General features: G+C 43.7%; 1 protein-coding gene across 3 annotated transcripts; it reads right to left on the reverse strand.

Moving 5' to 3' along the window:
- Positions 1-22,998: 22,998 nt before the first annotated feature.
- Positions 22,999-118,505, reverse strand: FNDC1 (fibronectin type III domain containing 1). Of its 3 annotated transcripts, XM_061207264.1 has the most exons (23): positions 118,385-118,505; positions 92,408-92,602; positions 89,990-90,076; positions 89,496-89,564; positions 74,420-74,626; positions 69,424-69,522; positions 67,485-67,602; positions 65,337-65,524; positions 64,511-64,618; positions 61,469-61,657; positions 57,435-60,044; positions 55,553-55,653; positions 53,515-53,626; positions 52,244-52,630; positions 44,794-44,862; positions 43,224-43,367; positions 39,920-40,150; positions 34,986-35,094; positions 31,198-31,277; positions 29,112-29,141; positions 28,176-28,337; positions 26,676-26,798; positions 22,999-23,732 (listed from the first exon to the last, which is right to left on the reverse strand). In XM_061207264.1, the coding sequence occupies exons 1-23, from the start codon at positions 118,491-118,493 to the stop codon at positions 23,617-23,619; spliced, it is 5,643 nt and encodes a 1,880-aa protein (XP_061063247.1). In that variant the 5' UTR covers positions 118,494-118,505; the 3' UTR covers positions 22,999-23,616. The 3 variants fall into 3 exon arrangements, with proteins under 3 accessions (XP_061063247.1, XP_061063249.1, XP_061063248.1); XM_061207266.1 differs by lacking the exons at positions 92,408-92,602; positions 118,385-118,505 and having other exon boundaries at positions 74,420-74,621; positions 89,990-90,071; XM_061207265.1 differs by lacking the exons at positions 89,496-89,564; positions 89,990-90,076; positions 92,408-92,602.
- Positions 118,506-144,179: the final 25,674 nt, after the last annotated feature.

Genomic DNA, 144,179 nt, shown 5'->3' on the forward strand with positions numbered 1-144,179 from the left:
AGCAACTGGGGTGCCTCCAGGATCCTGCAGCATGAGGAGCAGGGCAAGAGGGGGAAGAGGGAGGACACGTATGTAGACTGGTCTGAACAAGAACTCAATGAGAATAGGGGCTGCAGACAGGCCCCCAGCACATACGGCATCCTTGAGGGAATGAGTAGAAGGTGCCCCATCCAGGTGGATGATTACACACATACGAGGATGAATGGGAAAAAGGTTGCCCAGTGAGTTTGCCAGGGATCAGGGCTCGGCAGACCTGGCGGGGGACTTGGGAGCCTTCAGCCCACAGGTGTCCCTTGCCAGGGCACCTTCGTGCAAGGAGGAATCTGCCCAAGAGCAGACAGACCCCTCCAGTGACACAGTCTCTCTCTCCCTCCCCTTCCCCTGGAACATGGGGTATGAGAAGAAAAGCCAAATTATTCAGTGAAGGAAGAATCCAGGAAAGCAAGAGGGATACATAAGCAATGATTTAAAAGATAACAACCCAATTTTTCCAAATCATGGGATGCTGTTTCCACCTCTTTTACATAAGCGCCCCCTGATCTGGTGGCCGTGACAAGGCTCCAGGAATCAGCACTGCTCAGTCACCACATCTGTGGACAAGAAAACACAAGGCAGTGTGTTTTCTCTTTTCAGAGAGCGCCCTAGGAACACTGCTTTATAAATATTTTGAGGTTTCCTGCAGTCCTGGGGTTGCCATTCTTACACACAGGAAAGCCGTTAGGTAAATTTATTTTCTTCTCTACTATCTGACCAGGCAGGAGATTGTCTCTGCTCACAAAACCATCTGTCATCTCTGCTGCTGGAAAGTTCATCAGTGATTTAGGACCTTCTTTCCTTTCCGTCCCCATGTCGCACACGTGCCTTCACCTTTCCTGGCGAAAATGTCCTCCTCTGGTAAATATCCCAGTGGTTGGCTGAGGTGCAGCCTCGTGCGTTTGGACTTGAGCTCCTTCCCCATGTCCCAGTCAGCCAGCAGCCAGCAAGGCAGTCTAGTGAACAGCGCAATGGAAATTCAGCTGACGGGTGGAGGAGTTCCAATATAAATTTCCCTTTCTCACCACAGTTTTATAGAACTGTGCAAAGATGCACATCAGCACTTTTGCAAGTCCAGCTTTCTTCTGAAAAGAATCAAGCCCATCAAAGCTCTCAACTTTTATGCTGTTATTTTTAATGGTTCGATCAATTACCCGGCACATGACGTTCCTGTAACCCTATCCTATGCCATAAGAAGAGAGTTCGAATAACAGGGTTTCAGGAAAGTCTGTGCCACATCAGCCAGAGTTTTATGTAACCCACCTCCCGCTCAAGGATTTACTTAGTATATTTTCTCCTGCGTTCTCAGACACTGACCTTTCTCTTTTATCCTGATGTCTCATTACTGTGGTTTTTTATTTTTAGTATATGGGGGAACATTCGAGTTCTGACTATACAAGGCAGCATTTCCATAAAGCACCTCTCTAGCCTCTGTCTGTAGGTGAATATCCAGCAAAGAGGGCTGGCTTGCCCAAGCGGGGTATAATTCTATGGGATAGGACTGAAGTGAGAAAGTGTTATGAACAAAGTGACAGCCCTTGGTAAGTTCTAGCAAATTCCAAAAATATTTTATAGGCTCTTGATCTCATTATGCCCTCCTTGGTAAAGGAAGCTTACTATGCAGTTATTTAATTTTTGTGTACTTCTCATACGAAAACTTTGAGCCCTCAAGTGGGAAGATCAATTTCATGGGCTTGCCCTTACACTTCAAAGTGAATCAAACAATGGCAAATGGCTAGAACACACTTCAGAGTTGATATTGTAAGTGTCCTTAATTTATGTTTCCTCACTTCTGTGTCAAAACGAAAACTTGACAAGAGGAATTATTTTGATTTAGAGGTATGACTGGTCTTATATAATATGAGCTCTTTGAGGGCAAAACTGATGTGCAATTATCTTTTTTTTCTGGACACCTCAGAAAGTAGTTTTTGTAACTGGATGGGACCTAACCCCAAGGGCTGGACAGTCTCCCAGATCTAGGAGGTCACAGCATTCCTCGCCCTTGGTCTTGGCTTGTACCTGCACCCGCCCACCCATCTATCTGCCAGGGCACCGCCTGTTCATCTTTCAAGACCCACTTTTTCCAAAAAGTCTTCGCAGACTTCCCTGCCCCCCCCCCACAGTAGAATTGATCATATTGTCCATCGAATCCCCACTGCATCCTGTACAATCCTGACGCCATCGTGTGCTTAACACTTTTTTTAAAATTTATTTTTGATTTTTGGCTACGCCATGTGACATGCGGGATCTTAGTTCCTCAACCGGGGATCGAAACCTCGCCCCCTGCACTGGGAGCACGGAGTCTTAACCACTGGACCGCCAGGGAAGTCCCACACTTTATTGCACTTACAGCTTTACGTGTGGATGTCACTTTCTCACTCGGGGTTTCCCAGTCTCTGTGTTATTGCCACTGTGGGCCAGATAATGTTTTGCTGTGAGGCTGCCCTGTGTCTTGTGGAATATTTAGCATCATCCCTGACCTCTACCTACTGGATGATGCCGCTGGCATCTGCCCCACCTCCAAAACTGTTGTCAGACAAATGTCCCCCGGGAGGCAAAATTACCCCAGTTGAGAACCACTGTTCTGGACTCTGAGGGTGATAACAATGTTTTATTTATCTTTAAATCCCTAACACCTAGCATATTCCCTGTTGTAGAGAGGGCATTTGGTAAGTATTTATTGAATTTTGAGACTCAAGTGAATTCATACATGTTAATAAGTTATTAATATTCAAAAAATGTTATTATTTATTTATCTATTAATTTATCTATTATTATTTATCTATTACCTGGAACTATTGCCCAATCTCAGCTATAGGTAGTGGTGGTAATACCCAGTTTCTAACTTGAGGGTGAGGATTAACTGTGAGGTGTAGGTGCCCAGCACCTGTGCTGTGCAGTATTTGTTGACTCTGAACTTGGGATGACCTCTGAGCTGGATCATAATCATTGAAACTCTGGCTAAAACTCTGGACTCCTGCACACAGGTTTGTGCCAGAGCCCTGGTAATCCTGGATTCTGGACCCTGTCTTAGGTTATCGACGTGAGTTATAAGAGCTTGCTCTGACTTCTGACGGCAGGCCTGGCCTGACTCTCCAGCCTCCGGACCGCTCACCTCTCCTGACTTCTGAAAAGGATGGGCCCCTTACCTGCCGTAAACCGGAACCAAGACCGGTTCCTCCTGTCTCAGTCTCATCTGTTGAGTTAGCCCATGTCCTGGAGTAACTTGTTTTGCCATTTTCTGGGCCCTCTGATGAGGTTATTTGAAAACTGTGTAAACCCTGCAAGATCTTATACATTCACCCTGGTTCTGAGAGCCAGTTGGAAAGTAACCAGTTCTGATCGACAACTGAGTTTGGGGCTCTCTACCATGTAAAATCACATGGTATTTTTAGTTTCTGACTGCTTCAGCATGTGAACATTGTTCATGACAGAATTCAGTAAGTAATAAACAATCAAAAGTGGGTCTCCTTTAGACCCAGGATAATGTAAGAAAGACAATGAGATTGGCTCGAAGCTTGGGCAAGATCAGTCTCCTCATGACATCAGTTGCCCCCCTTTGAGCTGGAAATGTGACCAAGTAATCCTTACTCAGAGGAGTAAACTTTGACAAAAGTTTATGTAGTTTATATTTTTATCCATCTTGCAAATTCCACTCTTAATTTTCTTTCCTCCTTCCCCTAATAATCATAACAGCGTACATCCCGTAATAAGGAGTATGATTTTAGCAGAGATCAGAAAAGCTAACCTGTGAAGGGACTTTCACCGCCATAGCATTTCGAAAACCCGGCGGCTCATCTATTCATTCCCCTAGCCCTCCATTCATTCATTCACCTGTTTACCTATTCATTTATTTGTTCATTCAACAGATTCAGTAGCTGTGATGTGCCTGGTGCAGTGCTAAGCCCTGACTTTCAATGGTGAGTGAGAATGACACAGTCTCTGCTCTTGTAGAGTTTTGGTTGAGTGGGGAAGACAGAAAATAACACATAATCATGCAAATAAGTGTACAGTCAGCACTGCAGCCCATGCTACAGCAAAGTCCGGGAAGGCTTCCCCGAGGAAGCAGTGCTGAAGATTTTCCTTTAAAAACCTACTTATTTCTAGGAGCCACCTTCAGAAATTCTAATTCAGAGGTTTGAGGTGGGCTCCCGGGAAGGTGCATTTCCTAAGAGCACAACTGAGACTGCGCAGCCCGGCCGGGAGGCCACGCCCACTGAAAGCTCGGTCCAGCGCGCTGGAGAGCTGTAAACAGATGGGTGAGGAAACCAGAAGAAGAAAATGCAGGTGAGAATCAGTTTGATACAGTCTCCAGCTCCAAACCCCACTTCCTAACACATCTGATTCTCTTCCAATCTTCCCCTTTTAAAGACAATTCCCATTAAAAAAAAGAAAAAATCTGTGCCCATCACCTCCAGCTCAAGGACTGATACCAGCTTCCAGCCCTGTTGAACGTTGCCCAAGCTTATTTCTCTTTATGTTCTTTTTGCTACTCACTAGTGTCTGTGTGAGGTCCTGGGTCCCCTGTGAGAGATCCAGTTCTTCAGAACCTTAGAGCTTGGAAAATTTGTTGTGAAAGTTTATCCAAGAAGAGATGTTCCAGGTTCTCTTTAGTTATTTACATGTGAGCAATCAAAAAGCAGGATTGTGTTAAATGATTTAATTTGCCTTTTTTTCCTTGTGTGATTCCAACCTAAAACCAGCAGGACTGAATCCATGAATGGTCTGATGTTACTAAGCTGTAAAGGCTCCCCATAACCCCCGAGCCATCAGGGCCTAAGAAACTCTAGACCCCAGAATGCAAGAGCCAAATCACCAAACACCTATTCTGCTACCAGTAGAGATCAAAGATTCTGCTTCTCATTTATAACTTTTTTTACTCATACTTATACCAAAGAAGTGGTAGCCAAACCGTAAGTTTCAGAGGCTCTAATTCTGACCTTGATGTCTCAATGACGTGCAGGATCCAATGAGTCTGTACTTATGATAAATACAGCCTTTGGAAAGGCTTTTAATGTGTTATTGAACTGGTGTCAAGGAGAAAATGTCAAAATACTAAAAATAGACTGAAGTTGAAAACCTGGCCTCCGAGTCCACTAAAAGTTTATTCATTTCTCTCATTTTATGTACACAGAAGTGATCTCACACTGCCACATGGTAGAGGGAGCAAAGTAATAGGAAAACAGTCAGATGGGCTGCACAGAAGTTCCCAGACCGGGACCTTGTGAGTGATGAGTGGCCCGAAACAGTACAAAGGACTGACTGCCTGCTACATCTGCTCAAATCTGCCCTTGATATAAATGATTTCCAGAGTCTGTTATTTTTATCAATGCCATCACAACTGTATTGAATCAGATCTAGCTGATTTACACTCATTAACATGTGTAGAGCTGGAAGACTATCTAAAGAATCTCTTGTCTAGGAGTCTTCAAAATATGTTCCTCAAATTGCTAACTTTCTTTGCAGGTATTTCAGGGTCTTCCATAAGTTTGAGGTGGAGGCTGAAGGACAGATAACAGGGGTCAGGGCCCAGGCTCCAAGCCTCAGCTTCAACCAGGAATGTTGCATTTGTATCTGTTACTTATATTAGGATGCTGAATTCAGATTATTTTGAAAAAATTGCTGTAAAAACATTACGCTTCCCAACCCAGTCATGAGGCTCAAATGACCGAAGGGTTGAGAATTCCCGAAGATCACATAATTGAATAGTGGTAAAGTACGGTGGAAACTTGTGCTTCTGGGTCTCAATACAGTTTGCAGATTTTGAAATTTTAATCTCAATTTCAGATTTCAAAACCCTCTGATTAGTCTCTCAAATGTTTCTTTGCAATACTGTATAAATTCATGCTGTGAATTGACTGGGAAAAACTCAGTAAAAACTCATGTTGTTCTAATTCATTCTTGAACAACAAATCCTTATAATTCCCAAGCTGCTTTATTTTCTTAAGCAAAAAACTTTCAGGCACAAACCCAAATGAAATTCTCCAATTTGGAATTCATCTGAGCACTTATATAATTTATTCCAGGGATAGATAAGAGGCTCAGTTAACATACCAATATGGATTAATTGATCGTGACTGACCAAGAAAGATCTTGAGGTCACCACTGGCCACAGAGATAATGCAGCAATGATTAGCAATGTCTGCCATGGACATGGGAGGAAAGTGTGGTATGACTGCTTCATCTTTGTCATCCCCAGCCTCTTCTGATTACTATGCTTTGGCTTACAAATAATCTTGGAGTTGTTCCCTTTCCCAATTAGATGACGAATTTTCAAATTCAGGGACCATGACTGAATGCCTAGCAAATTGCTATATGTAAATGTAGGTGCTAATAATCACCTACATCAATTCCATCATACTAATTGATATCAATTAGTATGATGGAATTGAGCTGAACTGAATAAAATCAAATTGAATCAAATTGAATGAAACGGTTCATCTAGATAGGATCATCAAAGTAAATGCTCAGTGGAGAACGCATATATACTCAGAGGCCAAAAATATTTTCAGCAATACTTAAAAATAAAAATATTCTAGATTTCTTCTGAGAATATCTCTCAACAAGTTAATTTAAATGGACCCATGCTTTCTAAATTTTTTTTTATCTGTAGGGTATCAAAACATATTCTTGGAACAAAATTAAATCTAAACAAAATTAAATGTATTTTGTAACTGTGCTGTCCTTGGCTGCTGAGTTATCAGTAGTCATGAAAAATGGGGATGTAGATAATGGAGATCATGGAAAATTGATTTGTGAACATTTTTAAAAGAATGATTGGAAACAGGAATGAATTAGATCACAGAAAGGAGCCAACTCCACAGAAATTTGCAAACATCACGAGACTGGATGCTGTCTTTCCATGATGTTATTTCTGAGTTAACTGTCCTTCCCAGGGAGCTTTGCTCTCAGCTCTCCTCAACAGCGTACCATTCTCAGCACAAAGCTGAAAATAGAGTAGAAAGTGTCTGAGTCACAGTGACAGATAACATAGACTGGGTGGCCTAAACAACAGACATTTATTTCTCACATCTGTGGAGGTTGGAAGTACCAGAGCAGGAGGCCAGCATGTTTGGGTTTTGGTGAGCGCTCCCTTCCTGCCTCGCAGATGGCGATCTTCTGGATGTGTCCTCACATGGCAAGGAGAGGGCAAGCTCCCTGGTGTCTCTTCTTATAAGGGCTTCACCTTCATGAACTAATCTCCTCCCAAAGGCCCCACCTCCTGTCACCACCATACTGGGATTAGAGCTTCAGCATACAAATCCTGGGGGGACTCAAACAGTCCATCCTTTGCAGGGTGTGAGAAGAGAGATGGATCTAGGGCTGACCTTGGGGGCAGTCTGGGCTTTCCAGACTCATTTCAGCAAAGGGCAGAAGAGGTGAGACCACAGAGGAGGAGACAATACCGGGGGTGGGGAGTGCGGGGGGTCACGGGGCCAAAGGAGAAGCCCGTGTCTTCCCCCTGCAGTGGAGCTGACCAGCTGAGGCACCTCTCTGTGCTGTCTTCTTCCAGGTCAGTGACAGACTGAGCCTTGATGGCTTATTTTTACTTGCAGCCATGTTAAATTTGCTTTGCTGGTCTTCAGCATGGGTTTCAAGTACAGACTGTCTCCAGGAAGAAATCTTATTTGTGCCTAGTAGTTATAAATCTCAGCCACTCTGTGACCAAAAATGCACCTTTGATTCTGAGCCTCGCTACCCTGATCCCACCAGGCGGCAAAAACTGAATCTCCGTTCATTGGATGCCCCTCCCCTTCTCTGCAGTTGTGCTAAGTTCTATAGCGCGTACATTGAACCAAGCCGTCGTGCACGTGGGAGGAGACGGGTCCACGTTAGTTCAGTGGTGTCCACTCAACAGGTGTCTGCTGAGATCTCCCTCTGATCATAGGGTCTGTGGTTATCAATCCTTGTAAGTCCTGTCGACTGGCCTCTTGCAGACCCAGGGGCTTAGCTGTTACTTCTACCCCTCCCCCTGGGGCACAGGGATAATTCTGCTCCTGGCTTGGGAACCTTGATGAGACTCGCCTTGTCTGCCTGGGTTTGCTGGTCCCTCCCCAAGTTCTAGCCACTTGGGCAGGGCTCTTGTGGAGCCACCACATAGACCCCCCACCCCTCAGATTCTTCCCAACTTCCCCAGGCTTTGCTGCCTTGCCAGAAGGCGGGGTGCAGGACCACTGTCCAGGGAAAAGAGAAGACCAGCCACATTCTTCTCAAAGCTCCTGCCATCCACTATCTTGTTGATGCTTGCACTCTCCATTTCCCAACAGAGACGCTGGAAACGCAAAGCCAGGAGAGAGCATAGGCTCCGTTATTCAGGGCTGATCTTCAGCACTGAGATCTGTGTCAGTCAGGTAGCTCAATAAGTAATTACAAAATGAGTTAATACCTGAATAAATGAATGGATATCTGCTCTTCACTCCACCACATCCCCCTCCCGAGACAACGAACACAGAAGCACTAGCCATGACATAGAGGGGGAAAAAGGGGAAGAAAAAAACCTTAACATTTCCAAAATATTACCCCATCACATGTATTTTGACCTGAATTTGTAAGGAACTCAAAGACAAATCTCTGCTGTGCTAATAAGTAACCTCCATATCGCAGGAGAAACACAACAGATGTGGATCCTTCGCTCTTGCTGCACATACAGGATGAGTTGGAGACGCTCCGCTCACTGTGGTCACCCAGAATCCGGGATGGTCAAGGATCCATGGCAACACTTGCCTTCATGACCTTCAAAGCAGGAAAAGGGAGTGCCTCACACAGGAAATTCAGTGCTTCTGCTTGGAGGTGGTGCACATCACTGCTGCTGGAAGCACAAGGAATTTGCCGTCCTACTCAGTGCTTGGAAAGAGGAGAATAGAATATTTGGGAAGAGCCACAGTAATGGCCATTGTCCACTTAAATAAGGACAATAATGGTCGTAACAAGAAAAGCTCTGGATGCTATGGACACCTTTCTGCAAGAGTCACACAAACCTTACATCCTGCTGACCCATCCAGGTCAACTTCTACAGCCACAGACCCAACACAGAGGGGATGAAAACATCTCAGTGACCAGAATCCTCCTACTCATCATCTTTCCTCGCCTGTTTTTTTTTTTTTTTTTTTTTTTTTTTAATCAGCAGTCTCTTATGAAGATTCTCACTGCTTTATTATACCTGAATTTTCTCCTCACTCTGAAAGAGAAAAGAGACTTTGGAGTTGATGAGATTTAAGATTTTCCTTGCATCGCTTCCATTTGGAAGGTCCTGTGTCTCACCTAGCTCTGTGGCTGGCGGGACCCTGGTGTGTGGTCAGCAGAGAAGACATAGCAGATGGTGGTTCTGGGGCATTTGAGTAACTTGGTACGTTTAATAAGCAAAGTACTTTGTATCTTCTCTTGTAAGTGAAAGTTAACAGTTCAATTTTATTTCACATTTGGCAACAGGTTTTGATTATTTGAAATATGGGGAAACTAATAGAAAGCAGAGACTGAGTTCTCAAAAATCTTTTTAGGTCTTTTCACGTTCTTGCTCAGTGTGCAACCTATACACCGTTACATGTGTGATTATAGCAGCTCAGTGCATGTGTTCTGCAACAGTTTTTACAGACACCCTAAGGGGACGTCATTAAGTATAAGTTCCTAGGAAATTCTCACAGCGCTCAGGCCTGGCTGTGTGCTGGGTGTACAATGCTGAAAAAGTTATACAAGCAGTATTCACTCAAGAAGGCCTTTCCTCCAAAAGACACTACGACTAACTTGATTCTTCTGTTGAAATAGACATGTATAACTTCATAATTCCAATCTGATACATATATATTTTATTTCCACCTTTAAGAAATTTAAGAAGTCATTCTATGATGGCAGCAAAATTCAGGTGATTTTCTTTAAGGAGGGTCTGTCAGAAATATGTGATAAAACATTTGGAGAAGTCTTAGAGGATCTTGGTGGCTTTTGCGGGGGGAGTAAATCTAGAGATATTTGCTTTACACTGGTTATCACGGCAGAAACCAAGGAAGATGAACTCTAAGTATGAATCTTTTATAAGCTGAGGGCTGCTCTATTGGCCCAGATCAGAAGCCACTAAAACTTAGTGAGGTTAGGATTTCAGACTAAATTAAGATTTTTGTTATTTGCCAGTTGCAAAAAAAGTGACTTTAGCTTTTTTTCACGAGGAAAAGACAGTCTTCTTGGCTCCAGCTGAATAAAATTTTAGTCATGAGATATAGATGGATCATTGGTGTAGGAACCAAGTTTCTATTACTCGGTGGTTGACATTCAAAACTGCAGACAGGCTGTGCAAATGTCTTTGGGGTTTATTCAAAACCTAAGCATACGAGCAATGGTTCTGGGTGATTAATGAGCCCATAACAATGCCGGGATTTCATCCACCCTAACATGGCAACAGACACAGGAAACAGCCTGCATTTAGGAACGGTGGTTGGCTCTCAGAGAGCAGAGAGCTAAGGGCAGACTGTTCGTCAGATAAGAATAGTTGTACTTTTTATTATTTCTCATGAACATAGTTGCAAGAATGCTCAACAAAAATACTAGAAAATTGAAATTAACAATATATTAAAATAACAATAATACTACATCATGGCCAAATGAGGTTTATTCCAGGAATGCAAGATGGGTTGTATATTTGAAATCTAACGATATAATTCACTATATCAACAGATAAAATAATAAAAACTATCTCAATAGATAGTTTGACAAAAAACAATATTCATTAATGACAATAATTCAAAAGAAACTAGGAATAAAAGGGAGTAAGTACAAGATAAAAGGAATCTACAAGAAAAGCTTACAGCTAACATCATGCTTAGTGGTGAAAGACTAAATGCTTTCCTCCTAAAATCAGGAACAAGGCAAAGATGTCTCCTTTCACCTTTCCCATTCATCATCATACTGGAGGTCCTAGCAGAGTGATAGGCAAGAAAAAGAAGTAAAGTGCATATATATTGGGAAGGAAGAAATAAGCCTGTCTCTATTCATAGATGATATGATTGCCTATGTAGAAAGTCCCAAGATGTCAAAAAATGTCTCCTAAAACTAATAAGTGTGTTTAGCATGATTGAGGACATAAGGCCAACATACAAAATAAATTGTAATTCTGTATACTAGCAATAAGCAATTGGAAATAAATTTTTTAAGTACCATTTATAGTATTGCCAAAAAAAATGTGAACTATTTAGACATAAGTCCAACAAAATATACACAAGATTTGTATCCTGGAAACTAAAAACATTGATGATAGAAATCAAATAAGATCTATATAAATCAAAAGATATATCAAATTCATGGACTGGGAGACAGTATCGTTAAGATATGAATTCTTCCTGAATTTATCATTGATTCAATGTAATGCCAATCAGTCCCACAATACATTTTTTTGGTAGGAATTGACAAGCAGATTCTAAAATTTCTATGGAGGCAAAGGAACTTGAATAGGCAAAATGATTTTGCAAAAGAAGGGCAAAGTTGGATAACTCATATTATGTGAGTTCAAGACATTACAAAGCTACAAAAAAAAAAAAAAAGACTGTGGTATTGATGTAAAGATAAACCAATGGAACAGAACATAGAATCCATAAATAGACCCACACATACATATCAATTGAATTTCAATAGAGGCAATTGAATGGAAAAAGGCTTGTCTTTTTAACAAATAGTGTTAGAACATTTTTTCTGCATATGCAGAAAAATAAAAGAACATCAACCTATACCTCACATCTTCCACAAAAATTAGCTCACAATGGATTATAGACCTACAACTAAGAGCTAAAATTATAAAACTTCTAGAAGAAAACATAAGAGGAAATCTTTGTAATTTCTTAATTCACTAAAATCACAATTTATAAAAGAAAAAACTTGATAAACTAAACAAATAAAATTTAAAACTTGTGCTATATAGAAGACACTGTTAAGAAAAGTAAACAGTCAAGCCACACACTGGAAGAAAATATATGTTAATCATGTATCTGACAAAACACTCACTTCCAGACTATATAAAACATTTTATAACTCAAAAATAAGTAAACAACCCAATTAAAAGAAATGGACAAAATATTTTAAAAGACACTTCACTTCGACGATATCTGGATGGCACATGAAGAGATGCTCAACATCATTAGTCATTAGGGAAATGCAAATTAAACCACAGTGAGACATCACTGCACACCTGTGAGAATGGCTAAAGTTTTAAAATAGAAAAATCCAGGTGCTGGCAAAGATGTAGAGCGACTGAAACTCTCACACATTACCAGTAAGAATGCAAATGGTGCTCCACTTTAGAAAGCATTTTGACAGTTTCAGACAAAGGTGAACACACACACACTTAACATATGACTAAGAAAGTCCACTCCTGGAGAAATAAAAGCTTATGTTCACAGAAAGTCCTGTACACAAACATTTATAGAGGCTTTATACACAAGCACCCCAAATCAGAAACTACTCAAATGTCCTTCCATCTGGTAAGTGCATAATCACACTGTGGCATATTTATACAACAGAACAGTACTCAGGAAGTAAAAGGATGACTCCATGTGGTAACACCAGGTACGAATCTCAAAGGCATTAAACTCATTCAGCGTGAAGGCAGGCTCAGAAGTCTGTATGGTCCCTTTTACATGACATTCTGGAAAAGGCGAAATTATAAAGACAGAAAACAGGTCAGTTGGTGACAGGGCTGGCGATGGGGAAAAGGAATTTTGGGGGTGATGGAATTTAATTATATTGGTGGTTACATGACTGTATGAATTTGTCAAGATTCACAGAGATATACGCTACAAAGCGTGAATTCTGAACAGAAAAAAATTTTAGGTGAATAAAAACACATTATACATACACACACACTCACACAGGAATGTTATTCAACCTTAAAAAAGGAGGTCATGTTTGAACCGAGAGGACATTAAGCTGTGTGAAATAAGCCAGTCACAAAGGGCATGTACTAATTATTCCACTTACAGGAGGAATCTAAAATAGTCAAACTCATAGAAGCAGAGAGTAGAATGATGGTTGCCAAGGACTGGGAGTGGGGAAAATGAAGAGTTAGTAGTCTACAAAGTTTCAATTATGCAAGATGAGTAAGTCATAGAGATCCACTGTACAGCATAGGGGCTATAGTAACACTGTATTATATACTTAAAAATTTGCAAAGAGCATAGATCTTACACTGTGTTCTTATCACATGCGAAAATAATAATAAATAAAGAGGGTGTGAGGAAACTTTCGAAGGTGATACATATGTTTGTGGCATAGATTGTGGTGTTGGTTTCACAAGTGTAGACTTATCTCTAAACCCATCAAGTTTTATATATTAATTATACACAGCTTTTTGTATGTTACTCATAGCTCAATAAAATGGCTTAAAAATAAAAAATGAAAACAAAGAATGAATCTGTACTTGGAAAGGTCTCTGGAACTTAGTTAGGACTTATTACAATTGGCTATTATAGATGTATGGATGGATGTATTAATGGTATTCACCTTGTATTTGAACTGTGAAGCAGATTACAAGGTATATTCCAACTCAATCAGTACATGAAATATCCTGACTACAGACAAAGCCGTGAATTTATACCAAGAAAATCTTCTGGACTGGTCAACAAGCTTTGTACCTCTCAGACCACCATTTGTTTTTCATTAACCGGAACATTCCCAAAGGAGAGACCACATTTTCCAATTCAGCATCAAAAGCTGAACAGAGCAGTCGTCACCAAATAAATATTTCCTATACAACAAGGCAGCCCAGAAACGTTGGAAATGGAATTTAGAGAGTCTCAAAGCAGCTGTGCTTCACAGGGACATAAAACAATAGAGATGACAGCTCACAGAGAAACAAACATAAAATACCCATCACTTAGATATTATTTCACCAAGCTTCGAAAAAAGTCCAGCTTTTCAAGTGTTGTTTTTAGAGTAGAGTGTGAACTCTGAGATGGGCATGAACTCTGTGTGTTTGTTATTCATTCACACTCCCTGGCACTTGTTGTCATGGAAAGTTTGTTGAATTAAAGAAAGGATGGATAAATGCTAAACAGTGGAGAAAGCCTGACATTGTTGCTAAACATCACCATGTACTGAGGGCACAAGTTAGGTTGCATCCACTCTCCCGACATGGCCCTGGGTCTGCAGTTGGGTCCCATGAAGTCCTGGGCCAGAGTGAGCATGTGGTGCCTGGGAGCAGCTGGCCATACACAGTCATTCCTGAAGGAATCTCAGTTTAGTAGGGCAGGACCAGCTCCCATAGAGAGCTTTCGAGATCCGTCTGTGAATTGCCCCACTTTTTCATCCTGAGGCAAACCCATACATTTCCAAATCTTTCAAGGGTTGGTAGTGGGGTTGGGTTTACTGGGGTCTTGTTAGGGTGGCAGGCGGTCTGGAAGCGATGCCTGCGCAGGGCCACGTGGGAGGGCCATGAAGCGTGTGTGCGCTGCACATGCGCAGGGACGGACGGGGGAGAAGGCAGAGCGCCCCTCAGTCTGGGGTCCCAGGAGGCGGCTGGGAGGAGTAACCCCAGGTTCAGCCCCGCGCGAGGGCGAGGCGTGGGTGCTTTTCCCCTGAAGCTGACTAGACCTTTGAGGGCAACAAACCCAGCTTCTCTCCCTTTGGCCTCGGCAGCGGCCAGCACAGTGCTGAGTGCCCAACAAACGCTGAGCGAATCCTTGGTAAATGGAACTAAGTGAGAACCTGTTGCTGAACAAAGCCAAGTTTGTCAACTAAGGCAAAAACTGGGGTGGAAAACACTGAGTTAATTCAAACTATCAATTCTCCTCTATTCCAACCACATAATATGGGGCCCTGAGAAGGAAAGTTTAGTTTTTGTCAGGAATCAGAACTAAGAGACATTGGAACTTCCCTGGCGGTCCAGTGGTTAGGAGTCCACGCTTCCACTGCAAGGGGCACGGGTTCGATCCCTCGTCGGGGAGCTAAGATCCCACAGGCTGGGCAGCATGGCCAAAAAAAAGCCCAAGAGACATTTACAGGGATGAGACAGTGTAGCGTGGGGACCGCAGGCACGTCTGAATTTGACTACGGGTGCTGTTCAGCTGAGAGCGCTGCTGAGAGGTCAGCGTTGCCAGTGATGCAGCTTCTGCCTTGATCAACTGGCAACGTCAGCCACAATCAGGGAAATAGGAGTGGTAGGCGGGTGCTCATACCTGCCACTCCTGCTGCTGGGAGAGCAGGGCCTGTAACTAGCTGTGTGCCTTTGGCAGGTGATTTCAGCTTTCCGGGTCTCAGTTTCCTTAACTATATAATGATTTAATCTAAATGTCCTTGAAAGTCTCTACCAGCTCCAAGAAGAAAAGGGAGTATGAAGGCCCTTTCTATTTAAATGAGCTCTCTAAAAATTGTCTTTAACTAATTTTTGCTAATGGTATCATAATGGGCTAAAAGTAACGAATGATCACAAAAAATGCATTATCACTTCCCAGAAGTGGTGGATGCCTCTAATCGTGTCTCTGCAGATCTGCTCTCTTCCTTTCTTCACCCTGCTCTCTGTGGCGGGAGCCAACCTGTTTCAACCTCATCAACCAGCCTCCTTGCCACCTGGCTTCCAGGTGGGTTTGGGTAACGAGGACCCTGGCAGGAAATAGGAGGGAAGGTGAGAGGAAGGGGAAAGAGAAAAGGAAGGGAGGAGAGTGAGCAGGGGAGACCTGGGCTCCCTCCCTGCAGGGTTGCTTGATCCATTGAGTGAGGTCATCACTTCTCTAAAGCTGGGCTTGTCTGTCAGACTCTCCTTCTGGATTCTGCCAACCACTCCTCCCTCTGGCCCTCCAGGCTGCAGGTAGTAACAGCCCACTGATGCACTATTCCTTGTGGTTCCCCACCTGCGCCTACATAAACAATCCCTTTCTTAAACCTCCTTTAATTATCCTAATTTGAAGGTGACATCTGTTTACTGGTGGGATGCTAATCCATCATCGCAGGGCCTTCTACAAGTTAGTAAATAATAAATGTTCGCCTAATTAATGAAATATGTATAAGGTCTATATCTGCTCAGATGGCTGCATCATCTTTGAAGAAATGGGCCAAAAGTTGCAGACAGCAAGGATAGAGAAGAATTTGTGGAGCAGAAACCAAGGTTTCTGATTGAGAGCAAACATCTGGACCAAACAGACAGATGTGGTACCTGTAGACCAGCGTGGCTCTTCTGGCATCTCTCTTGCTCCCTGAGCCTCTCTCTTGGTATCACTGTTGAAAATCTTGATGGTGTTATTCTCCCTAATCTGTCTGTCTGTCTATCTATCTATCTATCTATCTATCTATCTATCTATCTATCTATCCATCCATCCATCCATCCATCCATCCATCCATTCATCTATCTTTCTACTATCTACCTATCTATCAACTCCATAAAGGGATATGTAATCTGATGGATGCATCTCAACATTTCCTATTGTCACGCTGTAGTTCCAGAACTGTTCTTGTCCAACGAGAACTGGACAGTGTAGCCAACTTTTGCTCCTTCACAAAGCTCCTTTTCTCAGAAAGGGACAGTGGATTGAAGTGTAAATTGCAGGTGCTCTGAGGGGTCCTGTCCAGTACAAGTAGACTGCAAAGACATGAAAGACAGGCCAGAGAGGAGCAGGAAGGCAAGAAGTCAACATAGAGATCCATCTTTAGAATCTTTCTCACCACCCCTTCCCTAGCCTGAGACACAGCTCCCACCCAGGCCCTTCTACTACCTGGCATCAACCAGCCTTCCGGAAGACAGGGGAAGGAGTAGACTTCTTGGGGCCCCTATTTGCATGGGTTTTTCCTCCCCTGCTCAATTTTTTTTTGCCCAACTACAAGTTTCCCTGCTATTAGACAGAAAGAAAAAAATGAAATAGGCTTGATTTACCAACCTTTTATATTCCAGGTTCTATGTTACAAATGACCTACAGTGTATCTCATCTCCAATTTCTAAATGGAAAAAAAATCACAGAAACCAAAAACATTGTCACAGAACTGGAAATAAGCTAATAGAGGACCACTGTCAGACACTGGACAGATCTCTCCATGCCAATGGGACTTCTTTGGGAAAATGATCTTGGCCTCAAATTCTCTGAAACAAAGTGAACAGGGCCAGCAGACTGAACAAAGTAGGACACATAGAAGAAATGCACTCAGAGGAGAGCACAGAGCACCAGGCTCTGTGTTAGATGGCAGGATGTGATATAGTAAATGAAATAACAGATGTGGCCTTGTTACCGAACCAAACTTGGGTCCGCTTGGTCACACACAGTAAAGCCAATCTACTGACACTGGGTTGTGCTGAAAGAAAGTGCAGCATTTATTGCAGGTACCAAACAAGGAGTCCAGGAAGCTAGTGCTCAAAACACACGAACTCCCTGAAGACTTTCAGGGAAAGGTTTTTAAAGACAGGGTGAGGGAGGGGGATTGTGGGGTGTGTGATCAGCTCGTGGACGTGCTTCTGATTGGTTGGTGGTGATGTAATTGGGAGTCAACATCATCAACCTTCTGGTTCCAGCCAGTCTGGGGTCTACGTGCTTGTGGGCAGCACACAGTCAACTCCTTCCACCTGGTGGGGGTTTCGGTATCTGAAAAACAGCTCAAAGGTTATGGCTTAGGATATTACCTATAGCTCTTGAGGAGGAACTAAAAGTCCTTGACTTTGTTTAATGGCTAAACTATTATTATTGTGTCTTGCCTGACTGTTTTCCTCTCTTTCTGCAATTTCTCACTTCTCTGATTAAACTTGTTCTTTGACTGAAATTTTTCTACAGACAAAACACAGGCAGATGACATGGGGTAGGGAGGGGCATCTGTTCTGGGAAGGCCCCATAGGATCCTGCTCTGTTACAGCCTCTGCCTTCATAAAACTGATAATTCAGTGAGTGGTGGAAATTGGTATGGCAAAGTTCCAGAAAAGATAGACACCAATTAATTTTTCTGTTGGAAGGGAGATTTCAGCTCATCATGAGGTAAATGCTTTTTGTTCTGGGAAAATTACAAAAGGACCCTTTTTCCACCCAAACATAAAGTCAGTAGCCAGTCACTGTTGAGAGGAGGGACGAGGCCTGGCTGGGTGATTCTGGGTGCAAGACCCCTGCTGTCCCTCTCCTCTCCCCTACTGATGTGTGGAGCTTGAAGATGGGTGATTAGTTGGATGGGTGGACTTGGATTGGGGTCAGCCCTCCCTTGGGTGGGACAGGAACGAGACGTTTTCCTTTATGGTGTCAAAGTTTTAGCAACATAATGGGTCAACTAGGTTAGTTCTACTGAATTCAAAGACCAGAAAATGAGCAGTATTTTATTATTGCCTTTGAAAGTCAGGTCTGAGGTCCCACATGCCAAGGCAGAAACCCTTCGGTCTCAGGTGTTGCTGGTGCTCCCTCCATGCCCACCTCCCTTCTCTCCAGCCATTGAGGAGCCTCTTCGCTGCTTTAGGTCCCCACTTGCCCACAACAGTCATCTGCTCTGTTTGTCCCATTCACTTCCACCAGCTGACACCTGGTTACTGGCTTGTGTGTCTTCTGTCTGCTCCGTGAGGATACAGTCTCCACGAGGGCAGGGATCGTGTGTATTTTGGTCACCCTGCAGCTTGGAAAAGGGTCTAGAAGGATGTCCGGCATGTATTTTGGATTCAGTTGACATCTGCTTTGTGAATGAGAGGCATGGCTGTCACTAATGCAGTGTCCACACCCAGGCCTCCATGGCCCTGGAAGGCAAACACCCTCCTGCTCCCTGCCCTGTGGGGTGGGATGGGCTCGGATGGGGTGAGCTGGAAGCCTCCCTTCACCCAGGTCCAGCCTCATCAACTCCCCACAGTCATCCTCACCCCGCTGTATTCCCAGGGAGATGGAGAGAGAGAGGTCTGTGGGGCCCTGCTCCTCCTAGAACCTCAACTAGCGTCCTCCCCCCGTCTTGGGGGGATGTCTCCTGCACTGCTCTTACCCATCTTCCCCCAACTCCACAAAGACCCCGTAATACCCACCTTCCTCCTCCCCCACCTCAAATAATCTCTTTATGTGTTTAGGCTTTTGAAAGAAAAGCCAGGGGAGAAAGTCCCCAGAGTCACCCTGAAACACCAAAGCCCCTGAAACAAGGACCAGGAAGGCTCGGATGCCTTTGGAGCTGGGAAGGAAGGTCCAGGTAGGAGATGGCTCAAGAAGGACAAGCTGTCAAGTGCCGCCAAAAGATCACAACAGAAATAGCCTGACCAGTGTCCACTGGATGTAGCCACGAGGAGAGACCTGGGAGAGCTGAGCTGCGAGAGGCCAGGGTGTGGCCGTGTAAGAAATACAGGGGAGTGGGGGGCGAGGGGATGGAATGGGGGTGATTAATTCAGGAACTGAGCTTAAAGCCAGCACAGTGTGAAGGGAGTAGCTGAAGGGGACCACGGGTGTTGAAAAAATTTTTTAATTCGAATTTAAAAAGTTTTAAGATGAGAAGCACTAGAGCACGTCTGAATGTTGGGGAAGGATCTTTCAAAAGGGAGACACTGCAGTTACAGATCAGAGTCTGGTCCTGGGCCAGAGGGGGCAGCTGTTTGTGAGGATGGCAGGATGGACGCGCTGCAGGTGCGTGGAGATCTGCCATCTGCCTGGTGAAGTGAGGTGGGGTCTCCCGAAGTGGGAGGGGAAGCGGATGGAGTTGAGTGGCGATGAGGGGTGGAGCGTGAAGACCATGGGCGTGGTCTGACAAACAGTTGCAGAAAACCACGGGGAGCTGAGAGGGACTCAGACGGCTTGGCAGGCTGGAGGGGCACATGTTTGTTCATGGACAGGGAGGCAAGAACAACTGCTCGCTCACCTCCACGACCTGGCAGCACCTCCCGCAAGTTATTCCCTGTCCTGAGACCACGTGGTCCAACCTCACTTAAACCCTTTCCTTAACACTTGAGGGCATTTCTGTTCTTGGCCAACAAACAATCTCTGCTTGAGAGAGAACTGCTTTCCCAATTTGGACCAAGAAGCTTTTTGTGTGTGTTAAATTTATCAGCCTCCATTTCTGTGTTGATTTTATTTCCCTTTATCATAAATCCTTACGTGCTTAGCTCTCATCATGATTTTTTAAATGTGTACATTGATAATCTTACAATTAATATTTAAACTCGATCGCCATTCATGACAAGTACACTTTGTGTTTTCATACAATTTTCCTGACTCAGCCTAATCTGAGAATGGGGACATGGGGTGATTGGGAAGATATTTTTAAATTCACTTCTTGTCTCCAATTGCAAAATAGTTACATCTTAAGGAGATGATTTTAAGGCATCTACAACCTGTATTCTGTTGCAGAAGTGTGGGCTGATTCTATTGGTGGAATTGTTTTATTGTTGTTGTTGTTTTAGAATTTTGTAAGAAATACATTTGTGCTTTTCATTAAGGAAGGATTTTTGCATTGTTTGAGTTTTACTTTTCTACCTGACTTTAAGATAACTATATATACTGAAAGGAACCACTCTGAATCACAAGGCTCATTCTGGCCTGATCCACCCAATTTGATGCTGTGTATCCTTGAACAGTCCTTTTCTTCAGTTTCCTCATCTTTATTTTTTTGTTTGTTTTGTTTTGGCTGTGCTGCACAGCATGCGGGATCTAGTAGTTCCCCGACTAGGGATCGAACCCATGTCCCCAGCAGTGGAAGTGCAGAGTCCTAACCATTGGACCACCAGTGCGGTTATAATTACGCATAGTGACTGAGATCTGTGTTCTGTACAGAGAGGCAAACGCGTTTTAACCCCATTCATCACCACATTCTCAAATTCCCCACCCTCCTGAACTGACCAAGATACATGGCTTGAATAGGTCAAAAAGGGAAAAAAAAATAAGTCAAGACTCATCTTGTAAAAGCTGGAAATTATGTTTTAACCAAATGGTTATATTAAATATGCATGAAGTCCCCTAGAGACCATACTACTTCCTGAGACCACAGCACAGAGGGCTTGACCAACAGGAAACTGGGGGACCCGGATCAACCGCTCAGTGCAGAGTTCAGATTTGCTAGTTAGATAATAAATATAACTCAAGTCAGAGAAGAGCCAACAAACATCTATTAAGTAGCATGTGCTAGTTTTAAAATCTGGACTTTGCTAAAACCTTCTTTAAACCTCAAGAAAACTCTAATCTACAGCTATACAGACTTTGTCTTATAGGGTAAATATTTTAGGCCTTGGAACCATGTATGGTCTCCATTGCACAATATTGGTGTTTTTGCTTGGACTGTTCGTTTGTTTTGTTTACAACCCTTTAAATGTATAGAAAAACCATTCTGAGCTCACAGGCCAATTAAAAACAGGCTGAGGGCCTCAAATTGCAAGTTTAGACATTTCCAGCTATATTTAAGGTTTTTCAGCGATGAACATCTCAGTATTTTCCAACAAGGCTCATTTGGTAATTAAACTCCTCTAACTTGACATGGAATGGTTTCCAGACCCTCTACTATCTTGAATGCCCCCTTCTTGGCATCCCGCTGCCAATGGAGTCCCTAAAACGTGTCCTCCAGGACCACACAGCACTAGAAACTTGATGTGACCGCTGTGGACTCATTTAAACTATTGCATAACCTAATTTGGAGAGAATATTGAGAATACTATCACCTTTGCATAAATTCAGTGTTTTTGTTTTGGTTGCGCTATCATCTGGGATTTGCAGTAATTTCTATAAAGAACTGCAAACATCTCTTTGTAATAAAAGTTCAGCTTTCCAGAATCAAATACAGTCTAAGGTTCCAGATGGGGCTCAAAAAACATTGCCTGAATGAACACCAGTGATATCTTTGTATTTCTGTGAAGTAAGGAAATCCTTCTGAGGGAAACGTGTCCTTTTGTGTATGAAATGAGTGCAAAGCCTTTCAGGGTGAGGCCAACAGGGAACACGACGTTTAATGTATGAAAGTGTGAATCACGGAGGAGAGGTGCCTGCATCTCTGTGTTGGACCTGATCCCCCATCTCTTCCGCGGGAGGCCCCAGAACAAAGATGGGTTTATTAGGAAAATTCACTTATATTTAAAGATCTTATCCTTGCTTGTTATTGTGAAGCATGTTTGAATGTTAGTGTGGAAAATAGGTGTTTTTTAGACACCCTTTTAAACAATTCCCCTTTTATGTACAAGAGCCCCAGAAACCCAGAAGATTCCTATCCTAGTATTTTCCCAGACTGTCAGAACGCCTGCATTTTCTTCACTGTTGTTTACCGTAGAAGAGGGAATTGTGGCCACTGGGGAAGATGTCAGCTCTCGCCTGCCCCATCACAAAAATCCCGCAGTGACTTGTTTCCTGTTTTATCTTCAAACCTACCGGACACATCAGGCTTCACCTCAACACGCTGCTGGCACCGAAAATAACTGATTCCAGTAGGCGGAATGCTTTCTGCCATTACATCATTTACGTAGCGGTACAGCCCCCGGGCCCCAGAAGTGTGTCTGCCTCTGGCTCGTTCCCACTACTGGTTCTTCTACCCTGAAACTTAGGAGAGAAGACAAACCCTTCGTTCCCCAGAGCTGCCTGAGGACGTGGAGGTGCCACTCACATGGAAAGGACACCACGTTTTAAGAAGAATTAAAGTGTCATTAAATAAACCCTCTCATGCTGCAGTTGAGAGGGGTAAGATGCTTCTGTTTCAAGGAGTAGATACTGAGCTAGGCAGGAAAGGCGAAAGAAGTTTTTTTAAACTGGATTTTAAAATCATCTGGGACCTAAAATCTTAATCTGGAAACTTACTGGATATGTCCTCACAGAGACCACCAGCCCATTTCTCACGTGAGGATGGAAGGTGGAAATCACTCAGTTTGCCACTGGCTCACAGCTAGCATCACTGCATCCCAATCATTTCCACAGCTCGGCAGCATTCACAGAAAAGGTACCTTTCCATTCCTGCCGTGTTATATAGAGTACATATCCTTTGGACCCTTCTAAAAAGATGTTAATAAACAGCACCTCTGCTCCAAAAAGTCCCACACACATTTATCTAGTGAACAAGTACAAATTTAGCAATTTTAATCAATGTCTTTGCAGACAAGTGTGGATATGTATATGCATATATACATATATATATATATATCAAAATTGAGAATTTACAAATAAGATTTGATACAATTGGTCTAGTGGTGGGTAAGTCCATAGAATAAATCTTCAGTAGGCTACATTTCCTTTGGTGGCATTTTTAGTAATTCAGTTCTACTGCATAGAAAGGGATCCAAAGCTTAAATTTAGCTACTTTTGGAGGAGTCCAGTGAGAAGAAAAGAACGTGGGTGGCGTTCCGCAAAGCAAGCACAGCGTGTTTATGCTGGTCCCTGGAGATACCAAAGCGTCTGAACTTTGTGCCTAAAAAGTATGAAAATCACACCAGGCGTCCTGGTAGCTGCGCATTTCTGCCGTCTCTGGGATGAGCTATTATAAGCAAAACATGTGGAGAAGCAAAGTCAACAGCAACATTGAATCCTGTGTGTGGTCCAGGCCAAGAAGTAGGACTGAGCTCCAGGTCAAAGATGCCTGAAGTGTCCGGTGTCCACCGTGTGGCCTTGCTGACATTGGGGACAGTGAGGCTTGGGACACCACCTCTTCTCCTGCTCACGGGCCCTAGTGCAAGTTAGTCGAGGGGGCCGGGCAGGGCAAGCTTCCAGCACGACCGTCCTGGGGTTACCACTTCCCTGGGATGGAAACCCCACACTCGTACCAGCCCACGTAGTAGTAGGGGGTTCCAAAACCTATGTTGCCAAAGCTGACCGGCTCCTGGCGGTACTGGCGATAGTAGCCTGGAAGGCAAAAGGAAAGAGAGGGAAAGAATAATGAGTAATATTGTGATTTATAATAGAAAATGTATATTTGGTCTTCATCGCCATCGTTGGCACAGAGCTCCTGAAGCCCTTGGAATTTCCTGAGTGACAAGAGATATAAAGATGTGTGGAATATTATTATATTCATAGTAAACCCTGTTCAATCACACCGGAGTTTATGCTAACGACGTGACTTTCCGAAAGCACCTAAGGATGAGGGCTGGCCGCCAGAGGAACCAACCGTGTGATTGTAGGGTGGGAACCTTCAGCCCTACCCACAACCTCCAGGGAGGAGAGAGGGGCTGGAGATTGAGTTCAATCACTAATGGTCAATGACTTCATCAATTGTGCCTATGGAATGAAGCCTCCAGAAAACCCCCAAAGGACAGGTTTGGAGAGCTTGCAGGTTGGCGAGCACGTGGAGATTCAGGCAGAGTGGTGCTTGGAAGGGGCGTGGAAGCTCCCTGCCCTCCCCCATACCTTGCCCTGTGCATCTCCTCCACCTGGCTCTTCCCAAGTTACCTCCTTTTATAATAAACCTCAATTTAGTAAGTGAAATGTCTCTCTGAGTTTTGTGAGCCCCTCTAGCAAGTTAATCAAATCCAAAGAGGGGGTCATGGGAACCTCTGATTTATAGCCTGTCCTTATCAGAAGGACAGGTGACAATGTGGACTTGTGATTGGCATCTAAAGTGGATGAAGAGGGGCAGTCTTGTAGGACTGAGGTCTGAAACTATGGCATCTGATGCTATCTCTGGGTAAATAGTTTCGGAATAGAGTTGAACTGTAGAGCACGCACTGGTGTTGGAGAATTGCTTGGTGGTGCGGGAAAAAAACCCACACTTGGAACTGGTGTCCGTATCGTAGCATCAAAAGCACCTGAACCAACAGGAAGAATCCTCACCCTTACAACCTCCTTTCAGACAGAAGATTTCTGATAAGTTGGCCCTGTGACAAAAGTTACTTCCAGATAAATATGACCATTTTTGTGTGGAGTCACAACACCCACCCTCTGAGGTTTGTCCCAAGGATGATTTGTGGGGCTAATCCAGTCGCCACACGTGTGACACAGGTAGGAAAGAGTGCTCATTAGTCCTCCCTCTCGCCCTCTCTCCACAGAGAAAGATCATTTTAGTCAATCACAATGGAGCACTCCCAGTAGGGCAGGCCCTGAGCTGGGCAAGCAACCTTAACCAAGATTGCCACAGAATCTGGGGCCCCTGACTTGCCTAGAACCTCAGGCCTCCAAGATTTACTTTTTGGAATCTGCAGTAGACTTTCAGATCTTTCAAGTAAATCTCTCAGAGGAAAGAATCTTGTAGCAGTTCTGACCACTTCTCCTTTCAAGAAGAAGTGATACTCCAACCTCCTCAGAAAATGTTGGCAACTCAACAACTGCTCTCACCCCTTTGGCCCTGTGTCCTCTTGTAAGATGAAAGGTTACCTGCCATTCCACCAGTGAGTTTCTGATGAACCAGCACCTCTGTTCAGAGCCAAAACCATGACAACAGTCACAGAAACACAGTGAAATACAAATAATGCATTTAGTACTAACCCTGGGGCACTGCAAGATCCTGAAACAATTAAGAGATGTGGTGTATTATGTATGTTTATTGTGATTGTTTATTTTCTGTGTAAACTTGGCTAGGACGTGGCATCCAGCTATTTGGTCAGATATTATTCTAGCTGTTTCTGTGAAATTATTTTCTAGATGAGATTAACATTTCAATCAGCAGACTTTAAGTAAAGCAGATTACTCTCCACAATGTGGGTGGGCCTCATCCAATTAGTTGAAGGCCCTAGTAGGAAAGGACTGACTTTCCCTGAAGAGAGGGGTCTTCTGCCAGAAGCCTGCCTTCGGACTAACTGCAGCATTGGCTCTTCCCGGGGTCTCTAGCAGGCTTGCTGGCCCACCCCGTAGATTTTGGACTTGCCAGCCTCCACAATCATAGAGCCAGTTCCTTAAAATAAATCTTGTTCTCTCTCTCTCTTTCCCTCTCTCCATCTCTGTCTCTCTCTCTCTCTCTTTCTCCCATTGGTTCTGTTTCTCTGGAGAACCCTGCCTAATATACTTGTTTTACTGTTTTGTGTATTTTAATGTATCTTAATTTTTTGAAAATGGGTAATCTTTGTACCACCTATGGTATTTTTTTCCAAACTAAAAAATGTTAAAGATCAGAACATCTTATATCTTAAAAAATGCCAGATCACTAGAAGTGCTGGACTTCATTCAGTTGTTCTGTTTATTTGTTTATTTGGGGGCTTGGGGTAGTTAGTAATGTATTACAAGTTGTTAACTTTGAGATTAATACACTTATTTTCACCTTGCAATGCCATCGTGAAATAGTTGATACATGATCTCCTGAAGCACATCATGGTTGGTTTGTATTTGTTTATTTTTTCTTTCACTGGACTCTTGTTCATGGCATTCTCCACCTGGAAGGCCCTCTAATCTTTGCATGTATTTTTATGACTCAGCTCAGACTCTGCCTCTTCTGAAAACCTTCCCTGGAAGTCTCAAGTGGCAGCCCGCACTCTTTGAACTCAGAGAGTAACTATAATCTGCACAATTACCTGACAATGGGACAATCATGTGACATAACTCTTGTCATTATTTGTACTTTAAGTTGCTTGCTCTTAGTTACCTTTCACATATTTATCCTCCCTTCCCAATTACTGACCATGTTTCCTGAGAGTAGGGGTAAGGTCTTATATTCCTTTGTATCCCTACCTCTCCAAGGCTCACCCTAAACCCAGCATGTGGTAGGAGTATTTTGGTCCTTCCTTATTTTTATGCTCCAAAATTCTGCTAATATCCATCTTCAAATGGTAAACCAAGTGCGGAGCTACAGTGAATTTTCTCCTTATATCAGCCCTCCTCTCCACCCCCCAGTATATTACATTGGGCCTTTGTTCACATTACCTGGAATGGTAGGGAGGGCTTCTATGTAGGACTGAGGCCCTGTTCTTCCATCCAGGTGAGAATCCACAAATTGACAATGGTCTTCACCTCTTCCCCAACTGTCCCCAATGCTGTAGAATGTATCTGCATAAAGGAATACGATGAGTCAGTGACTGCTCCAGAACTGCCACAGCTGGCTTAGGAATTTGCACAAGCTTTGAAGTGGGCACATTACTTAAACTCTGTGTGTCATACTTTCCATGTTTGAAAGATGGTGATAATGGCACCGATCTCAAAGTGTTACAAGGATTCAGCAAGATCATGTATGCTAAATACTTAGCAAGTGTTCATTAAATGGAAACTACTAATATTATAGGCATTTTCAGCCTGTAAATGGGAGACCTTTCTACTCTTTGTTTTAAAAAGAAGGAGGAAACTCTGATAGGCAGAGAATGTATTATGAAATAATTATGAAAAGCATGAATACCTAGAAAAATAGAAGAAACTATTTTCATACATAACTAGAAGTAGGGTGTGTGTCTGTAGCATGTGGCGCTGTCCTTGGTCCTGAACCAGAGCTGCACAGTAGGGCAAAGTTGTTTCTCTCAACCCTGGGATACCAGACATGGCTGTGTAACCTCTCCCGGGAATTCTGAAGCAGAGGAGCAAAAGGGCAGTGTGCAAGAGGGGAAAAAAGAGCAGCAAGAAACAAACAGACTGGTTGTAGGGAGAGGCATATACACGGAGAAATTGCAAGAGTGGGGGATGGTTGGGGAGATTTTGACATTATCTAGAAATGATGAGCACTAGCAAGAAACAAAACAACAAAAAAACTGACCTATGACAAAATATAAACCAGCCGAGGGAAAGTTTTCTTTCTTTTTAAATGTATGTACTAGAAAAATTAAAAGTCGTGCAAATTTTGAAATACAAAACAATTTTCGGTAGGTGGGTGAGTTAAAACCAGCTGGGTAGAAATGGCATTTTGAAATGTTAGTAGTTCACAGTAAATACTTATGTTATTCTTTGTTTTAATCCCCTACCATGATGAAAGCAATGTAATTTTTGGACACAGAACAAATAGTGCAGCTCATGTATGTTTCACCATCTACATTGTTTCTCTGTAAAGTTGTTCCAATGGCAAAAATCGTAGGGGGTACTTTTCCTCAATACTTCCAGCTTACACTCATACCTTAAAGAAACTTAAAGGCCGTTTTTCTTTGTTGTTAATGTTATGGGATTAACAACAAAGAAAAACGGCCTTTAAGTTTCTAACAGAATTTTGGATTTCATTCCTAAAAAGTAGTAGATTTAAAATATATACATATATTCCTGGGTACCAATGTAAATACTAGTCACTCCAGAATAGAGCCTGCAAAACTGGTTTGCACTTGAGCCAGACTGAGATGTGATGGGTCCATACCTCAAATACATTCTGATGCACCTGCTATGTCAAGTTAGCATCTGATAAACTAAAAGCTTTCCACACCTTCCCATAGCCCACCATCCCTAAAGACCTACCTTTCAGGTTATCACTGAGGTAGATCTTATACCGCAGTGAATTACAAAGAACGACTCCCACAAACTTTCTGTACCACGTCCGCTTCACATACTGTCGGCCGTGGCAGTCCGTGTAGCCAGGGTCATGTTTGAAAGCAAATGGGATCCAGATGGGCTCACCACCTAGACAACACACAGCACACCTTCTAAGTCATGGCGTTTCACAGTGTTTATTCTTGCACAAAATACCAGAGAATTTGATTTCTTCACTGGGACTTCCCCTTGTCTCAGGGCTTTTCTGAGCAGTTTTCCCACCTCCCAGTGGTCTCTCTCTCTCTGTCTGTCTTTTCTCTTCTTTCTTTGTACTGAAGTACAACTGGGGAGTTCCCTGTACCTGAATGCAGTTAAGGTATTTGCATTTCTATAAAGGATTCTCAGAGTAAGAAAAGGCCTAATTTAAGCCAAGGAACATAAGCTATAATGGCAAATTTGACCTTGCAGGGCATGCCACCCTACCTCCCCACCCCCAAAATCCCTCAGCACACGCACCTCCTGTTCTTGTCACTCATAAGACCAGTCTTGAACTTAAGCAATAGGTCTTTCTTGGTTTATTTGAAAAACAAAGTAAAATTTTGTCGTACACTTAATGCATTTTGCTATCTTTTCAGCAATTTAAAATATTCAAAGGGGTTATGAAAATAAAGTTACCTATTTTCATAGATACTGGCCACCCATAATGGTTTTTATAGATATTGGCTGCTATGGCCCTATTTAAAAATTTCCAGAACATTCTTTTCCCTAGATTAGGATGATGGGTGCAAAGAAACCATAGAAGTTGTCAGAAAATTATGAAAATACAAAAACGGTTCAGCGTGTCTACTTGTAACCATAACAATCTCATATTCAATATTCAACTTGATTACTAGAATGTCAAGTTTATCAAGAAGAGAAACTTACCTGGTGGCCTCACAACAAGCAAAGGATTATCTGTAGAATGAAAAATAAATAATTGACTTCACTATTACATCACACAGCCATGCAACTGTTGGAATGGTTTTTTTTGTAATTAAAAGAACTAACCAAGCTAGAATAGATAAAGAAAGTGTAAGATTCATTTGACAGATGCCAAGACATTCCCTTAGTTTTTATTTTCTAGGCATTTCCTTTCAAGAAATACTCTTTTCTATTTATATTGTCTTGGTATTTATATAGAAGGTGTGGGTCCTTGAAGATAATATTTTGACATTGGGTACTACAAAATAATTCAATACTCATTATGTTTTAAAATGTGTCCATCTTGGGAAAACAGTTCAGTTGTTTCTTAAAAAAGTAAAAACACACACCTACTATGCAATCCATCCATTCTACTCTTGAGTATTTACCCAAGAGAAATTAAAGCATATGTCCTTAAAAATACTTGTACATGGATGCTCATGGCAGATTTATTTGTAATAGTCCAAAAGTAGGAACAATCCAATGTCTATTAACAGGTGAATAGATACAAACTGTGGCACATACAATGGAATACTGCTAAGTAATAAAAAAGAATGAACTACTTATAAATATGACAACATGGATGGATCTCAAAAGGATGCTAAGTGAAAGAAGCCAGACAAAAGAACTCACACTGTGTGATTCCATTGATATAAAATTCTAGAAAGTGCAAATGAATCCATAGCGACAGAAGGCCAATGAGTGGTTGTCTGAGAAGAGGGGAGAGGATGGGCACACAGGGAGGGAAGGGAGGGCTGGATTGTACAGCAGCAGGAGGAAACCGTCGGGGTGATGGAGCTGTTCACCAGCATGACTGCAGTGATGGCTCCAAGGGTATAAACATACCTCAAAACTTCCTCAGCTGTACATTTTGAGGATGAACAGTTTACTGTATGCCATTTCTACCTCAATAAAGCTGTTTTAAAACATGTCTACATCTTAGCCCAAATAGTGCCACTTAATATGAAACTACATTACAAGGAATTCTGCTTTAGAAGAAGTTCATTTTTATAAAATACAGGCCAGGTAAACATGGGCCATTCTTTTTTTTTTTTTTAATTATCACAGAGTAAAATTACTTTTTTAGGGTACACATCCTATGAATTTTTAACACACGTATAGACTCATGGAACTCCACCACAATCACACCGAACATTTTCATCACCCCAAATCTGCTTTGTGCTGCCCCTTTGTACAGCCCATTCACTCTGACATCATCTGCTATCTATAAAATAAAGTGACATACCATTAGCTATAAGTGTAAATGCTTGTTTTACTCTCCTGCTCTTAGGAAATAATGTAAGCAAATGGAAGCGACAGCCACGTTAGTGTGGAGCCAACCCAGCTGGGCTTCTGTAAGTGCCTGTCTTGGGACCATGGGTACCAACTCTCCAGCCTGGCTTCCTATATAGAAAGGCTGCCAACCCAGCAACTGCCACCATGGGCCAGCTCTGTGTGTACTGCCTCAGACCATGACCATGGGGACACTTCACTGAAGGGCTTGAGAGCTCTGCACACCAGCATCCCAAAGTAGGGACATCCTCTGAGTGATATTGCTTGCAAGATGGACAGTATTTTAATTAGACCCTCCATATTAAGTAGAGACATTTTTGTCTCCTAGTAAAGGAAGCAACTTAGAGATTTGACTAATTGAAAGAAACAACTGCTCCTCAGGTCACATGACATTTATGCTCTTCAGCTGTTTGCAATTAAAAAAACAAAAGGAATTTATCTCTGTAACTAAATCTCTACAGATAGATTCAAACTTTTCCCACACAGTTGAAAACTAGATTTTTTTCCCCCCCCTTTTCATTGGAATTTGACCTTTTCACTTCCCAGGCAGTTCCAATGAAGATTACTTTAAATTTTATTATCCAACTTTTAGCTTAGCAGAAAGAAAATCATGTTTATCTTATAAAATGACATCCAATATGAACTGATTAAAGAGAAGAGGATTTAACTTCTTCAGTTTTTATTCTATTGTAGACATGATTTCAGATTATTTGTTTTTAAGAAAAGGAAAAAAATGAGAACATGAAGTCACCCATACCTGATTCTGTGACAAATGAGACCGAAGGGCTGATAGGTCCATAGCCATGAGGATTTTTGGCTTGAACTTTAAAATAATACCTGAAATTGGAAGAAAACATTTTTTGAAAGAGAACCTTGTTCAATTTTTGTGTAATGAGACAAACACCCAAACTATTCAGCACCTACTCTGTGGCAGGGTTTGAGTCCTATTTTTTACAAATGCATACACCACTGCTATTTCTTCGTGTTATTTCTAAACTTTCTCATTTTCGAATAACTTTTCAAAACAATACATGTGACTAATGGGAACAGAGGGGCGTACTGGGCAAACAGGTCACTTCGATTGTGTGTGTTATTGAGAGCATCAAGGGTTGAACTGCCCCGCGCAGGCCCGTCCTTGGATGGAATGGTCTCCTCTTGTCCCGTCTTGAGTTCTACTGACCAAGAGGAAGAAGCCGCAGCAGTGAAACGCTGACCAAGCAGAATTCCAATTTTAACCTAATTCTAATCACTGGACTTCGTGTGAAAAAGCTTTCCAAGAAAGTATACTCACATCTCATTTAGGACAGAATCCATTTTTAAATTTCATTTTTTTTAAAAAAAGGTATGCACAATTAAGAACATAGGAATTCCCAAATCTCAATTCACTCAGCATTTCGTGTTTTCTCAGTTGTGCGTACTTTTAACTCAGCGGTCGTGGAGTTATTTAAGGCAAACTCTGCTGGCAGTTCAAGCAGTGGGTTGGGCATACATCAATGATAACAGTCAAACTTTACGGATACTTTATTTTTCCTTAAAAAAGTAGGAAATCGAAACCTAGAGAGTGACACTGATATTCAGAGGCTACAGGGGACCTTTCTGTTGAATATTTCTCAAGCCATCCCTGGAGCCAACCTGCTACCCCTTCCCCAGCTCCACAGAGGGGAACACCCTGTGCAGTTGAAGAGATGGCAGAGGGGTGACCAACTGGCTGAGAGAGACTATTCCGATTTCTTGCCTGTATCCATTTTGATTTACCACTGAAACCTACGTATTCTCCAAATCTACCCTCCTGTTCACACAATAATTCCAGCCCTCCACAAAGCCCACATGGCCCAGTTCTAAAGATGTATTCCCACTTAAACTCACCTAATATGTCAAAGTAAGTTTAAATATGCTGAGCTGAAAAACAACATGGGATTATGAAAGAAGTAAAATTCCTACTTTCAAAAACCACATTAAACCTTTCCTACAGACTAACATGTATATTTCATACCCTGAAGAGTCTCTGTCTCACCCAAGTGACAAAAGCAATCCATGCCTTGCCTTCTTATATAAGCTTCTGGCACCTTCTTCTGAATAGCCTCCATGGTGACAAATCTTTGTACTTTAGGTATGGACTTAAAATATGAAGATTCCAGAAAGCGATTCAGGGCTGAGTTGGGTGAATAAGGTGGACAATGCCCACTTAATCTTGTCAAAAAAGAAGATTCAGTTATAAACAACCAAAGCCAGTTTTTACATCCTGTCTCCTCTTGGGCCGGACCGACTTCTGCGTCTCTGACAAGGACTCTGAAGGGGGTCCTGAGAAGCCCTGAGGACTGTGCAGAGGATGGGGAGACGCAGCCTCCATGGAATAAGCACGTGGACACTCCAGTGAGCCCATCGGAGATGCCCTGCGTTAGGGTAACGCGGGGAAAAATGAGCGTCCTTACATCGTGGCACGCTTCCCGAGCTGTAAAAATTCAGCAGCTGTTGGAGGGGTTCGGAGGAAGTCTCTGCGGGAGGAAGCACACGCCCCGCGTTCCAGCCAGCCCACTCCCTCCGCAGAACGAACGAACCACAGGGCAGAGGCAGCTGCTGCTCTCAGCCTGTCTATCAGGGCGCTCGGTGTGGGTGGACGCAGGACTCGAGCCTCAGGGGACACTAGGGCCCTCTGGGACCGGCTGGTCCAGCCTCCAGCCTCCTCTCCTCCCCATTCCCCCGTCCCCCCACCACATCAGCCTCCTTCTCTTCCTTAAACACACCGGCTTCCCAACACCCTTCCTGCCTGGAGCAACTTGACCCGCTCACCCACCTTCCCAGGTGAAGTGCTGCTTATCTTACTCGCCATGGAAGCTCACCTGACTGCACGCTAACCCCCAAGCTCAGGCAAAAAGCCGCCTATTATACCCTCAGAGCACAGTGTACTTCTCCCTCACAACACTGGCCGGGGAAAGTTCATACTTATGCGTCTATAAACCATCTGTCTCCACCAGACTGTGCGAGCCATGAGGGGCCACGGTGTACTGTGTACCCCTGCCCCACGCCCTCCCCACGCCCACCGCTCTCTCCTGTGTGGAGCCCGGTGCCTGGCCCTGAGCAGACACCCAGTAAGCGCTTACCGGTGGATCGTGGACCCTCAGTCATACCTACTGAAAGAATGAATAAACCATCCTACATAACCGTGCCCTGATATTATGCAAACCTCAGCATCAGTTTGGTACCAAAAGTTGCCACAGGAACGCTGGACTGTGGAGGGTGCAGGAGACTGGGATTGGCAAGGAGCCATGAGGCCAAACATCCCTAAGGCCTCTTTCAGCTGATACTGAGACTGTGCTGTAAAAACGTTCACTCTGCCCACAATAAAAAAATGGGATGTTGACTTCGTTTTCTTTCGTTTTATTCTTTTTGTAATGAATCAACTTTTCGTTACTATCGGGAAGAGCTAAGAAAAGTGCTCTCTCAGTTTCCTGTTTTTTATTTGCTAAATCTCAAAATTTATAACAGTTTATGAAAGCTCAGTCCAAGGGAGCCCAGGACATTAACAGGACCTGAGGAAAGTTCTCCGCTAGTGCAGAAGCCTCTCGGTGCCCGAGGATATTGTCCAGTTTCTATCCCTTTCAACACATTTCTGCTTAAGGAGAGTATTTTGTTCCAATCTCCTCTGTGTTCCTCTGACTCTATAAAAAATGGGAGACCTGGGTCCAAGTCACTTCACTTAGAACACTTTGCTATGGAAATACAGTGGCTTGACGTGACACGGTGTGCTAGAGCCATTCTACAGGCTTTAGAGAGCCGATCGTTAAATATCAGGAATTCCGCAGACCCAGGGTAGCTCAAAATTGGCCATGGTGGGAGAAATTGGCAAATACCATTAACCAGTTGTTACTGTTTTTGTTTTTTTTTTCCCAGAGAGCCAGTTTACAAGCACACCACAGCTCAACCATTGTGTTCTTTCCTGATGGTTGTTACCAGCAAAACCAGGTAGTATAAAAGAGGAAATGCACACTCATGCTGTTTGTACCCTCGAAACAAGGTCTGCATATTTCACACTGGGGGCTCACTCTCAGATGGCCCTCTGGCTAGCGAACCACTGCCCCGACTAGGTTACACGCTTCTTGTAACCATTATTAATGTGTAAAATACATCTTTCTTGAATGATCTGAACTTGTACAGTATAGAGTCTGAGTAATTGCTGCTCCATCAGTGTCACGTACAAAGCTTGTGCTGCCTAAGCCACCATGGGGTGAGTGCAAACAGATCGATCCCCTTTCAACACACAGAGCAACCTTTCCTTCCCCAGTGGTGGGTAGTTTTAGTCTCCGGAAAATAGGGAACAAAATAGAAATACAATAATCTAACAATTACGGTGCCCATAGTGCTTTCTCCTAAGAAAAATACATGACATATGGTAAGCATTCATTGATAGTCTATGAGAACGAACTAGAGAATTCAAAAGAAATCATAAAAACATTTTTGATTAATCCTTTCCTTTTCAACCTAAGGATATCCATGACCAGGCATACAGGTCTCATTTTCCGTTTGTAAATGACTGACACATCATACCTTGTGTTTGGCTTCAGGTTCTCAATGGGCAGGTGAGTTACTGATGAAGCTTGGGTGGACCACTTGTTCCTGATGAAGTCTTCATAGGATGCACTGTAAACTAAGTAACCTACAAGTGGAAAGGAGGCAGAACCCAATGAGCATCAGGGAACCGCATCACACCGGAGGCATAACCCAGGGGAGGATGATGGGGAGGAAACAGTGGCGTGGAGGCAGCTCTGTGGGAGAAGTCAAGAAGGGGAGTGTGTTGGGTCAGGATGGGGTAGAACGCTGGTACCCACTGGTGAGACCAGACGCAGATAACAAAATTAAAGACACTTCCCGATGACTAGCTGGTTCCCTACTTCTCTTCCTTGTCCTCATCTCCCACATTCCCTGGCCTTCCTCATCTCCTTAGAACTAATAACATCTGTGAACGCACAGCAGAAGAAAAGAGCAGTGACCTCCACACAAGTATTTAAGAAGTTCCCGGTAGAGATATATACAATTGTCCTTCACGTGAAACGAAGAAACCATGATGGTGAACGCCATGTGTGTGGCTGAAAGACCCCAGACTCACGGTGGGTGATCTCCTCACCTACTGCTATCGGTTCTCCTTTTGTTTCTAGTTGTTGAATACCTCTGCCTGCCCTTGACCTCGATGTCTAGTGACAACAGTCAGGCAGCTCTTTTCTCTGCCTTATCTGCTATTAATGGGCCTCAGCAGGTGGGCCCTCAGCCCTGACATCTGCCCAGCCTTCAAGGCTGCCTCATTAGGCCAAGTGAAGCTCACGTCACAGCTTCACACATTCTTTACTTACGTTGGAAGGAAATCGTTGTCAAGTACTTTCTACGTGCCAAACATTATGCCGAATCCTTTGGATTAAGTTTTACTTTGATGAATTCTCCTGGTCCTAGTACATAGGATTCCCTGCCCTCATTCTGACACAGGAAGAGACTGAGTCTTAGCGAGGGGGTAAAAATCTGGTCCAAGTTCACACTCGTTAATTCATTCAACAAATATTTGTTGTGTGCCTTCTATGTGTCAGACACTATACTAAGTGCTGGAGGTCAAATGGTGACTCGCTTTATCTAAAACTCCAGGGGCAGTAGGCAGGCAGACAAACAGGATTATACAGCTGTGATGAGAACTGAGAAGGAGCAGTCCATGTGCTGGGGGACGGGGGGTGGGCAGAGCTTCCCCAGGGCCCCGAAATGGGGCTGACGACTGAAGGATGGGAAGCAGCTAAGATGCATGGTAGGAGGTGGGGTGGATTCCAGGTAGAGGGAACTCCTGGGCAAAGATGCTGAAGAGGGAGGAACCAGGAGAAGGCAGAGCCTCAGAGTGGCAGGGTGGGAGCGGGGGGCGACATGAAATGAAGCTGAGGAAGCACAAAATGGAAAAAATAGGCAGGGCCCTTTGGTCACGAAGCCTTTTGCTTTTCATTCTAGACGAAAGGGAACACACTGAAGGGGTGACACAACAAGACTGTCTTCAGTGCATCTCTCTGGTGCCAAACGGAGAACCGACAGGGTGTGGGGCGTGGGTGGGGTGGTCTAGCTAGACAGCTGTCACAATATCCAGGTGAGAGGTGGCGACAACTCAGGTACCGTGGTAGTTAATGGAGAGAAACGGATGTATACAAGAGAAATCTGAAAGGTGAAGCTGACAGGATTTAGTGATGAACTGAATATGGAGGGGAAATAAAAGGAGATTTTAAGATGACTCCAAAGCTTCAAGCTTGCAAAAATGGGTGGAAAAGCGAGGGCTTCTCTGAGATAGAAAATCCAGATGAGCAGGTTTGGGGCTCAGAAGGATCATGAGTTTGCTTCTGGACTCGCTGAGTCTGAGATGCTTTGGAGACATCCCGGTGACGATGTCAAGTGGACATGATTTTACTGTTTGAGGCTCAGAGGAGAGGCGGGCTGGGCCTTGAGCTATAAACCAGTGACTCCTCTCCCAGATGAATTAAAACCGTGTGCGTGCGTAAAATCCTGGAGCGAGAGAACACAGAGTAAGAGGAAAAGAGAACTTAGGACCAAGGCTTCGGCAAGTCCGATCTTTAATGTTTGGTCAAAGAGGGTGAGCCTGTGAGGGAGACTCGGGTTGAGAGAATTGGATCGCAGGGCAAGGAGGAAAAGATCAATAGCATCAAATGCATCTGAGAGGCAGACAACTTTATTTAGCAACCTGTTCTCTCTGATTGCCTCCACTAAGACCTATTCTGGGGATGGAAAGAGCGGATGAGAGTCACACGGCTAATTACCAGGCACACAGGGAGGAGAAGCAGAGGCACTGGGCACTGAAGCCTTTCCACGCTGCTTTCTGGAGGAATTCATTCTTCTCTTTTTTCAACAAGTATTTCATGGGGACCTGGGAAGGGCTGCTGCTCTCTCCCTAGGGTTCCCTCCTCCTCTGAGGACAGCTACATCAAGCCACACACGCTGCATATAACAAGGGCACATCCTCACACATGTGCCCGAGGAGCCCTGTTTTGACGGGTCTGCCCGGCTCACCCGCCTTGAAATCAACTCCATCAGAACCCTGTGCTTCGTCCCACGTGCTACGCAGGTTTCTCTGCTTATCCTTGGGTCTGAATTTTTATAATGTGCTTTCTGAGCACGCGTAACTCCTGCTTTCTCTGTTCTTATCAAAACCTGTCCTGAAAAACTCAGAGGCCATCATGTGGGTGATTTCCTATGCAGTCACTCCTGACGGAGTAACTGCCTCATTCACTGGGACTGATCAGGGAAAGCAACGGGTTGCAGGCCTATTCACTCTGCAGGAGTTTCATATCGTTTGGATACCACCTGGTTACATGTTGACTCAACCGCTTGTGAAAGAAAGCAGAGCTGGTGGAAACCAGCAGAGCGCTCAATATCTCACAGAGCTACCAGGACCCAAATGCCCTGCAGTGGGTCCAGAAGTGTGATGTTCTGTTTGGGTCTAGGAGGTATCTGTGTATCCACTTTGCTTCGCTGTTCTACAGCTAAAAGAGCTGGTGCTTGATTCATTTGCTGATGAAGACCTCCCACGATATTCTCTTTTAGCCTCTGGGGTCTAAACAGCCCTGCATATTGCAGGGTTGTCGTGCGCTGAACTATTCCACAGTAAACAGCTTCGTAGTATCCGCACAACCTTCTACTGGGAGTGCCCGAATCCCTATAAATACCTCAGCCATATTATCTATGCTCGTGGCATGAGTACTCGTGATTAGGGCACTGAGGTTTGGTTTAGGGTTAGGTGTAGAGTATGTGTTGATGAGATGACCTCAAAGTCTCCAGGGAGCTTTGGAAGGCTTGGGATGTGAAGTTAACAACAGCATGTGTTTCAGAAGCACGCCCTCTATGGGATGATACAGGAACTGCTTCGGAGTTAAGTCCAAAGACATTTACCGGGAGTTCTCTGAAGGCTCCTCACGCTCCAGCCCTTGAGGCATGTCTAAGGTGGCTGGCGCGCTCATCCTGTATCCATCCTTCTGTTTTTCAGAAGCCCCGTGGCTCAGGGCACAGTGGTATATTTATTCTAAGTAACATCTGTTATGCAAGAGATCAAAAGCTAAATAGCTTAAGATTTTCCATTATTTTTTTTTTCTGTATGCTTACTTGCTTGCTTTTCAAAATTACCATTCATAAAATCATATTCAGTTAATAAAAGGATTTTCTGGCTGTTTTGACTACAAGCTTTCCTCCTTCCATTGATTTATTCGTTTTCTATTAGGAACATGCTGGACTTCACAGAAGCTGGCCTCTGCAGCCTATGCAGCTCACAGGCTGGGGGGGACCAGCACTTACAGTTACACCAAGACTCCGCCCCCTTGATCTGTACCCTCGCTCTCCCCTGGCCCTTCCACCTTACCCGGCACAATACGCAGGCACTCTTTCCTGTGTTCCTTATCCTGGTTTTGGGGCTGCTGTGCAAACTCCATTAGAAAAGTTGCTCTTTGGATGTGCTTGGATATTTTCTTATCATTTTAAGAGATAATATTGGGGACATAGAGCAAAAGCACTAAAAATTTTGAATTCGATGAACCACACTAGCATAATAGTGACAGATAATATGTCAAACTCTGACTTACAGCACCATCTCCAGTCCCGAGTCACACACACACACATATGTTCCTTCCTCTTATATAACTAACTGACCCAAAAAGAATCATTTGCAAAAGAAGGGTCTATTCAAAAAAACATTAATTCTTTACTGTAAGAACTTATCTCAACAAATTTATCCTCAAATATATCCTTGGCAGAATCAAATGAACTCATGAACATCTCACAGGCCAAGACCTAGGAGGCTCAAGATCCCTGGGCACTTTTCCATCACATCTGGGTCCCATCTAAGGAATTCAGGGACACAGAGACTGGTTTGGAAGCACCCAGCAGACATGGGAAAAAGGGAAGAGGCAGAGTCACGACCCCAGGGTTGACTGTGACTCCGGGTAGCGCACAATAGGAGCTCTTTCATCACCCATGCTGTGGGATCTCATCTTACATGTGGCTCTGTGGACTCCCTGGCTATTTGCAGGATTATAGAGTATAAGAGATGTAACGACATTTTGTGTAGGAGGGAAGCAAGGTCCAGAGAGATGAAGTAGGTAGCTCAAAGTCAGAAAAACCAATTTGGGACTAGGATTCAGGACTTCTGACTTCCATCTAGTGCTCTTCATACTACCCCACAAGGCTTCCCGTACTGCCTCCATTTCATCCTTTTAAAAGAACACATCTGCGTTCATCCATCCAATTCATCATCCAATTCATGCATCTGTCCATCCATTTAACCTATCCGTCCATCCTTGCATCCATCCATCATTCATTTATCCAATCCATCCATTCATGTATCCATCCATCCATCCATCTATTTTCCATCCATCCACTCATCCATCATCCATCCATCCCTTACTGTCTGTGTTCCTGTCCTGGTTGAGAGGAACTCTGAGCATCTGCCTTGGACATACCTGTTATCATATCTCCCGGGGCGGATTTGTCCCAGTCCACAATGACAAATGAGTGGCAGCCTTCCACGGCGACCACGGTGATGTTGCGGGGGGCATGCTGAGGAGGCAGGTCACTCTTCTTCAGGTCGTTTGGAATGATTTCATCCAGGCTGTCCACTTGGAAGTGATCCAGAGCATCAGTCAGAGAGCATGGGGCAGACGGGTCTTTATTTAGGTACGTCACATAAGGAGCTGGAAAAGAACAAAGATACCCAATCGGATTGCTGAAGGCTTTCTCTGGAGGCAGAAACGTGATGTCTGCTCCACGGAGTAGACCCCCCGATTCAGTCTCTTCCTGCTAAGCATCCAGGGTCATCAGCCCTGATGCCAAACTCAGATGCACATCCCTAGCTCTCTTGTATGGATCTATATATCTTTTAACATGATGGTGTCAAAAGAGCTTATTGCCCCATCAACATCAATGATTATGACCTCGGTGGTTTTGAAACATCTCTGAACTACAATTTAATGTAACATAAGCCTACAGCATTCTGCCATTCCTATGCCCCAAAACTTAGAAGGGTGTGAATCAGCCCGACTTAAGAGTTCTCTCAACTCAGTTCATTCCCTAGACTGTCTTGGGACCAGAAAAAACCATACACTGATCAAGATACACAGCCTTAGCCTCAGTTCTGGGTGGCCTTCCCTGGGACTTCAGGAACTCACATAACTACCTGGAATGTCCGCACAGGCCAGGCCTGAATACCCTTCTACAACATTACCCCTCAGGACGCTAATAGCTACCGCACATTTATGGATAGGCTCAAGCTTTCTCTACACACGTGATCTCAGTAGATACATGGGCCCCAGAATTAAGGCAGGACAAGAACTGATAACCCACACTCCAGCTGAGCCTACGGATGCTGACAGAGGCCCCCAGAGCAGGGGGCAAACAGAAGCTTCTCTCTCTAGTCCACAGCTCTTCTTATTGCATATGCTCTAGAAGTTAGAAAACCCAAGGAACTGGATTTGAGCTTTATACATTCAAGACCCCCAAGTGCTCCCAAGTAACCATTTCTAGAACTTTCTAAACGTTCCTTTGCATCTTTTCTTACAGGTTCTCATTCTCAGTGGCTGTGAGGACTGAAAGCAATTTTTAGATCCTCTACATTCCAATACTGTGTATAAAATTAGGCCTTTCGAGCTTATTCATGATCTCATCAGGAAGTTTGGGGGAGTTGTCTACTATGCTTTATAGAGTTATAGGCATATGAAAATAGCCAGACAATAGTAAGCCTTTCAGTCTTTGAAGAGTTCTTTGGAGCAGTTAATCATAGCACTGAAAGCATTTCTATTTCTGTCACGGGACTACAGAGAGAAAAGTCAGCACGTTCGGTGGATTCAGCCAGGCTGCGGCGTGACATGGGCCAGCGTTACCATTTGCCTCAGGACTCCTCCTTCTAATTAAGATTCTTACCATTCAAAAAAATAAAAAAATAAAGTACTTCAAACAGATAACACACACACACACACACACACACACACACACACACACAAAGATTCTTGTTCTTCAAGTACGTGTGGTTCAGACACTCAATACTACATCTTGGCTGGCAAGAGTTCTCTGCTGATGGCAGAACATTTGTTTTGGAAACAGAAAAGTGTGATATTAGTTTAAGCTGTTGCCTGTCTCCACTCAGTAATAACTTATTTTTTTTCCACTTATTAATATGTTAATCTGTCTTGTTAGCGAAGTTCATTAAGGGCATGGGAAAAGAAGACTCCCAAAGGGAATGAAACACAGTTTAGTGAAACAGAATATCCTCCTGAAATCGTTTTAATAATTGAGAAAAAAGAATAAAATCAATTTCTAGGTCGCAAGTCCTTGAGGCTAACAAAAACTATAGGAAATTGGGGGCTTCCCTGGTGGCGCAGTGGTTGAGAATCTGCCTGCCAATGCAGGGGACACGGGTTCGAGCCCTGGTCTGGGAAGATCCCACATGCCGCGGAGCAACTAGGCCCGTGAGCCACAATTACTGAGCCTGCGCGTCTGGAGCCTGTGCTCCGCAACAAGAGAGGCCGCGATACTGAGAGGCCCGCACACCGCGATGAAGAGTGGCCCCCACTTGCCGCAACTAGAGAAAGCCCTCGCACAGAAACGAAGACCCAACACAGCCATAAATAAATAAATAAATAAATAAATAAATAAATAAATAAATAGTTAAAAAAAAAAAAGATAACCTGAAAATGACAGTTTCATTAAAAAAAAAAAAAAACTATAGGAAATAAACTGAAGGGTAAATGAACCTATTTACAAAACAGAAGTTGAGTCACAGATGTAGAAAACAAAACTGCAGTTACTGGGGGGAAAGAAGAGGGAGGGATAAATTGGGAGATTGGGATTGACATACACAGTACTATATATAGAAAAGATAATAAGAACCTGCTGAATAGCACAGGGAACTCTATTCAATACTCTGTAATGACCTATATGCGAAAAGAATGTAAAAAAGAGTGGAAGAAAAAACTGAAGGAATGGGCTTCCCTGGTGGCCACTGGTTAAGAATCTGCCTGCGTATGCAGGGGACACGGGTTCGAGCCCTAGTCTGGGAAGATCCCACATGCCCGCGGAGCAACTAAGCCCGTGCACCACAACTATTGCGCCTGTGCTCTAGAACCCGCGAGCCACAACTACTGAGCCCGTGAGCCACAACTACTGAAGCCCGCGTGCTTAGAGCCCATGCTCCGCAACAAGAGAAGCCACTGCAATGAGAAGCCCGCGCACCACAACTAGAGAAAGCCCGTGCGCTGCCACGAAGACCCAACGCAGCCAACAATAAATAAATTAATTTAAAAAAAAAAGCTGAAGGAGAACAGCTTCAGCTCTTTGACACTCTAAGTAGCTCAATTCAGTAAACTGCTCATCTTTTAGGAAGAAGTTAATGAAGTGCAGGCAAGGCCTAGTGGAAGTCTCATCTCAGAAAAGTTGGCTACAATAAAAATACTCATATTCCTTGGACTGGTGATTACTGAAAGTGTTCCTTCCTCTTCGTCTACACAAGGCAGCCTCTCTAAACTCTATTCTGTCGGATACCAAACGTTCTCCTGCATGCACCGCCCCCCCCCCGACTTCTGCAGAAAGCAAGTTCATGTGCATCTAAACAGGAATGGCTCGCTGAATCAGCCCAAATGGAAAATTCACTCTGGGAAAATAAGCTACCGCTGCAAATGCGCTGCCTTGGCCAATCCAAGGGATTAGTTGTGCTCTTCTTCAAAGAACGGAAGTTAAAACCCATGGCTCTCTGATTCAGGAAGTTCTATTTACCAACAAATCGTTTCTTTCCAGCCAGATCGAACTCTTCTTCAGGGTAGGAACTGATGGAGCCTTCTGTGGGGATGACGGCAGGAGTGGCGGCAGTGGTGGAGGGCTTGGTGGTGGCCGGCAGCCTTGAGGTCTCAACTTCATAATCTGAAACGATATGATGGCTTTGTAATTGGGCACTTCTAGAAAAGGGGCACTGTGTGCCATCAAAAGATACCTTCTTAAGATTGATCTCTACACGAAAGCATGTACGCGCACACACCCCGCCACCCCCTAGAATAAATGCTATGCCTGAACAGAATTTTTTGCTAACAAAACAGTATTTCCTCCCATTTCAGTGCTCTCGGAAAACCAGCTCCTGGTAAAAGAAAGGAAGGAAAAAAACACAATGACCAGAAAAATGAGATTTTTAGAATCAAAGCTGGACAGAACCTTAGAATTCACCCAGTTTTGCAGGCTCCTGTTACTGGTCCAAGACCATTCTCTGCCTAAATAACTTTCCCTTTTAAAGCCATAAAAAATTCACATGAGAAAAGAAACTTGATTTTTTAAGAAATTTATCTTCTGTGCATGGGCTTTTCTCTGGGGAGGGGTGTAGGATTAATCCTATTCAGAGAACTAATCCGTTAACAAAAAAGAAAACTCTGCTCCCTTTCAACAGCTCCAAATCATAAGAAAGGTGCTATTTTCAAAGATGCTAAGAAAGCTTCCTTTGCTTTCTCACTTCTGCTGTTTTTCTTTTAAGTCCTTTTTTTTTTTTTTGAAAACTGGGGGATTAAACCATGACACGGAATGATCGTGATTGCATCAAAGGTGACATTATTCCCACATTCGTGATTTAAGAGCCTTGGTACTACAGACAGCAGCAGGCGGGCAGAGCACAAGAGTGGGGACAGACACCCCGAGTGTCAAAGGCCAGCACTGGGGTGGGGACAAGATTTCCACGTGAATTCCTTCAATTTCGGAGGTAACTTACAAAACACACAGACCAATCGCAGGGTCATAAGTATAATGACAGGATTAGTTGCCATTGATGGAGTAACTGTTCCAGATGTCATGCAAGGCATGTGTATTCTTTATCTTAGAAACTTACCTTGAGTTGAAAACATGCTATGATAAAAAAAAAAAGAAAATCAGCACATCTAGAGCACTGCATTTTTTTACGTAATTAGAAAAGGAGAGAAAGGAAAGAATGAGAATGGGAAGAGTCAAGGCTGGAGGCGGGGACTTGGTTAAATCAAGTCATTTTACTAACAGTGTGGATGGGGGACGGGGAGGCTCAGAATGAAGCAGCTCCAGAATTTCTAGAGGAAGGAGGGGTTGAGGGGGAGGGAAAGGGGGGCTCAGGGAACTTGTCTGGAAGCTGCATCTGTGCATCAAGCACACTGTTTTCCTTTAGGTTAACCTGTATTGGGGGGTAACTTGGAGGGGAACGGTATAACCACCCTTCCCTAAGCGTTGCCACACACCCGAGTTCCGAAGGAAATGGAAATTGAGATCATCCACTTAGTCATTAAAATAAGATTCTCCCATCAGAAAAGTATCCAAATAATGTGTTTAAAAACATTAGTACCTTCATCATAGATCACGTACGCCTCTTCCGTGGGCACTGCCGTGTCTGTCTCCAATCCTGAGAACTCATCTAGTGAAGGAGGAGAGGGGAAGGATCAGCAAATGCCCCAGGGTTTCTTCTCAGCATCACGCCAAGGGCACAGCGATCCAGCCCCATGATGGTTCCAGGGGAATAAGCGCCCCCTGCCAGGGGCTCCTCAGCTTCCTCAGAAGGAAGGGAGTTGGAACCCAGATTTTCTCTCCTTTGTACTCAGAGAAGGGCACTGGGATGCCCTCAAGGATCAAAACAAAGATACCTCCCCAGCATTCCCTACCAGCACAAGGGGCTGTTTCTGACCTTCCTCCCGCCTCTGCGGTGCCCAGGCTCCCCACCTGCCGGGATCTTGCCACTCACATGTTCCGGAAGCAGGGCGACCTCCTGCCTCTCCTGTTTTCCAAACTGGCTTCACTGCCCCTCTAAGCTCCCACCCTCTCTCAACGACTCAGGAGACAAATCTGTACTGATTAGACTTCTTAACTTGCATATGAAGTTTGGAAACAATATTCCAATGATTACAAACTTCTCTTTACAAACAGGTAGGGCTTTATTTACAAAACCATGAGATCTATTATGACTACGAAATCATCCTCTAAATGCAATTGATAGACTTTTATATGTGATTTTTTTGATGTCTTCCAGAAAGCCCTAATTATAAGAACCATTGTTAAAATGACTATTATTAACGACTGAACTGATATCACGAGCATGGATGACAACTTGGTTAAGAAAGGTGAGTGAAAGCAAAAAACACGTTTTTTGCCTCCACCATCTGGGTCCTTTCAGCAGAAGCTTTTTTGAGAAGGTGGGAGGAGATCAATATATTACTTCTCGACTTGTGGGAGGAAAATGCAGCTGCAAAAAGGAGACCGCTTCTTTGTAGCTGGTAAAATCTTGAGGCACCTTAAAAGTTCAGAGGAATTCCTTTCTTCCTTTTGACCTGAAGCCACAGCAATTATATAGAACTCTCAATGCAAGGCACACTTAAAAGGCAGAGGGGGTGTGAGGAGGCAGGAAGCAGGAACTAGGATTTATCACTTGCCTTCTGGGCATCAGGCACTGTCACATATATATTGTTCGAGTTAATCCTCACATAAGATAAATGGGGTTCATTATACCCACTTCTCAGCCAAGGACACCACGGATTTATAACATGCCTGGAGTCACACAGCTGGTAAAGGACAAAGAGCTGGAACAGAATTGGACTTGAAGGCCTCGGCTCCAAAGACTATGTTCTTTATACTTCATCAAACTGCCGCCACTGTTTAAAAGTTGGACTAACCGATCTTTTGCTTGTAAACCTTAAGGCGCTTTATTAGAATCGTCATTTCGCAGCATAATAAAGGGGGAATTGAATTAGAAAGTACACCGACCCCCTTCACTCAAAAAATTACAGGCACCAATTTTGAATTGTTTTCTTGCTAGGAAATCATTGATCATTCCTGAGAAATACACCAATGTAATCATTCTACTAGCCTTGTCTGAGCCTACTTTGAATAACTTCATGAATGCGATGCTGCGGAAACAAACCCCACCAGCCGAGGACAGTGGCAACCTTGCCTCGCCTGTCTGGCCCCTCTGCGATGAAAAGCCCCGCATACACCCGAGGCCCGTGACATGCCCCCCACCTGCCTCACCATGGAGGTGGTGACGCTGGGGATGTTCTGACGGGGCCAACGAAAGTCAACAAAGAGAAGTTGTAAATGATCCGCCTTTCAGGATGGGCATTTCGAGAAAAACGATTAGACGCGATTTTTTTTTTAGGTCATTCCAATGTCAATATGCCTGGATCCAAGAGGAATTACTTCTGGGCTGGTTTAAATTAGACAGTTTTCAGGTTGACACCACCTAACGTTTGGAGTTATCTGGCTGTTGTTTCCCAGAAACCATTTTCCTCCCTGTGTCCATTTAACTTTCAAGAATGTAGTCTTGTTTTACCTCATTATCAGCTCAGGTTCATTTCCTTTCATTACTATTTTTGGTCAGGTCAAAATGAATAAGCTGTACAATTTTTGCATCCCGGAGTGAACGAGAAAAGGGGAAAGTATAGCGTTTCCTTCATGGATTCCTGATACTAAATACAATTCCTTGAGGAGCTGAAACGCTCTGGTCCAGCACCAGGCCACAGAAACGATGTCTTTCACCTGCGAACTTGGATCACTTCTTGAGATGAGTGACAGTTAAGTCTTCTGGCAAAAGTAAACATCCTACTGAGTGATTTAGTGCTCCTTTTTTTAAGACCAAATAAAGTCAGGCATAATTTTTCTAAAATAGCACCATCTTGATTCCAAGTTAAAGAAACTTCCAGATGTAATGAAATAGATTTACAATTTTGGGGGAAAAGCTGACCCTCAGAATTTGCCCCACCTGAATGCCATTTTGAAGCATTTGGAGCTACATAAAACTGGATGTTTTATAAGCCAACCCAGAATCAATGCCCGAAGCTTCCACCTCTTCATATAAAAGTAGCTGCCAGCCACCAACCATGTGGTACTCAAGTTTATTTTCTTGAGTAGTTTATCCAAACAGTCATGAAAAAAAATGAGCGCAAAATGTTCGGGTATTAGCTCCAGAGATATTTTTTAAAAACTATAAAAAAGATTCTCATTAGAAGTTTAGAGAGAAGGTAAATTCCAGCTGTTTGAAACCCAAGGATATTTGCGAATTATTTGGTTGGTCCAGCTCAAGTGAATTTTCAATTATTCTGTTTGTATTTTCTGTCTTGAGAGTGAGCTGTGGCAGGAGGGAACTGTTTTCCACAATGACTGATGTTCTTCTAAAACATGCCCCAAGGTCATGTTACAAATTGTTGAAGATATTCAGCTGGCTCGTAACATTTCCAGACACACACGATACCATCAGATCTGCTGTCGAAATGGAACCTGAAAAACAAGGATCGCTGGTAAAAGACTTCTCAGTAGAAAACAGAGAATGCCTATGGCTTGGGGTATGGTGTAGATATTCAAAGATGCATAATTAGGTACCATGAGGAATCCGAGATGAAGCAGAGGACGCTGTCTCTACTGCAAGGAGTTTATTATTTAATAGAGAAGTCATAGCAAGCAAAAAAGTGTGCGTGTGTGTGTGTGTGTGTGTGTAAGAGAGAGAAAGAGCACTAATACGCTGGAAACAAGCATATAATATGCATCTATGCTTACAGGAATATGCAAACAATATGGCCTCTATAACAAATGCTTAAATTACTGGAATGATTTAATGACACAAGGTTATTCCCAGAACGCTATTTTAAAGCAGTGTTTTCAAGGGAAAGAGGGGCATGATTTAACCAGGGGAGCCAAGACTAAGAGATGTGAAAAGATGATTTTAAAATTGGAGGGCTAGAAACAAAATGTTAGGACTTCGCCAATGGAAGATAATGACAAATGGTTGGCTATATGGGGGTTGACGAGGGGACTCTTGGAAGGGCAGGTATTCTCTCAGGGATCACAACACAGGTTCTAAATCATCATCCCTACAACAGCAATTTCAGGTTACTAGGTTGCAAAGTGCCATGGCCAAAATTTGCTTGGTAAATAAATATTGGTTGTATACACATGGAGCCCCAGCACTTGTGGGTGTACATTATAAACTGAACTACAGTTGTCTCTAGATATACACTGGGAATCGGTCAGCCCCTGTGAATACCAAAATCTGTGGATGCTCAAGTCCTTTTTATAAAATAGTGTAGTACAAGGAATCCAAGTTTGGTTGAATCCGCGGATGTGAAACCCGCCGTACAGAGGGCCCACTGTACACCGAACACAACAAAAAAAGTACTTGAGAGAAAACACAAACACGAGAGCAGAGCAAGAGGCAGGGAGGCACGGTACAGGTGGTTCTGGGGGTGAAGTGTGAGGGGGAGAGTTGGGACTGTCGTTCCGCTGACATCAGCATCTGTCCTGAGTCTCATTGTCCCATTTACAGGATGTGTTTTTGCAGGTCGAGGCCACTGGAACGTGTTCAACCAAGAAATGGCAAACTCTACTGTACTTTATAGATAATGCAGAGGATTTTTGTGAATAATTTTGACTGTGATTTTCAAATTACAAGCCGTCTTTAGAAGCTAATTCCCCCCTAAGATGCTCCCTTCCACCTCTACCTCTCTCCAGGATTAGCCCTGACAGTTGCATTCCAGTGGTGGATGAAGCGGGAACTATGCTTTCTATTTCTGAGGCAAGTGCAGTGCTTGAATCAGAGTCACATTCAAGGAATGTGTGTCGAGCTGCACATCTGGATAGGAGACGCATGGAGGCTGGTGTAAGGAAGCCCAGTAAGGAGTAATAATTTGAGTGTTGGGCCAATAGGGTCAGCCTAGCAATGGAGGTACGAAGTCTAAGAAATGTGACGGAGGAAGAACTGGTGAGAATTGATGAGACCTGACAACAGAGATGAGAGAACAAAAGGAGACACGAGACACCAAAGCCTCAGGCCTGGAGAAACTGATCTTTATCCCATCTTGCTCTGCCATAAAGATAAACAACTTGGTTTCCTAATGAGAGGGAGCTGTTTCTATCTACTGTAATTTCAGGTAGATTGTGCGTTAGATTGTGAGGTTTCAGAGGCACAGCTATGTCACCGACTTTTCTCTGTTTCCCACAGAACCCAACCCATGTGGAGTAGATGATTAATGATCATTTGCTGACATTATTTTCCAAAATTATGAATGAAGCCAGAAAAACAAAAACAAGAGCTACTCCATCCTCTTCAAATTACCACACGGGTTTTCTCATAATGAAATCGCTGTACAATGATAAAGAAACATTTATCAAATGAATTCACTAACTCAGGGTTTATCTAGACACAAGACTTAATCATGCTCACTTTCAATTTCAGAACCTATACACAGAAAGTATAAAAAATAGCTATGTCAACATCATTAGTTATTAGGGAACTATGAATCTAAACCACAATGAGATACCACTTCACACCCACTGTGAATGAAAAAGACAGATAATAACAAGTGTTGGTGAAGATGGAGAGAAATTGGACACCTCATACATTACTGGTGGGAATAAAAATGGTGCAGCTGCTATGGAAAACAGTTTGGTGATTCCTCAAAAAGTTAAACAGAGAGTTACCATTCGACACAGCAACTCTACACAAGAGAAATAAAAACAGGAATTCAAAAAAAAAAAAAAGAACAAACCTGTACACGAATGTTCATAGCAGCACTAATCATAATAGACAAAAGGTGGAAACAACCCAAACATCCATCAACTGATAAATGGACAAAATGTGGTCTCTCCACGCAATGGAATATTAATCAGCAATAAAAGGAATGAAGTACAGACATATTCTACAATGTGGATGAAACTTGAAAACAAATTATGCTAATTGAAAGAAGCCAGACACAAAAGGACACATTTCATATGATTCTATTTACATGATATGTCCAGAATAGGCAACTACAGAGACAGAAAGTAGATTAGTGGTTTCCCGGAGTTGGGAGGAGCAGGGAATGGGGAGTGACTACTAATGAGTATAGGGTTTGTTTTGGAGGGTGATGAAAATGTTCTGGAATTTAATAGTGGTGCTTGTCGCACAACTCTATGAATATGCTAAAAACTGTACACTTTAAAAGGGAGAACTTGATGGCATGTGATTTTTGTCTCAAGAAAGCCATTATTAAAGATGTTTTTAATAAAAACAACTATGATTAGAAATGATACTAAGAAGAAAATGTTTAATAAAGTTGTTAGTGGAGCAGCAGAAATAAAAAAGGAAGGTAAGCCATACAGAAGTATTTTTAAAATCCTAAATTATAGTACATTACGATATTGTTTGAGGATGATAGGTTGCTCTCCCCAAATTTAATTTTTTTCCCAAGACTTTGTACTTATTTTCAAAATGCTGTCTAGAGGAAAATTATTACTTTTTTTTTTTTTTTTTACTACCATTGCATTTCTTTTTTATTTATTTTTATTTTTATTTTTTTATTTTTATTGGAGTATAGTTGCTTTTAGAGATAAATTATTATTAACACTTGGACACTAATTTGGCTTGGGCTAGGCTATCAGATGAATGGACAGGAGTGAAGTAAAAAATACACATCTCTATCATGATTTGCAAAGAAAAGAAGAAACAAAAATACCAAGAAAAATACTGACTTTCATGCCAACTAAAAAGCCCCAAAATACAAAGGAAATGCAAAGAACATGCAATAAGGCCTACATCAGAGGAGACAAAAGAAAATGTAAAATATTAATAATAATAGTAGTAGTCATTAGAACCAAATACAAAATAGTCACTCTTCTGTTTACAACCAATTATTAAACAAATATCTGTTCTAATTATACTTCAATTAAAAAAAATAAACACATCCAAGTACGCAGAAGTAAGGAAAATACATAATATTTTCATACCGGAAACCCAAAGGTAAATTCCAATTTGTACTCACTGGGTTAGCTGGTACTGTGAGAATTTTCTTCCCAATCGTCCTCTTCTTCAGTGTGTTCCTTGTTCTTTGGTGTGAAATTTTCAGATATGTCAAATGTTCCTGTTTCTTCGGAACTTGTCCATGGAAAGACTAACTTCAAACAGAATTCCCAGTTTGGAGACAGCATTCACGTTCAAACTGATTGGGTTTATCAGGTCAATGATGCTATGTAAGAATTCGGGGCATGAGTGTGATTTCCTGAAATGAAGGGTCTTCACTCTGCGTTAGCTTAAAAAGACAGAAGCTTTACAGCCTGCATTGCAATTCATTTCAACCCGAGGGAAAGGGGGTGAATTTGCCTTCTCGAGCCTGAGGCAAATACAGGATGACACAGCAGGGGCGCAGGACAGCCCTGGCTGGGTGTCCCAGAGCAGGGAAAGGGCTCAGTCTTAGCCAGTGGGCGGCCCCTGCTGCCACGCAAGGATAAGCATTTTCCAAAGGGACTGCTGATCAAACACGCTTGGGAAACGCTACTTTACTTGAAAATTCACAATGAGACAGTAAGAAATTCCTTTAACCTTGTTTAAATCACACAGCTAATCACAGAACCTTTTCTTTAAAAATTACTGTATAATAATAATTATTATTATATTATAATTATTATTATAACAAGTACTAATCTACTAATATCCAGTGGGACCCACTTTGGGAAGCTCTGGTCCAAACTAACAATGTCCCATGTTTCAGCCAGATGTTTGACTTGGGTGGTGACAAGGGTTGCCAGATAAAACAGAGGATGCCCACTTAGATTTGAATTTTAGAGAAGTTTTCATATAAGCACGTCCCACGCAATGTTTTTGTTTGCTAAATCTGACCACCCTAGTTGTGACACAGCGCGGTCAATAAACGCCGTGAGCTACAAATGCCTGCAGCTGCTGCCCCACTGTGCACCCCACTCACCACCCCGCAGTCTCTGCGACCCTAGTCGGCAACTCAGCGCGCCATCACGTGAGTTACCAGTAGAACGAAGACGGTTACCTTCCTCGGGGTGGCACTCCGGGATCCCATCTGAGCCCATGACGAGGTTGCCATCCTCGTCATGTCGCTCCAGGGTCCCAGGGCGACAGGTGGGGATGCGGGCGGTGGGCTCGGGGGCGGTGGTAGTGGTGGTTGACCGCGTAGTGGTTCGGGTGGTCGTTGGCCGTGTGGTGGTGGTCGTGGTGGGCCGAGGGGGCGTGGCGGTCGTGGGTCGCGTGATGGCGGTGGAGGCACGGGTGGTTGTCTTGATGACCCCCAAGCCCACCAGGGGCTTCCCTCCAAGACTCAAAATGGGCTTATCCTGGGGACTGGCCAAGGGTTTTGCATGTCGCCCCTGCCCGAAGAGGGGGAGGCCATCGGGGCTCACCACGGGGGTCCCTCCCAGATCTGAAACAAAATCAAACAAAAGCTGTGCAACAAGGTGAGATGACACAGGGGAAGCAAAAAGCAAGTGGAAAATGTCTTCTCAGAGGCTTCTATTTTCATCAGTAAAAGGCAAAGAAATAATTAAAGGGACATCAGCTGAGGGAGCAGTATCTGCTGCTCTCCAGAAATTTCTAGGCTATTGTCCATTACTCTGTATTATCTTATATAAATATATAAATATTTCATTGCTATGCCCCATTACCTGCAATAACTTGAAGTCTCTAGTAAGGAAAGTAATTCTTTCCCCCTCTTCATTCCTACCCCTAAAGACTTAAAGTGCTACTGTGGACAATAAGGTGGCAAACTTATTCTGTAAAGGGCCAGAGAGTAAATATTTTAAGCTTTATGACGCCACTACTCAACTTTGCCACTACAGGGCAAAAAAGCCATAGACAGTACACCAGCAAATGCATGTTTCTATGCTCCACTGAAACTTTGTGTATGGATAGTGAAATGTGAATTTAATATAATATTCACATGTCACAAATATTATCATTCTATGAGTTTTTGGCAGTCATTTAAAAATGTAAAAACTATTCTGAACTCCCAGGCTATATAAACACAGGCAGCAGACAGGGTTTGGCTTTAGAAGCGGCTTTGCTGACTCCTGCTCTCCGCTGCCCAATCCCAAGAATGAAGTCAAGAGCCACCTTTTCTAGAGGGTGGAGTCTGTAAGAAGACAGCTGGATCAGGGAAGAAGCTAAGTTCCGCCCCCTTCTGAGGCACCTCCTTTTCCACATGGCTCAAGGGCCCCCATTAAAAATGAGTAGGAGGAGAAAGAGAGAAGTTGTCACTCTACAGCTAAGTCAGGACACTTTCGTTCCTTAAAAAACACTCTCACTTACCCACAATGGTTCGACCATCTCCTCCTAGTTTAACTCGAAGGGGGTTTCCTTGTGAATCTTGGAGGTACCTTCCTTCTCCGTTCAATACTAACCCACGATCAAGATCCACGACCTAAATCCATGACACAGATTAAAGGATATATTGAACATTTCAAAATGTTCACCTTAATCCAACTACATGAACATATGTGAATAGGAAACATTATTTTTGTCAGCATCATTCATAAGGTTTAATAAGAATAAAGTATGAAACAGTCACATTTCATATTATAATTGCTTATCTATATAATATGTAAATTGTTTTAAGTTTCTCAAATATTCAAAAGATGTTCAAAATACTTTTACCATTTAATATGTTGTAGTATGTAAACAGTAGGAAACAACCTAAGTGTTCATCAACAGAGGAAAGAGATTAAATAAATTATGGCCCATCCATCCAGTGAAATACTATGCAGCCAATGAAAAGGATGTGGAAATTCTATATTTATTGACATATCCTGATGCAGACTTAGATTATAGGACTGATTATGTTGCAAAACTAAAATATATTCATTTGTGTATATAAACTTAAAAGTGCAGAGAGAAAATTCTGGACAGATTATATCCCAAACTGTTAACAGTGATTATTTCTAAGAAGTGGTTTGGGATGCTTATTATCTTTTTCATATATTTCTGAACTGTTTTAACTTCTTGCCATGAACATGACATGTTTCTATTTGGCTGTTAGTGTTAAAAATCAAAGTTGCTATAACAAAACCAATTTAATTTGTAATTAAATTGCCTATTACAGTATGCATGCAAAATTTTCATATTCTAAGGAATTATAAAACTTGAACAAAAGGCATTATTATCTCTGTTAAGAAACAACTCATACTCTACACTGTTGGTTCTCAAAGTGTGGTCCTGGACCAGCTGCCCCAGCCTCACCTGGGAACTTGTCGGATATGAGAATTACCTGGCCCTACCCAGACTGCACTGACAAGCCCCCCAGGGATTCTGATGCTCACCAATGTTTGAAAACCATGACTCTGCACAATCAGGACATTGGAGGAGCCCCTGCAAGCAGGCCACTTTGTTGGGTGCTGTCTCAGTAATTAAAATAAAACTTATTTATATAAACCCTACTTTTGAAATCTACTCCATACAGTTTCAATTCAAAATTGTTTACAATGACACTTTGCTTTAATATGCATTCTTCCTTCCATAAATTTCTGTTCCTTTGAGAAATGATAAAATGGATCTTTAGGTCACCTGTGACTGAAAATTCTTTGAAGTTCTTCAGTATGTTTTCCTAAACCTTATTGTTTTAAATGGGAAGTTTTGACTGGGAATTCTACTATAAATAATTTTTTGACTCTCTGAAAAAATATTTTAAAACTCTGAACATTGTAAGGTGTTCTGCCTGTCACCCCCCAACCCACCAAAAACTCCTAAACATTTATCTTAACCCCAGGAAGTTAAAGTCATTTAGCTTAAACATACATAAAGCACTAATACTTATTTTTTATTTTGGTCAAATTGTTGGAAGGTTCAAAAGGTGATCTGATAAAAACTGCCTATTTGATTCAGGGATTTTTGGTTTGTTCAATTGTTTTTACCCTGCTTCCTTTTACAAAGGATTTGAGACAATTTACAGAAAATATGTATACTCTTTAATCGAACAATAACAAGAAATAAAATAAAGCTATCAGGCAGGAGTGGGAAAACAGAAGTTCATCTGAGAGGCTGTGCCTCAGGTTTTCTGTAACTGGTTGGCCCAAACATTTGTGTGACCTTCCTAAACAATCAAGGCAAATGGGAACAAAGGCCCATGTCTGACCTAATTAGTTATGAGAAGAAAGCAAACTAGTTACTCAGGAGAATCAAGGATTTTTCTGAGCACTGGAAGAAACAATATAGTATAAGTATATTGACATACAAGTGGTTAAAACTAGAGAAAAAAAAAAAGACCGCTTCATTTTTTATTACACAATGCCCACCATTTTTCTCTTCCCAACAGCATGAAAACAACCGGTATGTGTAAAGAAGTTTACCCTACCCACTTTGTTCCTTGAGGGCCATTGATAATTCTTTGTCCACTTGGTTTTCCATTACTACCAGGAAGTACTCTCCCTTCTGCATTTGGTCTTCCATTATAACCTACACAGTACAAAAAAAAACCCAAAAAACAAACCAAAACAGAAACAAAAAAAATCCAACAACAGAACCTGGTAAATTCAACATTCCTGGAAAGTTGCCTTCATGCCAAACTATATGTAGTAACACATCTTTTCAAACAGGAACACTAAACAGAATTTTAAACCAATAGCTCAAATATATTAGATAACGATAGTCTTAAATTGTGACTTCTACATGACAAATATGAATGTCTATGAAAAGTATGGTAAAGTCACAGTTTTCTGACATTACTGGGGGAATAAGCATGTTCAGCATAAGTAAATTTTCCAGATAAGGCTTAAGACCTTAAAGCTAGTAGCTGTAGCTTTATTTTAGCCAGTTGGAAGGTGGAGGGAAGGAGAGTTGGAAGGATGGGGAAAATTCTCTCTAAAGTGTACGAGATGCTGTCCTGCTCTCCTCCACAGATTATACTTAACATGCTCACTATTTCTAGCTGACTTGGGTCCCGACCGTCAATTGCAGAGCATAAACCCACAGAGCTGACTCAAAGCTTGACTTCAGTGGGGCTGCTTGAGAAGTATTTGCTCAGAGAGGAAGTGGCAGGCCCAGTTGGCTGGCCTTCAGTTGCTGTCTGTCTGCTCCTTGCACCTGCCCTCTCTCTTCACCTCATGCCCTTTCTGATCAGCTGCAGTTTGGTTGAGGCCTCCACTGGGAGCATTCTGCCCCAGCGTGGCCCACCAGATAAAGTGCTTGGGCTTCCTGACAACTATTTGCAGGTCAGAGACATTTCTCTCCGTCAAATAGTTACTGAAAATTTAAAATTTATTGAGTTTTTTCTATGTACAAGGGAATGTGGGTTTTACATCTATTATCAGGGTCTTAGGTTTGTGTAAAAGAGTCCGTTTTAATGGAAAACTGAACTCCACGTGGGGTACTGTTCTATGTCTTTACGCTGGGCTAAATTAACACCATATTGCACAGGTTAACAGATATTAATACATTCATTCAAAAGTGTTCTATTAAGCCCTGATTCCATGCAAGGAGAGGGTAAGGCACCACTGAACTGAATGCAGATTTCGAGTAAATACCTTAGATCCTGCCCTGGGGTCCATGTAGACTCCAGTTCACAGCTGCCTACATTCTGTCCTCAACCTAAGTCACCCATCGGCATGCTACTCCTCTGTGTGACATGCGCCTTTAACATGCCTTTTCTGGAGGTTTGAGACAACATTCACTGATTGCAATGCCTGAGCAATCCTCACCCAAGACGTTTGAGTTTGTCCCGGGGTATTTTCAGCTGAGGGTTTTATATGCAGAACAACAAGCCCAAGATCCAGCCCACACGGGGAGATACTCCTTCCTGTGGACTCCTTAATATGTCCTGGCACAGGGACAACTAAAAATAACCTAAAACACAGGAACCTGAGTTTGGCATCATGGCTGCGACATATTTTCAGATTTAGAGCATATGTTAAGGAACTCAAAGAAGCAGTATGGGATAGCGGAATGGCCGAGGGCTGTGGAGTTAGTGTTTGGGAATGGAATTGCAGCTCAGCCACTTCACGGCTGTCTGGCCTCCAGCAAACCACTCAGACCCCTAAGCACTGGCTTTCTCATCTGAAGACCAGGAGAAGCAATGCAGACCCAGGCGATGGTTAAGAGGGTGCGATCATGTTATATCTGTAAAGCTCCTGACACAATGCTTGGACAGAGCAAATGCTCGATAAAATCAAAGGCTCTCAGGACTTTCTAGGAGCACCGCTGAGAACCGTAAAGAAAATGTTAAGTTAAAGACAAATTACCTTGTCTGGAAGGGGGTCTCACAGGCGGGCGTGAGAAAGGGTTCCGGAATCTTGAGTTCATCATGCGCTGGCGCAAGGAGAGCATAGGGGTGGTGGACGAGTAGATGGCAGGGGCGCGCGTGGTGAACCGCGGCGGGGAGGGGGTGCCCTCCGTGGGGCTTGGGGTGGCAGGGCTGCGAGGGGGGTGTCTGGGCGGGAGGTGCGTGGCTCTCGGGGAGCTGCCCGGAGGTGCGGGAGGAGGACGCTTCAGCGGGGTGGCGTTCTCGTCCTGCGGGGAGCTCACTCTGGGAGGCGCAAGCACGATAGCAGGCTCTGTCTCCGCCTTAGCGATGTTCCCATCCACGTGCTTGCCGCCCCTGGGGATGAAGGAGGAGGGCCACTTTGGAACAGAGGAAGACGGTGGGTCCTTGTCCTTGTCCTTTCCTCCTTTAAAAAACATCACGTCTTCATCTTCCTCCTCGGCCGAGACCGACTGCTGCGATTTTGACGGCAGGGGCTCCCTTTTGGATGGCGTGGCCTGGGACGCACCGTCCTTCTTCCCCACCGCCTGGGGCCCTGCTCTGCCGGGGAGCCTGGGGCGGGCTTGGGGGTGGAGGCTGCCGGGCCTGCCTGGGGGTCTGCGGAGGTGACTGTCGCCGGCGCTTCTTGCCTGAGCCTCCACCTGGCGGTGCTTGGGAAGGGACGGGGTGGCGACCTTGGCACCCGCCGAGTATGCGGGCGCCCGGATGCCCCTGGTCTCCGCTTCTGCCCTGTCGTCGGAATCCTCGCTCTGATTCTGGGGCGACGTGGGAGGCCCCCCCTGGGAGCTCGCCGTGAGGGAGGACTGCCTGCCTCTGGACGAGTAAGGGTCTGAGAAGGAGGCGCTTTCCTGCGACGTGGGGTGGGGACGCCCGGCCTGGGGTTTGGAAGGCGGACGCCCCTCTTCCTTGCTCTGCGGGCCGCGGGGCTGCTGCTGGGACGCGGAGACGGCCGATGAAGGCTGCTTTTCCGGAGCGGCGGACCCGGCACCCATCCTTCGCGGCACGCCGGTCCCGGGGTGGTGCTGTGAGCGAGGCGCAGGAGACAGCTGCGTTTGGGGAGACCCGCCCTCCACGCCCGCGTCGGAGCTCTGTTGAACATCCTGCGCCTTAGAGGGCGGAGATTTGGCCTGAGGATGCGCCCCTGCCCAAGTCCCCGCGGCCTTGGGGTTCTCTTCGAGGGGCTCCTTCCGCTGCAGGCTCGCCGCTCTCTGGGGGCTTCTTCTCAGGTGGTCCGCGCCCCGGGAGGCAGGCTGCCCGGAGGAGGAAGACGCGTGGTCATTCGCCACGGTGGCCGGGAGCGGCTGTTCGTCTCCTGCCTCTTCTTCGCTGTCTTCATGGCCGCCCAAGCCTCGCCTGTGGTCAGAAGCTGGGTGAGAATTCACCGTCGAGTGAACCCGGGGGGCCACGGTGGACGGCGGGGAGCTGGGGGGCCGTAACCGGGGTCCGCGGCCGCCGCCAAGCCTGTGTGGATATCTCCCGGGGGCAGCGAAGGGCCTGTTCCTGCGCACACTGAAATGTCCAGAGACAGGCGCCCGGGACCGAGATGTCGGGGCCGTGGCTTCAGCCTGCTTCCCTTTCTCTTCAGCATCATGGTCACCGCCGCCGTCCGAGTCATCTGCGCCTTCAGAGGCCTGTGTCCTTGAGGAGAGACGAGAGGAGACCGAGGAGGGCTGGGTAGCCCGTAAGGGCGCGGTGGACTTGGCGGCTGGGGCATCGTGACCATCCTTCCCGCCCCCGGAGAGCGGGGACCCGGGCTGTGGTTGGGTGGGCAGCAGCCGAGATGAACCCCCGTGGGATGGAGACAGTCTCGCGGGTGGGGCTGAAGCCCTGGAATTTTCCTCCCCATCCTCAGAGTGGGGCGCCCTCCGAGCGGGCAAGGCTGGTTTTGCGCCGTGGTACGCGGAGCCTCTGTCGCGCAGGGCGCCCCAGGCTGGGTGCCGGCCGGGCGACAGGGCGGGCCGGGCGTGGGCTGCGCTCTTGGGAGGTGGCTGCGGGGAGCCTGCGGCTGGCCCTTCCTCCTCTTGGCCCACGGAGTCATTGTCATCAGGGCTGGAAGGGTGGTGAGCGGGGCCCTCAGGGGGTGTGGCTGGGACCGAAGAGGCGGAGGGGGGCGCCCCTGGGCGAGGGTGAGAGGCGGCCGAGGAGCCACGCTTGTCCACGCCGTCTTTCCGGGGCAGCCCCGGCGTTCGGGCTCTCCCTGGAGTCCGCCCCGCAGGGAAGACCGGGTGGGCAGGTCTACTTGGTGGCCTCTGCTGGGACTTCTGGCCTTGGGTCTCCGAGGGCGACGTTGGTGGGTGCCCTCGGGAATCCAGCGCTTCCTCCTCGGTGATTTCTGTCGACTGAAGATCCACCCCTTCACTCTTCCGGGGGGGAAGCTGGGGTTTTCTGGGCAACCCACCATTAGCCAATATTTTGTTCTTCAAGTCAAGAAGCAGGTTCTTGACATTTCTCCCTTGCGGAGAAACAGGCAAAGGAGTGTCTTTTGAGGAAGCTGGAGCTTTGGGCGAAGATGAGGAAGGCTCGGGCTTTTCAGGCTTGTGATGATCTCCCGTGTCTGTTTTCTGCTGAACATCAGACTCACTGGTAGGGGCTGTAATAGATTTTAAAGGATTTGATGTCAAAGAAGAAATATGAAAGATATGCAACGGAAAATGAGTAAGATGGCAGTATGGAGGTGTCTAAAGTTAGTAAATAATAATTGATAACTTCTCCTCCTTTAGACATGACACTTATTTTCCCAATTATAGCAATCTCTTTTAAAGTTCTATTTTGCTTTAAGTAACATAGTCCTAGAAAATATGTGTATTGAGTTTCTATAAATTGAATCAGGCTATGCCACGGCTTATTTGAAGGAATTCTGAAATGAGTACTTGGAAGTAATTCATTGATTTTGTAAGCACAAAATCTTATATAGGACTTTCTTAATATAACTGTCAAGATACTACAAGTGCATTATAGCCATTCTTTACAATGTAGGCAAGAAATACACACAAGCCTGGCACAAAATGTTGAATGATCTATACTGAAAGCTATATGGAGATGTGTTGTGTGTAATTTGCAAATGACTGGGGTGAGCTACAAATTTGTAATTTTTGAGGCATTACAAAGAGTTCCCTATTCCGCATAACATGTCCTTACTTGCTTTTTTCTTGCTTAAAATCCATTTTATAATGGATACATTTGTAATCCCACAATAAAGCGTAAAATAAAAAGACCCCTGGGGTAGGCAAAACATTATATTATGTGTACCCTATAATTTACCCTTCATTGAGAGCAGGATGGACTGCGGGAAGGGATGCTGTAAGCGGAGAAGAACTTATATAGCAATGGGGGATCCAGAGAGAGCAAACTTCATCTATTTCAGGGGTTTTTTAGGATAGAACTGTTTAATATTGCAGTATACTGTGGATCCTCACAGCATATAATGAAAGAGAAAGCTCCCAATATCTGGTGTAAATGTAGACAAGCAGGAAAGAAAACACAGTCCAGAAACACCCCACTCCAATTTTGGCTTTTATTAACCTGCTGGGGTTTGATACTGAGCAGATAAACAAGGTAACTGAAATTCTTCTGAGTAAGGTTGCATTCCAAAATAATGGCATACAAACTATAAAAATTTTATGTGCCATTTATTCATTAAAATGAGCTAACAACTAAAAATGTCACATTCTGCCTGTAAAAATGTTCTTTCCCTGTCATCATAAACCCCAAATTACACAATGATATAAGATGAATCACATAATGAATACATTAGTCACATAATTACTAGATAATTCATAATTACTATTATAATAGTAATTAATGTTATTAGCCATCAATAACATTTTAGCGTTTGGGGAGATCAATTTCTAAAGGGACCACAAAAATATTATAGACATCAATATGGTACCTTAACCCCAAAATTCATCAACAGAGCCGTTCTAAACCCAAGAGCGTGATTCAAAGGAACACACCACAATTAGCAGTAATGAAGAAGGAGAAAAAGAGAGCAACAAATACACAATGCTTACTTACTTGTTGGCAGAGCGACAATGAAGGCTTTGGAATGAGGCCCCAGTCCTCTCCTGTTTGCGGCCCGGATTTTGAAAAGATAGCGTTCCCCAGGCTGCAGACCATCCACTAGGGCAGAAGTAGTCTCTCCAGGATAGGTGAGGGACTTTGCTCCAAATGGTTTGAGAGCCGGGGCGTATGAAAGAATGTATTCTGAAATGATTTGGCAGACGGTTGGAAGGAGGAAACTGAAAACAGTCCTGTGTCCAGTAGACAGACTGTATGGGCAGGATGAATTAGAACGTGCATTACTAAAATTAATTCTCTAGCGATGCACGCCAAGTCAGTAGCTGGAGCAGAAAGACACAGTAGAAGGTGAGCTGGCAATTCAATCGGGCTACCAGACAGGCCTACGGAGTCAGTCAGCTGGCAACTTTCCATATACAGCAAACTAACTATATGGACCCCAGGAGGCCAGTCTTCATACATTTACCAAAAATATTTACCCTTGTGTTTGGGTTTTTTTCTTCATTGTGTTTATTTACTAATTTACTCTGACAGACTGTATGCAGAAGAGAAGAAACCACAGGAAAAAAAATGACAACTCCTAGGAACTGATTCTGAATAGCTGCTGACACCTTTTAAGAGTTCCATTTTATTAATCTGGGCTATCTGCATTTGTGCATTAAGCCAGATAAATTCCATATTTGGAATATAATTTCACTTTTGTAGGAATTATGAAAGTTCCTAATATATTCGGATAAGGATTTTTCACAGTATTTAAAACTGTGAGGAAAAGTTGCTGAGTCACGGATTCATGTGATGTTTAATGTCTCCATCCTTAATTGGCTATATCTATAAACATATAATGCCCTGGGCCTTTGAAAATCATAGCAAATTCAGTCCAAGGAACTAATATATCTCTATGCTTATATGGAAATACTGCAACATAAGGAAGCCACGTTTTAAAGCATAATTTTCACCCTCAACTAAAAACTCTCGTGCCTATTTTCCTGCCAATGAACTCAAGATTTACAAAACTTATCAAATTAATATGAGTAGGAGCTAACCAAGAAAAATAATTTAAATTACAGAATGACCAAGCAATTATCATACTTCCTAGGGGAGTATGGATGATCTTTCCTTTTCCCTAAGCTCTAATCTTTAAAAAGTACATTTGTCTGAAAAACAAAAAACAAAAAAACCCAGCATTCTTTTCTCATTGAAAATGAACAAACTAGTCATTTGTGGTGGTCAAAAGTAAGAATTAAAAGAACCCACTGTCTACAAAATTTTGTAATTCTGATTTTTTTTTGTGGATTCAATTCATCTGGAAAAAATTTAACCATGTCGAAGTATATTCTTTTATTATGTTTTCTATTTCTCAGGCATAAAAAATGCCCCAGGATAATTGTAAATTTACAATCCTACCACTACACCTTTAGGTTAGTGAGGTACATGAGTTCTTTCGGACATAAAAACTCAGTAGCTATTTATTACTTCTGGCAATATTTAATTGACTACCAGGGAGCTTCTTTTGCCAAAGAGCTATAAATATAAACTAAGATGTGGGAGAGGGGAAAAAAATAAGTGGCATGGTAATAAGGTCACCAAAGGAGCAATAACTGACTTTTTTTTTTAATAACTTCTAACTTTTTTTCATAAAAAAGGTAGTCAGCTAAAACATGTCTTTATTCAAGTTTCAGAAGTCTTTTCAGCATCACAATAATGATACAGAAGCCAGTGTTCAAACTGTCATAAAAAGAACGATTAAAAGGGGGTATCCTAACTATTTTTTCTCTTCATTTGTTTCTGATTTATTCCATTGAAAAAATGAGCAAGAATAGTACAATATATCTTTAAAAACGTGGGAAGTGAGAAAGCATTAAGTTTAGAAAATACTATCCTACCTCTACCTTCCATAATTTCTACTGTTCAGTGAAAAGTTATCCTTATAGGTCAGAAAAGATAACTTACAGTTGAATAGAAAACAGAACCACCCAATTTCTTCAATTAAGAAATTCTCAAAGAAGATCAGTGATAATTTTCTGAATTTTCTTAAGCTTACACAAACTTTCCATATTAGAGTTTTCTTCCAAAATCAAGCAACAATAAAAAGTAGCCTTAGAGTACATTTGTATAGGCGATGTCAGGGGAACCCTCAACACCACCCTTTTAAGTGTCTCCAGATAGACTTCCAAAAGGTTCTTGAATGTTTTTACATTAAAAAGAAATTATCTGTGCTTTTATTTAATGTTCTCAACAGACCATTTTAAAATTTAACTAGTTGTGGATATTCTATGCTATTTTCATTTTTTTAAATCTACAGTATATTTTTTCTATTTTAAGGTCATATTTTCCTCAACCAGCCCCCCACCCAAAATCAATTGTTCAAAATGCTGACAAATAGGGAAAAAAATCTATTTAACATTTTATTTTATTACTTGATTTTCAAGCCCATTAAATATTTATAGTCCCATTCGAGACATTTATGGTCCCGTGGGATTTCTGGCCACTCCTACCTGCCATGATCTTACTGGCACCATGAAAAGGCCCACAGCATGAAAAACAGGGTGTCATTCTGTTTGGTTAAAGGTTATGATGTCACATCCATACAATTAAAAACAGCCCTCTTGATAATAGCATCAAAATCCCTGCATAGAGGGAAGGTGAAAAGTCATCTTCATGATGACCTGGGTCTTACTGGCACCATGAAAAGGCCCACAGCATGAAAAACAGGGTGTCATTCTGTTTGGTTAAAGGTTATGATGTCACATCCATACAATTAAAAACAGCCCTCTTGATAATAGCATCAAAATCCCTGCATAGAGGGAAGGTGAAAAGTCATCTTCATGATGACCTGGGTCTTACTGACAATGAAAACCCTTCATGAAATATCCTTGTCCATTGCATTAGCACCCCGTATAGGTATGTTGCTTCCCTGTTGCTTTTGCAGTCACCAAGCCTGCGATTAGAACCAGTTTTTATCAGAGTCAATGTACACAGCTCTCTTTGGGGTATTTCACTCCCACGTGCTTCTTATACTTTAAGTAATGAGGTTCCTACCTTTCACTTTCCCCTCGGTCTCAGGCAGTGCATCCCAAGCTACAGTGACAGCCGTAGGTTTGCCATTGACTGGCCAGACGGTTAAATTTTCAGGAGCTGTGGTAGGAGCTACAAAAGGACAAGGATCCAAGGTTTAAAAATGCCCTTATGGGTATTCTAAAAGTAAATGACATGTGGTCCCTACATACACAATTTTATTGCAGAGCTACTGTGTTAATTTTTATTATACACGAGAGAAAATTCTCCACTTGCTCTTTGTGTGATTTATATCAGTTTTACCAACTCATATAGTAAGGTTAGACATACATAGGGAAATGCTTTTAGGAATTCAGAATTTCTCTCGTTGCTGAATAGTGAAATATAAAAAGAAGATGAAAATCCAGTTTCAACTTCTTTTGAATAAGGTTTCTAAAGACACAGTTTAAAAGAAAATAATTGTAGTCTTAAATATAGAACAAATTTCTCCCCCAAAATCAAACATGACCTCAGCCTTAAAAAAGAAGAGTCTCTCCTCTATTCTAGAGCCATGTGTGGTCCAGGGGCATTCACACATACAGTGGGGATTTATGGAGGCCCCACGTGGTTTTAATGTGCTCCACATGTCAGAATAACATGCTCATGAAAATAGCCGGTGAAGGATACAACATGGACCCAAGGAAACTTCTTTGTGTTCATACATAGAAACGCTTCCAAAATTTAGGGTTAATGTTACTTTGAAAAATGCCTCTGCTGGCCTTTATCACTACTGGCTTCTTAAACTGTCTTTAAATCTTCCTTTCGTGGTAATTCCCAAGTTGAAAGTCCAAAGGCCATTTTGAATACAGACCAGATTCTGGTGTTCTCTGGAAGACAGATGTACTCCATTTGCCGTCTCGTTCACCCTGTGAGATGCGGACTGCAAATTCATACATGGTGTCTGGAATCAGGTTCTCTATCAGCACTCGTCTGTTGGAGACGGGCTTGTAATCCCACCTTGCGGACTCCCCCTTTTCTCGGTAGCGCACAGCGTACTGTCTGTAAGAAAATGCAAGGCAACAGCACAGCCCTCTGACCAATTCTCTGCACCTGAACACTGGATTCCTTGACGTTTTCCCTTCCCCACAAGTGATGACTTTTGGAAGTAAGTAGGGAAATCAAAGAGGAGAAAATTCTAAACTTTTGACTTTGTTATTGGCTCAAAGGATCTACTTAAGTTCCAGGGAGATGTGTCTAAAATAGCCCAGAAGAGATGGACCTTATTGTCTTTTCAACACCAAAATGTCTTATTGCTCAAAAGGTCAAGCAGCGATTAAAAGGAAGGGATAGAAGGGAGACTGTTTTTATGAGGCAAGGGCCTTATTAGGGGTGTGTGTGTGTGTGTGTGTGTGTGTGTGTGTGTATGTTGTGTGGAAGAGGCAATATTAAGAATCAGAACTGGCCCGAAGTACCTTGGCTCTCCAGAAAAGAAAGACAAGAAGACTCATTTCATGCCAAAGCAGGCATGTTTTCTATAAGTTCTATAAGGAAAGGCAACATGTGGTTTTGAGTAGACTTATTACCATGAGATGGAACAAAAATGTGTAACAAACAGAGCAGGAGAGAGGAGCTTATGAAAGGAACTCTGCTGTGTGATTATCAGGCAGAGAAGTACGGTGTGACCCAACATGGTCATACTGGGCAATCCCCGACATAAGACATCCTCAACACTTGACATTAAGAGTTGCAAATGCCATTTACTGGACTGCTTTTCTAAGAAGTTTTCTTTGTGGCCACTTTACAGTAGAAAGCATTTGATGCATTAAAAGTGTGCTATTCATTACAATATTTAATTAGTTAGGATAAGACTTCAGTTGCAGACACAGCACACCAATTCGCAATAAAAGTTCTGCTAAGAAAACTCAAGCCCTCTTTTGTTTTCATCAAGATGTTGGAAATCAAAGTCCAGTGGTAATCAGGAACACTTCATGTTGGGGGAGGCCCTATGGCTTGGGAGAGAATCACTATGCATTTTCTGAGGTCTTTGACAAGAAGCAGATGTCTTTTTTTACTAGCAGACAGTAACAGAAGCTCTATCTAGTACAAATAATATATATAATATATATCTAATATATAATATCTCTATATATAATATATATCATATATATATATACAAACACACACACTCAGCATTATATTCCATTCATTTTCTAAAGTATAATCACTTTTCCTGGTTGCAAATAGGTTCAAAAATTAATACATAGTGACTAGACCACCAAATCTTTGGCTTTCTCTTGGCTATGTACACTACTTAGTCATTTAACACACAAAATCTTTGTGACTCTATTAATCTACCACTAACTAGAAATGGCATTCACCAGTGGCCTTTTTAGCACAAAAATGATTTTAACCTTATGGTTTTTCCTCCATCGCTATTGCAAATGAATGTAAAAACCAGAATAGCGTAAGATCTATGGCTTAAGACAAAATACAGTGCACTTTGTTACACACAGAGGAGCTGGACAGGAAGCAGTGCAGTGTCTGAAGACTGTCTAAAGAAGAAGCACTGTGTGCAAGGCATCAGACAAACGGCCACCACTCTACATAGGACCCTTCCTGCTGCCACGCTTCCCGGATAACAGGAAGACGGTAAGACTCTTCCCAAGATGGACCCACGTCCCCTGTGCGTGAACAGAACATTCATGAGACAAAGCAAAACACAACTGGGGGCAAAGAAAGAAACAGGATCTAGGAAAATTCCAAACACAAGTTAAGACTTTGAACAGATGAGAGGTGAGGTCCTGCTGTGTGTCTTACACAAATCTGATTTGTGGGCAACGTGTACCACACTCGAGATTAGCTAGACTGTCATACAACAGTCCACCTGTCAGCTACAGAAGAGGTCAGCGTTCACATAGGTCCAAAAATACAATCGTTCAAATAAATACTCATCTCTTCAGGGCAGGAAAAACCATGTCTCTCATATAGAAAATAAAGACAAAGAAAGAAGGAAAAGTACCTTGATGCAACAACTTTCTTCTGTTTTTCCAAAACAGGATCCACCCAGGCTACCAGCACAGATTGGGACGATATTACCCGGACATTGATGTCTTCAGGTACATCCAGTTCATCCTCTTCTGCAATGACAATTGTGCACATGGAAAGGCTGTCCCCAACAGTAGGCTCTGCCCTGAGTCCCTCTGGCCCCCAGAGTTTATTTTTTTAATTGCTTATGCTTGAGGTAGATAAAATGAAATGAATAGAAAGTCAAGCAATTATTTGACTGGTCAATGCAGAAAAGCAAAACTCCCCACTCTTCCTCTTCTTAAACACATTCTAAGCTGCCTAACCCAATCGACATAAGAACAGTAGCACAAAAGGAGGTGCTTTGCCCTTGGTCAGAGATACTCCAGATCACTCAGCGTTTTCTCAATATACACTGTGAGCTTCTGGGAAATAATGCAATTTTTACAGGAAGCAAAAGTTTAGGGGAAGAAAGGGTCAATTCAGAGCATTTCCTGGGCAATCGTGGCATGAAATACAAATTCTAGCTCAACGATTGCACAAGTCACATTGACTCCAAGGTCCTCACAATTTAGAATCTGTGATTCCAAGGCAGATTAAAAGTAATATTCAGACAGAAAAGAGAATTCAGTTTGCCAGTTTCCAATGGAATACAGTAAAGTCACAAAGTTTATAGTTTCTGTTCAATCTGTAACACTGAGACTCACAAGATGTCTTCAATTTTGCTTTTAGTCTCTTGGAGTTTTTTGGGTTTTTTGTTTGTTTTATGTTTTTCTTTTCATCTTTCAGGGATCATGTTTCAAAAGGATGTGGTTTTCACTACAAGTAGGGGAAGGTGGAAATATGTAGCCTGTTAGAAAAGTGATACAGGGACTTCTTCTAGAGCAGCAATTAAAGAATTTAAAAAGTGAAACAACATACATGTGGGATTTTTCTTATACAACGTACAATTATAATAATTATCAGTATAAAAGTATAATATATAGATATATGCTATATTATATAATTCAAATAAATTGTGAATTCATGAAAATCATTATGCTGTAGGTTCCCTCTTTAAATTAAGGCACATGATCCAGAAAAGGTATATTTAATTTGTTACTATATGATTGATATAAAAAATAGCTGTGAATGGATGTGGAAAAAAGTATCCCTTAGTAAGTAACCAATGATCAGGCTACCAGCAAGACACTATTACAGTTTTTCTCACTCTTCTCAATGCTATTTTTTTTCTTTTTTAAAAAAATTTATTTATTTATTTTTGGCTGTGTTGGGTCTTCGTTTCGTGCGAGGGCTTTCTCTAGTTGTGGCAAGCGGGGGCCACTCTTCATCGCGGTGCGCGGGCCTCTCACTATCGCGGCCTCTCTTGTTGCGGAGCGCAGGCTCCAGACGCGCAGACTCAGTAATTGTGGCTCACGGGCCCAGTTGCTCCACGGCATGTGGGATCTTCCGAGACCAGGGCTCGAACCCGTGTCCCCTGCATTGGCAGGCAGATTCTCAACCACTGCGCCACCTGGGAAGCCCCTCAATGCTATTTTTTTAGGCAATTTTAGCTGAAATAAAGTTTGAGTCCGTCTCTTGCATGCTGCCCCCTCCACACCTACTCTTCTTTCTCTCCCTTTGTTCCCAGTCTCTCAGCAAGGGCAGTTTATGCATGGATCAGACTGCGCCTGTTAAATGGAATAAATGCTCGGCACTCCTATCATGACAGATCTGAAGCCATTCAAATACACACAGAGATAGATTTCATCACAAGAACACTCTAGCCTCTGAGTAGAAAGGAAACACACATGCCTCCAAAATGTGACCAAGTCTGCCCTGCTGTTTCCTTTTATACTCAATAAAATCCATGTGCATTGTCGCTCAGCCAGCATCATTTAGAAACAAGCAAGCCCTAGACCATGGCTTGACCAGACGCGTCCTTGGAGACATACCTGAAATCTTCCGCTTTGTTAGGGCGGCCCTGTAGACGGGCTGACTCTGCCCCCGGGAGTTCAGGGACTGCAGTGAGACCACGTACACGGACTCGGAGGCTGTGGACCAACAAGCAAGGGATGAGGCTCTGCAGCTGGTTTTCTGGAAAGCACACCCCTGCTCGTCTGTGTTCCTCTCCCCTTACCTTCTCATCTCTCTCGGGCATTCCTACTCATTCAGGACAACTACAGATGAGACCAAGAACTGTGGGAACTAAACTCAAAAAGAACACGATTTATGTCAGGAAATGTGGAAGGGATTTTTACCTATAATTCCTGAAAAATGGGTTTCTAACTCATTAGCATCAAAGAAAGATGAGCAATGTTTAAAAAAGAAATGAATAGTATATTTACCCACACAATTCCCTAAATTTTTTTTACCTCCAAATATAGAGGAGGGAATGACTCTGTTTTTATTTGTCATCAAAAAAAGGGAGAGAGACAAGAAGAGCCAGTGCACCAGGCTTGCAGCCCGGATGGGATGCTGTGCCCTTCGAGCTAAAATCCTCAGAACGGAGTCTCTGAAGATTAGCTAAGAGCAAATGGAAGAGTTTAAATTCATCCTTTATTTCTGGATTGTTCTTTCAGTTAGTTCACCTCCACCCCACCCTCCCAAATTGTGCATTGGGCCCACTAATGTCCAACTTAACCTAAACTTGAAAACTTTATTTGGAAACAAATTACAATAACGAACTAAAACTTACAACTCTCAAGTGCTATGGAATCACGGAGTCTGAGACCCCAGTGAAACCTTGGCTAGCTTCCAATTTGACCTTCTTAGTTTACAAATAAGGACATAAAGCCATAAAAATGGATTGACTTGCCCAAGGTCACACCCCTAAAAGGACTCACAATCTTCCCTAAATCTAAAGTTGCTAATGCCCAACTCCAGGTTCTATCGACCTAGTTTCCTGTAGCAGCCTTGATCAATTCAAGAATAAAAATGAGGCAACCTGACATACTTCGAACGTGGATAGTTATATCATCAGGTAATACCTCAGCACATTAACAAGGCAGCACTAAGACCCTAAAGGAAACTTCTAACACTGGTGTCCTGCCTGCAGGAATTGCAAACTTCCATATGGCAGTGGGAAAATAAACCTGTCATTTTTACAAACAGCATGTCAAGTTAAACATAAAGGGAGACCCATGCTCAAAAAAACTCACACTGAGAGCCCTGTTTATGTAAAGTAAACTTCTGTAGCCTAATCACATTTCAAGGGAAGGGGCAATACTTGACAACCTGCTCCCTCCCGTGTGTGTGTGTGTATGTGAATACACACACACATAGGGCAGGTGAAACTCATACTGTGACATGAGTAAATTATTTAGACTGAGGCTCTCACATCTTATTCTGTCAGAGAATTTTGAAATATATGTTTTACAACAGGGAAGAATCAAGTTTGTAATGCTTGAATTCATAGAACATCAAACTAAGCTTCTCAACATTGGAGTCCTTTCAGGTGTGTTCATTTCTTGCTGCTACTGGCAAGTACACCAAATGTCAACAAAGAAAAAACTCTGCCATTCAACCTCACAATCCAGGAACATGTATAAATAACTAAATGTGAAAAGCAGTGGCTTATCATTTATCAGGAACCACCAAGAAAAGAATAATTTCCCACAATTGACTCTTTTACATATCTGCGATGCATTTCTTAAAGTTCTTGGATTTGCTGAATGCCCAGGTTCTTGATTTGCTGTGCTCTCCAAGTCAGCTTGGCCCGAGATGATCTCGAAGGAACAGTCTACACTGCAGTAAACTGTAACAATGGTTTCACACGTACTGAGTCTAGTCTCTGTGCCGTGTTAAGCATTGCACATCAATTCTTCATTTAGTGCCGACAAAGCCCCACAAGGAAGCTACTCTCATTGCCTCCTTTTCACAGATGAGGAACCAGCTCAGTGGGGTGAGGTGACCCCAAGGTCATGGCCTAAATGCAGGACTGGTCTCACACCCAGCTCTGTGTGGCTCCAAACCCCAGGCTGTTACTAATGCAGGTGAGGAAGGGGCAGGGCCCAGGGCTCACCGGGCACTGACCCCGGGCCCGAGAAAGCACCTGACAGCTGGGTATGCACCCGTCCATCTCTTTTTCATAGAAATATAATAAAGACACAGTGGTATAAAAGCACACTTCTTTCTGTGCTCCTGATTATTGAATAAAGGGTAGAAATAAAATTTCCAAAATGACTGCAGCGTCACCAGCCCAGGGACCACAGGACCCCAAGCCCCACCCCTCCCTGTCAGAGCCACCGTTTTCCCTCACTTCCCAACCTCGGCGTAATGTGGCAGAAACTACTTCTGAAGGTCCGTGGAAACTTTCTGAAGGACTCCAAATGTACACCTGCTCATTCTTTGTTACTGTCCAGCTCCCACCTCACCTGGGCTGGCTACCTCCTCTCCCTCTGTATTCCCACGCCCCCAGGGACTCCTTTGACCACAGGATTCAACACTGGCGCCCTCCCTCCCCCCGCAAAAGGCCCAGAGCTTCCTGCCTCCGGTGCCTGCTTTTCCCTCTCCAGCTGCTTTCACAACAGTGAGCACTGCGCACTCTGGGTACCGTCTGCCCTTGTGCGCGACCGCCGGGGAGCTGGTACCCAGGATGGTGCCTGACATGGAAGATGCCCAGGAGGACATGTTTAATGGATGACTCCGAGGGCAGGGTTTCTGCTGACAGGCCCACAGGCCCACCACTTTTCTCCAAGTTTCCTTAACATTTGGCCATTCCTTGCAGTACCACGCTTTCAATGGCATCTCGGTCATCAGTGGAATTAAAATCCTATGCAGGATAAAATAAGGAGACAGGCATCCCCTAACATAGCAGGCCACTCCGACATCCACAGGAATTCACATCATCCCATCCTCATCCCATCCTCCTGGCCAGGATGGAGCAAGTGTCCAGTGAGACCTCCTCCTCAAGGTGACCACTGAGATCGTTCACAATGGCAAGTCCAACCTTTTTTATTTGGTGAAAATTCCTAAGCTAGCAGGTTGTAGTGGAAGCCCCAGAGTCCTGAGCTGTCGGTTCAGGCCAGGATCAGGGCCCACCACTGACCTCAGTTCCAACATTTGCTCAAGTTCAGGAAGCAAAAAAAAAAAAAAAAAAAAAAATCCTTCTGCGACACTCAGGTGAGCCAGGGGTTCACTACTGAGAAAACAAAAAGTTAACAGAACCAGTCAGATGAAAAAGTTGTCGACACCAAAGGACATTTTAATGTGTGGTGTCTATGAAAGATGCAGAACAATGAAAACTTTCCACTTACAAAACGCTCTCTCTACAGTATCAGAAATGCAAAACTAGTGACTACTTATCTGCTGATATCCTGGGTAGAATTTGGCCTGAATCACCAAAACAGAGCCACTTAACCTGCACAGTACAACCACTCAAGGCAAGGGGTAGGCCCAGGAATGAATGAATGAATGAATGAATGAATGAAGAGTCCCCAAATTATTCTGTGGCTCCAGGAGTTGAGCCTCTAGCTCTGGGTCTCACTGCTAATACTGAAGCCAGGCTTCACGAAGCATGGACAGTTCAGATTTCTCCATTCGCTCCCATGATCCCTCGTGGTTTTGTGCAGCTTTGGAGCAGACAGGTAGCTAGTCTCTTCTGGCTGGAAAAAGTCTGGAGTCTATTTTGAGGCTTCGATGCCATGCCTGGCTCACCGCTGCCTGTGCCATCACGTGGAGACCCCGTAAAGCCCACAGAACGCCAGGCTGACCCTGTGCCATGAGCACCCAACAGACTTTTCCAACAGTGGGTGTGTGAGCAGAGCAGTGAAGATTACTTCCGAGAATCTTCCAGGGAGCGAATCCAGCCTGGCCTCCCGCTCGGTGTCTCCACCAGCTCAAATCTGCCCAGGTCAGTCTCCAGCCCCTCACTGCGTAGGCTGGGAGCCAAGCCATGCCTGATGACCGCGTCGTGAAGAGACCCTCGTTCCCACTGGAGTCTTGGGAAGGCCCAATAAATCACACCCTCTACCTTGCCTGAGCACTGATCTAACTAGAAAGTGAACAAGAATAAGCAGTGGAGGCCAGCATATCTATGGCTCGTACAAACTAAGCTGGAGAACACGGGGCAGGTGTACGTTCTAACACCAAAGCCCAGAGTCAGGCAGACCTTGCTGCCCCAGGAGCCCTGGGCCCTCCACGACTCGGGCACAGAGGGGCAGAACAGAATGTGTACTCTGCAGCCTGGCTTCCCCCAGAGGAGGCGATAGGGAGGGGCCGAGCCACGCTTGCCCAGCACCTCCTGCCAAACCCATCACGTAGGTAAGGGGGCATGAGGGAAGGGAGAAAAGCAGAAGTGTTGCACGAGTGTTGCAGTGTCTCCACCCCCAAGGAAGCGCCAGGCGTGAGGGATCATTGCTGCGCCCCTGGGAGCGTGGCCCAGGTCCACTGTCCAGGCCTATCGAGCAGCAAGGGCAGCAGAGGTCAGGCCTGGAACCAAGCAACCAAGCACATAACCTCTCCGGATCACAGCCTCCACGGCCTGTGCTTTGATGCTTCCTTCACCCAATGAGGGTTTGCAAAGAGGAAGGAGGGCAGGCTCGGTCCGCAGGCTCCATCAGCTGCCACCACATTTCATCTCGATGGGACGCAAGGTCCAGTGTCGCAGGATCTAAGATGCAGCTTAGAGTGCAAAACGATGAAAGCAGAGCCAAGATGGAAAAGCATTAGCCCCGCCCCCTCACGTCCAGAAAAATGACCCAGTGCAACTGGGTCAGGAAGCCGCTGAAGGGCACTTGTTGGGCAGCCTTGTCCCACCACTAACAGAAGGTGGAAAGGATGGAGGCATGGACGGAGGATAGAACAGAGAATGAGTTTTTGAATACCTGTAATACCTGGAAAATGAACGTTACAACTGAAATACGACGTTCTGTCACGAACAGGCTTCAAAATCTTGAAATGACAGCCAACATCATTAAAACATCGAATAGCAATGAACATGAAACTCACCTAGCTTTTTAATTTCGTGTGTTCGCTCATCTCTCGTCAGTGGAACATAATTCATCTTCCGGCCACTTTCTCCGTAGCCCAGAAGGAAGCCCCGTGATCTGCGTGGACTCTTAGCTCCAGACAGGTGTGGCGCCTTCCACGCCACGGACAGCTGGTCGTTGGAGGAGCGGACTCGGACCCGCAAGGGCTTGTTGGGCACGTCCTTTTCTTAAAGAGGACACGACACAGAGACCATTAAACAGCAAACCCTGGAGCTCGCCATCAAGGATGGAAAGCGTATCCAAAGACTGGCCGCCACAATTAGCAGTTGGGCTTAAAACATCCATTTTTGGTAACCAGTTCTAGTGAGAACATCCTTCCCCCAAGGGCATCGACACTCCGTGTCCACGTTCTTCCCCACACTGCAGACCGAGAGATCTCAAGGACTTAAAGTGAAAACACACTGTGTATGAGACTGCCAGCCAGAAATCTTGGATGTTTTACAATGTTCCTTTTCATCTATTTCCTCTTGCCCCCTTAAAGCCAAACCACTTTCGCTGGGGTTATACTAAAACAATTTCAGTTTTATTCCAAGTTCCGGGGTAGGCTCTCCATTTCAAGGTCTAGCCTCTATAAAAATTAGGGACCACCAAGCAATTACGGAAATGACAAATATGCTCATCGCTATAATTCAAAAGAAAATAATTTGCCCAAAGTGTTCAGTACCAATAGTCCAAGTCATTAATGGCACAGCATTGATGAATCGATTGAGTTCCTGTATTAATCCTATGAGTTGATTACTCTTATGAGTTCCTAGTGGGAATCTCTTGTTACGTACTCATCACAACGTGACGTCCAGTGTTTCTAGAAAGGTACAGGCTGGCAAATCTTGTTAAGTGTTGTGGGTGACTGTGGACATGGATTTTCTCCACCAGCATGTGTCACTGCTGAACAGACTTTGTGTGGGGCTAGGGTAAGAATAGTTTTTTAAAAACAAATAGGGAAAAAAAAAAAAAAACAAATAGGGAAACTATCTTGTAAAAACCACTTATGGAAAGCAAAATCTGGAAAAGGAGCAGCACGTTAAGTCTCAGTGAAGCTTTGGTTTGGTTTTTGAAGTTAGCACATTTTTGGAGGACATTCATCAGAACAAAATACACAACCGAGTTTAACTTTTCAGGAATGGAGTTTGTGTCATTTTCAGATTTATGCAAAGTTATGAAATAAACTTGACATGAGCCATAAGCAGGGGAATAGAGGTCGAGAGAAGAAATTTTAAAGGAAGGAAAACACCTTGCTTCATTCTCTTTACATCTTCTAAGTCATGTTTTACTCTGTGTGCCCCCGATACAAACTATCACCACCCACAAAACTGTTTTAACAGAAGCCCCTCTCACGAGTGATGCCACGGCCTCTCCGAGGTAACCCCCTGAGGTTGGTGTTTGGTTCCAGAGTGTCCAGCTTTGGGCAGGGGTCAGGGTTACGTTTTTTAAAAAGTCTATAAGGTGAAAATGATCTCTGCCAACAACATACGATGCTTATTTTAAGAAAAGCTCATACCTCCTCAAGGGAAGCTCAGGGACACGGGGGTGAGAAATGACTCTTGTTCAGGCTGCCACAGGCCATTTGCTCTGCTCATTTTCCCAGTGGGACTGGGAACTTCCCCCCAACCAACCTGGCTACCAGAGCCTATCTCCCCAGGGGCAGCAGTAAACGTGGTGGGTGTCCACGGCACTGTCACCGACTTGACCAGCCTCAGGGCTGCCCTCCACAGCTCTCATTCTAAAGCCCCGTGGGACACAAACACGCTCCCCTCCATTGCAGAAGGCAGCACATCCACGTGGGACTTCTAGGATGATCTCCAGCAAAACGGGCAAAGCTACCGAAAACACATGCCTGGGTCTCGCAGGAGTCAGCTAAAAAATAAATTACTGACCAGAGGTGGCACTCCCTGCTCTGTGGCTCTGCCCCTGTCCTGGGACCCTGCCAGCCTCCCATTTTACAGTAGAACCAGCGTCCGTGGAGAGCGCGCTTTTACTGGGGGACCTTGGGGAGTGTTGTCGGGCTGGGCTCCAGAACAAACAGCCCCTGACACTCAATAGCAAAATTCTGAACAAACAGTAATATGGAAAAAGACCACTGGAATGCCCCAAAATGACAGGGTCCCTGAGGAAGAGGAAGGGGTAAGTTTCCAGGAACAAGGAGCTCGGTCCCAGATGGCACAGGTTTTTGCCTGAGGTCCTGACCCACGCCAGGCCCACTAAACGTCGGCCACGCCACCCCCTCGGACTGTACAGGCTTTCCCCCAGGCTCCAGCCTGCTGTCTAACCCTCCGCACCAGGGTTCGAGAACGAGGCGAGGCCTGCTGAGCAAGCTTTGGGCACAGGGCCGAGGCTAGTACAACCAACCACACTGACTACTCTCTACAGAACCTCCCAGTTTGTCACGAGCTCTTGCATGGTTCATTTTAATTGTCCTTCCAACATTTCCCAGGTGAGTAGGATCGATGTCATCATCCCCACGAGAAAACCGAGGTTCAAGAGGTGAAGTAACGGACCCAAGGCCACACGGCTAAGTGCCAAGCAGCGACCTGAATTCAGCCACTGATGCCAAGTTCCCTTCTCGCCCACCTATGCCCCTTCCCTTCATGCTCTCCCCTCACCCGCTAGCCATCCCACCAAACACCCGACCTCTTCTGCTAATGAATGTGGGACAAGGGTTCTGAGCTGGACAGGCCCCCTTCCGAGTGAGAGCATAATGCCTTGCACAGTAGGCATTACATTTGCATGTATGCGTTCTTTTTAATGGATCAGACAATATATTCAGCAGGTAGCTAAGGAACCAGAGAAGGCCCCTCCCCCAAACTGTCCCAGACAACTGTCCCCAGACTGCGCAGAGGCCACTGACTCTGGAAACCAGAGTGAGGTGACAATGTCATCCCTCAACGCACAGCCCTCCATCCTTCAAATCTCTGAGTTTAGAAAAGCCAACCGCAATTTTTTTCAAGTACTTTCAAATTTTCCTTCCTTTAAAATTCTGGTGATACATACTTTCAACAGCTTTTATAGATCTTTTATAGATCGTCTGGGAGTCCTCTTTTAAGCTGATGCACACATGAAGAAAAACTATTCATATGGTTCAAATTCACTTGCAAGGATATTATCTGTTTTCTCTAAGCCGTATGTGATAGCCTCACAGAAGCCTTCTGAAAATTTTCTAATAAATCCCTGTAAATCTTTTATCTTGAAAACAGGAAGTCACAATTGCCAAGAATAGTCAAGTTCACATCCACTAGTGCCGAGTGTATTTTAAACTTGGCAGGACACACTCCGTGCATCGCTCTGGGCACCACATAACCAGGTAGATGTTGCACAGAACGGGTCAATCACAGAAGACCTACAGTGATTACACACCGTACACTAGGCAGGTCAGCTGGGTGAAACAATTACCGTGTAGATTATGATAAGTATCCAAAAGCCAGGCACAATTAGGACATCTCTCCCAGGACTTCCCTGGTGGTGCAGTGGTTAAGAATCCGCCTGCCAATGCAGGGGACACGGGTTCGAGCCCTGGCCCGGGAAGATCCCACATGCCACGGAGCAACTAAGCCCATGCGCCACAACTACTGAGCCTGCGCTCTAGAGCCCGCGAGCCACAACTACTGAGCCCACACGCCACAACTACTGAGGCCTGCGCGCCTAGAGCCCGTGCTCTGCAACAAGAGAAGCCACCGCAATGAGAAGCCCGCACACCGCAACAAAGAGTAGCCCCCACTCGCCGCAACTAAAGAAAACCCGGGTGCAGCAACGAAGACCCAACGCAGCCATAAATAAATAAATAAATAAATAAATGTATAAAAATAAATAAATAGAAGAACGTCTCTCCCGATTTGTATCGCCAGCTATGCAAATTGGCAAGTATTCTGAAATTGGAGGGAATCAAAATCTGTTTTTATCACAAAGAAAAAAAATCCAAAATTCAACATGACGCTTTGCCCATGTACAATTCAATGCTAGTTAAACGTGTAGCTTCTGAATCGGGCTTCCACAGGCTCAGAAGTAGGGGTCTGAATCTGAGTCTACCTCTCACTGCCTGTGTGATTTTGAGAACCCTCCCCGAACCTCAATTTCCTCCTCTGTAAACTAGTGTCTAGCACACTGGGTTTTGTAATCGAATCCACGTAAAGCATTTCGCATCACATTAAGTGCCTGTTGTGTTTGTGGTCGTGATAAAAATGAAATCGCCCATTTATCAGATTCAGTGGATGGGTGGGTGGCTCCTTCCAGAAAGTGAGCTGCGGGTGTATCACAAAGCTTTCCGTGATGCCTGACGCACAGTGGGCACTAAAAGAATGGGTTCCAAAGAACCAGACGTGAGCAAAAGAGACGGACTTATTGCCAAAGCCTCTACAAACATGAGGCTGTCTCCATCCAGGTGACTTTTTTTTTTTGGTTTTGTTTTTTGTTAAACTATTCAACTGCTTCTTTTTATTTATTTATTTATTTATTTATGGCTGTGTTGGGTCTTCGTTTCTGTGTGAGGGCTTTCTCTAGCTGCGGCAAGCGGGGGCCACTCTTCATCGCGGTGCGCGGGCCTCTCACTATCGCGGCCTCTCTTGTTGCGGAGCACAGGCTCCAGACGCGCAGGCTCAGTAGTTGTGGCTCACGGGCCTAGTTGCTCCGCGGCATGTGGGATCTTCCCAGACCAGGGCTCGAACCCATGTCCCCTGCACTGGCAGGCAGACTCCCAACCACTGCGCCACCGGAAGCCCCCAGGTGACTTTTTTTGCACCATAAATGGAAAGCACTGTTCATTGTCCTCATCAGCATCTCAGTTACCAATCACTCTGAGTGGGTCCCTCCTCTTCGTTGGCATAAAAGTACACGGCCACTGCTGTCTGGGACCGCTTTCCCTGGCCCGGTCTCAGCCAGCAGGACATTCTCATTTTCCAGGAGAATGTGAGGGATCACTCAGTCTAGAGCTCCGCAGAGTAAGTGGTCTGTCCCACTTACAGACCAACCTGACTCCCACTGTGCTGACCTCCAAGCTTTGAGAAGATGGTCCTTACCCTCATCCCGGGGTGCTCACTGGCCTTCCACTCGCCCAGCCTCTGCCCCAGGCAGCCTCCCCACCCTCCGCAAGCAGCAGACCTCAAGGCCACCAGGGACACTGGTCTGAGGGCGGGCCTGCGAGGCGTCGTCCTCAGGCTGCATTGTGCATCAGAACACCTGAGGGCTTGTGAAAACACACCCCCCTCCCACCTCTATCCGTCTGGGTGAGATTCCAGAGCTTGTACATGCTTTTGATGAATAAGCATGATTAGGAAGAGGAGAGGGGGCAGGAGAGGGGGAGGGAAGATGCGTTAGAGGGGGTGACACGAGCTGTCTCAGCCGGAGGCCAGACACGCGCTTTGTGGCCCTCACTGTGAGTCTGGGTCCCCTGCCCCCGACACCGGGGCAGGTCGGCAACACCTCACAGCCTCTGTCTGCCAAGGGCTCCTTCTTCCTGGCTGAATTCTCACACACAATCCTCCTGCAACACCTCTGATGAGTCCCAAAGCTCTGCAGGACCTCAGTACATTTAACGATGTACCGAGTTGTTGTCTATTTGGACAGGCCCAGCTATTTAACAAGGAGAAAGGAAATCTCATGGCTTCATTTTGGAATAGTGTCTGTCAGAGTATCACCAACCTTCTTAATCTATTGGATCCCTACCAGGTAAGTCATCTGACAAGCGTCCTCACAATAACCCAATAAACACCCCACTGACAGACAATAAAAGTGAGGCTCAGAAAGATTAAGGGAGAATCTTGAAGCCCGGCAGCAACAGGCACTAAGCTGGCATTGGAACCCAGGTCTGTCGGAGCTGTAGCCCTGGTTCTCCGCACTGTTATTCCGAAACTCACGGCGGCTGCAGAGTTGGTGTCGCGATCAGCGCACTGTGGCATAAGCGTGGTGGCTGTCTGGGAGGAGGTCCCCCTGGTGCCTCACAGACACCTCTGGTGAAGGACTGGTCTGCAGAGCTAGGCATCACCATCTAAGACTTTCACGCCGTGAGTACCCCTGCTTCAGAAGATGCCAGCTAAGTTCCTTCCCAAGGGCCTGGCTGCTCTTCAGGGAAGGTGGGTCCAGTTGTTCCGCCAGGATCCACTCATCACACTATTCCCCTTACATTTACCCGTGGTTCCATCTCCAAGGAGCGACCATCTGCTGAAGAGCCAAGTACTTGGTCAGCTACCCCAGTGGCCTGGCTGCCTGACTCATCCCGGGAGGCACTGTGGACACCAAGGGGAGAAGGAGTGTGACAGGCACGCATCTCACCGTCCTTCAGAGACACCAGAACAGCACCCCAAAACCATCGCCTGGGGTCAGTCCATCGTTGCTGCTTTTTGAGGGGTTGGGAGAAGAGAGAAGGTCTTGAAAGAAAAAAAAAAAGAACCTTGATCTCCCCCGAGCTAATCAATGTCAATTACGAATAATGTTAAGGATTGGGGAAGCCTTTTATAAAGCATTTAAAACTAACTTTTAATACGGACAAACCTAAGTGCCCTCAGTTTAAGATTTCTGCCGCCCCCTGTCCAGGTTTCACAGAGACTCCTCTTTCCTGCTTCCTAGGATCATGCAGGGACAGACAGGCTGTCACCAGATGAGGAAGCCACAGGGAATCCTACTCAACGTGGGTTATAGAAAGGGACGATGCAGTCAGAGGCCAACCCCAAGGCTGCCAGCATCTGTGCCCCCAATGGGGTCCTCAAAATGCAGCAGGACTGTCTCAGAAACAAAGCAAACGCTTCAACCACCCCGGGACCACTCCATTCCAACCATGTTGTTTTGTTTCGCTGTTTGTGTCACAAGAATGCTGGCTCACTTTACCACTGAACAGAGCGCCTCAAACGCTTCACCAAGGTTTATGTAACAGCAAAGAAAATGAGCTCAATCCCCAGAAGCCTGGAGCATGGCAATTTAGCCCCAATCTCGGTTTTATCTCAAAATTGCATTTGAATTTTATAGACTACTCTATAATATTTTGGTGTTTGTTTTAAAGTCAAAAATAACATTTTAAATGACCGGCCATCAAGAAACCACTTCCCGTCGGATCTGCGTCGTTTATCTCATGCCTTCCCGGACTCCTAGCAGTGCCATGTTCTCCCGAGTTCTGAGAACCCAGTTTGAGAAGCCCCAAGAATGACCGGTATGTCAGCAGCTTCAGGATGTCATCCAAAAATGTCAATCAGTGGCTGACTCTGACCCCAGTGGTGCTATGAATATCAGTGAAAATTACACCATCAATGTCACCACACAGGACTGAGGCTGCAAAGGCCAGGTCGCCCCAAGATGGCAGCCAGCAGGACATTAGCGACACAGGCAAACTCCACACAAGTTGGCGATGAAGCCGTGCTCTGCTACCAGAACAAGAAATCAGCAGGCCTATAACTGTTTGCATGGACACATCCCTCAGTCTTACAGATCATAAGCCCTTTGAGGGGCGTCGCTCCCTACGTTAAGCCAATAATTTTTCTCCACCACCACGAAGGCAGAGCTAAGGTCTCTGCGTCCTACTCAGCGCAGTGGCTCAACTACAAGCCTCGAACAGTGACACAGCTGCCGACGTGCTCAGCCACCTGCACCAGGGCCTAGGGTGAGCCCTTGCCTGGGCCCAGCTCACTCGCTCCCCATCCCTGGCCCAGCCCCCCTGACTCAGGGTGGAAGGAAGGATGGGGAGCTCCTGCAGGTGACCCGCTGCAAAGCCTCCTCCGTGAGGGATGTGAAAGCACATCATTAGAAGCATCTGCTGGACCCATCTGGTGGTGCTTCAGTTTTCAGCCACACTTCCTGAGGACTCAAGAGGGCCACAGAAAGCAAAGGAAGCCAATCATCCTTTCCTGAGCTCCTTAACGGCTGAAATGCAGACATCTGGCGTTTCCTCACCCCACAGCGGACACAGAGCCTGCTGGTCGATGTAAGCTAAGAGGAAGGGGTGTTAAAAAGTCTAAGAAAAATTATTCAAAGCTTGTTTTTGGTTTGGCTTGTTTTAGTCTAAAGCTCTTCTGCATTTGTTTCATTTGGGAGTAGGAGACTCAGCAATGCAGTTGTCTTCTGGGTATGAAAGACCTTTTTCTGTTGAACGGCTATTCATTATTTCAATTTTTAGCGCTATCCAACATGTCATTTGCAAATGAAAGATCCAGTTACAATATATGAATAGGTTGACAACTGAGAAAAGAAAAGTGCTTTCTTTCAGGACTGACATCTTCCTTTGCAGGGAGCCTATATAAGAAGCTGCAACCCTCTTCAGTGACATCACTGCCCCTCCCACCCTCTTCTTCACTCAGACATCGAAAGAAAAGCTGGTGACAGATACGCAGTCAGAAAGTGGCATCCAGCCCCCAAGATGTTGGCCTTATTGGGACGTTAGATTTATTTACTACTGCAGGTTCCTCTAAGACTTGATGGCAAGGTCGGCCGACATCCCATTCAAGGCCACACACGTGGGGACAGTGGGGACAGTTCATCTCCCCAGGTGTCCACAGCCCCTGCCCCGCCCACTCGAAGCAGCCACTCATCAGCCTCTGAAATAAGCGCCCATCCATCGGAGGAAAGGGCCTCTCTCACAGTCGCTCGTTTCCTAACAATTCACTGAAGGGAAAATCTGTGCACAGATATTTACACTCATCAGTGTAGACATGGAGATGAAACACCGCAAAATGTGGGTTTCAGCCCTGCTGTCCTGGAAGGCTGCTCACCACTGCTGCCTCTTCCCGGCAGCTGGCCGGCGCTGAGTCCTTCCCACGGCATTCTTGTTTGGGCTGAAACTCCCGAGTTCTCACCCAAGAACGTCTGGCTAAATGACGTTAAAGAGCTCTGCACACAAGCCTCTACTGCCTACTTTTTATGATTAAAGAACAGCCTGTAAGGTTGGTGAAGTCTAACCACATTCTGATGTGAGAGGCGGCTTTGAAACAGGCACTCACATAAAGAGACCTGAGCCCCAGGATGAACGTGGAGGTGGATCTGACTCTGTCTTCACAGAGCGGCCAGCCCTGAGGAACTCCAATCTCCAAATGCATTCAACGCCATCCTTCCCCCAGGCCCCGCCAAGAAACAGGGGGCAAGAACTAGGATCTCTGACTAATGCCAGCACCACAGAGTGACGACAAAGTGGCCTGCCCGGGGCCAGCCCCAGAGTCAGCGGCTAAACGAGACGGGGGTGCCCGACCTCCTGACACACTGCGCATCCTCCAGAGCACAGGTGTGGAGAAGAAGCAGCCTCCAAATTTATTTCACTCAACAAACATTTCTTGAGCACATACTATGCGCTTGGCCCAGGCTCTGGAGATACAAAGATGAGTAAATCATTGTGCCCTGCCCCGGAGGAGCTCACCATCCAGGCCAGGAACCACAAACCAGGTCTGCCCTGTGAATTGCACACTTAAAAAAACACTAATAATTGCATGAGAGAGCTACTGAAAATATAATGTCACAGACATTATTAATTCCCTGTGGGCCAAAGAATTGTTAAATTGAAACCAGTGTGTGCAAAGAGGACAGTCTTTGATTCATAAGCAAAAAGTTTGAACTGGGCTACACTTAAAGCTCAAGTCCAACACTCTGCAGCCCCAGGATCTGGCTCCCGGATTATCTGACGACCGCCCAGGGCGGCAGTGCTGTCTGCGGTTCGCCTATTGCCGTACCACACAGGCTACTCTTCCCCAGAGTCATACACACACACATCAGTTTAAGTGAGTTAACACGACCGTCTCCTTGGCTCATTTGGCAGAATGCCTGCCATTAGCATCCAGAGAAGGGGAGGGCGCCACTTCCAGTGTATCACTGGAGACAGTTCTTTATCCTGGGCACCTGTGTGTATTCAGTCACAAACCCAACACCCAGAAACTATAATTCAGTGTTTCTTCCTTGGCTAATACGCTTCCTGGATTTGCTGACCTAAGACACTCCAAGTACGGTGGAGACCAAGGCAAACAGCCATTTCTCAGGAAGGCTTCCCAACTGCTTGCAAAGCTTAGGATCACTCAAAGTGCCTTAGTGTCATTAATGCATGAAATTTCAAAGCTGAAAGAAAGCCTAGAACCTTAGAAGGAAGCTTAGAACCTGAGAAGGTTCTTAGAACAGAACCTGGAGCCTTCCTGGGGAGCCCCATCCTTGTATGGCTGAGGGGCTCAGAAGATCAGCTCTCACTGTTGGCTGAGCCTGAGTCTGGGCTGCAAGAGTGTGCAGTGGAGATGATTACAAGGTTTGATGGATTAATTATGCTGTAAGTTAAGAGATTAGGGAAGGAGCCCATCTCAAGACAATGGGTTAGAATTTTCAAATTCCACATCAGTCACATCTATATAAACAAACTAGCAAGAAAATGTACCTGGAGATGGGTGCTCATTTTGATGAACTACTGATAGAAAAGACCAAAACGCATGCTCGGGGCATGCCTTCCTGATATGTCCACAGGCATTTCCTATGAAAGGAGTGCCAGGGAAGAAAGGAAAGAGGCCAAGCTTTGGTTTTCAGGGTTTCATAGTTTCACTGTTTCAGTGTCAAATAATTTGACACCTGTTCAAATCAGCCTTTGAGTCAGTTCCTATGGGGGAGGGGAGGCTCCAAAGATGAATCCAACCCCAGAACAGCCCTCGGGTCTAACCACGCTTGCAAAGAAGCTTTACGTGTCTGAAGTCAGCCTTAAAGAGAACAGCAATCTTTCCTCAGAGCCAGGAGGAGGGAAGGGAGCCATGAAGGCTTAGAAGTCAAGAGAGGGAAGACAAGAGATGTCACCCTGATGACCTTTATTTCCCAGAGAGGCAGGAAACAAGGTTACTTGCTAGAAGTGAGAGGAAGGCAGGCGGAGGAAGGAGCCTGAAGAAAGTGGCCAAATTTTGGACTAGCCATTGTGAGAGAAAGAAAGGAAACTGAGTAAGGACAAATAATTGCCAAGCAGAGCCGAGGGTCCAGATGAAGTTAGAAAACCAGCTATAAGAAGCTGTCACAATGCGTATCAGCTTAGCTCTTTATTTCTCCCACAAGGCTCAGCAGTTAGCATGCAGGAGGGAAAACCAGAGAGCTGGGGGGAGGGGGGTGGCTGGCATGGCCATGCTGACATGAGTGTGGTTGAAATGCTGGGGACCCAGATAAACTAAGCAAGAAATGAGCCAGGAGACGGCTTCTGGACTCTGGAAAGGGGAAGGGTATACAGACCCAAAGCCTGACTGGATGTGAAACAAGCTTCTGACATCAGGGCACTGAAGAAGTGAGATGATGGGGAATTTCATGATTCTAGATTGTGGAGGGGAGCAACTTCATCTTAAGTGACAGGAGTGAGACTCTCCAATGGAGCACTGTCACGGAGGTGGATGCAGTCCAGGACGTAGGTGTGGCGAGTCACATGATGAGCCAAGTGCCCTCAAGCTACCTGGATTCAGGGAGCAACCTGGGGATCCGGGGGTGACTGTGATAAGGAAAGGAAGGGCTGGGCCACAGGTATCATGCCAGTGCTGGTTGCAAACGGCCTAAGAGAATTGTCAACTCTGTGCTGAACTTGAGTCTGAGCTATAATTTAACTGTAAAAAAAAAAAAAAGTAGTAAGCTTCATGAACTAAGTATAATGTAAAGAAAATAGGAGGCATAAATCCAACTTTCATTTTATGTCTAGTTTGGGCACCATAGTTTAAGGAAAGCACAAAGGACTAGGTTTTTAGAAAACCATAACATTATTAAAAATACATGGGATCCTACTGAGAGCTAAAATTTCCCAGATGAAGAGCTAGTGAAAGCAGATGAATTGCCCTCTGAGTCCCTGGGCTGGCTGGAAGCAGAGGTGGACCGTGGTCGTCATCCTCGACCGTGGTCCTCATCCTGGACCGTGGTCCTCATTTTGACTCCCAGTGCCTGGCTCTGCACAGAGCAGATTACCCAGATCCCGTCACAGGAAAAAAAGCTAAAACAACTTCAGAAAAGTCTGCAGGAAAGCTAAATAATAGGATTCCAATATGTGAAGGGACTTGCAACATCCCTTCCCTGGGGACAAAACAAAGGGAGATGGGTTTACATCTCAACAGGAGAGACTTTACATTTACATACTAAGAACACTTTCTAACAAAAAGATATGAGATGAGCTACCCAAAGAGGAAGTCTAAGCTTCTGCCCTAGGGTTGCATTTCTGCTTAGTCCTATCATTTTCTGAGTCCTGAGAGTGTCCACATTTGCTTGAGTGACCCTCTGAGAATCACTCAGGTCCAGCCCACCTCCAGGACTCCCTGCACATTTTTCCTCCCCTCTTGTGGCTTCTCAGACAGTCCCCATAGGGTCTCAGTCATCTTATCGGCACCTCCCAGGCTACGCCACACTGCTTGTTCTATTTCACAGTGCTGTTGGTTTTTCAAAGAATTTATGATTATGTTACAGGCTAAATTTTGTGTCTCCCCACCCCCCAAATTTTTATGTGTTAAGACCTAAACCCTAGTTACCTCAGAATGTGACTGTGTTTGGAGACTGGGCCTCTTAAGAAGTGATCAAGTTAAAATGAGGTTATTACTAAAGTGGCCCTAATCCCATCTGAATGGTGTCCTTAGAAGGAGCAGAAATTTGGACACACAAAGATACCAAGGATGCATGCCCACAGAGGGAAGATAAGCCAAAGAGAAAGACCTCAGGAGAAATCAAATCTGCTGACACCTTAATCTTGGACTTCTAGCCTCTAGAACTGTGAGCAAATAAATATCTATTGTTTAAGGTAACCAGTCGGTGATATTTTGTTATGGCATCCCTACCAAACTCATACAGGTTGCATGCATTACTTTTTGCTTACAGGTTTATTGTCTTTCTTTCCCACTAGAATACAGTCTTCATTAAGGCCATTAAGGCCCTTGTCTATCTTATTCACTATTGCGTCTTTTGCACCCAGAACTCTGCCTGGAAAGCCGCAGGCCCTGAATGAATGAATTAAATAATTAAAGTCCTATTTTTAAGTAAAGACAATGAGGTCAAGATAGATTCCAGCCAGCAAAGGAGGCCTTCTGAAATCTGAACTGAAACCACTGTTTCCAGCAGAATAAAAGAACGGATTTTCCTCTGGTTTCAAATAAACACCGGAAGAACGTGAAGTATTACTAATCAAAGCACTAGAGCCAACCCTTGGGGCCTCACACCAGGTGCAGATGCTAACGTCTGCGTTTCTAGGACAAATCCCTTCCTTTGCATGAAGATACCTGGAATTCAGAATAGTACTTCTTTTGTTTAACAGGATTATCATATATTAACAATTTCCTCAGAACAATAGCATAGCATATTTTCCAGGCCGTATTAAAAAAGGTACAGATGCATGTTGATCCCTTATTGATAATTTCTCAAAATTTATTTTTATTATTTTCATTAACAATGAAATGTAATTATTTTCTGGAGCACTGTAACCAAGTCTATGCATTCTGGATATGCATTTTTTTAAAGTTCTGCTTTATATCATATACTGCAAAAGGTTTTGGCTAGCAATTTCTTCCAGCATCTTTTTTAACATAATGTATGGCAAATACAGTGTTATGTATTATAGCAGAGCATTCTTTGGCAACTAGGGCCTACAGAGGTTCCTGCAGAGAGAGTTTAAAGGATCTCACTGTCCATAAAACCAAGAGTAAGCTGGGGCATGACTGTCTGTGGTTCCCAGTTCCCAGGGTTTCTGTCACATGTGCTTACTCAGAAAGGACACACACACCCACTCTCACACACACACCTGTTTCTATTAAAGAAGGCATAAGAAATTAACTGCTTAAGAAAAAGTAAGAAAATTACTTGTTCTAAAACTGCCATTCAGAAAACTCTATCAGGAAGATGATAAAAATAAAATGGTTATTTAAAATACAAAGTATGAAATTCAAATACAAGGCACAGTACATTTGCCAGTAAAAGGTTTATGTGTGCCTGTGAATGTTTACATGTGTATCTTTAGGGGTAGACAACCTCTGAAATAAACGTCCTTTCCTATTTTGCACACTTTCTAGGTGTACTACCTTCTTGACTCTTTTACTGTCAATGTCTTCCAAGGTTTGATCCTTGGCTTCTACTCTTGTCTCTCCTAATTCTCACCCACTCATCACTCTCCCTACTTTAGTTCTCACTCTACAGCATGACTCCTAAACCACGCCTACCTCTTGCTTCTCTCTTCCAACTTTCAGGCCCTCATCTCCAATCACCTATAAGACATCGCCACTACATCCCCTCACGTCCAACGTATTTAAACAAGAACATATCACCTTTCCTAGAAATCCAGTTTCCTTTCCTGGTTGTTTTGTTCTTCCACTCCCTTTTTGTATAAAGCGGACTTTGAAAACTGCCTACACCCATCAAATCTGACCCGAGAAGCAGATTAGGGTCATTGGTTTCCACATACTCACCTTCCTCTCAACAACAATACCAGATTGATGTATTTAAAAACACTGCTCCTTGCCACACTGCCTTTGGGACATCACCCAACCACACTCTGAAAACACTGCTTTCATTTTGCATTATCGTTTAACCATTAATCAAATATATTCATGAAGCACACAGGAAATGTCAACACTTCTCTCAACAAGTAAAACAATATGGCCAGACAACATCAACATCCAAATGATAAAACACACATATATACAAATATGGAGCAGAGATGGAAGGCAGGTTATCTAACATATCACAAAATATCCCATGGATAAGAAAAGAGAGAAAGCCTTGATGCAGCATATTAGCCAATAAAAGCCACTGTTTGGTGGGCCCCATTCATTTCTGCATCCACAGGTAGAAGAGCTGTAAATATCCTCATCGGGCCAGGGCTGCCATCTCAACCACCATATTTGCCTGTTAACAGCACAACAGCATCCCCAGATGTAGACGAGGACATGCCCCCACGCCAGAACACGAAAGAGCAGTGAGGAGTGAGCAACACGGGCTGCAGTCTGGTCCACCTGGTGCAGAGTGGATCGACCAAAACTGTGCGGCATGTGTGTTAGTTTAGCGATGGGAACCAAATGAAGGTTTGTGAGCACATGTGTGTGTGACAGAAGCACAGCCCTCTTTTGAGATGGTGCTTCAGTGAAGACATGAACCGAATGAGCAAATAGTACCTGTGACGGTTTCATTAAATGGTCCTGGACCCTTAATGGGAAAACCATCAATCTTGATCCATTCACCTCCTAAATTAGGAAAATGTAACTTGATAGTTAGAAAGGAGGACTGTTGGATTGTCCACATTTCAGTGCATCCCTAAACGCATATTTCAACGGTCTCTTCAACAATCTTCCAAAGGATCTGCTCAGGCCATACGAGTGACTAGGCCCCTAACCTGTATGGACAACACACATTTTTGGCCTTTTATACATAGTTTACTCTAATGAGTACTCCGAAATTTAAGACAAAACGCTAATAACCTACATCAAAATTATTTTAAAAGAAGGGATAAATCTCTCCTAGTTTTCAACCTTTCAGCTTGCCATACAAGTCTAAAAATTTCTTGTTTGGGAACTCTTTAATGATTCTAGATTTGTATTGACCTGATGAAGCAAAGAATCTCCCAATCTAAGTCACAAAAATACAGCCTCCAATTCTAGATAAGACTTACCAGGCAGGCTTTCAGCTCTGTAAACTGGACGGCTCACTCCACTGTTGTTTTCTGCAGTAACCAGCACAAAGTACACTACCCCCGGCTCTGAAACATATGGTTTATATCAAGCCACCGTTTCAAATATCCAAGAATGACAATTTAAGTCACCGTCTTCCTTATACCAGTTATAACCAAATATAAAAATCTGAATTAAGTGAGCAGTCTAACTATAGCTTTCTCTCTTTTCTTTAATCAAAATCACTGACATTCATCCCAGGCAACTGAAGCACACCTGACCAAAAGAACACAAAATTTATTTAATACAAAGTACATGACATGTGTAATAAACCTGGATTCATGAACAGTCAACAAGAAAAGCTTTTGCGTTTTTTTAATGTGAAATCAATGGAGGAAACAGGCATGCACTGTCCACTAGATAACTGGTTTATCCCACAGTGTTAGTAACTACAAAGAATATTTCCCAATGGAAACTCCAAATGGCAACCTCCCAAAAATAGTGAGAAAATTTCAGTGTAACTCATAAAATTTAGTGCATGGGAAATCTTCATTGCAATCAATAAAGCTACATGGAATTTTCCTCTTTTCATAATAAAATATTTCCCTTACTATGTGTACATGCTGTCTTTGACTATTTCAACAAAAATCTAGAAAAACATTTCCTGGGATCTTGGATATGCTAAGCTTGAAATAATTGGGCTTCACTTTTTGACGTGCATCTACAGGTCAAGGACACATAGCGAAGGTCTCTTTGGCTGAGATCCTCAAGTTGCTGGGATGCAAAAGGAAACCCAGACACCGTGTTACAAATGGAGGGCACCCTGACCTTGCAGCTTCGAAAAGCAAAACTCTAGTGGTGCTGGTTTTCCTCCAAATGAACTATTATCTTATGAAAGGTAAGTGAAGGTGCCAATTCCTGGAAGAGATGAAAGTCTGTGGGCATTTGAGGGCATGAAGCGTGGGAGAGGTAAGAGCTCTGTCCAAGGCAATAATGTTAATTGCATTGTTCAAAGTGAGGAGCGTTCCTTTCACAAAACTTCAGTTCTCAAAGCCAGAGGCCCAGGGGCAGCCACACATCTGGGACCCCTGCTATGCTCAAGACTGGTCCGCCTTCTGTCTGACCATGGCAGGGCCTGGTGGCATTGAGGGTTTGGCACGACCTGCCGGACTAACTGGGAAATGCTCTAGGTTCAGACAAAAAGCAAAACCAGGCTTCGTCAGGCACTTTCTCTCTTCGCTCTGAGCTTATTCGTATTTCAAAGAAATTTCATCAACGTGTCTCTGATTCTGTTCAGTTAAGTCATTCAGAAAGATGCTGGGGAGACACTCTCAGTTTGCAGTGAGTTCTAGGGCTTTCTTTCTGCATGTTTTTCTTCTCTGCAGCAACCCTAACAACCCAAGGGTTGAGCAAGCAAATGTGACGCTGCTCGTGCCTTTGGTGGGATAGAAACTCCATTTAACCTCACGGTAGGACTCTGGGGGGCCCTAGTGACGTGGAGGAGATTCAGATCCAGTGAAACGTATGTTTTGCTGGAACCATGAAGATGGGAATCTGTCCCTCTTTGTCTCCCCTCCGTGCACTTTCTGCTCTGCTACCCACAAAGCTTAATTATCACAATGCAGGAGGTGGAGAAGGAGTCAGTGTACTGGATGGTGACCAGGAAACTAAGAAGCCACGAGCGGGTTCTGATCCACTGAAGGAAGGCAGCAGGACGCTAACGTGGCCGGCGGGGAACCTGGTTGTCACAGGTGCCGACTTCTGTTACTTCCTAGGATCCATCTTAAGGTTGGGCCACGAGATGACTGTAGAATAAGCGGGGTTTCAGGCCAGTGGGACCAAAAAAGCAGAAGATAGAGCATCCACTGGAGGCAGCTCAAAGCCTGAGTTCAAAACCACCTACACCTGCACTTATAAAAGAATATATTTAGGCAAAATGCTAAATACCCCAAACTTCCAGAATCAAATCTAATGGCGAGAAATGTTATATCTTTGAACCACATGTGGCAAAGCATGACACATCACACACCCCTACGGGGACATATTACTTGAGTAATCCCTAACGATAAAATGGTTTATAAATTAGAAATCTCAAGATCAGGCTACAGACTTGTCCAGTTGTCAAGTTCCTACGAGATAAAAAAGGGTTGATGTACTTTCCAAAAGCACATCCAGAAACTAAAAATTGTTTCCTACGTCAATTTGGAGAGAGATCCAGGAACACTGGACTTCAAATGCAGGTTGGGGAAGCCCATGGGCAAGATGAAGGCTGTTGCTTAATAGCCTCTTGACCTTGGCTGTCCATCCCCAAAGAACCACTGGGTACCATTTTTGTCCCACAAATAGTCACCCTGAGAATGGAAGGAGAATGTAGGAGTACAGTTAGTTCTGACCAGGAACAAGACCAGAGTGTCACTTACCCACATCCTCAATAAGGAAGGAGTGTGTCTCCGCATTCACCTTGATGTATTTAAGACTTTTCAGTGACTTCCCATAGGCAATGTTGTAATGCTCCACGGGTCTACTGGTAGCATCTTTGGGTGGGTCCCACGTGACTTTCAGGCCCATTTTAGTGGACAGCAGTTTCACATGCCTTGGCTTCAGTGGGTGGTCGGCTATGCAAACAGCGCAACTATCAACTCATGGGAAGGGCAGATTGGGAAAACGAATTTTTTCCAATGTTCTCTGACATGCTTAGCAAAAGAGCAAATGACTTTCAATCTGTCTGACCCTGAAGACTTTAAGTACCGTCACATTTGGACATCATTACAGTGCGACAGCAAAACAGACATACCAAACCCACAAGCTTTTATGTATTTCAGGGAACTGTGGGTGGTAAATTTAAACCAAAAGTAAGACAAATCAAAATAAACTCTAGGCGTTCTCCAGCTTGATCATGTTGCCTTGCTAGTGCAAGATTAACAAAATAGTAATTTGACATATTCTCCAGAAGCATTCATGCATTAAATAACTTCTTAGGATTTTGCATGGTACAGCTGGACAATCTTTCAAACAACTCTGAGAAGAATAACATAAAACTCTCATGATCAGGAAGAATTTCCATTGTATCCAAAGTGAGATAACAGAATCATTCATTTCCACAAAGAAAACAAACCAAGATCAACACCTTGAAAGAGAGGTAACCCGCTGGTTTTATCTGCATGTAGCTAATTTAAATGTTTCCATATTTTGTCCCAGAAGAGGAAGGACAAATTATTAAGAAGCACATTTTTATCTCCAGTTATGAAGTTCCAAAAGAGTGTTCTTGATTTTCAAAAATAACCAAAATGAAACATAACATTTTGTCAAACAAAATATCTCAGCTCATAATGTAACCAATATTGCAATGCAACATAATATAAACAGATGCTAATATTCACGCAACAGTCAATTCTGGGGCAAATCTGGATCTGAAACTGATTATTCAATGATGCAAGGCATTCTCAGGGGGGGCAAAGTAATCTTAAAAACCCAGAAACATTTAAACTTAGTAACATTAAGAAAAATGAATTTAGACTCTCATAGAAGAAGAAAGGGAAAAAGGAGTGTTTCGTGATAACATATAGATTGGTTAGTATGTGACTGTAACACGAATGAAGATTCTGAACAAAATAAGTATGGCTGATTCTAACATATATCACTTATTCTTCCCAAAATTACCCTGCTGCCTCAGGAGTAAAGATGATAAAAGGAGAGAACTCCTGGGACCCCCACTAAAGAAGTTCAAGGAATGAAAAAATAGAGTATGAATATAATAATTTTCGAGGCACTAGAGAAAGAATGTCCACTTTGGAGACAAAAACACAGTGTCAGAAGATGAGCACGGACCAGACCCCAGAAAGCATTCCTTCCCCAGTGTCAGAGGTGAGGGTCCTGTAAACCCGAGATGGGAGAAATCACAGACAAGAAACTTAACACCATCGGGGAAATTTTGAGTTGAGGAGACAATAAAGATAGCACACTAGTGAGTTTCTGGATATTTAAGATTAGCAATCATGGCGACTCTGCCATAATCTTCACTGACCCTTCCTCGCCTACGAGAAACTTTTCAGGATTTACTTTGTCTGAGGACCGGGGCTCCCTTTCCTCAGTTTCCTTTATTTCTCCCAAGGCTTCACTACAAAAACCTCCCCTCCTTCTCTGCCACGTGTTTGACCCTATCTAGTTGCAATCCCCATTTCCCACAATAGCAGAAATCATTCCCAGGAATCCAATATTTCACCCTGACCAAAATATCGGTGGAAACAAAGCAAGGACTCCAACACCACGAAAGGATGTTCATGGTTAGGTGATTCTCCTAAGGAAGAAAACAAATGAATGAATAAGTGAATAATGCTTTTCTTTACTGTTCAATTCCAAACCTCCCTTCAGACAGATGGTCTGAAATGTGAGACTTGCGAAGCCCTAACACCATCACATTTTCCTCTGGGTGCGAGTGATTCAATCAGTACACAACAGCCTGGGTCTGAAGATGATTTATATTCATTACTGACATCTGAAAAGAGGAACAATCTATGAATATGCTCATTGTTCATTCCTGCTCTGCCTTACATCTGTCCTTGGACACAGCATGGAATAATTTCTAAGTCACATGAGAATCGCAGTCAAATGGTTGCATCAGCCCAGCATAGGGGGACATTCAAAACCTCAAGGAGCTCCAATAAGATGAGGAAAGTAAAGAAGAACAAGAGGCAAATCCCCCTGGGTCACCAAAACCTAATGCACATCATTGCATTCCGCTTACCCCATCAGTTTCCAAGTGTGTCCATGCATGAGTTTGTTTGTTCTCCTCTTGCCAATGATCAAGTACCATCAGTGTGTCTCAACTCGATAACTGCCTGCATCAGCATTTGTGCACTAAGAAAAAGGCCATATGGTGTAAAACAACTCTAAAGTATAAAAATGGGAGAGGGAAATGGACAGGAAAAGAGGGCTTATTGAGTGCCTACCACCTGCCACTCTCTGCCCTGAAACTTACACTGCAATAGGTGCTCTTAACACACACAACCTGGGAGGTGTTATTTACTCCCTCCATATGGCAGATGAAGAAAGCAAGGCCTGGAACAGAGAGGTTAGGAGAACTGCCCAGAGTCACACAGCTGTGTGGAACAGGGGTGGAACCAAATGCAAATCCTGCTGTGTCCAACTCCAAAACCAGGCTCTTCCCACAGCTCACACACCCTCGGACTCTGTCCCTGCTCATAAATGACCAATGACCACACTCATGGAAAATTAATTTAGGAAGCCACTAGTATCCTAAAACCAATTGTGAGGACTCCAGCTGTGTTTATCATTTGCTCCACCATCTATCCCACCTCCCCACACGATTTTCCCCTCTGGGGGGTACTCTGCCTTCACCTACAGTCACCTTGCCTCCTGCTGCCTGTGTTCATCCTCTCCTCTCCCTGGAAGGAATGGAGTAAGTGAACAATATTTGCATTCTTATAACAAAATCTTAGGCCAAAGGAACAACTTTCTAATGGTGACATTTTAGGCCTTGGAGAGTTACCTAATAAAGGTCGTTTTTGAACACGAAGACCTTTGGGGACCCTGAAATCATCCCTTAGAGGCAGCCTTAGGGTCAATCTGCTTGTAAAATCAGTCCTGAATTTAAGATTCTCCAAAGGCTTTAGACCAATGTACCATAACCCGTCCCCCCACCCAACTCCCCAACACACACAAATTGGGCCAAGTAAACAAAATACTACAGTGACTTAATTAAGCGACATTTTCATTCCCTGGATTCTCATCAACTTTGATATTTAAACTTGATATCATTGTTGATGCTGCCTAGTCAACATCACCCATGCCTCAGAAAGGCTTGGATGAAAAGAAGAACAGGAGGGCTAAATGAAAGGAAATCTGTGGTCATTCCAGGCCTACCCCTCACCCCCCAAGTGCCTGAGCTCTGAGAGTATTCATCAAACCAGCCTCTATCTAAGGAAGAACCGTTCTAGGCAGGTACAGATCAATGTGCATGAACTTGGATTACTTGATAGAAGACTTATTCTTGGGGCTAGAAACATGGCAATTTGTTCTATTCCTGATCATTGTTTTGTAGGTCTCATGACTTCATTCCTTAAATGTGAAGTAGAGACATAAGGAGTGTGAAATTGGTTTCAGGGTCTGCAGACTGCATTCTGGGTTCCAGATCAGCATTCTGGTAGCATAAAGTTGATACATGACATACACTGGCTCCTTATTTATTTTTAAGTGTTCTTAGAAACTTAGAACAGACCCTCCTGTCTGCTAGATAAATGAAGCACAGAACCCTCTTGTAATAGTTTTCAGTATTCTCATCTGATGAAGATGATACAGGGGTATACTCTTTAAAGCCATGTATGCCATGAACAGCTTCTCCAAAGAGAAGAAGGACACACCCAAAGTTAATAGAACAGGAATCACATGACCCAATACAGGGGATGTTGGGAGGGCACCTCACAGAGTGTGTGTGACAGGTTAGGGCTGTGACAAGCTGTTTTTTCATCTCCACAGAAGGCAAAATGAGGACGTGAGCTCAAGCTGCACCCTAAGGGATTTCAGAGGAAACAAAAAGAATTTCCTGTCCGTGTCCTTCCCCATCACCCCCCATTCGAGGCTGTCTTTGATGGAGACAGATGGTAAGGTGCTCGAGACAGAAGCAGCAGCCAGCAGAGTCTGCTATGACTCGAGCAATTTCATACCATGACAGAGTCATCCCACAGTTCATACCAGTAAACCTCATCCAGATTCATGAATGTTTTACCAGGTACTGAGTGGCAAAATGGTATTTTGATGATATTTCAGATACCTAGTAATTGCCAAGCTAGACATCTCCATGCCATGGCTCCCGTGAGACCTCTATTGGTCCGTTTGAGAATGAAAAATAAGGGACAGTCAGAACCCAGAGTTCTTACTTTGATCTAAGCTCCAAACTCCAGGTCTCATTCAAGAGGGCCCTAGCAGGCCAATTTGGTTGAAGGGTCCAAGTATGGATCCACATCTGTTCAAGGATGGATTTCAAGATTCCAAGGGCTCTGCAATGTCCGTCCTCAGAGAGTCCGCAGAGTGGCCTCAAGGGATTCTCCAGGGCTGACGAAAGCTCTCGGGAAGGCTGGGTCCAGAGCTAGGTCCCACAGCCGGCCTGGTCTGCCCAACATCTACAGGGCTCATTTATCATAGTGGACAGGGCACAATCCCTCACCTGTCCCTTCCCCACCTCCCCACTCTGGCACCTCTCTGGGCATCGGATACTGACCACACACTCAGAACTCACTTAAATGGCTAATGGATTGAAGAGAAAGACATTAGGATGGTTTAGACTAATGAGGTCAACCGAGGGTCCCCAATCCAAACACCTCCAAGGACCAGGAAGATGAAGCAAATAAGCGAAGACATATTAAGGAATGTACACTCTGACCAAAGGCACAATTTACTTTCTGGCACCTGTTGACCAAAAGGAATTCAGGATCCAGATTGTCCAATATTCTGGGGATTTTTTTCTAAGAAGTTAGAAATCCTGATTTTTGTGTGAATTCTCCCAATTTTATACTAATTCACTTAAGTTTTAAGAAACACTATATGAAGAAACACACACACACACACACACACACACACACCCCAGCTGGCCAGACTCAGTCCACTGGCAGCCAGCTGGTGACCTCTACCTTAACTCCAGAAGAAACCATTTAGTTGCTGATCCTGACAACTTCCCAATGTCCTGTGTGAATGCTGAGACTCCCGTGGGAGTCTGGGTCCATCAGTAAGAGCGCCAGGTCAAGGTGCATGCTAAAGTCTGGAGAAGAACCAGCACTAACCCAGCCCCTGAAGGCTTGAGGTACAGATCTGTTCAAGGACTCATTTCCCACCTCCAGAATTCCCTCTCTCTCCCAAGAGACCCAAAAGCTGTGAAAAAAACTTGCCTAGGCTCCAAGGAAGTAAGGAGGACCCATCTCAGGATGAGTCTAGGGAGGGGAGTGTGAGGTGCTACCTAGGCTTCAACTACTCGTACAGTCAATGACTTCCACATGCCCAGCTCTGCCCTAACCATCCCAGACGGAGAGTTCCTACTGCCTATTTGATAGGCCCACGTGAGTTCCAAACTGAGCATGTTGAAAATGAAACTCTTGGTTCAGACTCACCACACATCCTTAAGGGTACACACCTACCCGCAACAGCCAAAAATAAATACGTTCCTAGAAAGGGAGCTCTGTCAAGGGCTACTTCTCAGATTAAGAGAAGGAAAGTTCAGAATCCATTCATACAATGAATCAAGGATAAAAGTGATGCAAAAAAATGACACAATCCATGGGGAAATCCTGCTTAAGACTGTGATTCAGAATAGTTACTGGATCTTTCTGGATCCAAAGTGTTGTGTTTGTTTGTTTGTTTTGTTTTGTTCTACTTTTAAAAAATATCCTCCAGTTACTTCATTACATTCTCCAGACAGGCAAAAAGAGAAGGGAAGGGAGATGGATGGCAGACGTGAGGGAGAAGTTGTGAGACCACCATTAACCCACCTGCGTGCTTCCTCTGTACCTGCTCCATCACAGCTTTCCAAGTTGACTGACTTTAGTCAAATCCGCTACACCAAAGCGTTGGCATACAGAGTTCAACGAATATCAGAGGAATGAATGAATACTTTGAGCTGGATTTACGGTCAACCTACCATCTAGAAACAGAACAGTAGCTGACAAACAAGCTCAAATCCTTTCATTCCTGTGACTGCACTGGACAGAGCAACCTCTCACAGAATCATCTAGACAAGGAGGCTACCCCCCAGCTGAGGTAGGAAAATCCACCAATAAAATGGTAATTGGTAGAACCCAATATTTTCTGAGACAATAACTGACGCAGTCATTACAAGAAAAATAAGTATTTCTTCTTTGAGTTTTCTACTGCATACTTACTGAGGGAAATGACTCAAACGATAGTTTGATTTGACTTGAAAATTAAATCTGAAAAATAGATTTGTATCTCAAAATTCACAGTCATATTGTACTACACAATTTATAGACTGACGTTAGATAGCAACGATGGACAACAATGAAAAAGGGCCTATATGTTTCTCCTGAGCTGATAAATAACAAATCACATACAATTTTATCTCACCTGACTAAATGTGTGAAGGAGCTTTTCCGGGATTTGAAGGGTAGGGGACAAAAGTGGTCCTTATGAACATTTGAGCTCAACCAATTTGAGAAAGTAGATAAAGGAGTCAGAAATCAAACTATCAGGTTTATTACTGAGGAGGTTGCACTGGAGAAGGTGGGTCTAACGTGTGACCTCCATCGTGCCTCTTGTGCCCCCTCCCGTCCCCCCTCCCATCTCCAATTCTGGGTGGACACAGCTGAGCCTGCAGAGCAGACCAGCTCAGGACCACTGCCTCACAGGTTGGGTGAGAGCAACAGGCCTGGGCCCCCCCCCACAGCGCTCCCCATGGGTAAGCAGGATTGGAGCCGAATGCAGCCTTCCTACAGCAAAGCAGGCTCCAAGAGGACACCTGTGTGCCTGTCTCTTCTAATTCGTGAATGCCACCGAGTAGAGAAAGTAGACCAATGGAGACTGGGCTCTCACCACTCACCCCTCCAATCAGCACGCCTCAAGGAGGGAAGGGAGCAGGATGAGGACAGAGGCCAAAGCAAACATCAAGAGAAGGCAATGGAAGTCCCGGAGCATCCCCGGAAGCTTGTTCCCTCACCCCACTGGGCATGACCTCAACCTGAGGTCAAGTGTGGCTGCCTCTTCAGAGCGAGGGTCAGGACCACTTGCCCCCCCTTCAGAGCCTCCCCCAGTACTAATCGTAGGTGGGGACTGCCCCCCACCCCAGTCCCCAAAAAGCTCTGAAATGAGGAAGGCTCATTCTTTAACCAAGTCCAAAGCCAAGTTGACCTCTAGCCTGAAAATCCACTTCTGGCCTTTCCTATTTCAATCCCAAATTTTGCCCACCTCATGGTGTCCAAAATAGCCCACGGGATTTCAGCAACGAGATGAAATGACAAAATAAAGACACTCTGAAAATATAATACTAGCAACATAAAAAAGTCCCCGTTTCAATTTGTCTCTCCTATTACAAAAGTCCCAGGGAAAAGGTAAAGTCCAAGAGTGAAGGCTTCTCAACCTCACAGCTTAAATAAAATAGAAAGATTTGAAGTCCAAATTGCTTTATTCCCTTACTTCTCATCCTGTTTAGCCTCAGCCAGAAGAGATTCATTCAAATGCCCAGAGGGGGGTCAGGGTTCTCTCAGAACTGCAATCTCTGCCATCTTTCACTGGAATTGGTGTCGATTCTTCAGGATTCCCTGGACTAAAATTAATTGAATCCAAAGTCTCTCAGCTCCCTACGTTCCTAAAGAGTCCTAATAAGACCCTAAAATCTCTGCAAGGCAGGGAACCAAAAATGTGCTGTGTGAAGGACACATATTATTTTTCTCTACCCAGTGAAGCCTCCCCCAGTTCTCTGGTAACAGACCTCTGGTCCTGTGACCCAGCCAGCCCCCAAAACTTCACAGGAATTGTTCTCATTGGAGCTGGACCCTGAGCACTGCCTTTGCTTTCGGTTGGAATTGTGGGTGACCAGTTCTTGCTGTCACACGGCGAAGAGACCAGAGATGGAGAGAAAGAGTCTGGGCATCCCTAAGACCAGCTCAACCCCTGCCCTTCCCAATGTACGGTTCCACAAGCCATGAATTCTGGAATTTAAATTAGTTCAAGTTGGGTTTTCGCCACTTGCAGTCAGAACCTAATGGATTAAGAGCCTATTAATCAAAATCTTCTATGGAAGTCAAAAATAACTTTTTTGAAGCTACCCCAGCAGCCAGTACATTTGGTCACAAAAGGCTGCCAATGCAGACACACCCAAAGAAATTAAGGCAAATACCAGCCAGGGATGGCTGCCATTCTTAGCTGAGAGCGCCCTGTAGCCCACCCAGTCTGGCAGCGGAGGCCAAGGAGCAGGAGAGGACAACCTTGGTTAAGGAGAAAACCCTCAAAGGAATGTTAAAAGCTTTGGAAATAAACTGGTCCCTTAAAACCCAAAAATGCTAAAATTATTTCTTAAGTATACCAAGGATCGCTCTTTAATGCAAAAAAGCCTTCATGTTTGTGTAAGTCTCTCTACTGCTTCTTTGTCTGAAATTCAAGTTTGACTTTCCACTGAAAACCGCCAAATACTTCCCAGACTCTGAAATGAAGAAAACACAGATCTCAGTGTAACCACAAATGTTTGACCAAAAATCCAATCGATACGCCAAAAAAGGTTAGGATGTACTGAAATTGCAGTGTAGCTTGGGGGAGGAAGCAATGTGATCTACAAATCTGACTATGATTCCGAGGAAAGCTGGAAAAATTCAACAATTATCCATAAGATACCAGACAGCACAGGACTCTCCAGAAATGCAGAAACAACCAGATGGTTGGCAACATGTGGGCAAAACACTGAAATGACTGCTTTTTAACTAATTTTTCAAATGGATGTTGGAATTCTATTTGCCAAATGGTTATGACCCTTCCCTTCAAACAAAAGGGGAGGGGGAAGTGCATGGTGTTTTGCAACTGTGCAAAGTAAAACTGATACTAGTAACATTTACAGGTGGCTGATTGAGTTTTCCACCTGGAAATCTGGGGTTGGGTAGACAGAGTCAGAGCATGAAAATAATGGCCTGGCTCCTCTTCTGATACTTCACGCTAGGCATGGGGTTCAATCAAAGTGTTCCCCACGGCTGGCATGGTTCTTTAGGTATAACTGCATAAAAAATGAAACCAAACTCTAGATCTTTGGGGTCTTTAAACGTAAAAAACACTCCAGGGAGCTGAAAGAGCTTTGCAGACAGAACCTCTGACCCCACCATGGGGATCCACACAATGCCGGCCTCACGCAGAGAGAAACACCAAGGCAAGCAGATGTTCCGGGTCCCTCGGGAGATCAAGGGTAGCCAGGGCTCTCCGGACTTTAACCCTGGTTCACATCCCTCAAAACCCAGTCGATTTCTCCAGGTTAATGGTGACTTACTGGATTCTACATTCTACCCCATGCCCCCAAATATGGCAAATATGTCCTGTCGTATTTACCTGGTAAGGGTGTATGTGAGTAGAGAAGCTAGAAGATTCCAAATGGCCCGGGCAGCTCTTGTGTGTGGCTGGAGCATCAGTCCGGGTTTCCTAATGACCAGAGGGGCCAGCCGGGCCCTGGGTGCAACTGCACTCCTGCGCACCTCGCCAGCAGCCTCTGCTAAACCTGAATTCCCTGCAAGGTCCCCGGCCCCTCGGGCATTTTCCAGTATTTTGATAACAACAAAGCATCATTTTATTCAGACGAAAAGGCCAAATTCATATGCATACATGCCACTGTGCTTATAAGGGCGCTGGATGGTCACTGGATACAATTGTGAATCACATTTTTTCTCCATCAGCTCAAAGAAGCCAAATGGTAAAGCCATCCAAATCTCAAAATTCAAGCCGCTGGCTAGTCTTTAAGTAGAGTTTGTCTGAGTCCATTTCCATCCTCTCTTGCTGGCAGCACCACTGCACCCGCATCCAGCTCTGTGCAAGCATCCTCCCCCTTGCGCCAGCTTCGGGCAGCCTCGTGTCATGGGCTGAGCTGATCCCCACACTTGGCTTTGGGAAACTACTCCCCTTGGGGGCTGCACACAAGCTGGTCACGCCTGAGGCCACCAGGCACTCCTGTGAGCACATGGGGACTTCCCAAGGGAAGAGCCCAATGCCACATGGGCAGCGCTTTCTCCTTGGTCCCCTCCTCCACAGGAGATGGCCCCCAGCTTCCCACCCAAGGCCACTTGCACCCTCAACACAGCCACAGTTCCTTGATGCTGGTAAACAACGCTGTCATTCCAACACTCTCGCGTCACCTCAAGGGTTAACAGCTCCCGATGGACAAAGTTTGCTTAGAATGTTCTAGATTCTAGGCTGTGTGTTTGTATTTGGGGGGTTACTGGGGTGAAGAGTGGAAGCCAGAATACTTGCTAATATAGTTTAACCTCATTTTATTCCCCTTCATTATCTTCTTTCTTCTCTCCTGACCCCCAGCACCTTGGGAAAGATCTACAAAGCAGAAAAACACAAAAATGGACCAAACAATGAAGCAGCAAAGAATTCTGTTTCAAAACAAACAGCAAGTGGCAAAGCCAAAATCAAATTCTCAAGCCCAAAGAATACTCTTAAAATGAATCTGCCTTTTCCCTCAGGATGTTTTCTGAGATGTTTTAAGTTGAATTTTTATTAGTCCCATTCAAGCCAAGTTTCCCAACTAATTAAGAACAGTTTAGCAGTTTGCATTGAATTCAGAAACTGCTGTATAGACACTGTGGGTTGGGTACCCAAGAGCCATGCCCAGCTTCTTCTTCCTCCCTAGCCTTCTTCTATAATAGGGGCTGAGATACTGAATATTCATAATGCTTCAGCTTCCCCTATAGCTAAGGGTAGTCATGTGGTCAATTCTAGCCAATGACATATGAGAAAGTTACTGCTGCCACCTCCAGGAAAGCATTATCAAAGGGTCAGGATCTGCTGTCCTATGCTTTTGCCTTTTGTATCTTCCTCCACTTCCCCCTCCCCGGGATGTCAATGTGATAACTGGAGATGCAGCAGCCATCTTGGAACATCAATCAAGTAACAAGTCTGAGAATGATGACCTGGCCTGGGGTGGCAGAGTGGAAATACAAAAAGATCCTGGGTCCCTGAGAACCTCTCTGCTCCCGAGTTTATTGGTGAGTAAGATAAACAATTCCCTAACCTGTTGAGCCACTGCTCACCAGATATCGTGTTATCAGCAGCCCAATCCATTGCTACCTGATATCATCATTTCTGGATCCATAAAAACAAATCACTTTTTCTCTTGATTTCTAAATGAGAACTGCTTTAACTTTAATTCCTTTCTGTTTGTTGTTTTTAAGGGATCCACTCCAGGAATTTAATTTTTTTTTTTTATTTTATACATTTATGTGTCTTTTTTTTTTTTCCTTTCACACACAGGAATTTAATTTTGACAATGTCAATGATTTATTTGTCAGTATGCCATGGACTTGAGTAAGTACTTCTACCCAGATCATGATGCGGCCAGAAAGGGTGAACTTAACCAGCAGAGCTGGCAGAATTTGAATATTAGGAGTTAAGGTTTTAAAGCTCTTGGCCATTTTATTCAGGAAACAATGTAAGCAAAAGCTACTATTCCAGAGACAAAAACAAGAATTTTTCCCCATCTAAACCACCAGCTTTCCAGAATGGTTTAGGGAAATGTAATTGGAGTAATTCCATAGACATATTTATCTATGACAATAAGAAAACAAGGGACCCTAAAAAGAAAATGCTTAGATATGAGAAGGGAATATAGGACTCCTTCCTGCTGTTGACTGGCATCAGAGACCCTACAAGAAACCAGTACTTTCCAGGCTTTTGTGGGATCTTTTGCACATTCTTCAAATTCAATTCGCAGCTGAGAAATAGCTGGTGCAGCTTAAACTCAGCCTACTACAAACTGCTTGACATGCCAGCCAAAAAAAACTCCCTGAAAATTCATTCCTTGTCCCAAAATGTGAAAGTCATTGTCTAACTATGTTAAACACTTGGGCATTACTGTCGCTATAATCAACGCTCATCTTACTCAGAATGCTCCCTGAAAAAATACCCTTAGAAGAGAGGCCAAGCAAATGTTGTGGAGAGGAAGGTATGAAACAGAGTAAATGAGGCAGACATGACCGGAAGCCAACCCCACATGGACCCAGTGACAACCCAGATTGCTAAGGATAATCACTTTCTGAAATACGTTTTCATATTTAAAATTTTTAAGTATTTCAGATAATCACTTACTGGTTACGAATGGGCAGAGGCAAATCATCTATCGATGAAGATGAAAAAATGCACAACACACCCAAGAAGCAAAAAGTTTTAAGTTTTGCAATGGGACCATTTGTGAAAAGGAAAAAATAGAGAAGTAAAAGAGAAGGAAGGAAATGAACAATTGCTGTGTACCTACTCAGTGCCAGCCATTTCATTTACTTCTGCAACAGATATTTACTGAGCACCTACTACGTGTCAGATTCTGGGCTACGCACTGGGGATCCAGAGGTGGTTAAAGCGTTCACGTGATCATAACCATTAGCTCTTGAATCTCCGTAACAACCCAGTGAACTGCGCTTTGGTATGCTCATTTTTATTCAATATTTTGTTTTCATTAAAGCGTAGTTGATTTACAATGTTGTGTTCATTTCTGCTGTACAGCAAAGTGACTCAGTTATACATGTATATACATTCCTTTTTTATATATTCCTTTCCATTATGGTTTATCATGGGATATTGAACATAATTCCCTGTGCTCTACAGCAGGACCTTGTTGTTTATCCATTCTGTATATAAAAGCTCACATCTGCCCACCCAAACAGTATCCTCATTCGCATAAATGAGGAAACTGAGTCTTAGAGAGTTGAGTGACTCGCCAGGGGCACACAGCTAGTAAGTGACAGTGGTCACTATCTGAAATCATAGACCATGCTCTTCCTACTATACCTGGTTGCCTCTCAGCTGTCATTATAACTACAAGGAATCAATGTAGGCCTGGAGAGAAATCAGAACCAAAGGTATAAAACTGAAAGTCATTAGTGGAAGCTGAATTCACTGGGACACATGAGCTCACTGCACTGAACGAGCTCTTGTAAGTGTCAGGAAGATGTCGTGTTGCCAAATCCTCCTCCTCGGTCCTTCACTTGCGCTGCTTCCAGCAACGGCTGAATCATGCTCCTCATGGAAGTACCTCTCCTGTCCTCCCTGACGCACAGTCTCCCGCCTTCCAGGACACCATACTCCCTGGTTTCTCTTCCCCATCACTTGTCTCCTTCGGCAGCTCCTCCCTCTTTGCCAGAACTCAAAACGTTCAAGTGCTTCCAAGCCCCGCTCTGGACCCCACTCTTCTCTGCGTACCCTTCCTGGGCCTTCTCTAAGTTAGCACATCCAGTCCCAGGACTGCAAACACCATCCATGTGCTGATGGCTCCCGAATTCATAACTCTAGCTCTGGCTTTTCCTCTGAGCGCCAGCGCATCCAACTGTCTACTTAGCATCTCCAATGAAACCCAAAGAACACTGGTGTCTAAAGGATGACTGGGACCAAAATGTTTTAAATCTGAAACATTAGTGATAAAGAGGAGAACCAGGATTCAAGTTGCATCATGGAAGACAGGAGTGGAGAGATTTTCAGGAAGAAGGGAATGTCCGTCAGTGTCAAGTCAAGTAAAGGCTCAGAAGAGCTCATTTTTTCTCTGCTTGTTATTAGGACATGTCCACTCCCATTCAAAGCCCCCCAACCAAGCAAATATGCCACCGATGTTTCACGCTGCAAATATCAAACTTAATTCGTTCCTTTTCTATAGGTACCCTCCAAGGATTCTTGTGAGAATAAAATGTGAAAGAAAATCATAAAGCACTCAATAAATGTGAGATACAACAGTAGGAAGAAGAGCCACAGAAGGACCAATGTCACCAATTACAACCCAACAGAAAATGACCCGGCAGGATTCCCAGTACCTGGGCTCTTGGCCAGCGCTCCCTCCTCACACAGCAGGAGAGGGCTTTGGGTCCTCATTTCCCTCAATCTCAGGAAATACGCTTACATAATATACTTATTAGAATTTTTAAATCTTGAGAGTTGAAAGTTGGGTAATCTGATCCAATCTCCCCTCTTCAATCTGCCTATCAACTGTGTGTCTAAAATGGTCTTCAATGCTTTCCATGACCAGATGGTTCTACCCAAATTCCAATAGGTTTCCCCCACCTTCAAGGGTAAACATCTATGAATGTGTTACTCAATTGGGTGAGGCAGGGTTATTAAGCAAGGCACTGCCCAGGGATACAAGTGAGGTAATCACAGATATATAAGAAAGGCAAAGGTCTTCAGTCTCCTAAGGGAAGCACTATATTGGCATCCAAAAGGAAGAGCAAGGGCATCCGACATTAAATATCAGCTGAGTGCTACTAACGATAAACATTATCAGGGCTCAGAAGGTCCTCTTCAGGCTAGGATGATCAGAGAACAAAGTACGGCATCAGTGGGATTCAAGGACAGCCTTTGCTAGAGGTTTCTCCCATGAGTGGCGCACTGGCCACTGCTTTCCACAACTTGGATTCTAATAAGACATTTAATCTCTTAAGACTCTAACCCAGCCTACCCTTTAACCCTCAGAATGTTCCTGAATTGCTCCCTGCAAGGAAAGCTCATTACAACTTCAGAGCATCATCGGACCCTATGGAACTCATCCCAGACACCCCTCATGTTCTACAAGAGACGCACAATCTACTCAGACAGTAGCCTGTGCTTCATCTCCCAGACCTCTCTCTTCCTGGGTGTTAACAGTCAAAATGTCATCATGACAACTGTAGAATAAGATCAGCCCAGGTCTCAGGAAAGTCAAGGAGCTTAGTATTCTCTGCCCCTCTTTTCTCTTCCCTTTGACTATGGTTTGCTTGGATAGCTGTAGGTATGTATATGGGTTCTGAGAGTTATTCAACGTAAGAAGATGCTTCAATCCTCCCAGTCTATCAGAAAATAATAGAAAGAAATTGTTGGGTAGGGTAGAAAATAGTATTATAAACAGCAGAGTCAGGGAGGTATTACAGCAGAAAGAGAACGTGGTGGTTTTCCATAACACAAAGAATGTCAGGGAGTCAGACACTCTGGGAGAGCAAGGCTGCCACATCACACCACCTAGAAGACGCCACTAGAGAGTACAACCTAGATAAAAGAAAGACAGCAACACATCCCAACTTTTACTAAATAGGAAAATAACGTAGATTGTGTCAACTTCAAAGTGCACCCGCCAGGCCAAGTCCTAGGACACATCTGGTGATTTCTCTTGCTGATCTTACGATTCTATGTGCATCAGTGTAAAAACATTCAGAACTTAACACTCTATCTGGCAGGTGGAAGTTGATTAGAAGGTACTAGATGATCCTGTATTGCTACACTGATCACATTTGATGCCATTATTTATTGTTGCATCAATCCCAACTTCTTTATTAAGTCTTTGTAGCCTGTGCCTTAGAGTCTAACAGAGTTACTTGCCCATAGAAGACCTGATTTAACTATTTAATTACTTACTTTATGAACGAAGGCTTTAGCCAGGCTGGATCTATGAATTAGGCTCACTGAATGTGCGTAGGTGTTTGGAGCTCTGGGTTGACAGTTCAGCACACAATGCAATACAGTGACTCATATCTGCCCACTTCTCAACTACGGCCCAGTGCCGAAGTTGTGTGAATTCTTTCACCTACTGAAAAGGAACTGTGTTGGTATGAAGGCATACCATATGTTGTGGGTTGAACTGCATCCTCCAGAAAGATATGTTGAGCCCTAATGCCCAGTACCTGTGAACAGGATTTAGAAACAGGGTTTTTGCAGATGAAATCAAATTAGGATGAGATCATGCTTGACTAGGGTTGGCCTTAATCCAGTATGACCAATATCCTTATAAGATGACACACAGGGAGAATGCCACGTGACAACGGAGACAGAGATTGGAGTGACACATCTACAAACCAAGAAACACCAATGATTCTGGAAACCACCGGAAGCTAAGAAAGGAAGGATTCTTCCCTAGAGCCTTCAGAAAGAGTATGACCTTGCCCTGCAGATTTCAGATTTCTAGCCTCCAGAACTACGAGAGAATAAATTTCTGTTGTTTAAAGGGCCACCCAGTTTGTGGCCCTTTGTTACGGCAGCCCTAGGAAACAAGAATACCATGTGAATAAAATTCTTCACTCCCGCTGCAGACGGGACTTCCAACACAAGCTAACACCCCTCAAAATTCATGTGCTGACTCCACAGGTTAGAGTGAGAGGGATGCAGGGGCCTGCCCCACACCCACCAACTGCACATATCCTGCTGGCCTCAGGTCAACATACATAAAGAGATTGAATGTATATCATATGTAATTAAAACCAAAGAAAGCATATCCGATCATTCAGTGAATATTTACTAAGTACCCACTATTTTCAGGCAGCGTTCCAGGCAATGGGGAGAATTCAGTGAACAAAACTGACAAAATGGAGCTTCCGTTCCAGAGGAGAAAGACGGCAATTACCACCACACACGTGAAATACGCACACTCTCAGGTAGTGATAGAGGTTGAGGAGAAAAATAAAACTGGGATAAGAAGTGCTGTGGGGTAAGGGTAAGATTATACTGTTAAATGGTGGGGAGTGGTCAGGTGAGGCCTCACAAGAAGATGATACCACACAAAGAACCTGAAGACGGTGAGGGATATCCCATACATGTTTATGGAAAGTTGTTCAGGCCAAGGGAACAGCAAGTGCAAAGGCACTGGGGCTGGAAGGTGCCTAGCACATTAGGGAAGCAGCAAGGAGGCCCAGGGGCTGAAGCTGATAGTGAGGGAAGGCCTGGTGAGGAAGATGATCACGTGTAGCCTTGAAAACTTGCTAGGACTTCGGTTTTTACGTGAGAGAGGTAGAAGGCTCTGTGACTTCATGCATCATGAGAATCACTGTGATGCTGTTTTAAAAACAGAGTGTGGGGGAAGAGGGCAGGAGCAGGGGGACCAGTGAGAAGGTTATCGCAATAATCCAGGTAAGGTGGCCTGGACCAGAGTGGGCGTAGTACTTCCCTGCCATGCCAAATTACTCACCATAATATCTCAGCACACACAAAATACTTGCAAACTAACTGTAGTGATCTCAAGCAGAATGGGCAAAAATATATACTTTTTAAAAACAGGCTTTTACCAATCTCAAAAGGTTATATATACAATTCCATTGATATGACATGACTTTTTTTTTTTTTTTTTTTGGCCCTAGTTCCCTGACCAGGGATTGGAGCCCCCTCGCCCCCAGCAGTGGAAGCTCAGAATCTTAACCACTGGACCACCAAGGAAGTCCATGATATGACATTCTTGAAATGACACAATCACAAAGATGGAGCACAGATTAGTGGTTGCCAAGGAGGAGGGGAAGAAGGGAGGTGGGCGTGGCTATAAAAGAAAAGTAGGAGGGGTCCTTCTGATGGAATGTTCTGCATCTTGACTGTGGTGCTTGCACAATCTACACGTGTGCTGAAATTACACAGAGACACACACACACAAGCACGTGAAACTGGTGAGCTCTGAACAGAGTTGATGACTTGCACCAGTGTCATCTCCCCGACCAGGGCAGCGCACTGCGCTCACGCAAGATGTGCCCTTCGGGAGAAACTGGGTGACGCAAGGGAATCTACAACTCTCTGAAAATAAAAACTTTTAAAAACCATTAAAAAAAATGACCTTTTACACACATAATGTCGTCCGAAGTCCTGACCCTTCTGGCTGGGGAAATGCTCCCGTAAAGCTGTCTTTACACTGACCTACAACAAGTACAATAAGCCCCCCTGGCCTCCGTGTGACAGGCTCACCCACGCCCTCTACTTTCTAGGTGGAAGCATCAGTGTGACGACCACACAGCTGGGCCATCGCTAGTCCGGAGAGCCTGAGTCTTCGCTGTAGAGGATTTTGTTTTATAAAACACTATGAGGATGGGGTGGTGCTGTCCCCGTGAAATCGTGCCGGCAGCTTTCCCCTCTGTCGACCCAAAGTACCCGTCAGTGTCAACAGGTCTTCAGATCCCAGTCAGCAGGGCCTGTCTGGCCGGGGCCGCCCTCACCTGGCCTAACCTGGCTCCGGTGGCTCCTCTGAGCTCCCAGGAGGCCACGCGTGACCAAGCAGGTCTCCCGCCTCTTTGGCCCTGCCCCGCGCTGGGTGGTCCAGCTGCAGGTGACTGTCAGTGAGACTGCATCTGCAGACACATGTGGTGTCGTCTCAAATTAGGAGCCGTGGCTGCACACCTGCTCGGATTGTTTACTACGATGCTAAGTGGTTCCAGCCACAGCACTAGGGTGCAGGGACCCACCGTCCACCCTTCTCGCAAGAGCAACACAGGTGCATCCCCGATCCGTGTCTGCTGGCTCTGGCCAGCCATCTGCCTGCGACGAAACAATACAGCTGCCCTGGACCTTCCAGTCCTAACACGCATCACACTGTCTGTCCCCTCACCCCCCCCTCCCCTCCCCATGCCTGTGCTGTCACAGACGGACTGTGTTTACTGGACTTGGCATTCCTGTGCTTGCGGAATGGATGGACACCTTCCAATGGAAACTCCCATAAAGTGAGAGCTGGAAGGGGCCCTTCTCCAGATCTCTAGTCCAATCCCCTAATTGTGCAGATGAGAAAACCGAGGTCTGAAGAGTCATGACCTGCCCAAGGTCACAGTGCAAATGAGCGGCTGGGTCAGGACCACTGGAGTGAATGAAGAGATGTGACACCAGAGAATAATCCCTAAAAGACAAATCACAGCATTTAAATGGCACATCTCTTCTGAGAAGTCTGAAACACTTCCACGCTCTTAGTACTACAGTCTCACCAGGTGGGGATCTGTCAACCCCACAGATAAGCAGCTCCTGTTTCTCAGCATTGTTGTTTGGTTTAACCCTCTGCTGTAATCAAACTTGAATTCTGGGAGCCTTCTGGTGAAAATCCAAGGCCAGCGGTTCAGGGTTATGAATCCCATCACATGGATCAAACATTCACAGAGAACCCCTGTGTTAAAGGTTGAAGGGTTCATGTAACAAACTAGACCCAGAGCACTGGCCTCCAGGGCCCACTAAGTAGAGGGCACTTCCCACAATGAGGATCTTGCTTATGTCCAAATGCCAAATCGATTTCGTAACAGGGAATAGGGTTCACTAAAACCCCATCTGAAGTTAAGCCCTACCAGAGTTTAACATGCTTCCGTGTACGACAGAATCATTTCTCAACAGCAATGTGACCAAAGCACAGATTTGGAAGGGCATCCACAGCAAATCAGAAACGGTTGTACCGGCCTAACGAGGAGACCAAGAGGAACATAGGAAACGTCCAAGCCAGCGGGAGCCAGGGAGTCTGCAGGAAGAACATGGGATCTCAATCCAGAAGACTGGAGTCCAAATCCCAGGACAACCACTTAACTAGATGTCCGACTCTGGGAAAACCAGCTAACCTCTCTGAACCCAGTCGCCTCGGGGTTAGATGAGGACGTCACCAACTTCACAAGGCTGCAGGGAAAATTAAATGAAATGACATACAGGGAAATGGTAAACTGAGGCACCTTTAACTGCCAGTTCATATTAAAAAGAAAGTAAATGCACACCTAAGGACTCCTCATAAAGATGAACACAGGATTAATTAGACTGTACTTTAAGGATTCTGATGATGTTATAATTTTATCATGGCCTCCACATACAGAAGGCCACCGGAGAAGAATCAGCAGCTCTCCAGTTATTTCGGCGCACTTCTAAACCCGTCTTAGGATTTGCATGACTCTCCCTGGTTACAAAAAGAATCCAGTGAGCATGGAGGGGAGATACTGAGAGAGAGAGTTTCACCAAAACTCACTCAAAACTGACTTGCAGTGTCCAGGAGGCAGGTACCTCCCCCCAGGCTCCCTTGTGCTCACCCATCCTCCAGCGGCTGCAGCTTTGGCCAGAACCTGCAGACATAACAGGGGTACCCCAGCAGCTAAAGCGCCGCTGACCCCAGCTTTAGGTTTAGGCTTCAAATTCTTTCTCACCAATGAGCAACTGAAAATTGCTAACTTGCCGGCATGTCCACTCTCAGTGAGTGATTTGTCTTTCCCAGCTTAATATTGGAAGGAAACTCCAATGAGTAGCAAAATTGGAAAAAAAAAAAAAAAGGGCAAACACTAAGGGAAAACCAAAGCAGGTAACTGAACGTGTGTCCTAAATTTCTTGTCTCTGTAAAGCCCCAGAGACGGGGGCTGGAACGCGAGGGGCCAGCGGGCGGCGGCAACGGGGCAACGCGGCGGGAAGGCCCCGAGCGCCCTCTAAGGGCCATGGACCGCAAGTGCTGCCGCCTGCCGGGCCAGGAGCCGAAAAAGGAAGGAACTGGGAGAAAATTGTGTCTTCCGCATCTTCCATGTGGCATCACCTAATACTCAGGGGCACAAAAATTCCTTATTCACAATTTCTAAATTTTAATCATCTGATCCATACTGGAGAATTTTCCTTAATAAGATGATACTAATAACACAATTCCCCCAAATTAAATTAAATTCATCTTCTTTGTAACTAAGACAAGGATAATGTCTTAGAAGGAAAAAAGGATGTTCACCATGTGTTTAACCAATATCTCCCTGATTCCAAATGCTCTAAAATATGTCTACTAAAATAATGAAACAGGGACTACCCTGGTGGCACAGTGGTTAAGACTCTGCGCTCCCAATGCAGGGGGCCCAGGTTCCATCCCTGGTCAGGGAACTAGATCCCAAATGCATGCCACAACTAAGAGTTCGCATGCTGCAACTAAGGAGCCCGCCTGACGCATCTAAGACCCAGTGCAACCAAATAAATATTTTTTAAAATTATTTAAAATAATGAAATAATATCCATTCCCTGCCCTCAGCTACCCAGTTCTCCCCAAAGGCAGCCAAGGTCTCAATGTCAGATGTATCCTAACATAAATATTCTATGGTTAAACACGTGAATACACATACATATATATTCTTTTCTCTCCTTTATCTTTATACGTTTAAATACTCATGTCCATATTTTCTAACTGAAATAAAAGCTTCTGAATAGAAGTTTTACTAGAACTCAAGAAATTCCTAAATTCCATAGGGACCAATGAAAACAGCTCTGCTCCTTAATCAGCAAATCATGATGGGGCCTTTCCTGAAATGCTTGCATCTAGGCTCCCTTTACCCACACCCTCACCCTTTGCAGTAGCGAAATAATGGCCCCCCAAAATGGGTATGTCCTAACCCCAGAACCTGTGAATGTGTGATCTCACACAGCAAAATAGGCTTTGCACATGTGATTCAGTTAACAATCTGGAGATGGGAGGTTGTCCGATGTAATCACAAGGGTCCTTCTAAGTGAAAGAGGGAGAAGGAAGGTCAGAGTCAGAGAAGGTGATGCATGGATGGAAGTGCAGTGATGCCATTGCTGGAGAGGTCACCAGCTGAGGATCGCGGGCACCTCTAGAAGCTGAAAAAGTCGAGAACCAGATTCTCCCTAGAGCCCCAGGAGGAACAAAACCTTTGATGCTAGGCCAGTGAGACCCATTGCAGACTTCTAACCTCCAGAACTATAAGATAATAAATTTGTGTTATTCTAAGCCACTAAGTTTGTGGTAATTTGTTATAACAGCAACAGGAAACTAATACACCCCTCCACTCCTCACCCCCAACAGGGCCAGTTTTCAGGGAATGGGCCTTTGTGTCTTAAATAGAGCTATGAATGGTCTTGGTAAAATGATGCTCTGGAACTGACCAGTGATAACTTTCCAAGGACATAAATTATCACTCTGCAATTCTATTACAACCTCTAATTCCTACTAATGAATTGTGTGCTCAGTTGACAAATAAAACACTTTTTTCATCTGGGGGAGGAGGGGCTCCAATGTACAAGATAAAAGGAAAGGGTGTATTCACCTCCTCCTCTCAAAGAGGACAGAAATAGGAGGGGAACCCTACAGAGCTGCATGTAGGTTGGGCCACAGGAAAATCTGTGAGGGCTTCTAGAGGTGGAAGGAATCTTTCCATTTGCTTGGTCTAGTGGGGATTGACTAACTGGCCCGAAGCCACACAGCAGGTGAATGGCAGTGCTGAGACTCAAACCCAGGCGCCTTGATGTTGAACCTACATCCTTTCTATACAGCAGTGGTTATCAAACTTCCTTTTCTCAGATTCCTATCTACTCTTAAATTAATGAGGATCTCACAGAGTTTGTGTTTTTGTGGATTTTATCTGTCCATATCTACTGACCAGAAATTAAATCTAGGAAGAGGTTAAACTACGTACTTATTAATTCATGTTAAAATAGCAATAGTAAACCATTACAAGCTGACATAACAAACTGTATTTTATGAAAAATAACTGTTCTCCAAAACACAAAGAAAATGAGAAGAATGGCATTTTTTGGCATTTTGGCAAATCTCTTTCATAGAAGACAGCGGGATCTCCTATCCAGTTGTGCCTTCAACCTATTGCAGTATGTTGTTTTGGCTGAAGTACCTGAAGAAAATCTGACTTCATACAGATATGGGAAAGGTATTTTAATAGCCTTACAGATAATTCTGGAAAATCTTTGATACTACACCAAAACTCATCAAGTAGCAGTTTCTTAAAGGTTAGTTACAATGTACAATCTGAAACCATAAAAAGAATTTTTCACATTTTGTTACATTAAAAATCCACTGGGCTATTTTGCACTTTGATGGACCTTTTAGCCAGGCTAGATTTTGTAACACTGTGCATCAGTCACTTGGATTTACCAGTTCACTTGCTTATGCAGAGCATCTAAATGTTGACACATTTTATAACACAGTATTTCAAAATCATATTCTTTTATATCACCACCTATCTTGTTAGAAAAGTTTCCAAGTATTGGGAAGCTTTCAAGCTTAGGACGTTGGAGGTGACATGGCAAAATTCTAATTTTCACTTGACAGCTCAATTTTCTCACTGGCAAGACATACTAGCAGTTATTTTACCAAAAGCGGCAGACCACCTTTGTTCATTTTTCGAGATGTCTGCCAAATACTCAAGTCAAAATAACTGGTCTGTCTGCAGCCATTCTTTCTGGTAAAGGTGGCATTCCATGAAAAAAAGCGGCTAGTTCAGCTCACAACTCAAACTATCACACAACTGCTTTTCTGCAGGATTACTGATGAACTTGGGCAGTCAGCAGAAGTGCTTTATGTGCCTTTCCCATTTCCTCACACGGAATATTAAAAAGACATGCATACAAGGGTGGAGATTTGGTTAAATTAATAATTTTTACTGTTGCATCAAGGACATTCTTCATTGAAACTGGCATATCCTTTCTTAACTTCAAAAGCCTGAAAAATGCAGTGACTACCAGCTCACGATGGCACCAACGCTAAGATTCCCACCACAGCACCCGCAGTTGAAGTTTTCTCACTAAGCTTTTGTACCCTCACTACAGACGTCAACACTGTGAAAAAGGCAAATAGTATCTTAGTATTACTTTGAAAATCGCTTTGACCTTGCGGATTCCCTGAAAGGGTCCTCAAGCTTTAAAGAAAAAAGCTTTTAAATCACCCAAAACCATCCTAAGATAACCACTATAAATGTATGAGAGTATTTGTGTCCTCACATGTTTTTAGAAAAACATATCTTATCAGACTGGCCAGTGCAATCACAATTTTAACGGTTGCGTAGTATTTTATTGTAGGGATGGGGGGGAGCGTGCATCACTCGCTTATTTTGTTTTACATTTTAATTGACCACCAAGTTGAAGGGTTTATTTAGATCTTCAGCATGCCCTGCAAATCACCTCTGTTTTAAGGAAAGCTCCTCCGAGCTGTGATGGGTCAGCCACTAGGAAGATGGCTCTGGGTGATTTCATGACAGGGATTCTGGTCCCAAAGGTTTGGGGGATAGGAGAGGGCCTGACTCGAGCAGCTTGCTAAGCCCATGCATTCATTCAGTGAGAGAGGAAGCAGTGTGTCCACAGCCCTGCTGTAAGTACCAGAGTACCAGTCTGGAGCAGTGACTGTAGTTATGACAGCAAGACAGGCAGGAAGCCTTCCAGAGAAGCAGATGAATAAATTACGTGCCCCCTGATTTCTTCCCCAGCACATGGAGCTCTCTGCAGGTGACATCGCTTCCTTTCCTTCTGTCATTTAAATGCAGTAGATATGCATTTCAAAATGTGTTTGTCCTCCTTTGTCTGCTTCTAGTCTGGTCATCATTTTATTGCAAATCCCACGTCAACACAGTAGAGAGAAGTGCCAGCAAGCGTTCCAGCTCCAACATTCCACAGCTCAGTGATTTACAGAGCAGAAAGCGAGACAAGGAGCAGCAGGCAGAAGACAGCAGGATTCCGGGAGCGATCACAAGCCACCCAGACTTCAGACCCACTCAAATGTAAACCCATCGGGCAGGTGGCAGTGGAATCTAACAGGTACAAGGCTGTAAAATGCCAGTGTGGCACTGGTTCCACTTTCAGTCTGTTTTCTGATACAAAAACTCTTTCAAATTCAGAGAATTTTAATTTAGGAAAAAAAAAAAAAAGCCACGGGTTGTAGGTGGGGAAGTTGAAGGGCTTTAAAATAGTTTTATTCTTGATAAGTACTATACAAATATTCAGTGAATGCTTTCCTAGAAGTAGCTAACAGAGACGAAAACAACCTACAACTGGACCCTCGTTTTAGAAAAAGTGGCATTTAGCATCCCAGCGCTTGGCATAATCCTGAGACAAGCGTTATGCATGATGCACCCACCAGAAAGACTCAGAAGGCAATGTGACCCCCAACTTTTCCCCTTTCCCTTGTAGTAGGAGGGCAATCGAGACACTAAATAGCATCATAAAGCAAGTAGCCCTCCTTAGAATCGCATCTGAATTTTTATAACCCAGCTGGGAGTGAGCAGTATCAACAAAAATGTCGACTTCTTGGATTCCTACAAACCGATGACATAAATAAAAGCCACGCAGTGTCAAGTGTGAAAATGCCTGCACAGGAGGTGGAAACAAGGGCCACCAACGGCTTAGGGATGAAAAATTTGTCTCGCTCTGCGGGAGACGTCCAAGAAATCTGAAAACAGCGCGCTTGCATTTTCTGAAAAGCGTTGCTCACATTTCTGCCCCCAAAGAAATCATCCACCCCGTCTCCAGCCTCAGCCTTCGGGGAATGGTGAGCTTCTCCCGAACTGACTCTCCCTCTCCCCTCTCCCTCCTCTCAAGACAGATGTCCTCTTCCCAGCTCCAAACTTCCCACCGAGAGGCAACGTTAAGAGCGCGGCTTCTCCTTGGGCACCGAGGTACCCGATCGCCCCGCGGCGGCTCACAGCTTTCCCCGTGCCCTTCTAGAACAGTCCTGCCTCTCTGCCTCCCTCTGGTCTCCCGAGTGCCGTCCTTCACCAGGCATCCCTGCCTCGGGGCAGATGAACTGGAGGAAAGAAGGATGCCCACGGGGAAATTCTGGGCAAAGGAAAGCGTCACCCCTCCCCCCACCGCAGCGCCGAGAGGTCGCCTTTCTTTTCTTTTTTTTCCCCCCTTCTTTTCTTTGCCGGAATGTTCCCGGAATGTTAGACTGCTGAGTCTCCCGACTCCGGGCGTTCGACGGCAAAGTTGAAACCGCTTTACGCTGAGGTCCCCTGCCACCAACCGTGTCCCCGGGCCCGCCTCCAGCGCGCGAGGCTCCGAATGCCCGGACCCGCGTCCCCAGCCGCCCCTCCGCGCCCCGACTCGCGAGCGGTGAGGACGCACAGGTTAGAGACAGGACATGCAGCCAGTGCAGCGCAGGCCGGCGGTCCCCCGAGCGACAGGCGGTGAGCGGCGCACGGAAGGCGGACAGGGAAGCGGTGAGGAGGCGCGGAGAGCCGGGCGGCCGAGGCCGAGACTGCGCATACCTGGAGCCCCCGCCGAGGAGACGACTGGCAGCAGCGCGGCCAGGAGCAGCAGCGCCGCCCAGGGCAGCGGGGGCCGAGCCCGCGGGGACGCCCCGATCTCGGGCGCCATCGGGAGCCCGCGGTGCGCGGCGGGCTGGGCCGGGCGGCTGCCGGGTGGGCGCTGGGCTGGAGCCTGGGAGCGCAGAAGGGCCGCCGTCGGGTCCCCGCCGTCGGTGTGCGTCGGAGCGCTCTGCGCCGCGCCTGCGCGCCCAGGCCCTGCGCCGATCGCTCCCTGCTCGCGCCGCGGCCGCCGCGCTCCGCACTGAGGCCGCCAGCCGCCGGCCGCGCCTTTTAGCCGCGCGCGGGCGCCCCCTGCCGACGTGCCGGCTGCGGGGGCAGCGAGGGTGGCGGGGTGACGGCCCGAGGCGGGCGGGGCGCGGGGCCGCGGCTCAGGGTGCCCAAGCGCCCGGGAAAACCGCTGGGCGGGTCTAGAAACGCAGGGATTGCTGTGCGGGCGTGCGCTCCCGCTGTCTAAGCTCTCCGGCTTTCTGGCTGCGGGAATGGCCCATCACCTCCAATCCTTGCCAAGCCCAGGCATGCCCTCTGTCACCTTAAATACCTCTGGCTTCAACGCTGGGGACCCGAGCCAGGCCCCTTCACCTCTATCAGCCTGTTGCGGTCGTTCCTGCAGCTCTCCCCGGTCTTCCCCACACCCCGCGCCCGGGAAAGGGGGGTTTAATGTCCTGAGATACCGCTGCGCCCGGCTGTGGTTTCTGCGGAGCGCCTGAACTGGGTTCAAAGGCCGCGCTCCGTAAGCGCGGAGCACTCGGGGCCGAGCACTCGCCCGGCCTCGCTTCCTCCGATCTCTATGATGTTAGCACGGCCTAGGGCTCCCTCTCCCGATTCCCACCTATCTGTGGTCGGCTCCCCGCCTTGGAAGCCTCGCCGCCCGTCCGAGCGGACTGGGAGAGCCCCTGGAGGCGAGCAGGACGCCTGCGCCCGGGCAGGTCCGCGCTCTGGGCGCAGGTGCCGCCGTCGCCCAGCAGCGTCCTCGCAGACCTCATCCGACTGCAGCTCACAACCTAAGGTCGAGTCAGCCCTCCGTCGTGACAGGCCACAACTTGACCAGACTTGTGTCCTTCTGCAAAGAGGAAAAGATTGCAAGACGAATTCTCGACTGACGAAAAAGAAACACAGCATTTCTTTCCTGAACGGAAACACCATATCCGCGCGGTTAAGCCCTGGCAGGCGCCGCTTGCCCAGTGAGCACCCAGGAAAGGCAGAATTCTATGGCCTTCCTTTCGGGAAAACGTTCCCCTGGGCCCCAGTTCTTCATTCATCCTGCAAGGTCTATGAGCTCCCAGAACTCTTCTTGCCATTTGCAACCATTTTAATGTTTAATTACTCCTCAGTTTTGCAATGTTTCCCCACCGCCATTTAATGGAGCTATGGCCTTGGTCTGCCCAGCACCCTCCCCTCCCTGCTCTTATTCCGGGAATAATAGCCCCCTCCTCTACTCCAACCAAGCGGCTCCAGTGGGGCCTGTCCCCTCCCAACCACCCTCTTTCCCACCCCAGTTGGTCCAAGGATCGCCAGTGGCCCAAGCAGGGTCAGTCAGAGTCAGGACTTTTCTCGTTGGAGCTGGGGAAAAAGTTTTTTTCCTCCGGTCATTCATGGATGCTGAAGGATGGTAGCTGAGGTAGGCTGAAATATGCCCCCCCCCAAAGATGTCCATGTCTTAATCCCTGGAACCCGTGAATGTTACCTTATACAGAGGGGGGAAAAAAAGTCTTTGCAGATGTGATTAAGTGAAGCACCTTGAGATGGAGAGGTTATGCTGGATTATCTGGTGGGCCCTAAATACTATTACATGTGTCCTTATAAGAAGGAGAAGGAGATCTGAGATACATAGAAGAGGAGACAGTGTGTGCACAGAGGTAGAGATGGGAGTGATGCAGCCACAAGCCAAGGCACACAAGCAGCCGTGAGCAGCTGTTAGAGGCAAGGACCAGATTCTCCGCTAGAGCTTCTGCAGGGAGCACAGTCCTGCCAGCATCTTGATTTCAGTCCAGTGGAAAGAATTTCAGGCTTTTGGCCTCCAGAACTGAGAGAATAAATTTTGGTTGTTTTAAGCCCACAAACTGGTCATTGTTACAACGGGCCACAAGAAACTGATACAGTAGCCAAGAGGGGCCTGTGTGTCTGGCTCCAGCCTGGAGGGTACCATCCAGAGAGACTGAAGCCAAAACATGGAGAACAACCAATCAGGGAGAAAGAATCGCGCAGGTGGGCAAGTCCTGGGCTCCAGCCCCAGCTCTGCCCTTCCTGAAGATTGCTTCCGGGAGACAAAAGTTTTCTTTGGCTAAGTTGGAGTGGGATTTCTACCTCGTAACCCATGAGTTCTAACCAGTACCTTCCCCCTGTCCTCAGGAGGATGAGAATCAAGATTTACCTTTATGTCCTGTCTGCCACCCAAAAAGGCCATCACGGTACCAAGCACACAGTAAATTCCAGGAAATACTGATAGATCAGTTGCCATTCATTTGCTCACTCAACCAATATTTATTGTGCATCTACTTCGTGCCTGACACTGCTCTAGGCACGGGGGATCTAAAACACTAAAAACAGCAGTGATTGAAAGTTAGCAGGAGATAAGTTTTAAAAGATGGGGGATATCGTAGTAAGGACAATGCAGGCTCCATTAGGATTTAGGCTTTTATCCCACGGTGGAGGGGCGGGGTAGCGCATTGGAGAACTCTGATGAGAAGAGTGCCGTGACAAGGTTTACGTGGAAGCGAAAGGCCAGTAAGCAGGCTTTTATAATCAAGGTGAGCGAAGATGGTGCTTGGACTGGATAGCCATGGAGGGGATAAGAACTAATGAGACTCTCGGTACAGCTTGAAGGTACAGGTAGGATGGTTTTCTGACACATTGGATGAGAGGGAACAGAGAAAGAGAATTGGCAATACAAGAAGTCACACTGTTCTCACCCTGGGCATTAACTCTCCATTAGGACTTTTGTAATTTCAGGATTTCACTCTTCAGTTTAGTTTTAAGAAAATGATTACACGGCATAGCGTGCAGAAGCTCACAGGGAAGGCTCATCGAAGCGTAGTTTCCTTCCTTCCTCGTGAAATACACGTGCATTCACCTACCTCCCCAGCATGTTCGTTATTAGAGCCACTTTCTTCTTTGGACATCTCAGAGTAAAGTACAATGCAAAATCACCTCCAACTTTAGAGTTTTGATGACTAGATCAGAACAACTGGCCATGGGCTGTTCGATAGTAAATGAAATACCTAACATTTATGACTCTGGATTGTGATTTGATTACAAACTTAAGAGTGTGTTTAATCTTAAAAGTCCTAAGAGAAATTGTAAAGGTTTTTAAAACCTTTTAAAAGATCTCAAAACACCTGACCTAAGAGCCATGGTCATCTGTCCTGAATGTGATCATCTCAAAAATATAAGCTCTCTGAAGTGTCCTTCCTTCTGGTCATTTCTTTGTCCACTCTATTGTTGCACTTGTCCTGATAGACTTTATTATTTTTTCACATAATTTCTTAAGCTCGTGGTTGTTGCTTCTATTTTGTTTGTCAGAACAAAACAGAGCAATGTCATCTTTGGGCTAGGCAGATCATCAGCTATTTAATTGCAATCCTTTACTAGCCTGCCTCCAAGTTATTTCTATGGCTTATTCCTAGCTTTACAAATCAGTCTGTGTCCAGGCACGCTATCTCTGGTTCTAGTTAATTTTTAAATAACCATACATTCAGAGAGTTCAGCACTCTCCATACACATTGTCATGGCATTCCTATGCAGCAAAATAGATTCAAATGCTGTTTTCCTGTTTCACGTGGAGAAATAGAAACCTAGTTCAGATGGCCATCCAGTACCAACTACAATGCATGTCTCATACTGTCATCTGACATCCAATCTTGTTCAGGCTTCAGTCTGGCTCTTGGCTCTTGAATTCCTTTTTAAGCACCATATTTGAATGTGTCTCTGTGCCGTGACAGCAGCAGGACATTGTACAATACCCATTACACAATGGTGATGTGCACAAAACTTTTAAAAGACTCTACATAGAAGGAGAATGAAAGAGATGGCATACCCACAGTGCTTGGAGTGATGGGGGGAGAGCTTTAATTCAGGCACAACAGACCTGGAGGAAAACATCAGTCACTAGGTTTCCATAAACAGAGGGGAAAGGGAAAAGAAAAGAGCAAATCGACATAGGCAAGTAGATTCCACCTTGACATGGGAGAAAAAAGCTGGTTGCTTCTAACCAGCAATGAAATAAAATAACGCTTCATCACATTTTCTTGAGTGGTAACCATTTTGCTCCACGTCCCACAAGAACCTCAGAGGCATCACTCTGATTTTACAGAGAGAAAACCAAGGCCCTGAGAGGTCATATGCCTTGTCCACCCACACTAGTGACCCGTGAGGGTGAGAGTCCAACACGTCTGACCCCAAATGCATGTCTTTGCCACGATACCATGCATCTCCAAAAGCCCCTTCTCTATCAGATTTTCAATAAAAGCATCAGGACCAAGGCAGAAAGTGCAAATAAAAATATGTTTTGCCTGGCCTGCCCCATGTCCACTACAGATTTATCAGAGACACCTCCTTATCATCCAAATGGTTAGAGATCCTTCTGAGCCAACAATCACCAAGACCTGAATATTACATCATGCATCTTCTCAGGGTTTGGAAGGTACTCCTTAAACAAACTGCTGTAAATCCATCACTGCCTGAAACTTGCTTTCTTTGCACAGAAGTTCTAACTTGTTCCCCCTGCAAGGCAGTGCCAAGGCAAGTTCTCTTTTGTACAAATATCTTGGGAATTAGTGAAACATAAAGGATTAAGATGTCAGATATCCAGTCTCGCATAGTAACTGTTAGGGATTCTGAGAATGTTTCTCTTGCCATGATATACAAGCCCACAGACCTGTATCCCGGGACCATAAGTCACACATACTGTAAATGGAAGCAGCTAGATACTCCAATTCTATCATCTACCTCTTGTCAACGGGCTTAGGGCTTGGGCTATAGGGAAATCATTCATGAATCTATTCCTTTCTAGGACCTTTATTGAACAGATATTTTTGTGTCAAGTGATGTGTTAGGATCTGGGGATACACATGTGGCTGAGAGTCAGGCAGCCCTTACCTCACCCAGCTCACACTCCAGGTCAGAGAGAAACGAATTACAGCCCAGAGGGCTGTGATGTCAGCCCTTGAAGCTTACAGGAATTGTTCTCAGTATTACCTCTCTCTACCCTTCCCTTGTTCTCTTTTTTCCCCAAGGAGGCTTTAACCCTATATGTGCTTTCCATAGGGGGACATCAAGTGCATCCACTGTAATCCTGTGGAATTAAAAGAGCCCAGTTGGGGCGGGGGGAGGCGTTAATCAATTGGAGTGGAACAAGAGCTCAGGAAGGATGGTCTTCAAGTTGCAGTTGGCAGTTTCAGAAGTTGGCCCAGGCATTGTGCTAAGAAAGCACATCTGGCCACCTTCCACCTGCCTTTGTCTGACCCCGCCTCATGTCCATGACTGAACGGTTACCCAGAGATGTGACAGGCTTGTTTTTTTGTGTTTTCGCTTATTTTCCAGAAGGATTGTGTTCCAATTATTCCAAATATTAGTGGCTGAAAGCAATACTCATAGACTATTCTTCATAGTGTCTGTGGGTCAGGAATTTGGAAGCAGCTTGGTGGGGCTGCTGGAGGTCTCTTGTGAGTTGCAGTCAGAATGTCTGCTGGGGCTGCCATCATCTGAAGGTTGGACTGGGCTGGAGGATGCACTTCCGAGGAGCCTCACTCATGTGGCTGGCAAGTCCGTGCTGGCTGTTGGATGGGGACCTCAGCTCCTCTCCGACTGGGCCTCCCAGAGAGCTGAATGTCTGCAGTTGGTATTCCCTGGAGCAGGCAATGCAGAAGTCCAAGGCAGAAGTAGCAATCCTTTTACCACCAGCCTTGGAAGTCACCCACAGTCACTTCCAACATATTCTGTTGGTGGCACAGACCAACCTTGATTTAACGTGGGAGGGGACTACACAAAGGCATGAATACCAAGAGGTGCAGATCATAGAAGGCCAACCTGGAGGCCAGCTACCACGGGTTGATGCTGTAACAGCATCCCTGCTTTCACGCAAATCCCCAGGTTCACTGACCAATGATTTGTTTCTCTTTGAATCTTTCCTCCAAGCTCACTCACCTTTGTTCCAGCTGAGGCCATGTTGCTGGGGAGGACATGCCACCTGCACAGGCCCCAGAATGCCTACTCTACAGGGTCACCAAACGTGACGTTCTACCCTCCACTGCCTCCCCTTCTTATTTATGCCATTGTCTCTGGTGCCCTTTGTCAGTGTATCTCACTATCCTGTGTCCTTGGGCATGTTTTTAAACTAGATTATAATCTTCTGGTTTGCTTTAATGACAAGTATCCTTCTTGTGTGCTCATAAATATGACATATATTGCAGCTCGTAAATTCTATAAGTGGGCCCTTCCAGGATGGATTCCATTTGCAGCATCACTACATGTAGCAGGGCCTGTATAGCATCCCATGGATGGAAATGATACAGGGTTTCCCCCTTCGGTGCTCCACTAGGCCACCTAGGCCACCCCTTCTCTGTGCCCTCTCATGTTCCTCCTTGAACCTAGAAGCCCCAACCCATTTTCCCTTCATCTAACCATCACTTCAACAAATGTTTTTTGCAGCTTGGATTCAAATCATATGCCACCTCCTCCTAGAAGCCTTTCCTGACTAGACCCTCAAAGAATTTCTCCCTGCAAATTTCTTAGCACTTATAGTCTGCATCACACAGTTTATCACCATGGTTCTTGTTCCTGACTTCATGGCAAGCTCCCCTTCTTATTTGCTATCCCATAAAACCATGAAGAATGTGGAGAACACACTAGGCCCTAGAGAATCATTTTTAAATAATTTATTTCTTCAACAAACATTCATGGAGTACCTATGATGTGTCAAGCACTATGATAAACACTGGAGGCACAAACATGACCAAGACACAGTGTATGGAATTATCTTTCAGAAAAAAGATATTTTGGTAGCAACAAAGTACAAGATCCAATCATGTATCATTCACTTTAATGTGATTTATCTGCATGGTTTAATTAACTTTATATCAAACAGAGGTTCAAATGTAGCAATCAAATTGTGGTCGCTTTGCATATTGTGATAGTTAGCAAACTCCTGAACAGGTTAATTAGGTTAATTAATCAAGCTGGATAGTCTCTTTAGGCCTTTGCTAGCTTGGTTTGTAGAGCCTAACATGAAAATGTCATTAGAATGTATTTTTAAAAGCAAGATGTCTTATTTTAACTTTTGGTAAAAAAGAAAATATGCAAAGTTTCAGAGATCACAAGGAAAACTTGAAACTGCTGAGCCAACCAACCAACTGGAGAACTGTTACAGGTTCTCCAGGAAGAGAGACTGCCAGGGCTTCTCACCTGAGGGAGGAGCATCACCTTGGCAAACACATCCTCTGGCAGGTGGACCGAGGGCCCACTGGTCTCACTATCTACCTCTGCCATGGCTCTGATACCCCTTGGATGTGGATGCCGCTCCCAGACCTGTGTTCTATTCATTCATTCAAGAGTGAATCATCCATTCAAGATTGTATCTCTGGGTTTATTTTCTCCTTTTTCATATAAAACACAAATCAGTAGAAAGCCTGTTTAGCCCTGGTTTTTCAGAAGTAAGTTCTCTGGAATCATGCACTGAACACATCCCACTTCCAGTCCCACAGTTTACGATCAATCAAATAAGAGATCATAAATCTCCAAAGAAATAAACACCATAAGAAGAGTCAGCAGAAACAAGACTTTGGCTCAAAAGTACTTTAGATATTAGAATTATTAGATTCAAAATATAAAATGGCAGAGGGCAGACAGCAAAAGCAAGAAGAACTACAATCCTCCAGCCTGTGGAACAAAAACCACATTCATAGGAAGATAGACAAGATGAAAAGGCAGAGGGCTATGTACCAGATGAAGGAACAAGATAAAACCCCAGAAAAACAACTAAATGAAGTGGAGATAGGAAACCTTCCAGAAAAAGAATTCAGAATAATGATAGTGAAGATGATCCAGGATCTTGGAAAAGCAATGGAGGCAAAGATCGAGAAGACGCAAGATATGTTTAACAAATATCTAGAAGAATTAAAGAACAAACAAACAGAGAAGAACAATACAATAATTGAAATGAAAACTACACTAGAAGGAATCAATAGCAGAGTAACTGAGGCAGAAAAACGGATAAGTGACCTGGAAGGCAGAATGGTGGAATTCACTGCTGCAGAACAGAATAAAGAAAAAAGAATGAAAAGAAATGAAGACAGCCTAAGAGACATCTGGGACAACATTAAACGCAACAACATTCGCGTTATAGGGGTGCCAGAAGGAGAAGAGAGAAAGGACCCGAGAAAATATTTGAAGAGATTATAGTCAAAAACATCCCTAACATGGGAAAGGAAATAGCCACCCAAGTCCAGGAAGCACAGAGAGTCCCATACAGGATAAACCCAAGGAGAAACACGCTGAGACACATAGTAATCAAATTGGCAGAAATTAAAGACAACGAAAAATTATTGAAAGCAGCAAGGGAAAAACGACAAATAACATACAAGGGAACTCCCATAAGGTTAACAGCTGATTTCTCAGCAGAAACTCTACAAGACAGAAGGGAGTGGCATGATATACTTAAAGTGATGAAAGGGAAAAACCTACAACCCAAATTACTCTACCCAGCAAGGATCTCATTCAGATTCGACGGAGAAATCAAAAGCTTTACAGACAAGCAAAAGCTGAGAGAATTCAGCACCACCAAACCAGCTCTACAACAAATGCTTAAGGAATTTCTCTAAGTGGGAAACACAAGAGAAGAAAAGGACGTACAAAAACAAACCCAAAACAATTAAGAAAATGGTAATAGGAACATACATATTGATAATTACCTTAAACGTGAATGGATTAAATGCTCCAACCAAAAGACACAGGTTTGCTGAATGGATACAAAAACAAGACCCATATATATGCTGTCTACAAGTGACCCACTTCAGACCTAGGGACACATACAGACTGAAAGTGAGGGGATGGAGAAAGATATTCCATGCAAATGGAAATCAAAAGAAAGCTGGAGTAGCAATACTCATATCAGATAAAATAGACTTTAAAATAAAGAATGTTACAAGAGACAAGGAAGGACACTACATAATGATCAAGGGATCAATCCAAGAAGAAGATATAACAATTATAAATATATATGCACCCAACATAGGTGCATGCACCTCAATACATAAGGCAACTGCTAACAGCTATAAAAGAGGAAATTGACAGTGACACAATAATAGTGGGGGACTTTAACACTTCACGTACACCAATGGACAGATCATCCAAACAGAAAATTAATAAGGAAACACAAGCTTTAAATGACACAATAGACCAGATAGATTTAGTTGATGTTTATAGCACATTCGATCCAAAAACAGCAGATTACGCTTTCTTCTCAACTGTGCATGGAACATTCTCCAGGATAGATCACATCTTGGGTCACAAATCAAGCTTCAGTAAATTTAAGAAAATTGAAATCATATCAAGCATCTTTTCTGACCACAACGCTATGAGATTAAAAATCAATTACAGGGAAAAAAACGTAAAAAACACAAACACATGAAGGCTAGACAATACGTTACTAAATAACCAAGAGATCACTGAAGAAATCAAAGAGGAAATCAAAAACTGCCTAGAGACAAATGAAAATGAAAACACGATGATCCAAAAGCTGTGGGATGCAGCAAAAGCAGTTCTAAGAGGGAAGTTTATAGGTATACAAGCCTACCTGAAGAAACAAGAAAAATCTCAAATAAACAATCTAACGTTACACCTAAAGGAACTAGAGAAAGAATAACAAGCAAAACCCAAAGTTAGCAGAAGGAAAGAAATCATAAAGATCACAGCACAAATAAATGAAATAGAAACAAAGAAAACAATAGCAAAGATCAATAAAACTAAAAGCTGGTTCTTTGAGAAGATAAACAAAATTGATAAACCATTAACCAGACTCATGAAGAAAAAGAGGGAGAGGACTCAAATCAATAAAACTAGAAATGAAAAAGGAGAAGTTACAACAGACACCATAGAAATACAAAGCATCCTAAGAGACTCCTACAAGCAACTCTATGCCAATAAAATGGACAACCTGGAAGAAATGAACAAATTCTTAGAAAGGTATAACCTCCCAAGACTGAACCAGGGAGAAAGAGAAAATATGAACAGACCAATCACAAGTAATGAAATTGAACCTGTGATTAAAAATCTTCCAACAAACAAAAGTCCAGTATCAGATGGCTTCACAGGTGAATTCTATCAAACATTTAAAGAAGAGCTAACACCCATCCTTCTCAAACTCTTCCAAAACACTGCAAAGGGAGGAACACTCCCAAACTCATTCTATGAGACCACCATCACCCTGATACCAAAACCAGACAAGGATACTACAAAAAAAGAAAATTACAGACCAGTATCACTGATGAATATAGATGCAAAAATCCTCAACAAAATACTAGCAAACAGAATCCAACAGCACATTAAAAGGATCATACACCATGATCAAGAGAGATTTATCCCTGGGATGCGAGGATTCTTCAATATACGCAAATCAATCAATGTGATACACCATATTAACAAACTGAAGAATAAAAACCATGTGACCATCTCAATAGATGCAGAAAAAGCTTTTGACAAGATCCAACACCCATTTATGATAAAAACTCTCCAGAAACTGGGCGTAGAGGGAACCTACCTCAACATAATAAAGGCCATATATGATAAGCCCACAGCAAACATCATTCTCAATGGTGAAACACTGAAAGCATTTCCTCTAAGATCAGGAACAAGACAAGGATGTCCACTCTCACCACTATTATTCAACATAGTTTTGGAAGTCCTAGCCATGGCAATCAGAGAAGAAAAAGAAATAAAAGGAATACAAATTGGAAAAGAAGAAGTGAAACTGTCACTGTTTGCAGATGGCATGATACTATACACAGAGAATCCTAAAGATGCCACCAGAAAACTACTAGAGCTAATCAATGAATTTGGTAAAGTTGCAGGATACAAAATTAATGCACAGAAATCTCTTGCATTCCTATACACTAATGATGAAAAATCTGAAAGAGAAATTAAGGAAACACTCCCATTTACCATTGCAACAAAAAGAATAAAATACCTAGGAATAAACCTACCTAGGGAGAGAAAAGACCTGTATGCAGAAAACAATAAGACACTGATGAAAGAAATTAAAGATGACACCAACAGATGGAGAGATATACCATGTTCTTGGATTGGAAGAATCAATATTGTGAAAATGACTATACTACCCAAAGCAATCTACAGATTCAATGCAATCCCTATCAAATTACCAATGGCATTTTTTACGGACCTAGAACAAAAAATGTTAAAATTTGTATGGAGACACAAAAGACCCCGAATAGCCAAAGCAGTCTTGAGGGAAAAAAACGGAACTGGAGGAATCAGACTCCCTGACTTCAGACTATACTACAAAGCTACAGTAATCAAGACAATATGGTACTGGCACAAAAACAGAAACATAGATCAATGGAACAAGATAGAAAGCCCAGAGATAAACCCACGCACCTATGGTCAACTAATCTATGACAAAGGAGTCAAGGATATCACTGGAGAAAAGACAGTCTCTTCAATAAGTGGTGCTGGGAAAACTGGACAGCTACATGTAAAAGAATGAAATTAAAACACTCCCTAACACCATACACAAAAATAAACTCAAAATGGATTAGAGACCTAAATGTAAGACTGGACACTATAAAACTCTTAGAGGAAAACATAGGAAGAACACTCTCTGACATAAATCACAGCAAGATCTTTTTTGATCCACCTCCTAGAGTCATGGAAATAAAAACAAAAATAAACAAATGGGACCTAATGAAACTTCAAAGCTTTTGCACAGCAAAGGAAACCATAAACAAGACGAAAAGACAACCCTCAGAATGGGAGAAAATATTTGCAAACGAGTTAACGGACAAAGGATTAATCTCCAAAATATATAAACAGCTCATGCAGCTCGATATTAAAAAAACAAACAACCCAATCGAAAAATGGGCAGAAGACATAAATAGACATTTCTCCAAAGAAGACATACAGATGGCCAAGAAGCACATGAAAAGATGCTCAACATCACTAATTATTAGAGAAATGCAAATCAAAACTACAATGAGGTATCACCTCACACCAGTTAGAACGGGCATCATCAGAAAATCTACAAGCAACAAATGCTGGAGAGGGTGTGGAGAAAAGGGAACCCTCTTGCACTGTTGGTGGGACTGTAAATGGATACAGCCACTATGGAGAACAGTATGGAGATTCCTTAAAAAACTAAAAATAGAATTACCATATGACCCAGCAATCCCACTCCTGGGCATATACCCAGAGAAAACCATAATCGAAAAAGACACATGCACCCCAATTTTCATTGCAGCACTATTTACAATAACCAGGTGATGGAAGCAACCTAAATGCCCATTGACAGACGAATAGATAAAGAAGGTGTGGTACATATATACAATGGAATATTACTCAACCATAAAAAGGAAGGAAATTGGGTCACTTGTAGAGACATGGATGGATCTAGAGACTGTCATACAGAGTGAAGTAAGTCAGAAAGAGAAAAACAAATATCGTATATTAACGCATATATGTGGAACCTAGAAAAGTGGTACAGATGAACCGGTTTGCAGGACAGAAATTGAGACACAGATGTAGAGAACAACGTATGGTCACCAAAGGGGGGAAGCAGTGGGGGGTCAGGGTGGTGGAGTGATGAATTGGGAGATTGGGATTGACATGTATATACTGATGTGTATAAAATGGATAACTAATAAGAACCTGCTGTATAAAAAAACAAATTAAATTAAATTTTTAAAAAAACTTAAATTACATGCTTACACTGAATTCATCTCACAAATATAACGCTGAGCAAAAGAAGCCAGACACACAAAACTTATTTACTAAATGATTCCATTTATTAAATTTCAAAGATACATAGAACTCACCTATGTTGTTGTAAGAAGTCAGGATATTGGTTACCCTTGATTAGAAGTGGGACACAAGGGCTTCTGGGGTAATGGTCTGTTTCTTGATCTAGTCCTGACTATATAAATGTGCTCACTTTGTGAACATTTATTGACCTATACATTTATAATTTGTGTACTTTTCTGTATTAGTATTATGTTTCAATAAAGTCTGTTTTAAAAAAATAAATAAAATAATTATACATGATATGATTAAATAAAAACAGAATCAAAAAAAATAATGGTTTGAACAATAACCAAAATAAGTCATAAATTAAAAATACTACCATGAATAATAAAAGCTGAGTGAATAGTTAAATAGCAGATTAGACATGGCAGAAGAGACAATTAGAGAACTGGAAGACTGGTCAGAAGAAATTACCAAAATTGCAGCACATAGATACAAAGAGAGGGAAATATACTTTAAAAAAAGAGATATGGAAAAAAGAGTCCCAGAAGAAAAAAACAGAATAGAGAAGAAGCAATATTCAAAGAAATAATGGCTAAAATTAATGAAAGATATAAACCCATCGATGTATGAAGCATAGCAAACACCAACCTGGATAAATACAAAAAAATACACACCTAAGTACATTGTAGTGATGTTGAAAACACAGAGTGTAATGAGATGATTAAAAGCAGCCAGAAATAAATGAGAGAACACCTACAAAAGGACTAAGTTGAACAGCAATCTTCTCAACAACAGGAGGTTGAAGATGGTGGAATAATATCTTCAGACTTTGAGAGAAAATAACCTCAGATCTAGAATTGTGTGCCCAGCAAAACTATCTTTTAAGAATCAAATAAAATAAAGGCTTTTTCAGATAAATAAAATTTGAGAGTACCTACTACCTATAAACCTTTACTACAGGAACTTCTAAAAGAATGAGCTCAGAATAAAGGTCTGAGATGCAAAGACGAAAGGTGAGCAAAGGACTTTGGAAATATGTAGGTAAATATAAACAAATACCAGTTGTGTAATATAATAAAAATAATATATAATTATGGAGTTACAAAAGAAGACAACTAAAATACTGAATCACAAAAGAATGAAATCTAGTTGGGGTAATCATTGTTAAGAGTGTTAAAATAAACATATATTGTCCAGAAACATGGTTGGGAAATTTAATTTAGATTTTTTAATTAAGTACAGCAAAATTTTAAGAGTAACAACTAAAAAATATAGAATGTATAGCTTCTAAACCAAGAGAGGAGAGATTTCAACATTCCTTCCTCAATTATGGATATATAAATCAGATAAAGTAGTAAAGCTGTAGAATATTTAAACAATTAACAAGCTCGATTTATTGATCATATACAGAATATACATTATTATTGAGCACACATGGAACATTTATAAAAATTGGCCATGAATTAGGCCATAAAGAAGGCAGATCAAATTTCAAAAAAAAAAATAGGTGTCATACAGACTATGATCTCTTACCAAAGTGCAGTGAACTCAGAAATCAAAGTCAAAAATAAAATTTTTAAGGACTTCCCTGGTGGCACAGTGGCTAAGAATCCACCTGCCAATGCAGAGGACATGGGTTTGATCCCTGGTCTAGGAAGATCCTACATGCCACAGAGCAACTAAGCCCGTGAACCACAACTGCTGAGCCTGCACTCTAGAGCCCACAAGCCACAACTACTGAGCCCACATGCCACAACTATGGAAGCCCGCACACTTAGAGCCCGTGCTCCGCAACAAGAGAAGCCACCACAATGAGAAGCCCATGCACCACAATGAAGAGAAGCCCCTGCTCTCTGCAACTAGAGAAAGCCCACATGCAGCAACGAAGACCCAACTCAGCCAAAAATAAATAAATAAATGTATTTTTTAAAATAATAAAATAAAACTTTTAAATCTATATTTGGAAATTCAACATAGACAAAATCATAACAGAAATTTTTAAATGCTCAGAACTGAACAATAATAAGTTCTGTACATATCATAACACATAGGATGTTGCAAAACTAGAAAGTGTATAGCCTTAAATATTCATATATGAGAAAAACATATGTAACCTCAAACACCTGGATTTAAAATTATAACTTTGAAAATAAGCTAAATGCCCAATTAAGACGTTAAGAAAAGAACAAGAATAGAGAATAAACTCTTTAAAGGAAAAGGAAGGCAATAGTAAAAATTAAAAAAAAAAAGAGCAGACATTAATGAAAAGAAATCCACAGCTACAACAGAGAGTATAATTTTAAAAAATGGTCCTTACTGGGGCCCCTAGATCAGGCATCCAGAGATCTTTACTCCATGACAGGCAGGGTCAATGCCCCTACTCAGCCTTGAAGCAGTTACAGAAGATGGACCATTGCCCCTCTGCTTCCCTTAAGAATATGGTAGTAAAATCTCTGAGGGGGAAGTAAAACAGGAAGGAAGGGGGCAGGGCACAACCTTTAAAAGAATGACATAGCCCTTGAGGATATGACATAAACTGGTTAGAACCAACTAGGTCCAAGATGGCAGAAGATTCACCTTCCAATAGACTTTGAGCCCTCATACACTCACTGTAAATACATTAGCTAACTGACATACCCACAGGTGTCATGACAGTTCCAAGGCCAACCATAAAAGCCCAAAAGTAGGTGGTGGCTCAGTTCCTGGAAATCCCCACCCACACTCTGTCTGTGGAGTGTGTTTTTCCCAAGGTCACTTTTGCCTTTTGAGATGGACCACATTCTGTCTATGGAATGTGTATGTCTCTAAATAAATCCACTTCTTACCTATCAAAATAAATAAATAAATAAAGATAAAAATAAAAATAGAAAATGGTCCTTAGAGTAATAACTAAATATTTAGTGAAATTTATTAAGAAAAAAAGGAAAGAAGGCACAGATAAAGGGTAAATAGGAACTTAAAAAAAAGAAGACACAACTACATAAATAGCAGATATTAAAAGGAAAAGAAAATATTATGAAGTATCCTAGTTGTTTTATCTGTTCATCATTATTACTTAATCTGCTCATAAATATAATGCTAATAAATTTGAAAACTTATACGAAATAAATTCCTGGAAAATTATAAGTTATTAAACTTGACTTAAGAAGAAAGAGAAGGCTCAAATGGTCCTACAATTATTAGAGAAATTTAATTAGTAGTTTAAAATCTTCCTACGAGGAAAATAGCAAGTTCAGCCAATTTTATGAGCAAATTGTACATAACTTTCGAAGAAAAATTGTTCTTATCTTCTAGAACAGGGGTCCCTAACCCCCAGGCCACGGACCAGCACCAGTTCATGGCCTGTTAGGAACTGGGCCTCAGAGCTGGAGGTGAGCGGCGGGTGAGCGAGCGAAGCTTCATCTGTATTCACAGCCGCTCCCCATCGCTCACATTACTGCCCGAGCTCCGCCTCCTGTCAGATCAGTGGCCACATTAGATTCTCATAGAAGTGTGAACTCTACTGTGAACTGTGCGTGCAAGGGATCTAGCTTGCTTGCTCCTTATGATGATCTGAGGTGGAGTCAAGGCAGTGATGCTAGCGCTGGGGGATGGCTACAAATGCAGATTATCATTAGCAGAGAGGTTTGACTACACAGAGACCGTAATAGATCAATTGCTTGCAGACTCATATCAAAAATCAGTGAGCGGCAGGTGAAAACAAGTTCAGGGCTCTCACTGATTCTGCTTTATGGTGAGTTGTATAAATATTTCATTATATATTACAATGTAATAATAATAGAAATAAAGTGCACAATAAATGTAATATGCTTGAATCATCCCCAAACCATCTTCCTCTCCACCCCCCCACTCCTGGTCCATTGGAAAAATTGTCTTCCATGAAACTGGTCCCTGGTGCCAAAAACGTTGGGGACCACTGTTCTAGAAGATGTAAAATGAGGAAGTGCTCCCCTAGGAGGATTCCATGAGGTTAATATAATCTTGATGCCAAAACTAGACCAAGATGATAAAGTGAGAGAACATTAAAGACACTCTAACTGATAAACATTGATGCAAAAATCCTAAACAACATTAGCAAACCAAATCCGGTCAAGCATAAAACAAAAATATATCTTGGCCAAATATGCTCTTTCCCAGGAATTCAGGGGAGGTTTAACATTAGCATAAATGTAATCTACCACATTAATAGACTAGAGGAGAAAAACCATATGCTCTTCTTATTTGACTCAGAAAAATTATTAGATAAAACTTAACATCAGGGGCTTCCCTGGTGGCGCAGTGGTTGAGAATCTGCCTGCTAATGCAGGGGACACGGGTTCGAGCCCTGGTCTGGGAAGATCCCACATGCTGCGGAGCAACTAGGCCCGTGAGCCACAGCTACTGAGCCTGCGCGTCTGGAGCCTGTGCTCCGCAGCAAGAGAGACCCCGATAGTGAGAGGCCCGCGCACCGCGATGAAGAGTGGCCCCCGCTTGCCACAACTAGAGGAAGCCCTCGCACAGAAACGAAGACCCAACACAGCCAAAAATAAATAAATTAATTAAAAAAAAAAAAACTTAACATCATTTCATGTTTTAAAAAAATTCTTAAGAAACTCAAAACACAAGGCAGAGTCCATAAACTGAAATAGTATCTATAAAGAACCCCCAGGAGTTACTCAGTTTTCTTGGGTCTCTCCCACATATACATGCTATTAAATTTTTGTTTGATTTTCTCTTATTTAAAAAGAAAGAAAGAAACTCCATACAGAAAACACCTTCCTTAATTGTGAAATATGAGCAGAATGCAGTGTCCGCTCTCATCAGCAGTCTATACTGGAGGCCTTGGCAACTAGTCTTTATTTATTCCAGGCACTTGGCAATCTCTCTGCTGTCAGTTGTACTGCTTGTCATGTGAAAGGCAATCTTTTCCCCGTATCTTAGTAACAAAACAACACAACTTTATTTACTCAAGTGATCTTCCTTTATAAGATCCTATAAAACACATGGCGGTAACTGATTTAATTTTGCCTTACATGTTCATTTACGTTACCATACTGGCTGTCAAATATTTTGAATAGCACTCCAGCTCTCAGGCAAAACCTTGCAAAGCCCCTGTGCCAGGATATTTTAATTCTCTCTCCTCTGGACATTTTCCATTCTTCTCTAAATTTCAACAAAAGTAGGTGGAGAGAGGAGAGGAGATAAAAGTCAAATGTGTACAGTTTTCCCCCCTTATTCACACTGCAGGAAATGTTTCAAGAAGTTGGTGGTGGGCATGATTTCATTTCTCCATACTCTCCCTGGTACAATTCTTGGTAATTGAGTGCTCAGTATCTTTCACCTTTACTTATGGCTCCAATTGTCCATAAGTCACCTGGACACGTTTCTTCACACAGGGCAATGAATCCTACATGTACTGCTTTCAGTGATGGTATTTGCCCAGTTGGAGGATCTGATTTTTTTTCATATGCCTTCAATTCAAATTGTTCAGCTTCTACAGCTGGTTTTTCTAATATACATTTAGAGTAAGAATAAAATAATTGGCAAACATGATGTGAATTAAAGGAACTTTTTGTACAATACTTGACCGTTCTTTTTGCTGATACTTGAGGATTACATCATTATTTACAGTTGCCAAGGTGACCATGTGAGAATACTCAGTTTTGGAATACTTCGAGTCCAAGTTTGTGGTTCATATCCTTGTGAATCACTCCAGTTATAAATCAAATTAACCTGACCCTGGGCCATTTCATCAACTATACTTCTGGCAAGATAATACAAGTCTGTCGCATTCTAGGAATAGTAATTGTTTATTGGCCAACCTACAGGAGAAAATGACATTTTACCCAGTTAGAAGTAGAATCACTCTATCAGGAAATCGAAGTGGTATTGTATTAGAAAAATTGAATAACACCACACAACTGTTTAAAGCAAATCAAAGTGAAATGAAGCCCCAAAGCTGCCAATTGTTGGTGGAAGTTTAAACAGCTACTTCAGATTGGAGGACAACTAGAGGTATTTGTCAAAATATTAAATACACATATTCTTTGTATCATTAACAAACAACACAGACACATCTAGCTAGATTTAAACAAAACAAAACAAAACCCCCCACAGCATTAGAAGAATAAGAATTAATAACAAAGTCTCCGGAAAAATAGGACTCAGTAGAGCCTTAGGGCAGAAATATTTAGCCAGCTTGATTAAGGTACCCCTTTTGGGACAAATCATCCCCAACCGTTTTCCATTTTTTGTGTTCTCGGGAGGTAGCATCTGATTGGCTTAGGTGGATCACATGACTCCACTTCCCCACAAGAGGACAGGATGCTAAGTTTCTTCCCCAGGCAGTGCAAGCACTGCCCCCACTGTATTTGCTTTTAAATAACAGCAGAAGACAAAAATTTGAGATGTTTTCTTATTACATCTCCATTTCCCCAAAGGAAAAGAGGGATGCTATTATCAGAAAGAAAGAGCATGAAGGGTAGGAAGATAAAAACACATGGGGTCAACATGTTCTATGTGACAGCAGCTCCACATCAGTGATCCATCCAGAGAATCTATTCATAGGTGTCACATAGGTGGTAAACAAATATTTTTGCAATATTATTCTTAATAGTAAATAACAAAAATAATAGGAATAAAGGACTGGTGAAAGTATTGTACATCCAGACCGTAGAATTCTAGGCAGTTGGGAAAATCAATGGATTGAAACTATACTGACACAGGATGATGTCTAATACATGCCAGTTAGTGACTAGAGGATGTTTCAGAAGATTGTATAAAGTATAGTACAGGTCAAGTAAAAAATTGTAAGATGTATATGGAACAGGAAAGCCTCGTAAGATTTGATAAGGAAATGACTTTATTTTTGTCTTCCACTGTTCCTTTAAAATATCTACAGTGGGATCAGTTCCTCTTCTGTCTCAGGGAGAAAACTCAGGCAGTGTCATGACTTCTGTGAACTCATAGGGAGAAAACAAATTCTATGGTTGCTCTAAGTCATAAACACAGTGTCAATTCCATACCTAAAAATGTCTAATCCTGTATAGTCATAAAAGTTCCAAACTTGATTTGAATTAGACTTTCTCCCGACCTCCCCTGGAGCCGGCTGTACCTAGAAGTCCGCAGACATTGAAGCTGCTGCCCCTTGCCCTCCTGAGGTTTTTACAGCCCTCAGCTTGCTAACGGGTCCTGACCCTTCCAGGATCAAGAGTATGGAAGAGAGTGATAAGAAGGTGGGCAGGAGAGTTCTTGGCCAACTGAGGGTCTTGTAGGCTGGCATCACTCACTCTTTCTCAGGGGCACCTTTGTGGATACTTTAGAGCCCCCCTCGGGAAACATTCAATTGCACTTTCCATGATGGCTGATCCCTTCACACCTGTTTCTTTGGGAGTCAGATCTACATGGATTCTCTTGGTTGACCTAGTTGTCCCTCTAGGACAGGATTTAAATAGCCAGTTCTCCCTCCCTTGTGGTCCCCATCTGGCCTACGAGCAACACTTATGCCCCACCTCCCACCTTCCCACTGCCATCTCTGCTTGTGTAACCAGCTCCGTGAGTCCAGGTTCACCTCACCCAGCTGCCTCAGGCTGAGGGTAAAGCCTCTCTTTACATTCTGAGCTGTGTGTCAGATGCTAGTCCCCCCACTTGGAACAGCCCCATCAAGGTTCCTGTTGACTTGAGATAAACGGGGAATCACCCCTATGCTCCCACCCTTAGGAGGTGGGGTTGGTACTCAGAGCAACTGAAGTTATATGTATATCTTTTCAAAGTAATCCTCCTGAGAAATACACTCTAGTCTGCAACAAACTAACCCCTCTCACACCTTCATGGAAGTGAGTCATTCAACCAGTTCTGGACCATCTACTTCCAAATATCTGTGCGGTTGTATATCTCAAATATCTCTGTGTCTCTCTCTGTCTCTGTGTGTGTGTGTGTGTGTGTCTGTATTTCTGTCTCTCTTTCTATCTCTCTGCCTGTCTGTCTGTCTGTCTCTCTCTCTCTCTCTCTCACACACACACACACACACACACACACACACACCCCTAATCAAAGCATCCAGCTTACCATCTGATTACTTATGTGTGTGTATGTATAAAGTTGTATAAAAAATGTGGAAGGACATGCTCTGTATCCATCAGGGTGCTGGCATTAGAGCTGAATAATTTGAAGAGAATTTGATAAAGGGATGGCTTACAAAAGTGGGGGAAGAATTTTGGGAAAGAATAGGGATTAATGCAGTTCCCAGGACCAAAGAAAGCAGGGAATCACAACAACTCCCAAGCCTGGGGGACATGGAGGAGATGGCTTTTTGGAAAAGGTCACCATCTGGATTTCGGTGGAGATGCAACCAACTCACAGTGACCCAACAGGGAGGGAACGAGAGGGAGTAAAACCCTGCCATCACTCCCCTCCCTCCCTCCAATCTCCTCCTAGTGCCTCCCATTGGCCAAGTCCAGTCAGAAGCTGGAGAGTAAAGGATCTCATTAATGCGGTCCCATAGGGGTCAGGCTCCCAGGGGCAGGGCGGGTAGGGTGGAGAAGGATGGGGAAGGTCAGAAGGGCAAATGGAAGCTGAACAATACACATTCCAAAATGTTACAGCAGTTATCTATTGAGAGGGAGGCTGGAAGATGGCTTTTGCCTTTTATTCTTTTTTTCTTAATTTATTTTTTTATACAGCAGGTTCTTATTAGTTATCTATTTAATACATATTAGTGTATATTTGTCAATCCCAATCTCCCAATTCATCATACCACCACCACCCCCTGCCACTTTCCCCCCCTTGGTGTCCATACGTTTGTTCTCTACATCTGTGTCTCTATTTCTGCCCTGCAAACCGGATCATCTGTACCATTTTTCTAGGTTCCACATATATGTGTTAACATACGATATTTGTTTTTCTCTTTCTGACTTACTTCACTCTGTATGACAGTCTCTAGATCCATCCACGTCTCTACAAATGACCCAATTTCCTTCTTTTTTTATGGCTGAGTAATATTCCATTGTATATATGTACCACATCTTCTTTATCCATTCCTCTGTCGATGGACATTTAGGTTGCTTCCATGACCTGGCTATTGTAAATAATACTGCAATGAACATTGGGGTGCATGTGCCTTTTTGAATTATGGTTTTCTCTGGGTATATGCCCAGGAGTGGGATTGCTGGATCATATGGTAATTCTATGTTCTCCATAGTGGCTGTATCCATTTACATTCCCATCAGCAGTGCAAGAGGGTTCCCTGTTCTCCACACCCTCTCCAGCATTTGTTGTTTGTAGATTTTCTGATGATACCCATTCTAACTGGTGTGAGGTGATACCTCATTGTAGTTTTGATTTGCATTTCTCTAATAATTAGTGATGTTGAGCAGCTTTTCATGTGTTTCTGGCCATCTGTATGTCTTCTTTGGAGAAATGTCTATTTAGGTCTTCTACCTGTTTTTTGATTGGGTTGTTTGTTTTTTTTAATACTGAGCTGCATGAGCTGTTTATATATTTTGGAGATTAATCCTTTGTCCTTTGATTTGTTAGCAAATATTTTCTCCCATTCTGAGAGTTGTCTTTTCATCTGGTTTGTAGTTTCCTTCGCTTTGCAAAAGCTTTTAAGTTTCATTAGGTCCCATTTGTTTATTTTTGTTTTTATTTCCATGACTCTAGGAGGTGGATCAAAAAAGATCTTGCTGTGATTTATGTCAGAGAGTGTTCTTCCTATGTTTTCCTCTAAGAGTTTTATAGTGTCCAGTCTTACATTTAGGTCTCTAATCCATTTTGAGTTTATTTTTGTGTATGGTGTTAGGGAGTGTTTTAATTTCATTCTTTTACATGTAGCTGTCCAGTTTTCCCAGCACCACTTATTGAAGAGACTGTCTTTTCTCCATTGTGTATCCTTGCCTCCTTTGTCATGGATTAGTTGACCATAGGTGCGTGGGTTTACCTCTGGACTTTGTATCTTGTTCCATTGATCTATGTTTCTGTTTTTGTGCCAGTACCATATTGTCTTGATTACTGTAGCTTTGTAGTGTAGTCTGAAGTCAGGGAGTCTGATTCCTCCAGTTCCGTTTTTTTCCCTCAAGACTGCTTTGGCTATTCAGGGTCTTTTGTGTCTCCATACAGATTTTAAGATTTTTTTGTTCTAGGTCTGTAAAAAATGCCATTGGTAATTTGATAGGGATTGCATTGAATCTGTAGATTGCTTTGGGTAGTATAGTCATTTTCACAATATTGATTCTTCCAATCCAAGAACATGGCATATCTCTCCATCTGTTTGTATCATCTTTAATTTCTTTCATAAGTGTATTATAGTTTTCTGCATACAGGTCTTTTGTCTCTCTAGGTAGGTTTATTCCTAGGTATTTTATTCTTTCTGTTGCAATGGTAAATGGGAGTGTTTCCTTAATTTCTCTTTCAGATTTTTCATCATTAGTGTATAGGAATGCAAGAGATTTCTGTGCATTAATTTTGTATCCTGTAACTTTATCAAATTCATTGATTAGCTCTAGTAGTTTTCTGGTGGCATCTTTAGGATTCTCTATGTATAGTATCATGTCATCTGCAAACAGTGACAGTTTTACTTCTTCTTTTCCAATTTGTATTCCTTTTATTTCTTTTTTCTTCTCTGATTGCCATGGCTAGGACTTCCAAAACTATGTTGAATAATAGTGGTGAGAGTGGACATCCTTGTCTTGTTCCTGATTGTACAAGAAATGCTTTCAGTGTTTCACCATTGAGAATGATGTTTGCTGTGGAGTTATCGTATATGGTCTTTATTATGTTGAGGTAGGTTCCCTCTATGCCCACTTTCTGGAGAGTTTTTATCATAAATTGGCGTTGAATTTTGTCAAAAGCCTTTTCTGCATCTATTGAGATGATCATATGGTTTTTATACTTCAGTTTGTTAATATGGTTTATCACATTGATTGATTTGCATATATTGAAGAATCCTCGCATCCCAGGGATAAATCTCACTTGATCATGGTGTATGATCCTTTTAATGTGTTGTTGGATTCTGTTTGCTAGTATTTTGTTGAGGATTTTTGCATCTATATTCATCAATGATATTGGTCTGTAATTTTCTTTTTTTGTAGTATCCTTGTCTGGTTTTGGTATCAGGGTGACAGTGGCCTCATAGAATGAGCTTGGGAGTGTTCCTTCCTCTGCAATTGTTTGGAAGCGTTTGAGAAGGATGGGTGTTAGCTCTTCTCTAAAGGTTTGATAGAATTCACCTGTGAAGCCATCTGATACTGGACTTTTGTTTGAGATTTTTAATCACAGTTTCAATTTCATTACCTGTGATTGGTCTGTCCATATTTTCTATTTATTCCTATGGTTTATAACCTATTCTATGGTTCAGTCTTGGAAGGTTACAGCTTTCTAAGAATTTGTCTATTTCTTCCAGGTTGTCCATTTTATTGGCATAGAGTTGCTTGTAGTAGTCTCTTAAGATGCTTTGTATTTCTGTGGTGTCTGTTGTAACTTCTCCTTTTTCATTTCTAGTTTTATTGATTTGAGTCCTCTCCCTCTTTTTCTTCATGAGTCTGGTTAATGGTTTATCAATTTGTTTATCTTCTCAAAGAACCAGCTTTTAGTTTTATTGATCTTTGCTATTGTTTTCTTTGTTTCTATTTCATTTATTTGTGCTGTGATCTTTATGATTTCTTTCCTTCTACTAACTTTGGGTTTTGTTTTTTCTTCTTTCTCTAGTTCCTTTAGGTGTAAGGTTAGATAGTTTATCTGAGATTTTTCTTGTTTCTTGAAGTAGGCTTGTATTGCTATAAACTTCCCTCTTAGAACTGCTTTTGCTGCATCCCACAGGTTTTGGATCATTGTGTTTTCGTTGTCATTTGTCTCTAGGTATATTTTGATTTCCTCTTTGATTTCTTCAGTGACCTCTTGGCTATTTAGAAACGTATGGTTTAGCCTCCGTGTTTTTGTGTTTTTTACGGTTTTTTCCCTGTAATTGATTTCTAATCTCATAGCATTGTGGTCAGAAAAGATGCTTGATATGATTTCAATTTTCTTAAATTTACTGAAGCTTGATTTGTGACCCAAGATATGATCTATCCTGGAGAATGTTCCATGCACAGTTGAGAAGAAAGTGTAATCTGCTGTTTTTGGATGGAATGTCCTATAAATATCAATTAAATCTATCTGGTCTATTGTGTCATTTAAAGCTTGTGTTTCCTTATTAATTTTCTGTTTGGATGATCTGTCCATTGGTGTAAGTGAGGTGTTAAAGTCCCCCACTATTATTGTGTGACTCTCGATTTCCTCTTTTAGAGCTGTTAGCAGTTGCCTTATGTATTGAGGTGCCCCTATGTTGGGTGCATATATATTTATAATTGTTATATCTTCTTCTTGGATTGATCCCTTGATCATTATGTAGTGTCCTTCCTTGTCTCTTGTAACATTCTTTATTTTAAAGTCTATTTTATCTGATATGAGTATTGCTACTGCAACTTTCTTTTGATTTCCATTTGTATGGAATATCTTTTTCAATCCCGTCACTTTTAGTCTGTATGTGTCCCTAGGTCTGAAGTGGGTCTCTTGTAGACAGCATATATATGGGTCTTGTTTTTGTATCCATTCAGCAAGCCTGTGGCTTTTGGTTGGAGCATTTAATCCATTAAAGGTTTAAGGTAATTATCGATATGTATGTTCCTATGACCATTTTCTTAATTGTTTTGGGTTTGTTTTTGTAGGTCCTTTTCTTCTCTTGTGTTTCCCACTTAGAGAAGTTCCTTTAGCATTTGTTGTAGAGCTGGTTTGGTGGTGCTGAATTCTCTTAGCT

The sequence above is a fragment of the Eubalaena glacialis genome, chromosome 12 (assembly GCF_028564815.1).
Source record: "Eubalaena glacialis isolate mEubGla1 chromosome 12, mEubGla1.1.hap2.+ XY, whole genome shotgun sequence".
In the NCBI taxonomy this organism is placed as follows: domain Eukaryota; kingdom Metazoa; phylum Chordata; class Mammalia; order Artiodactyla; family Balaenidae; genus Eubalaena; species Eubalaena glacialis.

Bases quoted from the DNA above. Each gene is read 5' to 3' on its own strand.
- FNDC1 (XM_061207264.1), bottom strand. From the start codon at position 118,493: ATGGCGCCCGAGATCGGGGCGTCCCCGCGGGCTCGGCCCCCGCTGCCC. The intron at 61,658-64,510 runs GTAGGAACCTCA...AAATCATTTCAG, and splicing joins GACCGAGGGGAAAGTGAAAG to AATACATTCTTTCATACGCC. The intron at 55,654-57,434 runs GTAATTTGTCTT...TGTACTGTGTAG, and splicing joins GAGACCCCCTTCCAGACAAG to GTTATAATGGAAGACCAAAT.